Source organism: Molothrus aeneus, chromosome 3 (assembly GCF_037042795.1).
Source record: "Molothrus aeneus isolate 106 chromosome 3, BPBGC_Maene_1.0, whole genome shotgun sequence".
Classification (NCBI taxonomy): Eukaryota; Metazoa; Chordata; class Aves; order Passeriformes; family Icteridae; genus Molothrus; species Molothrus aeneus.
The window spans coordinates 10,396,599-10,506,418 of NC_089648.1; the positions used below are offsets into that span (position 1 = coordinate 10,396,599).

A 109,820-nucleotide genomic window follows, 5' to 3' on the forward strand; every position below is an offset into this window, starting at 1 on the left:
AGCATGCTGAGAAACAGCTTCCTGTAAAGCCAGTGTACCCATGATGTATCCAGGATGCTGTGCAGTGCATCCTGACATTACAGGGACAGAAAATGCCTCTTCCACAGAGCTCAGCAGGATCTGACCTGCTCCCAAACCCACTGTGCAGCCCAGGGTGTTGACTGGCTCACTGACCAATCTCCCATGGCATGCCCTGGGCAAAGCAGCTCCAACATGTGTCCATCCAACACAGCATCCTTCTCACTTCCCTGGGAGAGCAAGGGAAACCACCTCTGAGCACTGCAAAGTCTCAGGACTGTGGTGCTGGAGCTGGGGGGCACTGCCACACCTCTGGTGAAATTAGTGAGGCATCAGCACCCCACCGTGCTGGACCTCCCTTTGCACCCCCTGGGGGACAGACACCTCCCCACCTCTGCCCTGCCTGCTTTGTCAGGCCTTTGCAGAGCTGCAGGACAGCCACCCAAACAAGGATTGTGTAACTTCAGCCCAGAGCTCAGTCACTCGCCCAGAAAACAAGTCTGCTTCCAGGGCTGCCTTATCTTGTGGCTTTGGTAGGCATAGGATATGCACACATTGGCAGAGAGGGGCAGGCAGAGGACAGGAGGTGCACTCAGAGCTCCCATTTCCTTCTCTCTGCTGTGCTTTAAAAAGAAATGCTCCCTTTTTATACCTCCAGCAGCATCCCCAGAAGTGCTCTACCTGTCCAGCCCACAGAAGACCCCAGATCCATTGTTCCAGGAGCAAGGAATGGATCTGGGGCTGTCTGCTGAGCCTGCACCCCAGGCCACTCTTGCAGGCCCCTTCTTATCTGCTCCACCCACTCTGGAGCGGGTTACAGAACAGCAAGCAGGGATATTCAACAGCACAGCGCCAGCAGGCGATAACACCATTCCTACATCCTTCCTGCTGGGGCTGGGGCAGGAAAGAGGGCAGGAAGCTGTCACCACCTCCATCTTCCCCCAGAGCAATCCATCTCTCACCAGCCATCAGGCAGCAGTGTCCTCCTGGTGTCCTTGCTCCTTTTTTAGCTGCTCAGAAAGCAAACAGAGCCAGGTGGTTTATTTATTTACAGAGGTTTCTCCACTAGGACACAGGGATGCCTGTCTCCCACAAGAACCCCCTGTTTCCCTGCTTGTTGTGTGCACCAAGGAGGCTCTGGCTCTTTAAGCCCTGTGTCCTCACACACCACACGGCTTTTATGATTAACCAGTTTCTATAGAGCAAATTATGCTGCCTGAGAAAAAGCTTTTCAGCCAAGCATCATGTTTCTCCCTCCAGAGCACATCCTCCAGCTTGCCATTTCACTGAAGCACACAAATACCATGTGCACAGTCCCAAGGAGAGCAAATAAATCTTTCATTTTCCCCTCTTCTACTCGAGTGAAGGCTGAGCCATGCACAGCACCCAGGTGCCACATTACATTTTGCACTTGGCTTTTTGCAGCCCAAAGGATTTTCTAGGTCATCCTCTGCAGAGCCCCTTGAAATGTCTGACATAAAGAGATGGTGCTTGTGTGTGTAAAGGATGGACAGACACACAACCACCCAGCACTGGTTCCATTAGCATTGCCTCCTGCCTTTCTGCTGCAGAACACCAAGCTCTTCATGTCCTTTTTGCCACAAAGGAGGAAGATGCTGTCACAAGGTCTATTGCAAGAGATTTGTTTACCCCTGAGAAAGTTCTTTAGCCCCTTCCTTTAACAAAAGGATGTCCTGGTCCTCTAGAAAATTCATGCAACACACAATTTCCAGAATGGTTGTCATTGACAACCAAATTGAAGATGAGCAAGACCATCTCTGTTTTCATTTATTGCCTTTTATTTCTCCTTTTGCACACACCTAAGGGACAGGCAGGGGGTTTCTTTTTCACATGGTGTTGTTGACTTTAGAGAGTAATTTCTGTGTCACCTTGCACATTTTACAGGCCAAAGGACTAGAAACACTCTGAGAATCAGATGGCCCTAAAGAAACCCAGCCAGGCCCTACACCAATGGGCCAAACAGTGCCAGTTCAGCCCCAGAATTAAGGGTTAAGCAGGCATTCTGCAACAGATGGATGTGAGGCTTAAAAAACCCAGCCTCCCATCAGGGAAGGGGAACCCCATCCCAGCAAGGTGAAGACACCTAAAACACAGAGGATTCCCAGCTATCGGTGGGAAAATAAAGTAGCACAGAAGGTGGGACTTGGCTTGTGCAAATATACCTAGGGAGGGCTGGGGGTGGAAAGGAGGAGGTGGCACTTTGTGGTCACTCATAAAAGGAAGCCATGGGTCAGGTGGCCTTGTGGTGAGTCCAGACAGACGTCACAACCTGCCTTACTCAGGGCTGGGCAAACACAGCCAGGGAGCCCTGCTGGTGTCAATCAGTCTTGCCTTGACTCGAGTCAACACAGCCATGCCAGGTGACGCCAAAAGACTCCCTGCCATCAGGAGAAGAAGCAGAGCAAGAGGGTCCTTTGAACATTCTGCGCTGCATCAAAGCTGGGCTGTGGCAAGGCTGGGAACAGCTGCAAGGGAAATCCTGGAGCAGCTTCAGGAAGGATACAGGAGTTCTGGGGTTTTGACACCATTCCCATCACACTGGGTGCCAAAGGTACCTTAAATTCACCCACAGTGTCCCTATGAGCAATTCCAAGAGGGGTCCCCAGAGACCTTGCTGCTGATTTAACACATCATGTTGAAAACTGGTGTACAAAGAGAAGCTGATGAGCACAGCTCCCTTTCCAGCCAGAACACCTCCCAGAACACCACAGTCTACTTGCAGGAATATTCTCTGGAGCCTTGAAACAAGTCCAGTTTCATGAGCATCAGCTCAAAAACTTGCCCCAGAAAACACTGTTGAGCAAAGGCTAAAGCTCACCAAGTCAGACATGGCCTTCTCTTTTTCTGTTCCAAACACAGCTTGGGGTTGCAATGGTGTGGACAGCAGTGGGACAGAACCAGACCTGAACTAAACAACTGCCAAACCTGTCTCTGGAAAAAAGGAAATTCCTGATCCAGTGGTGATCAGTATCTACAGGTGATCAATAATCACTGGTGTACATCAGTGGTAACCTGATTATCTGCCTTCTGAAGCAGCCCATAGGCAAGAATGACAATCCTGGTGATAGGTGAGGTATTCATGTGTTGGCAGCATCCAGGCAGCTCAGCCTTTCTACAAATTCATGATGTTAATTAACAGTGATGGCTTGACTAATTTAGTTAACCCACCACAGGCTTGTCTGGCTCAGCTCCTGAGGGAACTGGATCCTCACACAGAGCCTGCAGTGGAAAGGTGGCACCAACATGTCCTGAAAGATCTGCCTTGAGTCTCACCTCTTACCCATCTCATAAGGACAGGGCAGCTCTGAACATCTGGGTATTTGCAGGGACAGATGGCCAGCTGCTCGATCTGCACACGTGGCCCAAACTGGTGCTCCCACTCCCAGCAGCAGCAGCAGCAGCCAGGACGTGTGAAAGATTCCAGGGAGAGAACACAGAGCCAACACAGCACAGAGGCCTGAGCTCCAAGAGGTCTGAGGCAAGAAAAGGCAGAGAGGGAAGGCAGAGGGAAACAGGAGTGAGAGGAGCTGCAGAGTTAAATGGAGAGGCATACACTGAAAGTTTGCTAAGTATCTAACTTCCAAGTGAAAATCCCTCCTGCTTCTCACATTAATCAGAGCACTTAAAACTAGTCCTAACCAGCTGCTCCCACTTCCTTTGTCCAGCTCTTCTTAAATGCACCAGCAGCCCACTAAGAAACAGAGCAAATATGTGCAAAGATTTGCAGACAAAACCAGAGACCTTTGGAAAACACTCCGTAGAAGCAAGCACCCCTCTCCCAGCACAGAGGCAGCTGTGCTTTACAGTAGGACAGTTTCCAATGTTTTCTTTCTCTGTGCAGACGAGGGATTTCCTGTCCTCCATGGCAACCACTTTGCATTTACTGAAGGAGGCTGTGCCAATAACCTCCAGAGCAGAATGAAAATTTTTAAAGTGCCACTGCCTGTTAGCTCCTGGATTCAACTTGCTGATGTTTTCCACGCCCATGGTTCCCATCCATTCTTCTACCCTCCTTAAAAGTGTTGCCAGTGGGGGCAAATCTCCAGTGCTGCACTGCCCATGCAGAGGGAGTTTCTCAAGCACTGGTGACACAAGGCTTTCTGAAGAAGTCACCAACCACCAGCACCTCCCAGCAAGAGCTGTCTGTGCACCTTCCAAAGGACAAGGTTTTTGCTTTTTCCAGCAAGGTACAGCTCCCAGTTTGAAGACAGTGCCTGTCATGAAGATAGCCCTGGACTTTGATGGCCCAGGTCCTCCTGTTACAGGTTTAGAAGTAATCTTGCCACTCTTTCCTGGAAGGGAAGCACTCGCTGGACCAGTGCTGGTCCAACAGTCCCAAAACAGAGCTGAGCCAAACTAAGCCTCCCCAGCAAGGTGTCCTTCTCCACCACCTCTGTGCTGCCCTTGCTTAGGTCTGTGTGCTTCTCAGCTCCAGGGACACAGATTCAGTGCAGTGACTTGGCAAAAAGCCTTTGTTTTGTTTTGGCCCATCTCACACCATTTTAGGGAGCTACATCAGCTTGGCCTGAGGCCACACGAACATCAGGACCAGCCCAAGGCATGCAATAAGAACAAAATAGGAAGGGAAGTGAGGCCATCCCCTTTCAGTGACTGTGAGCTCACGATGAAACTACATCCATTGCTGTCTCAAGCTTTACTGTACTAGAACATCTCTCATTAACCTCTTACACTTAGAGAGGTTTTGTTTAGCAAGGCCTTCAAGGAGGACCAGTTCAAGAAAGAGCTGGAAGCTCCTGATTAAATTGTACTAAACGTGAGGTACATTTTTGGGCTGAGTCACAGGTGCAATCTAAACTCCCTCTCCTGTTTCATAGCCATCTCTCTTCTTTCTGCTTTTTTCTTTTAAAATCCCTTGGCAAGGGAGCAGAACAAACTTGATCCTAACTAAACCAGACATAATAAAGCAGGACATTGTTTTCAAAGCAGGCAGTAGACTAGCATTAAACAGGAACCTTAAAGTTCTTTTTCACTCCTGTTTTATGTCAGTGACTCAGACTCTCAGGGGCCTTTTCCTCAAACAAAACAGGAAAGTTTTTGGGTAACAGCAAAGCAACATTAAATACAAGGAACAAAAAGGGAATGAGAATCCCTGAACTGATAGGGAAGACTTCTACAGTCCTACCTAAAAGAGGTTAAGGTGCTGCAAGCAGTGAGTGCACACAGTTCACTGCTCTCTAGCTTGGAGTGCTGACAAGAAGCCAAAGCACCAGCACAGGAGTTCTCACAACACCTTTCTACACCTGCCCTGGACCCCAGCAGCCTCTCTTGCAGAAAGTGACCTTGCAATTCTACTGCCAAGTAAAACAGACCCACAGAAGAGAGCACTAAAAGTCACTCAAACTGACTGAAATGCTTCACTGCATTGGAGTGGAGGCAGAACAGTGACATTGGCAGCTGCCACCTCTGCACAGAAGAGCAGCAAACCACAGCCAAGGGACAGCCAAACTCAAAACCACCAGCACTCATTTGACTGCTTCCAAGAGCAGCTGATCAAGACAGCAGGAGCCCAGGAGTGGAATTTCAGATTCAGGTTAATTTCCTGGATCTGACAAAAACTCCCCATGGAACCACAAGCAAGTCCCCTTTTCCGCACACCGCCTGAATTCCCTGTCCCTGTAAAACAGGCACCATTCCTGCTGCTCTGTTTAAGTCATGAAGCACTCCTAGCAGGGATTATTTTTAGCAGGCAAGCATGACAACCCAGCTGAGCTGGACTCTGATCTCAGCTGGGCCTTCTCATTGGCTTTGTAATATTAAAAGTAAACAAAAAGCAAAGCTGAGCCCACACCAGAGCTCAGCCACAGGGCAGCATTTTGATAGCAGATGAAACACAACTTTTGGCAAACAGTGAGCTGCAGATAGCCAACGGTCTGAGGGATTGCGTGGATCACCAGTGGCTGCACTCATTCACTGGTGAGCAGTGATCTGCCCATGGACCAGCTTCAAACCCATTTCAGATATTCCACTCTCAGCAAGCAGTGATGCAGGTGTTTGGGAGGACAAACTGAAATCACTCTTGACTGTGCTCTCAACCATAGCAGCAAGTGCTGGGAGAGAGGGAAGAACTGAAAACCCCATCCAAGAGCAGGAACTCTGCAGAGCTCTCTGCTTCATAGCACAAACAAACAGCTTCTCCCAATCTGTTGAAAGAGATGGCAAATCACAAACTTTGCCGAGAAAACCTTCCCAAGTCCATGTTTTGAGAAATTCACATTTGCTATCAGAAGTGTAGCACGAGGGCCTCAGATCAGAGCTCCTCTACAGAGTGTGCAATCCAGAAAAAAGAGGATGGAATGGAAAAAATCAGAATAAATTGGGATTAAGAGCACAAAGAGAACATGCCCACAGCTCTTCCAGGCTTTATGTATCCCAAATGCACACAAAATGTTCTCTGTTTTTTTTTTACCAGCCTCAGCATCAGTGATGTGTCTTCCTAGAATCATGACTACTTGTACACGTCAGGCAAACCAGTTCCTTCCTGAAGTACATTTGATCCTTAATCATTCCCTTTCTTTGGCTACAACCCCATTTTTTTGCAGCACCTGGAATCACAGCCTGGTGCAAGAGGACATGTTTTTGAGCCTCTCTTATGGGACCAGCTTGGCTCCCATCTGCAGTTTTTCTACAGCTGAATGTTTAACACACCTTAGTAAATTTGACCAAACGGTAGATTTTCCTCTGCCCTCATTCAAACAGAGGGAGAAGAACTGACATCTGCAGCATGTGGCTTTCCACAGCAGTTACCATCACAGTGATAAGGCCTGTGCCTGTTCTCAAAAGCCAATTTTTAACTCATAAACTAGAGGAACAAGCTTGCAAAGTTAAAGTTAATCTGCTTTACAGATGGGATCAGTAAATATACATTAGTCAATCCTTGTTTGGCACATCTATGAGACTCTGCTCTCATCCACCCCAACCAGCCTTTTCAATTAAGTCTCAGCAATATTTCTAAAAAACTTATTTTCATATTGATGATAACCTGCCTTATCATACTGATTTGTCCAAGCTGACCTTCATTCTGCTAAGGCTTTATTTAAGGCTCTGCTATAAGAAAAGGCAGGTCCAGTGATATTACATGCCTTAAAGCAATATTTCTGTCCTTCCTTATGAGCAGGCTGCCTACATACACAGCTAATTTCTCTTATGTATCAACATCTGCCCAGCTACCAGATAAGAAACTGGGGGATGCAGGAGCCTTTGCAGGACTTCATCTCAACTCAGCCTGAGGGGAAACCTGGGAGCAGGTAAGCAGAGGCTGTTGCAGCCTGCCACCCACTGGCCTCCAGAGGTGTGAGCTGTGCTGGGGCTTATTTTCCAAGTCACGGCGCTGAAGCTGACTGCAATGCACTCTGCTGGCAGCAGCTGACACGCAGCAGCTTCATCCAGAGCAGCAGTGGCATTGGCAGAGACTGCTGTACAGCTTTCTTGCAGTTATTGCAAATTAACTGCAACTACAATAACTGCAACATCACTATAAAGCCATAATTACAGCCATTTGAAGTGTTTAACATATTTTTAATCTGTTCACATTCATATCTTGACTTGGATTAAGGTATGTCAAGAATTTAGAGTGCCAACACAAGAACAAACATCTCGTGGAAAAGCTCCAAAAGAGCATTTGAAATAGAAAAAGGGTCTCTCACTTACCTTCCAACACTGCATGAAACCCACCATAGCCTGGGCCACTTCGGGGGTTGGGACATAAAGTGTTGCTTACCATAGCAAAAACAACTGCACCCTTTCTCTGGAGAAAATGAGAAGAGCCTTTGAGCCAGGTAGAACTAGTTTAGGATAAACAGTAGGCTTTTTTAGGAAAAACCAAAGCTTTGGCAGCACAAACCATCCAGTTTGGGACCACTGATGGCCCCAGGGCAAGTGCTAGGAGCTTATCTGACATAGGAAGCATCACTGTCACCTGTCAGCTACATAGAGGCCACATATGCACAAACAATGTGCTTATGGCAAACAACCCCAGGTTGAAACTATTCCTGCCAAACAAAGGAAAAAGGAGTTCACACATTCTTCAGCTACTCTGCTCCAGGATGGTGTGGCTGGCACAAGCTGCTCAGTTTTCATGGAGTATCAAGAAGAAAAAGCAGTAGGTCCCAGAAAATAAACCCTTAGAAACTGCCACAGAGCTGCCCATTCTCAGAGCTTCTCTGGTTGAAGCTGCTTCAGGCAGTCTGCCCAGAGCACAGCCACAGAGCCCACTTTGAGCATGATTAGGAGTTCAGTCACATGAAATTAAGCAAGGCTGAGACACTCATCTCACCCAAAAGCTGCCTTCAGGAAGGTCTGACTCACTGACCTATATCCATGGATGCCAACTGATAGCAAACTGTCCAGTGATGGCCCTGGGGCTTATGGGCTGAGCCACCTCAGCTGTGGCACTGTGAGCCCAGCTGTTTCAAGAGCTTTATACCTTACAGAAGCCCTGAAGATTTAAACAGCCTCTTGCTGCTAGTAGGAGGTTTAAATTACTTTACAATGCTGTATGTGCAGCACAGGGGAAGTAAAAGTTGCAGGCAGCCACTCAAACAGCAATGTCACTTGAAGTCCACACACATTTCATTTCAACACCCATTCCAAGAACAATCCTCTTGAGTCAAATGTTTCTCTCCAGTGCTCTGAAGAGCTCCAGGTGATGAGTAATTTGTGATAGTTCTGTGTCTGAAGCCTCTTTGTCACTTTGCATCCCACACAAATTCTTGCCATACAACAGCTTGTTGTGTCAGACATCTTTATTTGCTGTGTTGCCCAAGTGTACAAATAGTGAATGCAGTTATAGAAATTCAAAATATATTGTAGTAGAAATCTGTCTGGGAAGTGGAATGCTAAGATATTCACTTTATAAAATTATTACCCTTAAGTCACTCTCACTTGGCAAGTTTTAAATACATCAGGGCCATGAAGAGACAGATTAGGATCCTGCAAAAAAGGAGTTCTCAGTAAACTTTTTCTGCTAGATGAAGTCAGTCAACAGCAAATTAATTTCTTACATTTGACTCATTTTGAGTTATCAGCCAACAGGATGTTAGCTACATCCAGACAATTCATACACAATTCAGCTCCCATTTATACCAATAAAGTCAATGTATCACTATCAACATACCTAAGTATTAGTGAAACAATCTCAGTGACATTATTATTTTAAGCTAATGAAGTCAAGCCAATAAGTTGCCCCTGGCTATTGAGTGCAATTGATGCTTTTGTCACATTTTCAGAGTAAGACTCCTCAGTTCTTGAACAAGTCAATACAGCTCTGCAGGAGAGACACATTGTTCTGCAAAGAAAGAAGATTAGTTTCAGATGGGGGTGACTGATAATTCCAATCCTGCCTTTCACAATGAAGTAGCTTCCCAAATAGTGTGTCTGTCACAGGATTTTGTAGCCTGTGACAATGTTAAAGATCTCCTACTGCAAAGACAAGCACTCAAGCAGTAAAGAACCAAAGCCAGATCACACATTCTGCAATCTGCCTCTTCCTGTAGGCCTGCAACCATTAATCAGTTTGTGCTAAGGAGAGGGGCAAAAGCCAACAGGAAGCCTTTAAAGTAGGCCAAACTGAGCAGTGTCATCAAGGCTTTGTGTCACATTCCAGTTCAGCACTGAAGTGGCTGCCTGTGCTAAAGTCCAGTACTCTCAGGGGGTGGGACATTAGGCTTTCCTTCTTCAAAGGAAGCTGAGGATGCACAGTTACTGCTCTGTTCTCTACACTAAGTTAGCAGATCCTTCAAGCCTGCCTAGCAAAGCTTGGCAGAGGCTGCTGTAAAGCCAACATGCCCTCCTCCACTGACAAGGATTGACAGCCTGATCACAAGCTGCAGGATGAGCTCCTGTGCCAGCACTCAGAGCACTGGAAGCAGCAGCTGCCTCTAGACACAGCAGGGGTCAAAACCCACAGATGAGGCTGCCTGATGGGAAATCAGGTGACCCAGCAAATCCTCCCAGTTACACACTACTCATTTCTCTCAAGCCATGCCTGTTAAATTCCAAAGAGAACACACCTTTGCGTGCTTTATTTCCAGTTCTGCCATTTCAATTAAGTTTTTACGGAATGCTGCTATTCTCTTCTGCTTGAAGCTCATCAGTTCTGTAGAGAAGGAAGTAAACAAAGGTAAGTGATAGACAAAGTGTGACAAGCAATGCCCCCCATGTTTCAGGAGTTCTGTTGTGCAGCTCAGATTACAGTATTTGATCAAAAAAGGGTTCAAGAGTTAGTCATGCTGTTTTTAGACAGAGATGCAGTCATCACATGATACACAGACAGCTTAAGACAGAAAAGCTTTGTAGGAAGAGAGCTGGAACAAAGCAGAAATAAGCCACACAAGCTCTGTGAGAACCTGGATCATTTAAAAGCCAGATACACAAAGGGAGCAGCATGTATACCATGAAAGCATATTATAAATATATATACACACATACACTCTTCTTCTGAGAACCACTGTTTAAAACTCTGTATAAGGCACTCAGCTGTATTGGGAGAGAGCAAAAGCCTGTTTGTGCACAGTTTTGACTGAGATAATTAGTTACCCTCTAGTAGTTAGGTTCACATGGAGGCTGAGTTCAGTCTAAAAACAAATACTAGGGGCTTATAAATAAGGTTGGTGTAGTACTGACACTGCTCTGCTACAGAAAATTGCTTTAAAAAATGTTTAGCTGCATTAGTTCTATCTCTATTGTCCTTGGGATGTTCAGACTGTTTGTTCAGGAGCCTTCAGTAGCTGAAGGTCAGATGGAGACCTCGACTGCATTAAGCTCTCCTTTAAGCATAAGTACAGCAAAGCCTGTTTTACCTTGTTTAGCAGATTCTGAAATCTTTTCAAACTTCTGACAGCAATCCTGTTGATGTGCCTCAGCCAGCCTGACATCCTTGCTCTTTAGTCTGGCTTTGTCTAGAGCTTTGTTCGAGTTCTCATAGTCAACAAGAGCCCGGGTTCGCCTGTACAGAAGATCCTGAAGAGACAGAAAAAGCACACCAGAGCCTTAGCAGGACTACTTCCCAAACTGAGGTTACAGCCACCTTAGCAGCAGGAGGTTTCACTTCTTTCAGCATCAGGTCTGCTTTTTCAAACAAGCTATTAGAGCCTGCTCTTGGCAGCCTTTCACAGTGCAGCACTACATTTTCAGGACAGCCAGTTATGCCTTTGTGAAGGAATTCTAAGGGCTACTATGGGCATCATTTCTCCCCTTAAAGTAGTTTCTCATGCTGTAAGGTGGATGTCTCCACTAAGAGCAAAAAGCACTTTCTGAATTCCCTCAGTCTACTTCCAGCAGCCATTTAATTTGTTGGAGATCTGACAGCTTGATGGAAGCACTGCACTAACCTAGACAGAATAATTATAGAGGTCTCTGAGCCAATCCCTTCCTAATGCAGCAGGAGTACAGTTGTGATGTCTAAATAACAGTACACCCCACTGAGGGAGGCTGTAGTAGATGTTCTGAGGTACCTGACATTACAGGTAAGACACAAGATGAAGAGGCCCAGTAGGTTGTACCTAGATACCTTTTTGCAGCATAGTCATCCCCTGTCAAGTCAAGTTTTTATTAGAAAAAGGGTTGCCAGCAAGGCTTTTGCAGTCACATCAATCTACCAAAGCCCTCTTGGAAGCTCAGACTCCAAAAGCCTTCACAAGTTACCACTTATTTGTGCTAGGGTAGTCTAAAAATCCTGAAATCAATCCCAACTACTAATTAGTCATCATTGATTTTATTGGCAGATCCGTGACTACTCAGGCAGGGAACAGGAAAGAAACTGCTGCAGACTTAAATTCAGTTTGCTCTAACTTACAGAAATTTAAAGAGTTCTTCCACTTTACATGCCAAAGAAAAATTGGTCCAAGTCTTCTGTAAGTGGCTGGGCTCCAGCTAGCTAATATATAGCTTCTATATTCTGCTGTGGTTTAAGAGTCTCAGGTTTCTTAGGCAAAACAAGGGTCCACTTTCCTGTCTTCTTAAAGCACAAAGAATACCATGAGTGAGTTGTGTTGCCCATAACAAAACTAAGCTTCAAAAAGAAAACTCTTCTCACCTTAGCAGCTTCTATATTGAGCATGTAGTATCTCAACAGTTCAGAGAGTTTTAAGTCCTCATCAGATGAAACTCTACTCTCTACCTTCTGCAGAAGGGGAAAAAAAAAATCAGTTAGTTGGTGTGTAACAACACAGCCACATGCAGAGTCAGAGATTCTTCTCCCCCACAACTGCCCCCAGCAAAGCTTCTTACCCTGAGTTTCTCAAAGAGCTCTGCAACTTTCAACAAGTACCTAGTGAGGGGAAAAAAAAAAAGCATAAATAAGTTTGGATACTTCTTAGTCTGATAAATGCCAGGATCAATTGGCAGGAAACCAGAAAGCTGAAGGCTGGAGTTTACTCCTGTATACAGATCCAAACAAGGGCTTGAAAAAAACTCATTTAGGCAAAGACCTGGAGAAAAGGTTCAATGTGTTGGATTCCAGCCTGCCAGAATAGTACAGCTGAGCAGCTCAACAGCATTTAATGTAACAATGCTGATCTCCAGAGCATAAAGGTGTTGTGGAGAATTTCCCTGCTGCTATCCAAGAGGGATTAGCTGACTTGTTTATTCAGCTTTACGCTCTGTTTTAACAAGGTCTTGGTAAATTGATAGCAAAGTCAAAAGGTGGAAGAAGTGACCTCAAAAAAGGCAACTGAGTTCCCCCAGCTTAAAAATCCCCTACTATTCTGGAAGTGCAAAGGTCCAGAAGATAGTACAGACCTAGTGCAAGCTGACCTAGTGCATTTATACTTAACAGCACATTAGAACACACACACAAACCCTTTCTTCAGGGGTCTCCAGCAGTTTGTGACCTGAAGAGAATCAAGGTGATTTCTGTTTAGAAGGATTTTGATGACCAGCACAAGTAACCTCTAGGTCACAACTGGCAAGTGATCAACTAGTTCAGAGTTAGGAGCAACTGATGACATTAGGTCTGCCACAGCAGGGGTGCCAGAAGAAAGAAAATTTTAATGCCACTTGCATGCAATTCAAGAACCTCAAGACACCCAAGACCCAGTCCTCTGGATTTTATAGAAGAAATTTGGTTTCCCCAGACTCAGGATATGTTTATGAACAAATGGAATTGCTTACTTTTTGATAACTGTAGGCTCTTCTAATGCCAGGCTGTTCAAACAAGCTGAAGTATAAATATAGTCATCTGCAACATCTGCAAGAACAAGACAAGGTTTTCAGGCTGAAATCATCAAAACTGCATGATCCCTTGAAAGGGCTTTGAAAAGATTCACTTTTATGAGATCTTGTCATCTTATCTGCTTTTGCACATGCATCCTTGATTCTGTTGTAGTAGTTCACAAGAAAAGTCTTCTCTTGCTCAAAAAAATCTTCTACTTCCTGAAAAAGAATATGACCTGTTAAGTCAGTAAACTGCAGAATACAAGCTCTTCCCTATTTTAGGAAGGGCCAAGGAAGCAACCATAGCCTGGGCCTGAGCTTGAGGCCCATCAATCCCTATGGAAAAACTGTTCAAGACAAGATGTTAGCCAAGGGTTTGACATCCCAAACCACCTGGCAAACTTCTTCCTCACTATGCAGTGAAGATGAAGTTGGCACTCAAATACTGATGCAGGTTGTCTGAAGCAGCCAGTAAGTTATGGGACAGCCCTCAGGACTCCCAACTGCTGGAATTTTATTTTATTTCCTACGTGTGCTGCAACACTGTAGGACTAAGGACTAAGCAGTTTACAAGCTTGTTTCTCATCCACACCAAACATGATACATATTGTTATGTTTCATGACACTGCACATAGGACAAGAAGCTTTTTGGGAAGTGCTGTCATGGCAACACAGCACAAAAGCTGGAGCAAGACCAGTTACGGGAGTCTTTGGTATTTGATTTTGTCTAGTATAAGCAGAAACCCATAAATTATATCTGTTCAGAGCTCCAAAGTAGACAAAAGCCACAAGGATATTTCCTGAAGGTATAATTCCTTCCTCTCCAGTATCAGGTATTAAGGCAAGTATTCTGCATCCAGAAACTTGAATTATACACTGAAATTGAACAGCCTAAAGCTACAATGTCTGATTTCTATAGAAATCAGAATTAATACAGGCTACTCCCCTCAACTAGGAGAGCAGTAACAAGGGAGGTATGTCAGTAGCTGAGCCTCATGCACAGCAAGCCTGAAGCAGACAGGAGTAACTTCCCTGGAGCAGGAAGCAAGAATCGATCAAGATTAGGGTAAGAGACAAACAAACAACCTTACCTTGACTCCAGAGAAGAGGACCTCATCAGCACTCTTTACTACACTTTTTAAAAAGCCACCAAACATCTCTTTAGTGTTTTTCCTCCGCACACTCAGCTGTAATAGAGAGGCCAAAGCAGCTTTAAAGTTATACCCAGGGAGGGAAAAAAAGTGACTGTTTTGATACTTGCAATGTTAGTAACATCCTTTATAGTAGCATATGTCAGAACAGGCTGATTTCCAAGCCCTCCAGAATACCCATATAAAAATGTAACATGTAACACGTGGCTTGGCTACAAGTAGTTCAATGGATTTTTCCAATTCCCATAAACAGCTCTGTTTCTCCCTGCATATCTTGGCTCAGCATCTATCACTCCTAATTAGGTGTGATGAAACGTATGCAGGAGTGACTTTAATACACCTCCATTCCTCCACAGCACAAGTACACCTGAGCCATACATGTTCCCAAGGTAAAGACATGCAAAGGTGGCTTCCTAACCAACTTGACAAGGATTTAGAAACACAGTGGGATTTATAACAGAGAAAGGTGTAGAGGTCAGGCTTTCACCCTTCAGCCATCTCACAGAAATACTGGCAATATCTACTTGCTGATGCTGCACATAAATCCACAGAACATTCTGACTCTGCCCAGCAAAAACAACAGCACTCCCAACAGTTTGCCTCGCTTGGAAAGGGAAACAAGGAAAAAACGTCTCACGTCCTGGTCATACTCCAGGAAAACATGGAAATTGCGATCCTTGCTGAGCACAGGATGAGAAGCAATCCGCTGCAGGAAGATCTCATGTGATGAGACAGTCTTCTTGAAGACAGCGAGGTATTCACTGCAAGGAAACAACAGACTGAGATCCTCTTTGTACTACCCCCTTCAGTACACAAAGAATTGCTTTAACTTCAGCCCATGAAAATATTCAACTGCCGATTTCTGAAATAGCCAGCTTGTGACAGCGAAGCTACTTTCAATCTCTTTACCTAGGAAGTTTTCCAGCTTGAAAGCTGGAAAAGCTGGGCCACTCCCCAGCTTTAGGATTTTCAAGACTCCCTTCAAAACAGAGACACTCAAGATCACTTATCATCAAATGAATTACTCTCCCAGGAGGCTTCTCTAAATGCAGCTTTTGGCAGTACACTCATTTTACTTACGCTTCCAGCTCTTGCTTCATTTTAGCAAACTCTTCTTTTGTCATGGACACCTCTCCTTCCCCCAGCTTCTGCATCTTCTCTCTGGGACCATCAAAGTCAGGCTTTGAAGGTGCTGGAGGTATCTAGGCAGGGAATTGGTTAATCATGGATTTTAGCAAATAAAGTTGTCCAAGATTACTTCTAGCCTTCTCTAGAAGGAGGCTCTTTTGCCTGGTCATAGGAAAATGGTAAAGAGTGCATAATCCAGGAATTCTAAGTCCCTTGGTTTGTGTTATCCCTCCCCAGGAGGGAAACCAACTCAGAGCAACAGCTTCTGTAATCCACCCCATTGCCAACCATCTCCTAAAGAATCATGATAGGAAGGAAAGCTCACATTTAATAGATTATTTCAGTGTGCCACCTTCAGGCACACTGAAATAATACCACCACAAGTCGAGGACATTCACAGCATCTTTTGCTGCTTCAAGCTATGTGCAAAGTTAACACAGATGCCATACCACTGAAGTTGTTGTTTAGGAATTAAGGCAAGAGGAAGCATAGAGAACACCCAAATCACAGAACACCAGTAACACTGGTAAAACATACTTCATGCCCTTATTAGTGGGCACTTTAGATTGCTACAGTTTTTCACTTAGGATCACATTCTTTAGGAAGTACTTACAATGAGTCCTGCATACTCCTCAGTTTCAGTGAGTGTATCATGTAACCACACAAAGTCTTCGTGCTGCCTTGTAACTGAAAACTCAGGGCTTTGAAAAGCTGGCAGTGTAGTCTGGAAGAGAATATATAGAAGCCCTACTGTTTTGTAAATCAGTGCTTTTTGAAACAGTTCTGTCCATTTCCAAAGGAAGCTATTCTGCTTACTAAGAGCCTTGCCCACTCCCTTTTAGCTGAGCTGGCACTCATTCAACAGCACCACTAAGGAGACTGTTAGGAAAAAAAAGTACTGTTGTAGAACAGCATTAATGCAGTTTGTTTTGTGACATTTCACAGTAGCTCCCTTCCTACCCCCCATCCTTCTGGTGTCTAGCTAGGATTCCTTAGCAAAGCCATCAGCTACTTGCCTCTGTTTAGAGAGTTCAGATCCTAGGAAATCTGAAGTTTCTGCATATATATACACATCCCCAGGCCACCTTTAAGTGGAAAATCTCCATCTAATTAGATTTTCTTCACTGCCAAGCCCATCATTGCAAGTATGTGTACTGCAAATACATCTGTTACTTGCACAACCTCTTTTTGCCCGTGACCTTACCTTAGTGTGCACAGTGAACTTCACTCTGTCCTTTTCACTTAGGGCATCAGGGATGTCAATTTGGAGAGAAGGATCGACATTCAGGTCTACAGATACAGACCTCAGCTGCAAGAGAATTCACAGAATAATCCTTGATCAAGCATCAGGTAGGTTTAGTGAAGCTGACTGACCATCAGCCATGAACAAGAACCACACTGCACTACACACCTGCCTTCAGGTACACACTTATGACCAGAATTCCTTTCCCAGTGCTTCAAAGAGCCATAAACTGAGCCAGCATTCCTTTGGGGGCTTATTTCTTCATTCATTCCATCAGCCTAGACCCAGAACATCATTTCAAGACCACTGAAACTTTTAAAGATCAGTGGAATAGCTTTCTCAGTAGAAGATCCTCCAGCTTACATGTGAAGACTGTCTTCTAAGAGGCCCTCCCTTGCTGCAGCCTGACAAATCATTGCTGTTTTCTGCATAAGGGAGAAACCACCAGAGATCAAGGTCACAACACAGGAAGTTTGCTGAGGAGCAACTATCAGAGCCAGGAGGAATGCTGCTGAAGTTACCCTCTGGAGATAATTCTGAAGGCCTCCTCAGAAAAGCAGGCTGGAGAACTGCACCAGGACTGCTATCTCAGCAGCCTGCAGCACAGACCACACCAGCCAGGAGCCTGCTCCTACCTCTGCACTGTACACGAAGCTTCAGCACCCAAATGGTGCCAGGATCTGAGCAATCCTATCATATCACAGATGGCTAAATCCTGCCTCAAGCCTCTGCAAAGCTGCCTAAGAACCATTGATAGGCTGCCTGTTATAAGGTGAAGCTTTGCTTCCCAAAGGCTCTGGAAGATGCCCCCCCAGGCTGGCCATCTGCAGCCCAGATCTGGTATGTGACAAGTGTCTCTGGCTGCCTGCAGAGGACACAGCTGCCAGGACAGGGAGCATTTGCCCCTGCCACTGCTCTCCCCTATGATCAGACTGCTGTGAATAAGTGAGGGATACCCCAGCCACTGCACCCTCCAGCCATGCTGAAAACACTTCTGTCTGCTGCACCCTCACTGTTAGCTAGAATTAAAAGGAGACAAGTAATAGATAAAACTTTTTAAGCCTTATAGCTATGGAATGGCCTTGCATGCAAGGACATTAAGCACATTCCCAGAAGATGGACAGACAACTTTTAGCCCATCCTGGGCATTGCCTTGGCAGTGAGCACACTTACAGAGCACAGTTCCCAGCAGTCCCAGGCCCTGTTCACATCCCACAGGACATGGTGGGACTCCAAACTCTACAGGGACTCCAACAGCAATCACTTCCCTGCAGTCACCACTTAGGACAGACTATTATGTTCCCATACAGGCAGGCAATTCTGGTCCTTGCTAGGAAGGCACAGGCCAGACAGAGGTGCATGGTCCAGAGGTCACTGACACAGACTTGGGCAGAAGCTGCTCTCCCCCCCCAGGCACTGCAGGAAGGGCAGGTAGAAGAGCACCAGTCAGGCACCAGTTTCACTGGGAGGACAGCTCACTGTTGCCCAATGAGAGGCAAGTTGGTTGGTGTTTCCATTTCCCAGCCAGATAACACCACCAGCCAAAGCAGCAAGATGCAGACCCCAGGGTTTTACATCCTGCTTACTTGTATTTGCTGTCCAAACAGGATCAGCAGTGCTAACAATATGAACTGCTGAGTCTGGAAAGTATGATAAGCCAAAGGAAACCATTTCCTCTCAGCTAAACTAAGGAAAGGATTACACAAATCAGACAGTCCTGAATTTGTGAGCTTGCTTTCTTTCTTTCTTGTGGAGAAAGTAACCTGTGATTAGATGCTGTCTAGGCCCCTCCATGCCTAGTAGTCACCTACACAGGAGACAAGCAAGCACAAACATTAGGTGGTCCTGCTTGGTCAGATTAAAGCAGTTAACATGTCACAAGCATGTCCTGGCACCCTGCACAAACTGCAGATGGGATCTGGAGCTATATGAAACCAAGGATTGTAAGACCCCAGGCTGCTCTAGTCCTGTGAAGGTCACTGTGGGCTCCTAACTCCAGGTCAGAGACCTTTAGGATTACAGAATCATGGCTCAGACTACAAGGGGAACACACTGTCTGACTTCAGGAGCAGAGCTTTGTTTCCTGACAAGAAGTGCTGGAGCAGCATTTGTCCCCTGAATGGGGGAAGCAGGAAGCCCCACTCCTGTCAGCACAGCTCTGTCAAGCACTAACTCAGGGAGCACCCACAGCAAGCGTCTCACACCGACCCCTGACCCACACAGGCACCGCTCTGCACACAGGACCTTTCGTGCCACCATCTCTCCTGCACCCATCCCACAAGCAGGAATGGGGACCAACCTCCTCATGGGCACATGAAGGCTGTGCAGAGCAAAGGAATTAAATATCCACCTCCAGGCCCCAGGCCTGTCCTTTTACCACAGCAAGGCATCCAACCCAAGGCTTTCCCAGTTCATCCCTCCATCTTCACTCTCTGGCAGCTCCTTTATACCCAGAGGCATTTCTCTGCTAGGACATCACTGCTTCCTCCCCAGACTCCAAGCAGTGGGGCAAGAGAACTGAAGGTTCCCCATTCAGTTCCCAGAAACCAGTCTGTCACTCCACACCCTCAAGGGATACAATCCAAGCTCAGCAGCTGGGAAGGGACTATTCCTCTGGTAGCAGATACCCAAATAGGTACAGAGGACACACAGAATGGAAACAGCTGGGTTGGGCTGCAAACTGAAACACTCACCCAGAGCCAGCACAGTACTCTCACTTTCAACTCTCATTTTCTCTTCCCCAGAAGCAGCTTCTGGTTTGCAGTGACTCCAGAAACTGTTACAGCTTCTCTGACACCTCCCACGTCTAAACTCAGGACTCGTCAGAGACCTGTTTCAGGATTCCTAGGGTTTCTTGAGGATTCAAGCAAAACTGCTCCCTGTTCAGTACAGTTTACCTGTCCAGCTGGTAAATCAGAACAAAGCAGAGCCCTTGACAGTAACATAGACATCATACTGGTTAACATTTCTAGGTTTCAGAACCAAAAGACTATAAATAGATATTATGGTACTAATTAGGACACCATGATGAACACCTGATCTAGAAGCCCAGGAAACAGCAGAGATCATTACTGTGCCCAATCTAGGTAGAATTTTAGAACATTTGCTTTTTTTTTTTCCATTTGTTAGAGATGCTAAGGAAAAAAAAAAAAAAAAAACAAACAGTTGGATCACTTAAATACAAGGCAGTGATGACCATCAGCTACCAGACTTCTGCCTGACAGACATTACATTTCTGATGTGCAAACACATCTTGATGCTTGCAGACACCCAGAGGGAGGAAATGCCCTCAGCCACCGAAGTCTCTTAGTTCTGGTGAGAGGCCTGAGCTGCTGCTTTTACAGTTCCACCCTTGGCAGTTTTAGCATCAGCTCCGGATGACTCGGTGTCACTTCTGCATTCTAACAAAAGAATCTGCCAGTGCAAGCAACTGTGCACAACTTCTGGCTGCCAGTGAAATATGTATTTGTTCTCAAAGACAGATAAATCCAGGGGTTTTCCACACAGCCAGGCTCTTGGAAGGAGCAAGGAGCCCTTCCACAAGGGCTCACACGTCAGAGTTTTTTGCTTATTGTCAGCTGCCTTTTAAAAACCTTCTCCCCTCACTGTCATTCAAGTAACAGCCCACAAACAAGGCTTCAGAAGTAATTACATCTGCCACTACCCAAGACCCATTACTTTTTACAGAGCAGGCTTTCTAATTAAAGCTGTTTAGGTGCTCTCCAGAGAGCACTAAAAGATCATGGTGTTTATACAGAGCCCTCAGTTCCAGAGGGCCTTGTTTTGACACCCAGGAATTAGCCACCAGAGGATCTGGCCAGCAGCTATCAGCAGCATTAGCTGCTGGAACTACTTTTTAGTCATATTCAGCACAAGCAGCTTAAGTTTCCTTTTAATCAGGATTCTAAAAGGACATCTTAAAGTGCACTGCAAGCATGCAGCACTGCAGAGCACGTGTGAAGCCTGGATTTTGCAGCCTTTGTGGCAGTTTGCTGTCACCACTCTGACACTGAGCTGAACAGCCCTGAAGTGGTCTGGTTACACACAACCACAAAAACTGAAGCACTGTTTATTTATGCTATGGAAAATGCTTCCCCAAATTCGGGACTTCAAACTGAAGAACTCCAGTGATGCAAAGGTTTAATTATTTTGCTTAAAACACCGATAAAGAGGGAACAACAGCTCAATATAGTCACACTGAAATGGCATTCCTCAGCAGGTGCAGTGCTTGCCAAGGAAGCAGAAGGCCCAGAGCACTTGTTGCCTCGGGCTGTGCAATCAAGTCCCTCTCCTGCCAGAGGGATCTCTGCATCACTCTCTGCAGGAATTTGCAGGTCACACGCCTCCTGACAGAGGGAAGGGCTCCATAAACATCCAAGGGTGCCACAATCCGAGCAAAAGCCTTGCTGGCTCACCCTGTTCCACCAGCAGCACGCAGGACACCTCCACCCAAGCCACAGCTTCCTCAGCTGGAGAGGTCAAGCACAGCTTTGGACATGCAGGGCAAGCACTTTGGCCTGGGGCTGAGCACTCCTGGCCCAGCTCAAATGGGAATCGATCAACAGCAGCAAACCCCAAGGCACAGTCAGCATTCCCCAGGAATGCTCTGCTGACCTCCTACAGTGAGGCCAGAGCTGGTGGCAGGGATGTCAGGAGCAGGGCAGCCTCGCTGAGCTGGCTTCACCTTCTGCTAGCCCAAACTGCTTTGTGGAGGCTGCGTGTCCTTGAGAGGGCATCATCCCTGTCCAGGAGCTGGCACCTTGTAGCAGCTCACCTCCCTGCTGATTCCAGGCCCAGCAGCATGCAGAAGCAGGGTTTATTGCTAAGCACAAGATCCACTATGGTCCCATTCCTTCCAGAACGTGCAGCAGAATTTGTCCAGCAGAGCCACCACTTGTGAGTGATAACAGCAAGTCCCAGGCCATGACACAACATTTTGTCTTCCACTGATTGCTTTGGGAAAGAGGTGCTACAATACATGCTCTTAGCATTTTGATCCAGAACATGTCAGCTGCAGACTGAAGCCTTTAAACACCATGGAGCCACTGACATTAGGAAATACCAAGGTATTTACTCAAGCTCAGCTTGGAAAGCCCACCACTCACTTCAAATTCTGAAGTGCCTTTTCCTCCCCCATGACAGATCACACCTTATTTTCCACTGCACTTCCAATCACCTTTATCCTACCCTCCCTTCCTCTTCCTACATATCCTGATCCTCTCCTGCTTTGCCACCTCAGGGTCAGTCTTTAGTTTATACTTAACAGTGGCTCCTATTTAAGTTAATTCCTAATGAAGCTTCCTTTACAGGCATGAGTTTTATCTACTGGTCACATGCTGTTGTTTCTCTGCCTAAACAGGAGCAGACAAGATAGGAGCATTTCTATCCTCCCCCGTGCTGCTGGACTCCCGAGGCAGCCCTACAACCTAAAACAAGCTAATCTTTGTCCATTGAGCATCAGAGTTTAAAGCTACTCCAGCCCCCACCACGAGAACATTTTCCCCTCCCCCCAATATTCCTGTCTGAGTTAGAAAGGCACCTAAACACTCAAAAGTTACCAAATGTTGCAAGAGAGTTGATATTTGACCTTCCCCTCCAGTATTCTCCAAGGGCAGGCACTTAAATACAAAGAGTTTCACATGCAGCAGAAAAGAAAGCACTGGCCAGCTCACAGCTCAAAGCAAGCTACTAGAAAATGTTTCTTCTACAAACTCTTGCCTGTCTTACTGACTCAGGATTGCTTCAAAACAAGATTCATACGGGAAAGAAGCAGAGAAAAGGAAATTATCCAGAAGTCAATAAAAGCTGGTGTATTTCTAGCCCCCCAAGTTAGTTAATATACATGCTCCAAAGAGCTGGAGAAAAGACAGACTGGAGAGACTCAGCACACCCAACAGCTTAAAGCAAAGTCATCTTCCTGCCAGTGAAGCTTAGTCACAATGCAAAACCACATGCAGATGTGACAATATGAAAGGCAAATAGGCAACTTGCTGACTCTTACAGGGCTGCCTTGTCTTCTTCTCAAGGTGTGCTGAGAGTACTTATTAAACCAGGGAGTTTAGGTAAGTTAACCCAAGCAGCTCGTCCAGTAGAAGAGAGAATTCCAATCACTGTCTACACTACATAAACATTAATTCACAAAGTTCCTGCTTCAACCTTTCACTTGCATTTCCTCTGAGAAGCTGAGAGTCTTAACACTAGGAAATCCCCTGTGCTGCTTTAAAGGGAAGACATGAAGCTCCTTGGCACTTACAGCTTCAACACTTCTCCGGAGAAAGGAAAACCAAGCGAGCTGCTGATGTGACAACCAAGGCAAAGGGGCAGCGCAGGTGAAGTGACAGCTGGCAGCCCAATTAAGGCGGAGCACAGCCAGGAAGGCCGGTCACAGACCCAGCAGGGCAGCTGGCCACCGGGGAACAGCAAGTTTAACCCCCTGCAGCACTTGTGCCCGGGGCCAGGTCCTGCTCCTGCATCCATCACCTGCCAGGCCCGGCTCCCGCAGCTCCAGGGCCGCGGGTATCCCCTGCTCCGCCTCGGCACAGAGCGCAGCCCGCACCGCCTTGCCCTTCCCTCCTCTTCCTCCTTCCCGCTCCGGCTTTAATCCTCCCGCCCGCTCACCTTTCCCCGGGCACCGCTCCCCTCCGGGCTGCTCCCCACGCTCACCGCGGCCGCTCTGACCCCCTGCCCTCAGGGGACCTCGGCGCGCCAAAGGCACGAGGGCTAAGGGGAATTATCTTCTTTAAAAAAGTCCTAAACGGAGCAAAAGCCAAACCCCTGTCACTGTCCCAGCGCTGCCGGGGGCAGAGGGAGCAGGGAGCTCTCTAGCGCCGCGGGGCCAGCTCGGTTGCGCCCTCCCCGCCCGCCCCAGCCGGACTCGGGCCGCCACCCTCACCTTGTCCTGCGAGTCCCCACGGAGCAGAGCCATATCTCCGGGCACAGACAACCACCCCGCACCTTTCCCTCTCCGCTCCTCCCCGCCACCTCCTCCTCATATAACCCGGGCGGAGCCGCCGCCGCCACACCCCCTGAGGGGCACTCGCCATCTTTGGTGAGGGCAGGGCGCTGCTTGCCTTCATCCAAGACGGCACCGCGACGCTTTATTTTTCGGCTTGCATTTAAAGATGTGGGTTGTTTTCTCTTACAGCCTTTCAAAAAATACTAAAAGAGAGCGAGATGGAGCGGCCGCGCACCTTTCGGGGCGCTCCAGAGAGGAGGAAAGGGCTGGGGGCTGGCAGTGCGGGAGAACTACAAGTCCCATGAGGCAGCGGGCGGCGCATGCGCGGTGAGCGGGGCAGAGGCGGCGGGCGGGGCGCGCCTGCGTGGTGGTGCTCGCGGCGGTGGCGGGAAGCGCGGCTGAGGTAACGCGGAGCTACGGGTCGTGAGGGCCGGGCGGGCCTGAGGGCAAGGGAAGGACAAAGGACGCAAAGAGACGGGAAAGAGGAAAGGAGCTGGTGTTCCTCTGAACCACACTGCCCTCGGGTCCGGCAGCGAGCGGGCCGCATGGCCGGGCTGCCGTGGCTGGGCATGCCCGCGTCCGGCGGGGCTCCTTGGCCAGAGCGGGTTTTCCCCCTCGGTACAAGGGCGGGCTGTCCGGCCCTGGGATTTTCAGGCACATGCAGCAAGTTTATTTGGCCGAGGGCACTTGGTGGTCACTGGTGTTGGCCCAGGTCTTTCACAGATCGCAAAAAGCGCTGATTTCGTGTTACAGCCCTATTCCCCACTAATTCCCTTCCCACTGCTGATCTGGGAATGGAGCTTGAGCTGGGAACTGGTGCCTGTTACAGCTACCCTGAACTAAAGCTCGCAGCTGTGGCTTGTGCTGTAAACGGTGTTGAGAGTTGTCTCTCTTTGTGCTCTAAACATCCCAAAAGAGGGAGGTGTATTTTTAACCTAGATAGTTCAATAATGTATTTTGAAAACTGCAGGGAACTCAGTTATACCTTCCTCATTGGATTTGTTCTGCTCAAATTAGGGACAAGGGGCAGCAGGTCTGTAGGTGTGTTTAGGAGTACTCTTTTTTGTTATCTCTGAAATAAGCCAGTGGGTTTTTTGGGGTTTTTTTAAGCTGGATAGGTTTCTGTGGAGAAAAAGCCATACTAGTTATTATGCAAAACCACAGCTGGAGGTAGGTTTTTATAGATGTGAACTTTTCCTTAAGTACTCCTTTCTATTTCCTTCAGTTAAGCCACTCATTCCTATACTGGAAAAAAATGTCCTAAGCCATGTTAGCTCAGTTATTGTTGGAGCTGCAAAGTCAGCTTGCTTGGGACAGTAAAATCCTCTTGGGGTATTTTTTTTTAGCTCCAAGTTATTTTAATTTTTTTTCAGTTCTCCATTGTGGCTCATCATGCAACACTTGAAGCAATTCTGCCAGTCTTCAACCACAAATGCTTCCAGAGAGAAGGGAGACACTTCCCCAGGGGGAAATCTCAATTAAATTCTGTTCTTTGTCTACAAGAGTAGATCCCAACCACTCCATTTCCTTCTTGTAAGCTATCTGCACAGAATGCCACTTTAGTGATTTGTTGAAAAACACATGATTCTTCATTCAGCAGGGCACAAGGGTTCCTAATTTCTTAGCAATCCTAGAACCTCTTTCCTTTTGTAAAACAGGACAGCAGCTGGCAAACTCTTCCTTTCCTGCTGGTTGTGTTCATACACTGCACAAACATTTCCACAAGTACTGGAAATTCCACAGGTATATTCCCCAGCACAACAAAGGCTGTTAAATCAGAATTCCTGCTAGTCACTGAAGCACTGTGTTGCACTAAATTTAACTCTGGAGCTCGTAATATTCCACATCTCAATAGCCCCATGATTCCAAGCACTGATCTGGTATAAATTTATTCCTTGGGAGGTGTTGAGGGAGCAGCTTACTACAAGTGAATTTATGCTGAATCAGGCATCCTCTCGCTTCCTCCAGTGGCACAAAGCCAGCATAAACTTTTCCTTTTGTGCTGTGGCTTTATGTGACAAAGCCACAGCCGCTGGCCCAGCATTTGCTCTGTTCTGATCAGTGCATGTCCACAGTGACCATTAATGAGCCTGTTCACAATAATCATCAAGCAGCAGCCTGGGAATCCACAAGCATGGATATGTCACACAAGAATAAGAATGTATTTTTCCTATTTAATTTTCAATCCCAGCTCTGGCACCTCTAGTTACAGGTAAGCTCCAAGAGGGAAGGAATCCATTTTTCTGCACTGATGAAGGAATTGTTACTATGGAAGTGTTACATTTTATCCAAAAATGTGTGGGAAAAAACCTCCTAGGGCTCCCAGTGCAGCTCTGGAAGGGGTGCTGAGCATGGTATTGCTTGGATGCTGTTCTTGCTTTTAAATTTCCTAAGTGGCTTTGAGCACAACTATGCTTGAAACTTGGTGTGGGAAAATGTGTTTATATTTTATTCTGAACTTTAAAAAATTTTCTTTGAATCTGAAAATATTTGCAGTGCATCTGGTTTCTCTTTGCCTTTTCTAGCTTCAAGTCTCACAATTGTATGTACTGCTGCTGTCTGTTTTCTCCTAGTGATACAGAAGAGAATCGTGGGTTTATACCCTGTAAGGTACCCCACAACCCCTTAAGTTGGTCATTCTCTATAAACTTAAGAGTTTTAATACCTCACAGCAGTGGATTGGCTTCAATGTCCTCTGTGTAGCTTTAATTTCCCCCTCCCTCTTTTGGGGAGGGAGAAATTTCCCCCTCCCTCTTTTGTTCTTGGCAGATCTGGTTTTTGTGCCTACTTCCATGGCAGTTCTGATACTCTTGCTGTAGGGATGTCCTGTGGTACAGCTTTAGCTACTTGCAACAAATCTTCAGGTGATTCAGATTACAGATTTGGCAGGCTGTTCTTTTCAGGAGCATTTCCTCTCTTCCTTGCTCATTGTTTTTTTATCTTATTGATCTGAAGAATAAAGGTGGTACAAGGTAAATGAAGACACTTTGGTCGTAGCAGTTCTTTGTTTGGCAAAGGGCAAGAATGGGATGGTTGGCAGAGTTTTATGACTCTGTAAATCACAAATTTCTTTTTCCACAGGAGGAAAAAAATATGGTAACCCACAGCCTGTTGCTGACAGAAGGAAGAAAACTCTAACTGCTCACAAACACTTCTTGTCAGGATGCAATTCCTACAGATCCTGTCCAGGAAACCAGGGAGCCTGGAAGTGCTTTTTCAAATACCATTTTGCCAAAAGCAATTCCCATACACGTGTCTGTCTACCTCTGCATGTGTTTACAGCAAAAAGAAAAAAGGAAACAGTTATGACCAAGTTGACCAAGAAAAATACAAGAACTTGGTCCACTCTGTTATATCTTACAAAACCAGTGCCCAAACTCCAGAGACAATACTTGAGGAAGACAATTTGTTATATGGGCCACCAGCTAAACACACACCTCCAATTAAAGCTGGGACAAGAACTCCCAAGAATTGGGTTCCTTTAATAAACCCCAGCAAGAGAATTCTTCCTGTCAGCAGTGACTCAAACGTGCCCCTGAAAATCAGGCTGCAAAGAACGAAGATGCCCAGCGTTACCCGCATCCTTCAACAAACCCTCTCTCCTCAGCAAGTCTTCTATCTGGAAAGATGGAAGCAGAAAATGATAGAGGAGCTTGGAAAAGAGGGATTTGAAGAATATACCAAAAGTAAGTCTAGCCACAGTGGGATTGTGGAGTAGAAGCAGTAGTTTGGATTATTGCTGGCAGGTACAATGGGACAAGTGGTTTGGGAATGCATGAAGCTGTTTCCATTTCATGAGAGCATGTTGTGAGTGTACCTGTTACCAGCGAGCCTAAGCTCTGTCTTTGTTCTGGGACCACTAAAATGGGTTTGGAAATTTGTAGAAAGTGAGGGTCAGACTGTAGGCATACTTTGCTCAATCGTGTCTGACTTTCCTTTAGTTCTCGATTTGCCAGTGTCTAATTAGAAATAGGTATTTTCCAGGTGATGTTACTGAGCCTCTTTGCAGTTACAAAGCTACTGTGTAACAAGATGGAAATAGGCATTTTGAACTCATATAGTCCTAAGCCTTTACAAATCAATGTGTCCTGCTGTTTATGGTGAGGTTTTTCAGTAACTGTTTGGTTCATCCAATGTATCAGTAATCAATGAGACTAAAAAAGTAAAGGAAGCATTAATATAAGGGATACCAATTTCACTATTGACAAGTTATTTCTGTTTCTTTCCCTTCTCCCTACACCCTCAGACTTTCAGTACGAAAATTGGGACTGGTTTAAGAGCTACATTGTGGAATAAGTAGGATACAAATCCAAAGTAGTGTCTAAAATGTGAGGCGGCGTGGAATTCACGTTCCTGAAAAAAACCCTTTGCCCAGGATTTTTCTAGGAAGCTGAGAAGCCTCAGAGAAAAGGAAAACAAATCTTATCTCATTTGCTTCTCCTGTGTTTTGCTCATGTGGAATGTGTTTGGAGATTGTTTACCCACAGGTGATTGTTTCATTGGATTCTGGTGTGAGTTGTTTTCACTCTTTGGCCAATCAGGGCCAAGCTGTGTCAGGACCCTGGAAAGATTCACGAGTTTTCATTATTATCTTTTTAGCATTGAGTATCTTTTCTGTATTCTTGAGTATAGTTTAGTATAGTATTTTTTAATATAATATAGTATTATAAAGTAATAAATTAGCTTTCGGAGAACATGGAGTCAGATGCATCATTCCTGCCTTCATCGGGGCATTCCCTGCAAATACAATAAGGGGCTTTTCCCATTTTTCTTAGATCTTTTTCTCCAAGGAGAGCTCTTCCATTCAGCTTTGGAATCGATATTCCTGTCTGAAGAGACAGCAGCCAGGGATCAGGGTGAAGATGATGTCGTGGCTGGCTACTTATCCAGTGTGGAAGGTGTCTTGGAGGACATCAGCGAGGTGAAGGCTCTGGAGAGTGGAGTTCACCACCCGACCCTGCAGTACCTGGGCCTGGTTGACTGCGTGGCCAAGTATCGGTGAGTGCCCTTCCTAAAATCCCTGTCATGTGATGCTGTGGGCGCCAGGCTGTGATGGAGTGGAGACATCTCCAGGACTGGCAGGCTGGAGGAACTCCCCTGGATGATCCTCAGGCCAGAAGTGCTGGTTTTCCTGGTGGGGAGCTCCCTACTGGAGAAGGGACAGGTTTGAGCAATTATCAGCATTTTCCAGGAACTGCAGCAGGTTTTGGTAAGTTAGTTCTAGTTTGGTTTTTAGGATTTAAACTGCTAGTGTGAAAGAGACTTGTTTAGTCATAATAATGACAGCAGGGGGAAACAGGCTGAGAGTGAAAAGTCTGTATGTGCTGTCTCTCTTACTTGAGACTAAACTTAAGTTTAAACCATTGTCCTGTCTTGTTCTCCTGTGCAGGGGCCAGCTGTGTGTGATCGACTGGAAAACTTCAGAGAAGCCAAAGCCATCTCTGCAGAATACTTATGACAACCCATTACAGGTTGCAGCATATATTGGAGCCATAAATCATGATGCCAATTATGACTTCCAGGTCAGTAGGCCTGCTGCATGCCAAGACAAGCAGCAATGCCTGTGTGATCCTCATTTCTTCCTGCCTTTAGAACCTTCTGCCCATTGTGGAAGTGTTGGTAGGATTTGTAACAAAGGAGCCCAGTCTGAGATCAACTGAGGTTAAGGTGTCATACTGTGAAATAATTCCCTCCTTCTGCTGATCCTGCTGCCCGTGGCTGCCAGTAGTGAATTTTTAGTGGTTTTAAGGAATTGCTCAGTGGGACCAGGGGATGCTCAGATGAACTCCCAGGTACTTGGCATGTGGGCAATCCCTTGTGCTCTGTCCTGTGTGGTTTTTGCTTGTGTCAAGAGTAGGAAGGTGCAGGAGAGGAAATAAAGCAAAAGAACCTGCAAACAAGAAAATGGTGTGGGAGGGTCTTGCCTGCATCCTGTTTTGCTGTGTCCCACTAGCAAATGAGGGACTGAGTGATGCACTTGGTGTCTGGGAGCTGTACTGTGTTTCCTCAGGGAAAAGCAGTGTGTTGGGAATCTCTTCATCAGAAGACTGTGGAATAATGCTTTTAAAGGCCCCAAAAGCAATTCTAGCCTGCCTGCTTGGCCTGAAGGATTTTTACCTCAGTACAGATATTAAAGGGTGAACATACGAAGCAGAAGAGAGCAGGGTTATTTGTATGTTGTGCAAAGGACTTTCTGGAATACTGTAGAGGTCAGTGAGCACAAGCACTCCACAGACATGATCCTGACAGAGTGAAATATGGGCTGGAATTCTGCTAGTAGCTTCCTGCCCCCCACTGCCAGTGGCTGTTTGGGATTTGCTAGGTATGAAAGATGTCAGAACATACCTAAGTAACCATTTCTACCCAGACTGAAGCTGGAGGGTTGCATCAGCCTGGTTGTATGGCCTCAGGCAAAAACTCATCAGTCTCTGGCAATTTTCCTGGCATCTGCAGGGTTTAAATATCACTCATCCTCAGAGTTCATCCCCTGGTTTGCAAAAACTCCTCAGTCTCTGGCAATTTTCCTGGCATCTGCAGGGTTTAAATATCACTCATCCTCAGAGTTCATCCCCTGGTTTTCACTGGAGTTACCCAGAGCTTTGGGCTCGGGGTTTTTTGGAGCATTGGAATGTTAAGTCTCTCTGTGAAGGTGAGCTCTGGCCCCTTTTTATTCCCCATTCCTTATGTGAGATGTGCATGTTGGGAAGCTGTTTTGCAGTGAGGTTTAGCTCCTGGGCTTGCACAGAGCCGTGGGGTTTGTGACAGCCCCTGTTTGTGCTGCAGGTTCGCTGTGGGCTCGTGGTGGTTGCCTACAAGGACGGCTCCCCGGCACATCCACATTTCATGGATCCTGACCTGTGCTCTCAGTACTGGGACAAGTGGCTCTTGCGCCTGGAGGAGTACATGGACAAAAACTGACCCAGAATGAGCACAAGCAAGAGACAAAGGAAGAACCTTTTCTTTAAATGTACCACTTTTGTGTTCTTTTTTGAGTAACTTTGGCTTATTTCTTACTAGCTAGGTTCCCCTCTCTCCCCTCCCAAAAAGTAACTTTCAAATGGGGAATATTTATTTCCTTATATTGTAGGTGACCTCAGTGGTCCAGGCAGAAAAAAGCCAACTTATTTGGCCTCTCTTTTTTATCCCACACAGTTTATACAGCTTGTGGTTGATAGAAAAGTTTCTACTATCAAGTAAAACTGCTTGATCAAATAATCTTTTTTTCTGTTCCTCAAAAATCACAAATGAAAGTTGCAGAACTGAGAGTCTTTAAAAATTAAGTTGGTGAACTAAAGCAAAACAATATCTGTGATGTATGAGCTGAGAGAAATGCAAATGATTAAGAAAGTGATATAGTGGACTGAGTTTCAGTCAGTTCTTGCTCATACCATCATCAGGCTTGTTATTATTTGTGGTTTTTCTTACAACTGCAACTGGAAAACCTGAGCTGAGAGTTACAAGGAAAGTCTTCATTAGTTCTTATTTAGAATAGTACAGCAAAGTGGCCACTTAGCAGAAGTGGCTCAGCAAGAGAGGAGCAGAATTGGAGCCAACACTCCCAGAAATTTCCAGCGAGTGTTCTGAGAGGTGGGAATGTTGGCTGCTGCTGGTGGCTCCTCCTGCAGGTGTTTTACACCCAGCCCACAGAAAAGCGCTGTGAGATGGGCTGTGTGCCTTGGCTTGGGAGCTCCGTGCTGCCACTGCCTTGAGCTCTCCTGACTCTGCTGGGGGCCTGAGCACACGAGGAGCCCACCCCGTGGAACCATCCCCAGTGCCACATGAGTGAATTTCTGGATCAAAGCAGGCCTGTGGCTGTGAAGCAGAGCCTTCTGAGGGGTGAGGAGCTGCTGGTTGGGTTTTGGGGGCTGTTTTTTATGGGTTTCTCTTTGTTTTTTGGTTTGGGTTTTTTTTTTTTTTCCAAGTAAGTTTGTGAATAAATGTTTTGAAACAGAATTTTTACTTTTGAAGCACATAAAATCAAGTCTATAAAGCAGAGAATAAGCCTTGATCATGTCAGGCAGTATTGTTCTGGAAAATTTCTTTCCTCATTCTCTTTGTCTTCTATGAATTGTATGTGTGAGTTTTCACAATAACACTGCAGCTTACAAATAAAATTATGACCAACCCCTGAGCTTCAAGAAAATCAGCCAGAACCCCTTGCCTGAGGAAGGCTGCCAGCAAAGGCAGTCTGCAAACTCAGTCCCAGCTGAGTCTGTACCTCATGGAGCCAGGAGGAGGCAGACAGCCTTCAAAAGACAGCAGTGCTGGGAGTCACTGTGGCCCTTCTGACAGCCTGGCTGCTGCCTTGGGCACCCCTGGCTGAACTGTGGAGCAGTGCTGGGGCAGCACAAGCTGGCTTGTCCTGTACAGGACTGGCAGGTGCCTGTCACCAGTGTCACACACACCCAGAGACACTTTGTGAGCAGTTTCAATGAAGCTGCCAGACTGTTGAAGTGATGCACTCTGGGCACTGCTACAGGCACTGTCTGTCCTCTGCAGAAAAACTTGCTGGGCAGCCAGGGCAGCTACTCCAGCTCTGACAGCCAGAACTTCACTCTCCATACAGGATGGCTTTTTCCCTGTGGCAGCCTGCTACCTGCTCCCTTTCTCTTTTTTGTGAATCCTTTCTGTGCCTGTGGTTCTCTCAGCAGGGATGTGCTGTGGCACTGACACTGGAGGGAGAGCCAAAGCAACACGTGGTGCAGGAGGGATAAAAAAACAACCCATGCACACAGGTATACTCCCAAAACATGGCTCTGGCTGGAGAGGAAGGGTTCAGCCCCAGCTCTGCTGTGCCAGGGAAGGGCTGAGCTTTCAGCAGAGCTGAGCACACAAATCCCATGCAGTCAGGTGAACATGAATCCCACTGCAGAGTGAGCAACCTTCCCTTTACACTGCTCAGTTACAAGACCTGGGGGTCAGTGTAAGAGCTTTAGCTTTCTGCAAAGTCAGGATCTTCTAATTTACCTCAGATGTTTTTGGGTTTTTTTCCCAGCAACTTCCCATTTACTAAAGTATTCTACAAACTTTCCTACTACATTGGATAAGTTTGTTTTAACACAGTAGCATCACTTTATTATCCTCGTTTTCAAGGTCTCAAGCACCAACAGTTGTGCTGAACTAAGCATTAACATCCTTAGGAATGCTTTAAGACCCCCTGGAACCTTTTCCCCACAAAAACCCAAGTGGGTGCCTGTACAAAACCTGAAGCAAGTTGAAAAGATTTTTTTTTTCCACAATTCTTGCAAAGTTGCTCAAAATGTCTTGTTTTAGCAGCAATGACTGTGAAAGGCCTGACTAAGCCTGACTTAAGTGGGAGGAGCCTTCTACAGTTAGAGTGGTCACAGAGGAGCAGCCAGATTGATGCCTGCAGTTTTGCACAGATCTCCCAAAGCAGACACAGGCTCAGTCCCCCTTCCCACTGCATTGTTGTATTAATGAACAGGCACTTGAATATAAAAGACAAAAACAAAAACAAAAAAAACAACAAAAAAAACAAGCATACACACTCACCATAAAATATGCACAAAATTGCATTTCATCATGACAGAAAATACTTAATTTCAATCATTACAGTGCTTTCTTTGGGTTTCTGGGTTGCTGTTGGTGTATGTTAGAGAGATGTGGTAATAATCCTCCAAGTGAGCACAGCAAGTCCAGGACCACCAGAGCTAAGATTTCACTTGTATATCAACATGATAAAAGTAAGTTCATGGCTTCAAGTACTTAAGACACAACCAAAAGTCTGCCCTAGAATAATAGTGGAGAAATTTTGAGAAGAAAACATTCTGCACCCTTTGGGAAGAGTTTCAACTCACCTTGGATCACACTTCCATAAATTGTTAGCAGGCTGCACAGGGCACAGAGCTGAGGGTATTTGCACTTTGTAACTCACTGGATGACACAACACACTCCTGTTCTTAAGGCACTTCGATAATTCAATTGCATAGAACCCCGTGCCAGCAGCACTCTTACCCAACACTTTTCACCCAAACCTCTCATAAGTAATTTCCATGGGAGGTAGCAGTTATTCACTTTACAAAATACAAATACACCTGGGGAAAGGTGAACTCATTTGTCAGGGGTGTTCAGACCTGACAGAAAACAGGTTGCCCAAATGTCAGTTCAGTAAATACTCCATCCGAGAGGCGACAGCCTTTGCAAGCATTCCATTTTTATTGGCCAGATTAAAAAAAAAAAAAAAAAAAAAAGTCTGAATGGGAATATTTCTGTCAAACTGAGGTTTTACCAACATCAAGAGTCCCGTTAACAAAAGCATCCCTTTAATTTCAGGCGTTCCTTTCAAAATAGTTCTTAAAAAAATAAGATCCGTAGTCCTGCATGTAAACTTCAAACTTCATTCCTGCCGAGCATGGGCGAGCGTCACTCGTCCTTGCCCTCCTCTTTGGAGTTCCTCTGCAGCACAGGGCTGAGTTTGGTTTGCAGAACAGCTGCGAGTTTTTTGGAGGTTTTCTTCAGGAAGGCGCTGCCGGGGTGGACGCCGCTGACGTGCAGGTACAGCTCCTCCTGCGTGGGGCCCGTGTAGCCGCAGTCCTCGCACACGTAGAGCTTGTCCCTCCTCTGCTTGTAGGCGTAGTGCTGCTGCACGCCGTGGATCTTCCTCAGGTGAGACTCCAGCGAGCAGCGCTGCGTGAAGGCCTTGTTGCAAACCTCGCACTTGTAGGGACGAATGCCTGCGGCAGGGAAAGACAGAGGTTACTGTGGCATTCCTGAAAAACCCCTTCGCTCGGGATTTTCCTCCTAGGAAGCTGAGAAGCCTCAGAGGAAAAGGAGAACAATGATTGTCTCATTTGCTTTTCTTGCGTTGTGCTCACATGGAGATTGTTCACCCACAGGTGATTGTTTCATTGGATTCTGGTGTGAGTTGTTTTCACTCATTGGCCAATCAGGGCCAAGATATGTCAGGACTCTGGAAAGAGTCACGAGTTTTCATTATTATCTTTAACATTCAGTAAATATCCTTTCTGTATAATGTAATGTAATATAGTATAATATAGTATAATATAATATAGTATGATATGGTATGATATTAATATAATGTAATAAACTATAACATACAATAATATGAGGTAATATTATATACTATGATATTATATACTATTATATACTTTTATATTATGTTATATACTATTCTATACTATACTATTATATTATATACTATTCTATATACTATTCTATACTATTCTATACTATTCTATACTATTATATTATATACTATTATATTATATTATATTACATTATATTACGTTACATTATATTATATTACGTTACATTATATTATATTACGCCTTCTGAGAACATGGAGTCAGACGCATCATTCCTCCCTGCCAACAAGGGTCCTTGCAAATGCAATAGGTTGTGTCACCTGTTGTATCACCTGTGTCTTGTTTCCTACAGCCTGCTAAGAGCAAGGCCCTGGCACATCAGCTGCTGAGATATCCAGCAGCCCAAGGAGCTGCCTCTCTAAACAAAACATCATCCTTTCAGGCTATGGGTTTGTATATTTAGGCATAGAAAACCTAGGAATGTTATCCCCAGCAGATGCTGAGGATAGCAGATGCTGAGGATAACAGGTGCCCATCAGTGGTTTGGTCCTAAGGGAGCAACCATCAACTCCTGCAAAACTTATTTTATTTTATATATATATATATATATATATATTTAAAACTTTTTATTTTTATCCTGTTTGAAATCCTGTGATTAGGTAAAACTATCTGTTTCAGCTTTTATAATGAATGAAAACTTCTGTCTTGGTAAGATTTTAATTTTTCTCTTTTGGATTAACGAGGCTTCAGTGAACAGCAGCAATCCCAAGTACTTTCATACCATACAGTTTTGATGACTGAGATTACAAATTCTAGAGAAGTGCAGGAAGATGAAAGAAATAACTCTGTGTGTTTCCAGAGGAGGGAGAAGAAATTGGCTTGTGATTTGAAAGCCTAGACAACCAACACCACAAAAATCAATTTTACCACCAACCAACACTGATTTAACAACAACTCCCCCAGTGCTTAAAGAGCTGAGGATTTAGCAACACTTGAAAGAACCTAAACCAGCAGGAATTCTGCTTACTAGACTAGATCAGTAAGTTTGCAAGCAAAGACCACCCTTAAAACTGATAAAAGGAGTCACCTAAACCCCTCTTTTCCCCAGGGAAGGTGGAATGCCAGGGTCTGGAAGATCCTATGGTGAGCCAGGCAGAAATGGGTAAAACAGATTGCTCTGACAGTTCTAATTTTGTGATTGCATTAAGTTACCAGTCAGGACCTGGTCTATCCACCAGAAATCCTAGCTAATTAGAAGTTCCAATAAGCAGCATCTCAACTGCATTTTTGTTTAGCTAAAAGAGGTTATCCCAGTGCACCAGATTAAACTATCTAGACAGAAGTTTCCTAATGCCTGCTGATGTGAAATTGCTTCATTTCATTAAACTGCAGTTGGAGAGAAAGCCCAAGCCTTCATTAGAATTCACACACAAAAAGCAGTTTTGTGCTCATTTTAAGGCAATTTAAACCTCCACCATCCTTGGTGCCTTCTCCAGCACTCCACAGGCAGGAACACAAGCACAGAAAGGGCAGTGCCAGGCTGGCACAGCCCATTAGGGCTGTGGCAACCTCTTCATCACTTAGGAACCATTTAAAATCATTTAGCAATCATTTTAAATTGTTCTGACCAGAGATTCTCTTGGGTTTATTTTTTGACTCTCTGATGAGGGAACAGCTTGAAAAATCACTTCTTTTGGAAGCACTGACTCCACACTCCAGCCATACCCCAGTGGCAGCTTTCCTTCCCACATGAAAGCTTTGCAAACAAACCCAAACAGCCCAAAACATTGGCTCCAGGCAGTGCCTTCCCATCCAAACAGGTGCCATTGGTTTTGGGGGCTCTACTACTAAGAAACAGCTCCTGCCTACCAACATCCTTGTGTCACTTCTAGCAGTTCACCTGGTTAATGGGGCTCTGCAGAGCAAGCCCAAATAATCTCCAGCTCCCATTGGGTGACCACACATCTGAGAAGATGGGATGTGCCTGTGAGATGTGGTGGATGTACCTCCTGGGTGCCCAACAGTGCAAAGTCAAAGCCCAGCCTGGCCAACCAGGAAGCATTGCCCTTGGAGAGGATGGGGTTGATGTTTATTTAAGCCATTGCTTCCACCAAGGAAAAAAAGGAAAAAAGCCAATCAAACTGGCAGCCTTCTCCCTGCTCCAGGCTGGGGTAAGAAGTTCTGGGAAAACTGAGCTGGATTTGGGGCAACAGAAACACAACCACTGAAATTTGGGATGAACTCAGGAACTGACCCCACAGCAGTGTGGCCACAGACAGCACATCCTGCAGCCTGGGGGAGGCACAGCATGAACCACACTCTGGCTCCTCCAGACATTTCCAAAATCAAGCCAGAATCCCATCCTGATGGGATGAAAGCATTCAAGAATGAAAGCATTCAAGATTTTCCTGCTGGGTGAAACCTTCACAATCTCCTTGTGATCAAGTGGAGGACTTCATGTGCACAGTTTGGGGCTGAGGCATCTCTGGCCAGCTTGGATTCAGGGGTTAAAACAAATTCTGTGTAGTGGTTTCCTTCCAGGGGTAGCAACCCTTGTCTGGCTACATCTGTGAACACAAGGGCTTTAGCTTTGAGCACCTTTCTTGCTCCTGCACTCAGCTGACACCCTGGATGGAGAAGGGAAGTCCTCTCTGGTGCCAGAGAGCTGTTTTATGTGCTGCCTTCACTAGTCACACCTCCAGCTGCTCCAGATCCCTCAAAAACCATCCTGCACAGCAATCAGCTGGGAAGGCTCCCAACGGCAAAATCCCCAGGAAACTGCTGCTCGCTGCCTCTAGAGGGCAAAGCTTTTTCATCGAGCTCCTGCACGGATAACTGCAGTGATTTGCTGTCCCGGGGTCGTTATCCCAGGCAGGTTATTGGGGAGGTTATCCAGGGGGGTTATCCCAGGCAGGTTATCCTGGGTGGTTATCCAGGGGAGGTTATCCCAGACAGGTTATTGGAGGGGTTATCCCAGGCAGGTTATCCTGGGAGGGGTTATCCCAGGAAGGTTATCCTGGGAGGGGTTATCCTGGGGGGGGTTATCCCAGGCAGGTTATCCAGGGGGGGTTATTCCAGGCAGGTTATTAGGGGGGTTATCCCAGGCAGGTTATCCTGGGGGGGGTTATCCCAGGAAGGTTATCCTGGGAGGGGTTATCCCAGGCAGGTTATCCAGGGGGGGTTATTCCAGGCAGGTTATTAGGGGGGTTATCCCAGGCAGGTTATCCTGGGGGGTTATCCCAGGCAGGTTATTGGGGGGGTTATCCCAGGCAGGCTATTGGGGGGTTATCCCAGGCAGGTTATCCTGGGGGTTATCCCAGGCAGGCTATCCTGGGGGGGTTATCCCAGGCAGGTTATCCCAGGCAGGTTATTGGGGGGGGTTATCCCAGGCAGGTTATCCTGGAGTGTTATCCCTGGTAAGTTATTGGGAGGTTATCCCAGGCAGGTTATCCAGGGGGGGTTATCCCAGCCTTGCTGCCCCAGGCATGGCAGCACGGGGCTGTGTCTACACCAGGTGTGGACGGAGGGTCCTGCACTCTCACTGCTTCACAGGGATTGGAATAATTCTCCTCAGATTTCATCATTCCCAGGACTCTTCTCTTTCCACACCACACACACTCTGTCTTCCCCTTTTCTCCACTGCATCCCCACTATTTCTGGCAAATGTTGTTAACCGGGTCTTGGTGTTATGATCTCACCAGGTTACCCTCACCCTCTCCCTGCCCTTGTCCCATCCCACCCCTTCTCCCATGGCCTCCCACCGGTCCCAGGGATCGCATTCTCACCAGTATGGGTCCGGACATGCCTCTTCAGATCAAAGGTGTCGTTGAAGCCTTTTCCACAGAAGGTGCACAAGTGTCTCTTCACCTGGCTGTGGCACTTGATGTGCCGGTTGAGCATCCTCTGCAGGCGGAAGCCTTTGCCACACAGCTCGCAGCTATGCAGGGCAGCATCGGTGCAGGTGCCCGTGGTGAACTGGGGAGTGGGAGAGGACTGTGTGAGCATTGGGATGAACCAGCAGGAGGAATAAAGCAAAACAAGCAGGGCTTATTGTGGCATTAAAAAATAAAAAAAAAAAGGGGGGGGATAATATTCAAAATGAAAAGTGAAAGCATTCAGGATTTTCCCACTGGGTGAAACCTTCACAATCTCTTTGCGATCAAGTGGAGGACTTCATGTGCACACTTTGGGACTGAGGCAACTCTGGCCAGCTTGGATTCAGGGGTTAAAACAAATTCTGTGTAGTGGTTTCCTTCCAGGGGTAGCAACCCTTATCTGGCTGCATCTGTGAACACAAGGGCTTTAGCTTTGAGCACCTTTCTTGCTCCTGCACTCAGCTGATACCCTGGATGGAGAAGGGAAGTCCTCTCTGGTGCCAGAGAGCTGTTTTATGTGCTGCCTTCACTAGTCACACCTCCAACTGCTCCAGATCCCTCAAAAACCAGCCAGCAGTGATAAAAAAGGTGGTTTTGGAGAGATAAACCCAAGGCACGTTGTGCTGACTCAGCAAAGACTGAAACAATTGCCCTAATCTCGCCCCCGTTGGTGTCTCAGCCTCGTTAATTAACAGCAAAGTGACATTAGGGGGTAATCTCATTCCCACTCCTGGCACCAAAAGCATTGTGCCAACACCATGACATAACTTGACTAAAGAAGACACTGATGATTCAGCTCCTGGGAAGATCTGGAATGCCTGGAAAATGTAGATACTGTGCTGCTGGTTAAATTAATCCTGGTGGAACACACGGACATGCCCCCTGTTAGACGCCAGGGATGAGGGAAAGCCAGCAGAGCAGACAGGACCACATCCATCGGCTGAAAAGTCCAGCTGTGCTGAAAGGTTTTGCTGTGACAGTCACAAACAGCCCAGGTTAAATTATACAAAGTGGGTTAAAGTCAAACAGCAGCAGGGCGGGCTTTTCACAGGGACAGGAACACGTCTGGGGTTTATTTTTCCTGAAGAGCCAGTTATTTTTCCCGGTCCTCCTCCTCTGCTTACTTACTTACTACTGAAGCAACGCTACTCGAAATTGTAAAGAAAGTTTAAAACAAGCCCGGCAGCTGTGAAACCACGAGGTGTGAAACTGGAGGGGGAGCCATCTGGGAAGAATCTGTTGGGCAACAGGGCTATGACTCCACCTCAAGCAGCTGCGTATAATCGGGGTGAAACCTAATCACGGGACTTCAGCACACGGCGACTGAAAAGCTGTCAGCCCGGCACAGACAATGGCAATCTCTACAGCTCCATCCCGCACAGCAGCAGCCAGGGTTTAACGAGGTGTTAACTAGCAGTGGTAAACACATCTGCTCCTGCCTAGCGCTGGGGTGGCCTGGCTCTGCCTCTGCTGGGGGGACCCTGGGTGCTCACGGAGAGATCGGGAGCTCGCTCGGTGTTGAATTCTCAGGTACCACGAGGACCTGGGGCACCATTTGCCTTCTCCCAGCCTTGGGAGGAGGGAAATCACTGCGCTGCTCTGCTGGCTCTGCCCAGGGAGCAGCCAGAGCTCCTGCCCCTCAGCAAAATCAGTGGACAGATGATTGCTCCATTTCACCCAAGCCCGCAAGGTGGCAATGGGCCTTCACAGCCATGGAGCAGAACCTTTAGCTGCTTTCTGGATAGGTGATGGTGGGAGGGGGGCAGCGTGAAGGGTCACCCCAGCGCTCCTTGCTGAAGGCTTGAGCACAGCCTAGCAGGCAGCTTTTAAGGAGGCCCCACGCTAAGGAACACGATCCACCCACGCACTGTGGGGCACGACTCCTTGCTGCCAGGGCTGCTCCTTCCTGCCTGGGTTCAGAGCTCCCGTGGGACCCGAGCCAAGCAGGTCAGGGGCAGCACATCCCCGGCAAGGATAAGAGAAGGCAAAGGGCACTGGAAGATTGTGGCACATCGCTTACGAGGCTTTCCCTGCCGCTGCCGCCCTACAGCGGGCTGGCCTCCACCTCGGTGTGCGGGACAGGTGCTGTCACCAGCAGCACAGAGAGCCCGGGGGACTGCTGCTGTCACCTGGTGTCCCCGGGCAGCAGCCAGGCCTTGACCTTGAACAGGGGTCACCCCATTCATTGCCAGAGGAGAGATGGCTGGGGTGTGGGTATTACCTTGATTTTTGACCTGACCACGGGCCGCTTGCCGGCCAGGTCCAGCAGCACGGCCCCGCCCGTGCCCAGCTCGCCGGGGGCAGCCTGGGGCGTCGGGGGGTCGCTGGGCTCGGCGTCCCGGGTCCCGCTGCTGCTGCCGCTGCTCTCCAGGCTGCAGCTGTCCTCATAGCCCAGCAGCACGCAGCCGATGCCGCCTGCAGAGGGGTGGGGATGCGATAAAGCGGGGGGACCGTGGGCAGGGCAGGGCAGGAGCCGGCGGGCCCCGGTGTTTAACCTGCGGGCGGGCCGCTGGCGGCGGGGGAGGATCCCCGGCTCACGCTGCAATCGGAAACTCAAACACGAACGGTCCCAAAGTTCAAACAAGCCAGCTCCGCCGCCTTCCCGTTATACCCCGGGCAAGGGCAGGAGGAGCAGGAGAGGGGGAGGCCAGGAATACATCACCCCCACCCCGCCGCCCTGGGTCCTTCCTCCTCCTCCCCCAGCCACCTTTCTCATGCAAACGAGGTTTCCCACCTTCCTGGACACACGCACACACACACACATTCCCCCCCAGATCCGCTCCCCGCCCCGCCATCCCCGGGGTGGGACACGCTGCCCGGCGGGGCTGGCACCGCTGCCCAGCGGGGCTGGCACCGCTGCCCGGGCACTTTTCCCCGGAGCGCTGTCCCTGTCCCCTCCGCCGCGTTTCGCACAGCTCTCCCTAAAGCCGCTGCCCGCCCCCTCGGGGCTCCCCCGGCCCGGCAAATCCCCCTCCCCGTGTCGCCCCCTCCGCGGAGCGCCGGGACCCCGCTGGCTCCGTCCCTGCCTGCCGGGGCGGCGGCCGCCGGGCCGTACCTGGGATGTAGGTGTCGGCTCTCTCCTCGTCGGGCAGCCCATCCCAGCTGCGCACGGCCGGCTGCGGGCTCCGGCGCTTCACCAGGAAGGCTCTGGGCATGGCGAGGGCAGGGGGCACGGCTGGGCACGGAGCGGAGCGGCCGCTTCAGCCCCGCCGCCCGCCCGGCCGCCCCGACGGGGCTGCGCTGCCGTCCGGGGGAGCGGGACCGCACGCACCGGGCAGAGCCGCTGAGGCGCGGGGAGGGGAAGGGGAGGGGAGGAGAGGGGAGAGGAGAGGGTGGGGGGGGGTGGGGGGGGAGGAAAGTTTCATAAGGTGGAATAGAAAAATGCACCAGGAAACTTGGGAAGGAGCATGCGTGCTGCAAACATAACGGTGTCAACAAGTCTGCTTACCTGTCCGACCGGTTGGAGCAGCTGAGCTTTGTTCCAGCCCTTCCTAAGGCATGAATGTTTGCAAAAGAATTTAACGTCTGAAAATTAAAAAAAAAAAAGAAAAAAAAAGAAAAAAAATAGAAAAAAAGGACGACAAAAACCTAAACCAAACCAAAAACCCAAGCGGGGAGGGAGGGAGGGAGGGAGGGAGCCCCGCCGCTGCCGCCTGCCCGCCGGAGGAGCCCCCGCCGGGCCGGACCTGCTGCCCCTCTCTCCCTCTCTCGGCCGCCGCACCGGGATGCCCTGCCGGGAATGGGGGCCGGGGCTGCTCCCCGTTCGCCCCCCGGGATTCCTGTCGAGGGGAAGATTTGCCGAGGCGCCGGGAAAGAGGCCGAGCTGTCCTGGGGGCAGCAGCAGGAAGAGAAAGTTCTTATTACTTTTCTTAATGACTAGCCTTTCTTCTGTTCAGAAAGAAAAAAAAGAAAAGAAAAAATAAATTTATTCTTTTTCAGTCATTGATTTAAAATTCAAAACGTGTCACAGCCTTTTCTCTCCCCCCCCTTTTTTTTTTCTTTTTTCTTTTATTTGCCTCTTGTCGTCTTCCCCCTCTTCCCAAAGTGGAAATGAAACAAAGACACAAGAGGTTAGGGTATTGGGGAAGGAAGCAAAAGAAACAGAAGAAAACCCACAAGAAGTCTGCGAGCAGAGCAGAGCCCGCGCCTGGCGTGGCCTTGGGTGTTTAACAGCACTCAGGGATCCCTTCTCCCGTCTCCTGCTCAATCTGCTTTTCCACTAAAAGCCGTGGAAACGCACTCGGTGCCTCGGTGCCCAGGCTCATCCCTGGCGGCAGAGGCGGCACCGGGCTGGGGCAGCGGCGGGAATGAGCACCAGGAGCGGCGTCCCGGTGTCCCCACGCCAAGGAGGAAGAGGCCTTGCAATCACTCCTTCTGGGGGAGCCGCTTTCCACCCACAGGGCAGAGCACAGACCATGGGAATTGATGGGAGCTTCATTGTCCGTTTCACTGAGACCAAGATTTAACTTCAGGGGCTGGACATGGAGCCTCTGGAGGGAGCAGCCTTCAAAGACCAGGGCCAGATGAAAGAGCTCTGCTGGATGCCCATGGCCCCGTTAGCGTTCTGGAGCCCCAGGGGCAAAGCTCCAGCCCCACATCAGGTGATGCACTGTCAGAGAGCTCCTCCAGCAGTCTGTACCTCCACCAGGGTATCCCAGCACCTACTTGCTCCCCCTGCTCCTGTGGGGAGTTTACATTTTCCCCAGGTACCAGGTGGGAAGCCACCTCAGCATGGCTTCGGGCAATACCTCAGCCAGACCGCACATAAACCCTTCCCTTTCTCTTTTTCTCTTTCAGGCTATGTAATTTTTCTGTTATGTCTGAGATTTTGCTCCAGGACAAAATACAGCTATGTGGGGCTTAATTGATTTTTTTTTTTTTTTGCAGTGCTTTCAACTTGAGGTTTCTTTTATTTTAAGGACTCCTTGTTTTTTAAGCCAAAAGAGGTAGCAAATGACATTAATCAGAGCGCTCCCAAGCCAAGAGCTTGCTGAGACGACTTCACTGTCATCTGGGCTTTCTCAAATCCTGCTTTGAGGTTCTCACTTAATGAGGTCCTGGAGCACACACTTCACTTCCACTGGGTGCTCTAAGTCAGACGTGCAGTTACAAGCATGGCTGAATCAGGAATAATAGCAGTAACAACAACAACAACAACAACAACAACAACAACAACAACAACAACAACAACAATAATAATAATAATAATAATAATAATAATAATATCATCATCAGCTCTGGAGCCTTGACACGAGTGGTCAGGGCTGAGGTGTGCCCAGCACCACAGGAGACACAGAGCGGAGAGAAAGTCCTGCAGCCTCTGGCAAGGCAAGAGGAGCTGGGTGGAGAGGCACCAGCTCCATGAAGGAGAGCATTCCAGAGACAGTGGGCTGCCTATGTGCTGAGCCACCAGCTGGAAATGCAGACTGTGGATGGTTGGTGCTGCTTGGCCAGAGCCCATGGGAAAACCATCCTGACTTTCCTACAAATGCCATCCCTTGGTATTTGCTAACCTGGAGGAGCCTGAGGGAGTGCTCACAGCATGACCCCACCAACAGCACTGCAGGGAGGCACATGCAGCACCATGAAATGGGATTTTTGGGGATCTTTGGGGATCCTGGTCATGAGCAAGGCAGCCCACAGACATATCCCTGTATGGCCACGTCCTTTTCCATGCTCCCACTGGAGCAATGCTGCATCTACAGCTTCAGCACTGTAATTAAACTCGATAAATAATGATGCTAACGAGGTAATGGCACAAACATTTCTGTAGGATCTTGTGTAATTTTCAGCATTACTTGGGTGTGGGAGAAAATCTAGCACGTTAAATTAATATTTCGGGTGTAAATCAAATTAAATGTACAAAATGCCCCGTAGGGTCAAAGCACAGTGGGACCCACCCTTATGGATTTGACTACTAAATGCTCAAATGTGTTTCATTTCACTCAGATCACTTGGGAGTGAGGAGGGAGAGATGGAATCAAAGAAAGAACCAGCCCTGTTGCTGTCTCAGTCACTTCCCAAACGAACCCTGTGTGGGGTTGGATTGGTGGCCACGTGCGAGGGGCAGGGGGACTGGAGGCCCCCATGTCACTGCCAGCATCACCCTGCTGATGTGGCACCCAGGAGGGAGTGGGGGCAAGGAGCTGGCTGTAGGGAGCCAGGGAAGGAGCTGGGCATGAGAGGAGCCCAGGAGAGGAAGGCCCTGCTCAGGGGACAACAGCTCAGTTTGGTCTGTGAACAGGGAATATTTCAGCTGTGATCCCAGGGAGCCCTGCCTGTTTTCTACTTGCCTGGGCTACTTTTCACCACGATCAGCACACGAGGCTGCAAAGTGACACGGCCTGGGCAGGGATGAGGGTTTGATTGCCCAGCCCATCAGAGCTCAGTGTTGCTGAAAGGCACAGTCCCTCAGCAGTGCCAGGGCAATGCCTTCAGCATGGAATCCAGCAAAGGGACCTTCCTGCTCAGCCCCCAGTGGCATCCTGTCCCCAGCCATCGCTCCTCTGGCATGGGAATGGAGGGAGCCCAGCAGGTCCACCTGGGGGTGCTCTGCCCTGCAGGACCTACTTTTCTGGCCATTTCTCATTATTCTGAGCCCAACCAGGCCAGACAGAGGTGAGAACCTGGCTGGTGGAGCAGCTTGGCCAGGCAACCTTTGGTTTCTGGCTCCCAGCAGAGTTCGGGTGAGGAGATTTATACAAGTTTACTGACCATGCAGGAGAGGCCACAGCTTCATACCCTTGGGAAAACAAACCTTCATCTTCAGGGTCTGTAGTGTTCTTGACACACCTGGACTGCTGCAAGTCACCCAAAAACCCAGCTGACACCCCCTTGGCTGGTGAGCCCTCACACTGCTCTCAAGATGCATTTTGGGCGAGATGGGGAAGAGTCTGAGTGTCAAAGCACTGCCCAGACCTCTGTGGGACACACCCTGGTGTGACATCAGTTCCCTGAAACGCCCCGAGGGGGGACAGTGAGCACAAAGCCCGGTGCAGCACCCAGGGGTGGGCACTGCCGGGCCACCAGGAGCCCTGGGCTCACAGAACATCCAACCCAGGCAAGACCACAGCAAGGGAGAGTATCTCCTGTGCAGCCTTTTCCAGCCTCCTGCCTCTTGGATTACCCAGTGGAGGTCAAGCATCCCATAAGGTCTTTCAGGCAGGATTGTGAGGACCTCTGAGGACTGTGTCTTGAAAGCCCCCAGAGAAGCACAAAACCCTCTCCTCGGACACAGGCTGCTTCCAGCCCCGGCTTTCCTTCCACCTGGCTGTCTCTGTGTGTGTTGGAACCTTGGACATTCCTCTGGCTGTCCTGGAGGGCTCAAGACCCTGGCAAAAGGCTCAGAGACCTTGGCACAGAGTCAAAGACACCCATGCCTTCGATTTTAACCCTTGGAAAAAAATTACCAGCTTTGTGTGAGGATTTACAAACCACAAAAGTTTGAGTAGAAAGATAGCGAATTTATCACAAAGTGAAAAAGTAGAATTTTGGGGATTTAGCATGGGGGTTCAAGAGGCAAGATGAAGGAATCTGGGCGTGTCCTGTCTTTCTTCTTCTTCTTCTTCTTCTTCTTCTTCTTCTTCTTCTTCTTCTTCTCCTTCTTCTTCTTCTTCTTCTTGTCCTTCATCTTCTGCTGTGATGGTGACACTTCTAGATTGGTTTAAGGTAGAGACAGACTGTCTAACATAAATAATAGGTATTAGAAAATTATTGTTAATAAAGTACGCGTGGTTTCTAGTATAAAACACTAACACTGCTCCAAGGGCAGTCAGTGTGCCTCAATCCGACCTGCTGGACAGATCTCAGTGGATCAGAGAGAGAACGTATTAGATAAAAGAAAATGAACAACCTTAAAAAGCGGGCTGGGTAAAAAAAAGACTCTTTAATGCCTCGAGAGCCATTTCAGCAGCACCAAACCCGAGCTCTGTGTCTGTGAAGAGCCGAGGCGCTGCCGGGGATGCTGCGGTGCTGCCCGCGGCAGCGGGGCTGACTCAGCCGGGTTTCGGCAGCGCCCGCCCCACGCACCGCGCCTCGCCTCGCCCAGGGCACCTTCCCAGCCAAAGCACGGCCTTTGGGGGAGCACCGGCCCGCGGGGAGCAGGGGGATGTCAGCACTCCTGGGCAGAGCAAGGCTGCTGCCCCGGTCACCCCGTGTGCTGGCAGCGCTGGGGCCTGGCCACTGGAAAGCACGGCTTCCGAGCCAGGTTTTGGCAGCTCTCCTGCTTGGATGAGGAAACGCTTCATTCACCGCAGCGGCAGGAGCCAGGGTGGCTCCGTGCCAGCATTATCTTGGAAGGAGGGAGCAGCGGCTCTGCAGGCTGCCCCAGTTTGGAGGGTGATCTGCTTTCCTTGACTGAGCAGGGAGGGATGGAGAAGGTGCCAGCTGGGGGGAGATGCCTCCCCGGGCTGCGGCAGAACCTGCCCTGCCTGTGCTTCGCTGCCGCGTTTCAAAGCACCCCAGCAGGCTGACTCACCGGCGCTCCTGTCTCCCTGCCTCCCACGGCCCCTGCCACTCCCGGCGTCTCCCTGTCTTCCTCCACCTATGGCTCCGCTTCCTTCCCACTCTCCCCAGCGGCTCAGCCCCGTCCCTCTGGCCGCCCGTTCGCTGTGGCTCTGCTCCCTCGGGGCCCTCAGCATCAGCACAGGTTCCCACTGAGCCTACAGGTCCCCCTGCCTGTGGAAACAGCCCCCCTGTGAGGTCTGTGGTGGGTGCTGGACTGCAGCATCCCCTGAGCATCCTCGCCACTGGTATCCGTGGCCCTGTGCTTGGGGAAGGGGCTGCTGCAGGACCCTGTGTGCCTCACATGCCCTACACGTGGTCCAGCACCAGTATGGGAGCAACCTGGGAGCATCTCTGCCTCTTGGAGAGATGCCCACTCTCAGAAGGTGGCCAGCAGAGCGCTGAGCTCTCAGACTGGCATGGAAAGGTGATTGTGTGAGCATCTGTCTCTGGAGGTCTCTGAAGCCCCTTGCCAGCTTTGCCTGCATTGTCTAGCTTGGGGGCTTTTTGTTGCTTGGTTTCCTGCAATCCTACTGCCCAGTGTTTCCTCCCTGGGAACTTCAGTGTGCTCCTACCAGCCTGATCCAGCAGCAGAGGTTCCAAAGGCAGTGAAATCCCAGGAGTATCCTGCAGGAGTAGCTAAACAGTGGACAGGAAAGCTACTGCCTCTGAATGTTTCTGCTGTGCTTCAAAATACATCACCTTTTTTAGACACCAGCAAATCCAGACAGGCTCTAACTTCCAAAAATTTCCACATAAGTCAGAGCTCCTCCAGCCTCTTCCAGTAACCAGTCAGTGCTGGTGGTGGCCCCCAATGCCCTGTGTTTCCCTGGTGCTTTCACAAGAGACCAAACCAACAGCTGTGTGAACAGTGAAGAGATGAGGCAGCAGCCTCTCACCCTTCTTGCCCAGCTGTCTGGATTTTGGATTCTCTGTGGCAGGTCACAGGGAGCTTCAGCCAGGTGGGTTTGGCCTCTTGAGCAGCTTCGCAGTTCTGTCTCTGGAGGGGGCTGCTGGAATGCAGTGGAAAGGATACCACAGGTGGTCTGCTGACACCCCACTCCCTGGCTTTATCTTTGTGAGAGGCATTTTCCCTCCTTGCATTATCATCATCATCACCACATCTCCCTGTTCCCATTTTGCTGCTCGGCCTGAGTCTGCTTCCCATGCAGATGGGAGGTACTGCCGTGGAAAAGACACATTTTCCCTGGCACTGGGATGCATGGGGATGCACTGCCACCAGGATGCACTGCTGTTGGGATGCACTCATGGAGGCTGAGAGCTCCAGGAAGGAATGTGAAGCCCATTAACTGACTGGGATGACAAGCATTTGTCGGGGTTTGGGAAGACAAGGGGAAAGCTCTCTGTGAAAAGCTGGTGGAAAAAAGCTGGATGAGCCACAACTGCGGGCTGACTCAGTCAGTCTCCTTCCAGGTTCCTGAAAATAATGAGCGTGCCTTTGAACCCCGTGCTTCCCGCAGCTGGCACGGCATGATAAGCTGTGCTTCCCCCCTCCCACAAGCCCTGCCATCTCTGCCATCCCCCGCCGAGCTCAAACCTCGGGGGTAGAAAATCCCCTGTCCCCTCCCCAAGGACAAATGGCACCTCTGGGGCCCCCCAAGGCTTCCTCATTCCTGCCGGATGACGGCTGCCATAAATCCCATTGTATGCGTAGGGAGTTCAAGCATTTCTTTACCATTTCAAAAATCTCCAGGAGGGGCTAGGCGCTGGCCCTGCCATCGCTCTCCTTTTGCAGGATTGTTGGAGTGAGAAAGAAGTGATAAGGGCAGAGAGGAAGGAGTAAGTGTCCCCAGCTGGGTGCTCTGGGACAGTCCCATTGCTGCCACCGCTGGCTGAGCACCCTGGCAGAGCAGCTCCCTGGGGTTTTGGCAGCAGGAGAAAGAGAAGATGGTTCTCCTCCTAGCTCCTCCCCGATGAGGAAGACCACCAGGACAGCCTTGGCCACAGGCTGTGGTGATGCCAGCCCGGGCACAAACCGGCCCCAGGCAGGCCCAGGGGACAGGACAGGATGTCCCCAGCCCTGTGTCAGGCACTGCCTTGTTAGAGATGCACTTTTCCTGCTCCTTGTCCCGGCGCAGGGGCAGGGCCGCTTCCAACGGGGATCCCGCGCTGCTGCTGGAGACTCCCTGCCTGTCCCGCCTGTGCTACGGCAGAGCATGTGCTCCAACACGCCCAGGAGGAGCACACACACACAGACACACAGACACACAGACACACTGCTGGGAATGGCCATGGGAGCACGGTGGAGCCGCTCCCAGCTGGGTCCCTTTCCTTACAGCTCTGGTTTGACCACCGAGGGGGCTCAGAGCTGGCTGCAGCACCCGTGGGTGCCTCTGGCCCCTCCACACACACCCAGATGAGCCCTCCTCTCCCTGCTGCCTTCATGGCTGCAGCCCCAGAACCCCTCCTGCCCGTGGGAGAGCCCTGGCAGGGTGTGGGCTGGGGGTGCAGCTCGCCCTGCTTTGGGGGCCAGGACCCCCCACACCTTCCTGTCTTGCTGCAGCGTTACCCTGCCACCACTTTGGGGTTCTGTGCACAACGGGTTTGGTCTGCCAGAGCCTTTGACAATGATTTCCAGGAGAGAACAAGCCCAGCCCTAAGCCAGCAACACCCCTGCCCACAGTTCCCAGTAGCACTGCCGCCGTTCCCACCTCCCGTGGGCAAGGGTCTGTGCAATTAGCACCAATATAATGATTACTGCTGGGGTTACATCCTCTCCCTGCTCCTGAGCAGGCAGACTTTGGCCTCTGCCTGCTTTTCATTCCCCTCTCAGGGGAAGCACAAGCAGGAGGGAGCCAGGCTGCACTCCCTGGGTCGGGTACCCTCTGCAGCACCCCCAAAACGAGGGGCAGGGACCCACTGTGCCATGGGGAAACCAGGGAGGGATATGGTGGGGAGGCACATCCAGACCCCCCTCCTCACTGCCTCATGCTGGTGATGCCAGGGAAGGAGTTTGGGGTGTCTGGGGACTCCTTTTCCCCCTCTGGCCAGGGCAATATGAGGTGTTGGTGCCCGGTGGCAGCCCCACAGCTCAGTTGGTGTAGCTGGAGGTGACCCGGGGCTGGCTGCCCCACTGCAATCACACCAGCCCGGCTGTAAAAGCAGCACGGCTCCGGCTGCCCGGAGCTCCTGCCCTCTCGGCTGGAAGGAGGAAGTGCAGGGGGAATTTAGAATCCAAAGTAACTGTTTCACAGGCTGCCCTGCAAACGGAAGGAAAGTTTCAGCGCTCCTTGCTCGTAAAGGATTCTGTCATCTCCCCCCTACTTTATCTTTACTCCATCATTCAAATCTCAGGACAATCAGATTTGCTTCACTCCAGCTCCCTGGGAAGAACTATCAGAGGGCCCTGGGGTTTGTCTGAATGGGAGGAGCAACAAAATTCATCCAAATTGCTGGGGAGAACAGGTTCACATAGCTTCTTTCTGTACAAGTGCTGAGGGGATGAGTTCCAAGGGCTCTCACTTCATTCATGCCCATCAAAAAATAAAACTCACCCAAGCCAGGCACACCTCCACCTGCCTGGAAAGGAGGCTGACCTGGTCAAAATAAAGCATTTTTAATACATACATTTCATGAATTTAAACTACTTTTGCGGTTTCTGTGCACAGAGAAGCCTCTGAATTACAAAGTTACACATTACAATTTTTTCCTCTGCATAACACACTTTTGATTACAAACAACACGACCCTGGCCAGCAAATCCTACAGAAACATTTCCTGCAGGGCCGGGGTGGCTGCACCAGGGCCATGAGTGCCTGCACCACCACAGGCAGGTCCATCCCTGCTGCGGAGGGACAGGAATAATTCTGTTTCTGGGAGGGGAAAAAGTATCACGGTGAGATAAAAGTGCCCACAACACGGCAATTAGCTCTTTTTGCTGCTATAATTAGCACTGCCATAAGGAGAAAATCGATGCTAACAGCAGCAGGCACAGCCTGCCCCCTTCCCCAGCCCTGCCTCTAGCCCAGACCTTGGCAGAGCCGTGCAGGCACCCACACCCACACTCAGCCACGCTCAGCTTCACAGGGCAAACGGAACTCGCTGATTTCAGGTTTTGGCTTCCTTTTGTCTTCTTTGCCACTGAGGCAGGCGAGCCCCTGTGTCCCCGTGGAGAGCTCTGGGTGTGTGCAAAGTTCCCCGTGTGAGCACACACACAGACAGACACACAGACACACACTGGGAGGGAGAGCTGCCTCTGCAGAGAGGGAAGGATAGCCAGCACCTCACCAGAATGCTGGGAGAAAACCCAGAAAGGTTTGTGAAAATGTTCCTTGAGGATGGTTTCTGAAATTTTTATTATTATTTTTTGTTAGCTCGCAGTTTGATTAGAGAGGTTGGCTCCTCACATTACACAGGGCAAAGGGAGCAGGAAGGGGCTGTGGCTCAGGACCAAACCTGGAAATATGGGCTGTGCTCAAACTTTTCTCCCTCCCCTTCCACATCTTGCATGGGGTTTCCTTAGGCTTCCGTCCTTCTCTTTTGCCACAAGTGAGCAGCCCGTTTTCTGGATTCTCTGGTGGCTCATACAGGCTTGAGCTGACACTGCCACCCCTTCTCCTCTCAGAGTGACCACCCCTGCCCCAAAGCCTGGCCAGAACTCCTCCTGATCCACCAGAACGGCTGGAACAGGGAAACAAACATTGGAGTCTTGCTGAGACAGGGCCTGCAATGCAGCCCTATCAAAGAGGGTGCCAAATGCATGTGAAAGAGCGTGGAGGGTGGATGAGGCATACACGGGTTGCACAAGCTAAATTTTCTTTGAAATCTGGGATAGAAATGTCCCCTAAGGATGGACTGCAGATGTTATCCGAGATCAGTATCCAGATCTGAGCTGTTTGCCCAGGGGGAAAATGGCCTTGAGCTTTCCAGTCTCCTTCAGGTGTGACCCAACCCTTTTCCGCCTGGCGGTTGGCCCCACCTCCATCAGCGCCGCTATTCCCGGGTCAGCTAAGGAGGAACCAGGCACGGGAAAGAGGGCACCAAAGCTCTGGGCATAGCACAGGTTTCGCCAGCAGAGAAACCCTCCCGATCCATCTCTGCCTCAGCCTGAGCCCATCCTCTGCCTCTCCGTTTGGGAGTCTCACGGACACAGCCACCAGGCTTGTGTTTGTGGGGCTGAATTCTTCTCTCTCGTGTTCTCCTGCCCACCAACAGCTGCGAAGGTTTTCCCCAGCAGGAAAACATCCCCCATTGGTGCACATCCATCCCCTCTGGGCACTCCTGCCCTCCCAGTTCCATCACATCACTTCCCCACTTCTGCAGCCAGGCTGAGAAAGGAAAATGGGATTTAAACCAGACCAGCTGCTAATCCGGGCCTGGGAAAGGTCTCCTCTCACCTCAGAGCATGGAAGGGGGCAAAGCAGAAGAGCAGGGTCAGGGCAGAGGAGCTGAGCCCTTGGGAGAACGGGAGGAGCAGGAGGACCTGCACCACCAGGGCAGAAACAGATTGTGAAAGAGCAGCCTGAATGCTCCCTGGGGATTTTAGCCCCTCCAGGGATTAATGACAGGGTTGGGTAGAGTTGGGGGAGCTACAACCTTCCCCAGTGCCAGGGGTTCTGTGCTGGCTCCCATCCACCAGGCTCCACCCTGTTCTTGGCACTCCAGTGGCCTTGGACCCCTCACATGCACTCATGCACAAACCCTAATGAGAGGAAACACAGCACCGTGAGCACAGCCATGAGACTCGATTGGATATTATCATCCCCACTAATGTCACCTTTCACTTTAATCACGTTCATTCAGCAGAGAGATGGAAAGTATTATGAGGAGGGATCAGTCTTGTTATAGATGGATAATGAGATGATTGGCTCTTGCAATTAAAAGATAACTATTGTGTGAATATTAAGAAAAGCTTTAGTGATGAATAGTTATGTTATTGTAGTTTAGATGTCCTCTGTTCTCCCCATAGTTCCCTTTTCCCTGCTGTATTGTTGCCATCAGACAGCCTGGGCTGTCTAGGACAGGTACAAAGAAGGCTGCACATGTGTCCCTGGCATGGGGCAGGTGGGAATGGAAAAGCTTGGTGCTTAGGGGCTGGGCATGGCAACACCTGAGCTTCACTCCAGTGAGAAGAAAGCAGTCTCCACCAATAAATGGCAAAGAAGAGCTGACTGACAGACTTTGGGAAGGGCCAGGACTGGCTGATGTAACCCCCAGGGGTATAAAAGACTGAGCATCCATCTTGAAGACAAACTGACCACGTGGAATGCACGAGGGGCAGTTCCCAGCGCTGCAGCTTTTTCCTTATGTAGTGCTTTGTTGCATTTTTGTTAAGGTTTAATAAACCTCTTAAAATTTTCAAAGTGAGCAGTTGTCTCTCACAGCCCAATGTGTGTTTGATTTCCCTCTTCCACTGCAGACAGGGCTGAGGATGGAATAATTCTGTGTTCAGAGCACGAAAACCTGGCAAACACGAGGCCTTAAGGCCACACACTGAACAATGAGAAGAAACCAAACAATTGAAGAGCAGCTTTCTCCAGCTGCTTCTCCCATGCAATTCGGCATTTCTGGGAGAGGACAGCGCAGGACTGGTGGTCTTCACTTGACAAAACCAGAAATGTTTCTTGCACGCACAAGAAAATTCCATTTTTTCGTGTTGGCTGCCAGGAAACTCCAGGGAGCAGCCCCAGGAGACGCGGGCACAGCTGGGCACCCAATCCCCAGCGGCGCTGAGGGAACAAAGGCCCGTTTTTTGGGGTTCCCGGCCAGCAGGGAGCGAGTTTAGCACCCATGGCAGGGTTTCTGGCCGGCAGGGAGCGAGTTTAGCACCCACGGCAGGGTTTCAGGCCGGCAGGGAGCGAGTTTAGCACCCACGGCAGGGTTTCTGCCCGGTCCCGGAGCAGCATCGCCCGGGAACCGCTCCCGCCTCCCGCCGCCCCGCCCCGCATCGGCGCTCGGCTGCTCGGGCCTGGCTCGCTGCGCTCGGCGCTCGACAGGGGCGGGGCGCGCCGCCTCACGCTCTCCCGCTCCCCCACCCGCCCGGCGCTTCCCCCGCCGCGGCCCCGCGCCGCCCCGCCGGCCATGTCGCGGGGCTCCCGCCTGGCGCTGGCCGTCTCCGCGCTGCTCTCCGCCGCCATCGTGGCGGCCGTACACATCCAACAGCGCCGGGAGCTGGAGGTGAGTGCGCGCCGCGGGGGGGAGGCGGCGAGCGGGGCCCCGCGCCGGCCCTCAATGCGGCCCCGCCCACCGGCCCGGCAGGCCCCGCCCCCTCACCTGGCGGCCCGGCATGCCCCGCCCCCACCCGCGGGCTCAGCGGAGCCCCGCCCGCTGCCAAAAGCCCCGCCCACTGTCAAGCCACGCCCCGTGCTCCCGCCTGAGCCCACATGTCCCTGCTCCATCCCTCCATCCATTCCTCCTTTCCTCCTCCCATCCCTCCATCCATTCCCGCAGCTCCGGGCCCTGCCCGCGCCTGAGCCGTGCCCAGCCCTGGGGGCTGCGGGCACTGTGCGTGCCCAGCCCGGCTCCCAGAGGCCCTCCCTGCCCAGCGCTGCCCCCGATGGTGCTCTCTCCACAGGCCACCCTTTCCCCGCGTTTTCCTGCCTTGGCCCCTGTGCTTTCCCTGCTCTTTCAGCTGCTCCAGCTCCCCAGTGCTGTCCTGTGCGTTTCCCTGCAGGAGCAAATAGCAGCGGGGAGCTCCAGGTGAGGCTCGCTGGAGGTATTTCCTGCCCTCTCCAGCAGCCAGCATGGAGAGGGGATGTGATCCTGCAGCCTCTAGCCAAGGTCACCCCCCTGGCAGTGTTCCCAGGGCTCTCCCCTGTCTGGCTGTGCTGTCCCACTAGTGTGCCCTGTTTTTCCTCAGCCCCACAAATGCAGCCTGCTGGAGGACAGACAGCCCTGTGCTGAAGGACAGACATCCCTGTGTTGTGCCATGCCCCTGCTCCCCTGTTCTGCCAGGGCAGGCACAGTGCAAGCTGTCAGAACCACCACGTGGTGATTGAACAGGGTAGTTCTCTGTGCTATGTTTACAAGAATCGGGGAATTCCTGGCAGGCCGCCTGTGTGCCGGGGATCCCACAGCCAAAAGGTGTCAGCTATGACCATGGTGAGTCCTAGAGCAGAGCAGTCCTGCATGGGACTGGAAGCTGTGTGTTCGTGTAGAGCTGTGCTGTGTGGGCAGTGATGTGCTGGTTTGGACCCTGCTGATGAGCCCAGGGTTATATGAGGGCACACAGCTGATCCTTCTCCACCAGAGTTCAACTTCCCAATCCATAGCTCAGCTCAGCTGGCTGTTGCTTGGACTTTATGATACATTCTGTAATTAGAGGATTGTACTTTCTTCCCCTCAAGAGATTGTCTCTCAGTGCTTGAGAGGGATGGAATTTGGAGGATGAGAGTGGTCTGGGTACAGGAGAGGCAGGTTTGTGTGAGCAGGAGTGGGAGAGCACTCTGAAGGGCAAGGAGAGGATGGTTGGGATCCTGGAGTGGCAGCCAGCAATGGCTCTGCACTTCCAGAGCTGATGGATGTGCTGGGTAGATCACCTAACATATTTTGGGTAGATCACATCACATTTGTGTAGCTGTCTGCTCTCTCGTTCGTGCCTGCCTTGAGGCACTGAGGATCTGGCAGGAATAGCTGCTAAATGCTCCTAAACCGAACTGCAGCTGCAATTAATGGCAGCTGTACTTTGAACATGTGCTGCAGAATAAACATCACCCTCGGCTGTTTCATGGGACACCTGAACCTCGTGGATCTTTTTGACCCACATCCCATTGTAGGCTAATACCTATTCAGAAGCTCCAAGGCTCAAAGCTTATGTTTTGTAAATTGAATCTGAGATTTTCTTTTTATAATTCTTCATGGCCAAGTCAAGCAGTAGTGGCTTCATGTTCAACAGATCCAGTTATTCAGATAATGGAAATCAATAATGTGGATATTTTACAGTCCTGGCACAGAAATGATTTCAAGTTTATCTTTATGCAGATTAATAAAGGTTTGACTTTAATGAATTGATGTGCCAGGCCCAGAGTTCTTTGAGATTGCACATGCTTTTCATGCCTGCAGAAGACAAGTAGGGCTAACTTCCAATAATAGAGGAAGATGAGAAGATTAAGTTTTTTATTTCAGGTCTTTGTCTCAAATTCTAAAGGTGTCTTTTGCAAAATGTGCATTTTCAAAGCAAATACATCCACCATCTGAAAGATTGCAGTGTTTTGTGGAGGAAAAAGGATTACATTCTTGGTGCAGTTGATCAGTTACCTTGTATCTCCTCACATCTTTATTGTTATTAATTAACAGTAACATAATAATAAGTTCATGAACTTTGCATTCAGTTTCAAATTACTGATTTCTAGTAATCAGTGATTACAGTAATTTGTAGCCTGAGTTCAGTTGATGGAAGCTGGTGGGAAGGAGCAGGTTTTATTAGATTAATTTCTGGAGAGTTTTGATTATTGGCAGACACGTGTGGCTGTGCATTTTCTAACAAGATAAAATTATTTCTTAAACAAAACCTTTCTGTTGATCTTGACAGGAGAAATGATTGCATTTGAAGTGTGCAGTCATTGGCATGCTAGGTGAGGCATTAAACCCTGTGATAACTTGTTAAATAATAGTCACAGACATCCTCTCAAGTGACTTCGGGGTCAGCTTTCAAATAAATTATTTGCAGGTGCATTTTGGCATCATTCAAAGGGGTCAAAAATCATTGATCTTTCACCTAATTATCAAAGTATTAGAAATGTCCAGGTAAGAGAGAGAGAAGCATGTGGAGGAAGCAGCTGGGATTTTCTTAGAGCTTTTCCCACCCATTGAGGGGTGGCACCCCAGGTTGAAAGCTGCTGGTGTTGTGTTGCACGTGATGTATTTATTTATTTATGTGTCATATATTTACATGATTTATAACAAACATTTTGGCTAAAGGGGATATTTGTGAGGCAAGTGCTTTGCTTTTTCAAGAGTTTGGCATAAGCAGATTGTGGATTTGTTTTTTTAAGATTAAGACATGAGCAGAAAGAAGCAAATGAAGACACATGCCAGTTTTTCTTAAAATAGTTTCCAATTTGTCACAAAACTGCCTCCGAGCAGAGAAGTTTTGAGGAGCTCATTCTGATTTGGTAAAGATTTAGGCCAGAGATGACAGGGATTTTTTAGATCACATCCATCCTGCATGGCACGGGAATTACAGGCTCCGAGCATTTATTTGCTCAATAGCTTTGTCACTTAGTAAACCCAACCATCTGAAGTGAGTGTAAATAAGGCGCTTTTTGGTGTAGTGATTCTGGATATTGGTGGAGTGATTCTGGATATCCTGAAGATTGCAGCCACGGTGAGTTGCTGTGGGAAGACCCTTGCGGGAGGGGTGGAACCCGGGTGGGGTTGGTCCCGATCAGCGCCCCCCGGGCTGTGATAAACCCTGTCCTTTGTGTTTGCAGAGGCTGCGAAGTGGCGTGGTCAGAGATCTCGAGCGTCAGAATCAGAAAAAGGAGAACATTCGCCTGTTAGAAGAGCAGATTGCTCTGACAAAGCAGCTCATTGAGGAGAGAGACAAGGCGCTAATGGAAAAACGTTCCCAGCAGCCCTAGGCACAGGCCTGGCTCCTTAGAGGTTTGATTAAAGACGTTTGGAGGGCGTTTGCGTCTCACTCCTTGCAGGTGTTGTAACAAACAGAGGTAATCTATCAAAGACTGCTTATTTTGTATCAATTATAATCCAGCCTCTGCAGCTGTAGGGCAGACACAAACCCATTTGGTCTGCGATCGGTACTCGCACTGTGGGGGCTTGGCTGTGCCGCGTCCGAGGCTGGGGAGGAGCAGCTCATTGTCGGGCAGGCTCCCTCTAGGATGGCCAACAACGTTCACATGGGTGGGCTGCTCAGCCGCCACGACGATGAAGCCACCAGGACCTCCACCTCCGAGGGGCTGGAGGAGGGCGAGGTGGAAGGGGAGACTCTCCTGATCGTGGAGTCCGAGGACCAGGCTTCCGTGGATTTATCGCACGACCAGAGCGGGGACTCCCTGAACAGCGACGAGGGGGAAACGTCCTGGATGGAGGAGATGTCCTATTACTGTGAGAAGTGCCAGAAGTGGATCCCAGCAAGTAAGGCTGTGTGGTGCTGGCCGTGCTGGGTGTTTGCGAGGTGTTTGTGCTGTCCCGTGTTCTTGTTTCGCACCTTGTTGGGCTGCTCCCCGTCCTGCCTCGGTGGGTGATGCCTGAGGGCAGGGGCTGTGTTAGACACTGCCGTCCCAGAGCTGGTGCTCTCCGAGGAAGTCAAACTGTCTTCTTCAATTATTAGAGAACATCAAAGTTCAGAAATGTGCCCACCCTCACAGTTCTTGCAGCTGTTTGGGGGCTTGGGCCAAGCGACCTGACCTCTCTGCTCACTCAGATAGTGATCCTTGCTGTAAAGCTCTGGGGACGAAAAGGACTTTTGTGTGTTACATTTTTCCCCTCTCTGCTGATTTGTCACATCTGTGGAGCATATGGCTAACCCTCAACTTTAATGTTTTCCCAATAATGTGAATTTAAATTCGCTTACAAACATGCCCAGCCTTCAGCAGCCAGCCCTGGGGGGTGTTAGGAGCAAGCTGCAGAATTTGTTGCCTCTCCTCTGGCACAGATATATGCTGTTAGGGGTGTAACAGACAGCTTTACATTCTAAATTCTGGATTATCTGGTCTGTTATTACACTTAAGAGCCAGATAGTGATAAACACCTTGGCTTTGGTGTTTTGTTTTTCTTTTTTTTTTTGTTTGATTTGATTCGGAGGTTTGTGGGGTTTGTTTATTTGTTTGTGGTTAGAAATAAGGAACTTTTTAGGTGGCACCTGCCGTGCAGATATGTCAGAGCTGCCCTTTTTGCCTTCTTAGGATTTGCTGAAATTTAGAGTGTAACAATTTCTTCTCAAGGTATGTTAGTGAATGTTTAGGTGTTAATGTAATGAAACCAGCACCAGACTATTTAATTACTATGTACTAAAGGGAAATATTAATTTGAAATGTATTAATAGAAAAAAATGAAGCAGAGTTTAAAGGTAGCATGAGCTATCTCACGTGGAGCACTTGATTTAACACTCTCACTTGATTTAGCACTCAACTTGTTTTATTTTACAAACATGCTCCTCTCTGCAGTTGCTGTGGAACAAATCCAAGGAGCAGAAAAGGCCAGTTGCAAAGCAACGGTAGCCACGTACAAACGTGCAGAGTAAACGAGCTGCCAAAGGGAGATACTGTGCTGTTTCCTAATGATTCAGTTCTAGAGAGTCCACATGTCTCGTGTGAAAGTGGCCATTGCGCTCAGGCAAATAATCACTTTATTACAATGAATTGCCACCTAGAAATTCTCTTCATTTACCAAGTGTGAGGGGGTTTTCCCCCCATCAGATGCAGTTGCAACTTGAATTCTGTAATTCAGTATGGAAGCAGGGTATCCATATGTTAAAAATTATAAAATTATACATTAAAAAAGACGACATCCTTGTAGAGAAACATCTTTTGGGTGGGACTTTCCAGAAACACTCTAGTCTTAACAGTGTTTCTCTGTCCTCCGGTGTCATTTTTCAATTGTTCATGTTTGTGTAAATTAACTCCTGGTGAGTGTAGAAGCCCTGATTTCTTTTTCCTCTGCTGTAGAAACATGGAATTAAGACCTGTAACTTTGGTTGCATGGGGGTTTACAGGTGGTTCTGTAATTTTTGTTCAGACAAACCTGATCTTGGAAGAAATTCAATTTTCGTTTGCAGCACTTCTTCCTATAAAATGGCCAAAAGATTGACTTTGACCTTTTCATTTTAGGTCAACTGAGAGAACAGCTCAGCTACCTCAAAGGAGATAACTTTTTCAGATTTACTTGCTCTGATTGCTCAGAAGATGGGAAGGAGCAGTTTGAACGCCTGAGATTAACATGGCAACAAGTAAGTGAAATGTTTGTGCCAGCAGAACAGCCGTGGGACTTTCTGAAATTGTTGGTTGTTGTGTACATGCTACCTGGAAAAGGAGGATCAGGTATTGGTAACAAAGGACCATTTGCATGAACTTCAGAAATTAATTAGCTGAGGATTGCCTGCACATGAGAACTTCAGCATTTGGCAGGGAAATTGAAAGAGAATAATACAAACCACATTCCTTTTCTTTTTTTTTTTTCCCTTCCCCTTATGTTGCTCATGAATTCATGGCTTCAAGCAGGTTTGGAAAAGCAAAATAAATGCAATTTGGCTTCTAGGCATGAACAGTTTTTTGTGTCTGAGAAAATGTAAAACTGGTGAGGTGGCAACATAGAAACAGAAAGCTTGCCAGCTCCCTGGGTATAAAGCTCCAACCTGGCTGCCTGTGCACTAGCTGGAATTCACTGTTCCAGTCATTTGCACACCTGAGCAATCAAAATAACATAACATCTGTTTGCATTCTTTGAGCCTGTAATGGTGTGTTGTCCCATAAAATATCACAAGATCAGCTAGGATGGAAAAGACCTTTGAGATCATCAAATCCACCCCATGACCTAACACCACCTTGTCAACCAGACCATGGCACTGAGTGCAGCATTCAGGGTTTCCTTAAACACCTCCAGGGATGGTGACTCCACCAGCACTCTGGGCAGCCCATCCCAATGCCCAGTCACTCTTTTTGTGAAGAAATTCTTCCTAATGTCCAGCCTGAACAGATCATCTGGGGACCTGTCCCATCTGAATCCATGCTGTAGGTGCCAAGTGATGGCACTCAGGATGATCTCTTCCATAACCTTGCCAGGCACTGAGGTCAGGCTGACAGGTCTGGAGCTCCCTGGATCCTCCTTCCAGCCCTTCTTAGGGATGGCTATCACCCTGGCCAACCTCCAGCCATCAGGTACCCTCTTGGTGAGCCAGGACTGGTGGTAAATGATGCAGAGCAGCTTGGTGACCTCTTCTGCCAGCTCCTTCAGCATCTAGGATGGATCCCATCTGCTCCCATAGTCTTGTGAGCATCTGAGAGGCTCAGCAGGTCACCAGCTGCTTCCTCCTGAATGACAGGATTGTTATTCTGCTCCCTGTCCCCATCTTCCAGCTCAGGAAGCCACCTGTCCTGAGGACAAGCTGTCAGACTGTTGAAAATATCAGCCTTATTGGCTTTTCCTTGATCCTTACCCATAGGCACTCAGCCTTATTGTCATGTAGGGTAATTTGAGACACTGATTGTAACTCCTGCACTGCTTTCTTGTGGTGGCCAGTGCAGGGAAAAAGGTTAGTTTAGGCAGGGCTCTGTGCTGGCAGACTGGCAGAGTTTCACCAGATTCCAGACTGGGAAAGCAAAGGCTTCTGGCATTGCTCAGGTCTCTCCAGAGTGCCATGGGGAAGGGGCAGACAAAATGAAAATGGGTGAGGAGGAAAGCTGTGACCACCTCCCTGGGCTTCCAGCAGCCAGAGCTGCTGCTGCTGCTTCTGGGTAAGTGGAATTGAGAGAAATGGTCCAACTAACTTACCTGAAGCAGGAAGAATGGGCACAGTGATTTCTGGATTTTTTTTTTCAGAGTATGTGGCCTTAACAAATCCATATCTTCAGCCAGTTGAAAAGAGGATTATTTTTGACATCCTGAGACATTGTCCCACGTGACTTTAAAACGCACAAAATCCCAGTTATCAAACTGAGAGGTAGAGATAGGGCGAAGGGGACGTTAAAACTGTCCACATTTCCTCATTTTGACAGCTTTGACAATGCATCCCAGAAAGCCAAGGTCCACTGTGAGGAGACCCATCTCCCTGAGAAAAGCAGATCTCAGACTCCTCTGAGGGTGAAATGCAAGTTGTTATTGGAAGTAGTGCCAAACCAAGGCTGTGTGATTGTTGAAAGGTGATCCTAGCCTGGCTGACTTTAGTTCTGTTCTAATAAGTTAATTGAAATTATTTAAGTAAACGTAATTAACAGTTGGTCACCTAGGATTTACTCAAAGGAGATGAGATATTTTTCAAAGCTGCCCTTTAGTTTGGGTATGTAAAAGGTCAGAGTGAGTGTAGTTGTGAAGTGTGTGAAAGACCATTGTCACAGTGTTTCTGATGTATTGGATAGCAGGATTACTTGTGACTTTCTTTTTATTTATTTGAAAGACTGTTTCCCTACCTCCACATTACATTCAGACCCCAGCTGTACTGTAATTCATTTATACAAGAGCTGCACAATTCTTGTGTCTCAGCACAAACCTGCATAACTAGGCAGCTTGTTATTCCCCTGGGATGGAGAAATCTCTGGAAGAATGTGCATCTAACAATAGAAAGACAAGAACAGGCAGCACAAAACCAGGAAGATGGATTGCAGAAGTTGCCTATGAGATGTTGCAAAAATAAGATATTTATGAGGGAGCAAAGATCTGTGTGTGTGTGGCATCTGTGGGGGTCTGTTCAGCAGAAAAAGCAGAAGGGATTCACTTGTGTCCAACACTTTCTGTTCCAGGTTGTCATGTTGGCAATGTACAACTTGTCTCTGGAAGGAACGGGCCGGCAGGGGTACTTCAGATGGAAAGAAGACATTTGTGCTTTTATTGAGAAACACTGGACTTTCTTATTAGGGAACAGGTAAAGACATGATATTTTCCTGAGGGTCTGGTTGGTGAGTCAAAGGAATTAAAGCCTGTTATACAGATGGACAAGAATCCTGGTTAATTTGGTGACATCTCTGTTGAGCCTTAGAAGTGATAAAAAGGGAGGATTTAATATCGAAAATGTGAATGCAGTCATGGGGGTACACTTGAGAAAGAATTGCCAATTCTTACTGGGGAAAAACAACCCCAGGAATGTCACACAAAAGGAATACAAATGCATGTATTTTGGATTATTTCTTATCTTCCTTTAGGCAGCATGTGAACCTGCAAAGAATTGAGTTTTTCTAAACAAGTCACAATGGGTGGGCTGATCCTGGTATTGCCAAACTTTAGGAACAGAAATGTGATCCAGCCAAGTTCCTTGGCTATAAAACTTGCAAAGGACCAAGTTCTTCAAGAAGAACTGAGCCTCACCTTTTAGATTGTTTCAGATCTTAATGAAATGGCTCTTACATAGTAGGTGTTAAACAACTGAAACGTTTTTCACACTGTCAGAGTAGGAGCCCCTCTGGTGGAGGGTAGCCTTCATTTTCCAGGTGAACAGCACATTTCTTCTGAGCGTGCTGAAGCTGTCAAACCCAGGCCTCACTGTTAATGTGTGTGCTGTGAAGGCAGGGAAGGAACTGAGCAATCCTTGGAAGTTGTAGATTTGATTGACTTCACAGCTTCTTTTCTTCCCCAGGGATTTCCTCTGTCGTAAGATCTGGCCTTTTTTCCTACCAGATTTGGTCTTGGCTTTGCTTTCAGTGCTTGTCTGTGCCTGCTTGCTCTGTTCTCAGAAATGATGTTAGCATTTGTCCTCTCTGGAAGCCACAGGGACCCTGACAGGAGGGCAGCTGGTGGCCCATTGTCCCTCATTCAGGGAACCAATGCCTTCCAGGGTTTGCTGCTGCCTTTTGAGACTTGCCCTGGGAACTGGGCACTCCTTGCTCTGATTAAAATTCAGAGAGTGATTCCTGGCCTCAGACACAGCCTTCCCGCTTGCCTGGACAAGCCACTGAAGGAACAGAGACAGCTGAATCGTGTGTGCAGCAGTACAAACTGTGCAAAGATCTTCCCTGGCATACTGAAGTGCAGTTTATCCAGATTTACTGCAACACTCCAGACTTTGAGCTGCAGCAGCTGGGTTTGATCCCCCACCTTTGGCGTTCAGTCCCTCAAGGTGTGTAAGGGCAGCGCCTGGGCAGCAATGAACACCAACTCAGCCAAGCCTTGGCAAGCACAGAGGTTTCTGCATATGGGGGTGTGCAAAGGCAAGAAAAAATCCTGAGATTCTGGACAACTCTGCTCCAGGAGCCTGACTCTCCAAAGTCCAAGGGAGTACCTCAGTTATTGGCTACAAGGGCAATTCTTCAGTACTTCTTCTCACCTCTTCTCTAAGTGACATCTTAGTTAGCCCTGTCCCCAGTTCCCAAAGGAACTAAAAATGCTCAGGCACCCAATAAGAGTGCACTGCCCAGCAGAGGGAAAGGCTTAAATGCAGCTCCCTGCCTCCAAGGGGCCAAAAAAGTGCTTCAGGAGTAGTTCAGTGATTGTGTGTCAGAAACACTCTGTCCAGGATGGAAGCACAGCTGGTGAGTGGGGACCTAAGCATTGTTTTCTTCTCTCCCACCACAGGAAAAAGACCTCAACATGGTGGAGCACAGTTGCTGGCTGTCTCTCTGTGGGGAGCCCCTTGTTTTTCCGCTCGGGGGCACAGGAATTTGGAGAACCAGGATGGTGGAAGCTGGTTCATAACAAGCCCCCAACACTGAAGCCTGAAGGAGAGAAGCTGTCAGCATCTGCACTGAAGGCAAAAGGTACCTCTGTCCCCAGTAGTGTGTAGATTCCTTGCTGGGCCAGAGCTGGGAGATGTGAGAGAAGTTCAGTTTAAACCAGTTTGTGGACAGCTCCTTAGTTTTCTTCTGCTGTAATGGTTGACTGAAGAGAACTATGGGGCATATACTGTAGAGTGAGGGGCCTGTTATATTTTATTACTTTTTTCCATTGTGCTGACTTACAGGGTTTTGAGGCTTGTGCAGAGTGGTTTTCTTTGGGTTATTTTAGCTGAAATCCACAATTTCCCCACTTCTCTTCACCCTGGGGAATGTCTTTTATCTTTTGTCACTAGATGCAAATTCTCCTCTGTGTGGAGGAACAAAATTTGGGCTTTAACGAGGCTTTAGTCATACACTGGCTTAATGCTACGTGTCCCAGAGTGAATTTCTTGGTCACTTTGAAAACCCCATCTTTTAAGCTCAGTAGTCAGTGTGATTTTGACTGCACAGTATGAATCCGGTGACTGCAGGAGCTCAGAATAAGCAAACTCCTTCTGCAGCAGCTTCCAAGCCCCCGCTGGATCCCATCATTACCGTGGAAGGCCTTCGGAAGCGCGTGAGCCGCAATCCAGTGGAGTCAGCCATGGAGCTGAAGGAGAAGAGGTCCCGCACTCAGGAAGCCAAGGACATTCGGAGAGCCCAGAAGGAGGCAGCCGGCTTCCTGGACCGCAGCACCTCCTCCACGCCCGTCAAGTTCAGCAGCCGCTGCCGCCGGCCCGACATCGTGCTGGAGAAGGGAGAGGTCATCGACTTCTCCTCGCTGAGCTCGTCCGACCGCACGCCTCTGACCAGCCCCTCGCCCTCCCCGTCCCTGGACTTCTCGGCTCCCGGCACGCCCGCCTCGCACTCGGCCACCCCCAGCCTGCTCTCGGAAGCGGATCTCATCCCCGACGTCATGCCACCACAGGCGCTCTTCCATGGTAAGAGCCACCATGGGCTTCCTTCAGTGATGCACTGTGTGTGCTTTTCTGGGAATATATTGTAAAAAGGAAGCTCCCAGTGCGGTGCAGGATCCTTTCAGGATGAGATGGAAAGTAACTGGCAATATTCTGTCTTAGCTGAGAGTGAGAATTAACTGGTTTTCTGTTGCAGCCTGGATAGCTGCTAGCATAGTCCACTTGTGGTGTTACATTTTAGTTAAATGGTTTGCTCTGTCTCACCCCTCGAAAATGTATGGTTTATTCCAAGGCTGTGATCCTCCCCTGCAGTATCATGTATCTGTAATCCCCTTGGCCCAAGCCTTATTCTGTGCCCACTTTGAATCTCCCTGTTAAACTGTGTGAAGGAGATGAGAAGCCTCTTAGCCCTTTGCTCTCTCTTGGCCTCTTTTCCTCCTAGGCTCTCCCTCTCTCCCTCCCCCTTTCCCCTCAGAAACCATGCTGCTCCCAGGGGTGGGACCCCCAATAAACCCTCATCTAATTAGCACCCTCAGAAGCTGTGTGGTCTCCTTGCCTGCCTGCTGCTACCAGCAAAACATACAGCTTAGGGAGCACCCCCCAACGAACTGCATCAGTTTTCCATAGTTTTTTCACCAGCTTCTAAGGTCAGAAGAAACCCCCATTGTTGTTTTCTGAGAGATCCTGAATAAACAGTGGGTAGACTTCACACAGCAACTGCTGGATTTCTCAGCATAAGCATTTCACTGCAACACAGATAACACTGTTATCTGTAGCAAGCCTAGTTTTGTCTCAAGTGTTTTTCATGGGAGAAATTTTATTCCCATGGTAATATCCCAGTATTTTATAAGTTTGATTGTGCTGATTAATGGATGCTAAATTTCAGTGAGATTGCAGAGCAGTGATACAGGCTGAATTAGCTCAGTTCCTTAAGGAGCCAAGTCTTCTGGGTGACGGGAAGAATAGTGAGAGTGTGCTAGCTGAAGATACAGCTCACCAGCTTGACTTTTTCGTTTCCCAGCTTTGGCAAGTTTCAGCAGCTTAACGTTCCTCAAAGAACATGTGCTTGCAGCTCAGGAGGGGCACTGTTTCCAGGTGCCAAACTACAAGACACTTTAGGAGCAGGATTGATTCTGTGTCCTGAAATTGGACTCCTTTCAGCATCTCCCATCCAAAATCTGGAGATCTGGTAGTACACAGAAAATGAAATGTGTTGGGTAAACCCACATTATTGTTCCTTACCAGGAAAATGCTGTGATAACCGTTTTTGAAATGAGACTTTGATGTTTAAATTATTTTTTCTTTCCCTCGAATTATTTTGCTCTGTCCTACAGATGATGAGGAGATGGAAGGAGATGGAGTCATAGACCCTGGAATAGAGTATGTGCCCCCTCCCAGTGGGACAGCTGGTGCTGGCACCATGATAGCAAGCAGGAAAAAAGTGAAGACAGCTGAGCAAATCAAGCAAGAGGTGGAGAGTGAAGAAGAAAAAACAGAACGGATGGAAGGTGACAGTGAAGATCCTGAAGAGTCAAACACACCCTTGCAGGTGAGAGGACGAGACAAGGGGAAGTCACAGCTGGAGAAGGATGCCAAACCCAGAGTTCCCAAGCACACCTCAGTTAGCATCTATGAGGAGAAGCTGCTGCTGAAGAGACTGGAAGCCTGTCCCAATGCTTTGAGCATGACCCCAGAGGCCCGGAGGCTGAGGCGCAAGCTGCTGGTCAGGCAGGCCAAGAGGGAGAGAGGGCTCCCACTCTTTGACCTGGACCAGGTTGTGAATGCTGCACTGCTCCTGGTTGATGGGATTTATGGAGCCAAAGAAGGTGGTGTCTCCAGGTCCCCAGTAGGGCAAGCAACATATAGAACTACTAGCCAGGACTTCAGGATCTTGGATAGATACCAGGTGGGTGTTCCCAAATCTAAGTTAGCTTTTGGCACTGGTTATTTTAAAGCTTTTGCTGCAGCCAGCAGTGTCACATTGAGGTTATCTGACCCCTAGAGTGAAAAGGATCACGTGAACAAGACTCATTTTGGCTTGTGGCTGTGTGCCCACCAATGCTCTCCTAAGTCCCTTTCTTCTTGGGACATGCTGGTTCAGCACTGCTATCTGTCAGTGTCAGCACCACAAATGTCACCGTGTTTGTACTCCAGCCCTGCCCAAATGCTGGTGCTGGAGGCCTGGAAGTACCCAGACAGGTGGGTGCTCTTCCATGTGTGTAGGAGGGAGATGACCTGCAGCACTTTTAGGTTTGGGTTCCAAATCTGGGAGTGCTCAGCAGAGTCCAGAGGTGGCACCACCGTGCTCCATCCACCCTGTCACACTGAGAGGCCCTTACTGTCCCTCCATGTGTTCAGTCTCTGCCTGACCTGCCTGCAATTGTTGTGCCTTTGTTGTGCATGCAGACGATGCTGCCCGCCACGAAGGGATACCGCCAGCAGACAAGCAAGTTCCTGTACCGCCTGGTAGGCTCGGAGGACCTGCTGGCAGACCACAGTATTGTCAGCCCTTACACCTCCCGTGTCCTTAAGCCTTACATCAGGTACAGAGGGTCTGAGCTTGCTCTTGGCTTGTGCACCGCCAGCCCACGGAGAGGACACCTTTCTTGGGCAGTGCTCCTCACTCCTCCTCAAAGTACAACCCAGTGCACCATGGTAACCCTGGAGGGATAGTGTTGGATTTAGCTGAGTAGTGAACGGATTGCATTGGGAAGGGGAATCTCCAAGAGGGGGCAAGGGCAGAGAGGGCGTTGCTGTAGCCATTTAAAGCAAGTTGCACCTGCTCTTGGGTCAGAGCTGTGATTTCCTTGCTCAGGCTGTAAGGAAAGACTGGCTGGACGTGCTGTGGGTCTGGCAAGTGTCCTGGCCTCTAGCACAAGGGTGTTTTGGCTGAGCCTGGGGCTGCTTCCCCATATGAATGGGAGACTGTTCTTTATTTTCCTAAAGTTGAGCATGACAGAAGATATTTCATGGGCAGTACCCATTTAGCTGCAGTGGCAGTTGTTGTTGCTCACTTGCTTTTTGTGTTTCCTTTTCACTTTTCTGGCAGACGTGATTATGAGACAAAGCCTCCAAAACTCAGGCTGCTGGCAGAAATCCGGGCAAATCCACACAGGAATGATCTCAACTGGAAGGCTGAGCCAGAAGCACCCATTGATTACTGCTATGTTCGCCCTAATCACATCCCCACTATAAACTCCATGTGTCACGAATTCTTCTGGCCTGGTAAGATTCCTCCAGTGCTTGGGTTTCCAAGAAAGAAGTGGTATTGTTCAGAAAAAAAAAAATGTTCTTGAGCCAAATTTTATTTCAGTTGGTGTCTGGCTGGTTCTTAGACACCCCTTATCTGATGTTACAGGAATGTGTTTGAGGTGGAGGCGTGGATTTGGTGTCTTTGTCTCTTGAGAAGAACTGGGCAATTAGGCCCTAATTAGCACAGCACTTAGAAAAATAGGTGCTAATAGGAGTTGTAGGTAGGTTAGTAGTTAACTAAACTTAAGCGTCCAGTGAAATGTTTTGCAAGAATCAGGGGTTGAAATCAACAGTTTTATACCAGAGATTACTGTTCATTACCTTTGTGAGAAGGTTTCTTCCTAGCAGCCATAAGCTGCATATGTCAGAGTGAAAGTTGGGAAGTCGTATGAGGAGTGGCTGAGGTCACTCGGTCTGTTCAGCCTGGGGAGGAGGAGACTGAGGGGAGACCTCATCGTGGGCTGCAGCTCCCTCAGGAGGGGGAGCAGAGGGGCAGGCACCAATCTCTCCTCTGTGATGACAGGACCCAATAGAATGGCTCTGAAGCTGTGTTAGGGGAGGTTTGGGTTGGGAATTAGGAAAAGGTTCTTCTCCCAGAGGATGGCTGGGCACTGGAACAGGCTTCCCAGGGCAGTGGTTGCAGCTCCAAGCCTGCTCCAGAGGAGTCTGGACAACACTCTCAGGCACATGGTGTGATTCTTGCAGCTGTCCTGTGCAGGGCCAGGAGCTGAGCTCTGATCCTTGAGGGTCCCTTCTAACTCAGCTTATTCTGTGATTCAGTGAACTGCTTTTACAGCTGTAGGCTCTGCTGTGATGTCCTTTATTTCTTCAAGCCTCCGTGGGAAGGTTAGGTTTGTGTTTTTCTGTGTCCTTTCTGGAACTGCAGGTTCTTTGGGGACAATGGCCACCCTTTCTGGGGGCGGTTACAAGGCTGCACTCTTTAGTTGTTCTGAAATAATAACAGGGATGTTCATCTGCTGCATGCATCAGCTTCTGATCAGCAAACAACGCAGCAGACTAATTTAGAAAAGGCCAGTGCAAACAGTACACACCTTTATTCCAGGTAATTGCTGGCTTTGTGTTTTGATTTGCTGGTGGTGATTCAACAGGGCTGTAGTTCAGCAGTGCCCATGTGCCCCAGTCAGGATGGGAGCTCTTTTTGCTTCTCATTATGCAAATTGCACAGTGTGGGGGGAAACAACCTGGCACATCTTTCCTTTCACGAGCTGTTTGAGAGCTTGTGAGACGCACTTGCAATCCCAGCAGAGGCTGAACCGCTTTGTCATAGTCTCTCCTCTCCTGATAATGCATTTGAAGTTCTGGCCAAGTTGGGTTGCACCTTCATTAAGTTCTTCAGGACTCACCCTGTTTTATTTAACATAAGGAGCATGGGTGTGTTCCACCCAACTGTGAACTGTTCATCATTAAATCAGAAAGCTGACACTCCTGTCAAGTCTCCAAACAGGAATCCAAATCTTTTCCATGGTGAAAAAAATTCTGATGCTGGGATATGATTGTTGCACCTTGGTTCTGTTTAGCAGGAGAGGGAAGTGAGGAAGTGATGCAGAACATAAAACCTGGATGCAAAGGGTTTAGCTGGTACAGCTTGGGGGTGGGAGGCAGGGATATGCAACTGGGTGAGCATCATTAAGCCAGCACTTAGTTCTTTTATGCCTCCAAATCCTTCCTTTCAGAGCTGTTCTTGCCTCTCCCAAGGCAGAACTAGGTTTCCAGGTAGAGAGATTCCCAGGTGTTGTTTGTCTCAGTGCCTTGGTGCCCTAACGGGAAACCTCTCCCTGGCAGGGAGTGTCTCCAGTGGTGAACCATCCTGAGCTAAGCATCTCCCTACAGGAGAAACTGCACCCCTGCAGAGGCACCTGGGGCAGTGAGTGTTCTGTCCAGACACGCTGCAAGGCACTCCACAGGCAGGGCAGCCTTGCCTTAATTAACACAGCTCCCTATTGCCAATCGATCCCTCCCACGTCTCGCTCCACCCAGCCTACTCTGGAGCAATAACTCACCCATTTCTCTGTGCCTGGTGCCTTCTGAAGTCTTGTCTCTCACCAAGAGGGATTGCTGGAAAACACACTCTGCTGTTTTGTTACCCTGTGTTCCAAATACATTGCAATTGCCAACTTGAGGCTGAAGCAAACGTTTCTGGCACATGTCCTCTGTGTCTTGCATCTCATTTTGGGTCTGTCCACACAAATTATCGGGCAGTCAGTCTTCAGTGCCTTGAGCTGCACTGCTTGGTACTGAAGGCTGTGTGGATACTCTAGGACTGCAGCAGCACGGTGATAAGGCAAGGTAACAAACTCAGAGTCTCTTTCTGTGTCCAGCCTCTGACTCACACAAGCACCACTGCCTGAGAGGCTACTTCATCCCCAGATAAGAGAATTTGCATGCTAAAAGCAAGTGTTTTGATAGCGTTGGAAGCTGTGGTCAGGCTCACAGTGCAGCTCCACAACCAGCTGAGTGTGCACAAGAGACAGCAGTAAGAGCTGCAGGGTGGAGGAAAAAGACAGAAACCATAGCAGGCAATGCTAGCAAAGCTGAAGCTCAGTTTCATGCATACTGCATAACTGAAGAGAGTTAAGTTTCAGTTTCATCCTTGAGTCATTTGAAAGGAAATCAGCTTTGTTAGTATTTCCATGCAAGTTTCCCTGCTAAGCAGATACTGTTTTGTCTGTTTTGTTGTATCATTTTTTCCCCTTGCATGCTTACCTGGCAGGGGAGGCACCAGAGCAGGCAGCTGGTTTTCCCAAGCCAGGGTTCATCCCCTGCACTCGGGGTGTCCTGACCCCTGGGATTTCCCAAAATGTGGGAAATGTGGCTGCATCATTTGTAGTAACAGAGGACTGCTCTAGCAGGGACCTTGGACTATTCTGTGTTGCTGTGGTCTCTTGCTATCACAAATTTGAAATAAAGGAAAAAAAGAAGAGATTGAGTGTTTCTAAAAAGCCTTAAACTCCTAGATTTGAACCACACTTTTCTTTTGGTTTGCAGTGCTTCCAACTGCTGTTTCTCTCTTTCTCCCTAGGAATTGATTTGTCAGAGTGCCTGCAGTACCCAGACTTCAGCGTTGTTGTCCTCTACAAGAAAGTTATCATTGCCTTTGGCTTTATGGTGCCAGATGTGAAGTACAATGAAGCTTACATCTCTTTTCTGTTGGTGCACCCTGAGTGGAGAAGAGCTGGGATTGCAACCTTTATGATTTACCATCTTATCCAGGTAATGAAATGGAATCATCCCGTGAATCTGCCAAAGAACCAGCTCTCATTTCTTCCTTGTGTGCACACCTGCAGATATTGGAGAGTAAGAGCCCTTTTTGTGAGTGTTTATGGGAGGGGAATAGCTCCTGCTTTGGAAGTCAAAATGAGTTTAGGAAAACAGCCATCCTGGTCATGTCCTCAGAATTAGAGGGATCCTGCACACTTCAGCTGTCTTGGGGTTAGCTCTGTGTTCTTCAGTGCTCAGTACTTTGTGTACAAGGGATACTGTGAATGGGGGTTTAGGGAGGAAATGAGGTAAGAGTGGGCAGGGTCAGTTAGAGTTATTGCAGCTTTCTTGACTACACCTGGAGGTTATTCCATGCATTAAATCACTTACTGATCTCAATCACTCACTTTCACTCTTATCCTCTGGTTCAAATACAGCTGAGTTAATGATGGAGTGTTTGCAACCTCATTGTTTAAAATGGGCCTTGTTCCACAGGGATACTTGGGAAATTAATCTCAGCTGACTAAACGGGTGATACTAAAGGAGTTGAATAACAGTATTCATTCAGAGATTTAATGAAGTTTAAGTGGTCTTAATTCCACTGACTTTCTTGAATTAAATTGCAGGAAAGGCAGCTTAACTGTGAGTAAAGATGAGTAAGATATGTTTTTTACAGAGCCCAACTCCACAGTTTTACCACTCCCTGAACTCTCTTGGCAGAGCTGCTGATGGGAAACATTGTAGTCAAGATGAGCTTCACTAACAAAAACTCACCATTGAAACTGTTTTATCCTCTTTCTTACTTGGCTCAAGCAAAGTAGGGAGTGCTGGCAGAGCCTTGGGGAAAGTGATCCCTGGTTTGGAAAAGCACTTTGTGCTCCTGGGCTGCCCGAGGGTAACTCTGCTACCTGCACAGCTCTCTGCAGTGCTGACACAGGCCTCTCATCAATATTCTTTAAACTCACCCCTTGCATTTCCCAGGCAGCTCTGTGTCAAGTGTTGAAGGAAATTGCCCTCAGCTCAGTGTGTTGATGTGAGATGTCAACACCCAGTGGGAACAGGCGCCAAGGTTTGTAGGGATCCAGCAGGTGGACTCTCAGAGACTTCCCTCTCCAGCAGAGTGGGATGCTGGAGTTGGCAAGTCAGCCACAGAAAATGCTCACACCTTTCTGTAGGATGTATCACATCAATTAACCTAATCCTGCTTGCATGAAGTTCCCTGTTGAGAAAAGCCAAGCAGATTTGAGAGATCCGAGTCTGATTAGGCACGCTAGCAATGAGAGATCAGCACTGTATGTTTGGCTCACATGAGGTTTGTTTTGCCATTGCTGCCCTTCTGGCAGTGGCAGAAGGGCTTTAGTCCTGTGGAACAGTGGTGGTTGTGACCTTCTGTTCCTTAGTCTCCAGCCTCCTTGGGCTTGGGGTCTCCTCTCTGTAGCTTGAGACACTTGGATGCTCTGCTTGGATTAAGAGTAGGTGGCTGACTTTGGGATCAGTGTGCTGAATTTGGGGCTGAATTCTTGGGAACAGCATAACTTAACAGGAAAATAGTTTGATGCAAATAGTGGTGGCTGGTTTTGGTGTCAAAATTTATCCTCTCATGCATCTGTCCTAGAGGAATAAACTGCATTTTCTTAATGATCTCATTCAAATTTTCTTTTCCCCAAAACAGCTTCCAATTATTTCTTTTTTTCCTTCCCTCCCTAAATTCCTGAGAGTTTTCCCCTTGAATGTATTATCTTGGAGATTTCCTAGAGGGTATTACTGTTCCTACTTTAGAGTTACCATGCACTCAATATACATGGAATGCTATTAAATCACTTGATGAAAGCAGAAAATAAATTATTTCAGCATCTTAATCAGAGTGTTGCTGGTTAGAATAATTTAGGATCTTCAAGGTAACTTCAGCCATGCTATTATTTGCTGTCTGAACTGAATTTCTTGCCTTCTCAGGAGGCGAGTGCTGTGCCCTGAAGGATGGGAGAGGAGCTGGGTGGGATAGGCAGGAATTCCAGCGTGACAGCACAGAGGTGCTCAGGCGGTCCCAGAGAGCTCAGCTCTGTTTGCTGACAGGGAGGAGTGCAGAGCCTGATCCTCTGGCATGTTTTGTCTTTTCTTCAGGCCATTGTATTTGAGATCAGGGCTGTACACCAAGATTATTTTTAATTAACAATTACTTTAGTAATTTACAATGGGCAGATGACAAATTACAATCCCAAACCTTTCATTGTCGGAGAATCCACGTTTCCCAGAAACAAAGGCTCGGAGGAGCAGCAGCAGCAGCAGCCCTCCCTTTGCTGTTGCTATGTGTGGTAACTCCTGTGACTTTTCTCACATTTCCTCAGTACCTTGGATCCCTGAGCTGATGAGTCTGCTCACCTCCGCATTCCCCCAGAGGCTGTCTCGTTCTCTTGCAGTGATATCTCCTTTTTGTTCCTCTCCCCCTCCCTTGGCAGACCTGCATGGGCAAGGACGTCACCCTTCACGTCTCTGCAAGCAACCCTGCTATGCTGCTCTACCAGAAGTTTGGATTTAAGACCGAGGAGTACATTTTGGATTTTTATGACAAGTATTACCCCTTGGACAGCAAGGAGTGCAAGCACGCCTTCTTCCTCAGGCTGCGGCGCTGAGCTGCGGGAGGGCTCTGGGGAAAAGCCCAATCCATCCAAAAAACTCCCCCAGCTTTTGGTGGAGGATGTTGGCTGCCACAGGAGAGCTGCAACACGCTGGTGTGTTTATCCCTAGGACTTTGGATGTCAGCAGTGAGCTGTTGTGTGTGGAGAAATGCAATCCAAAAGGATTGATTCCTGTGCTCCAAGGGGAGAGGCCTGGAAATGCCAACTCTAGGCTACACTGAAACCACTGGAAAATTAAATTCCTTACAGGGCCTTTTCCTGCCACTGTTACTTTGGAGAGCCTCATTAGCAAACAAAAATACCAAACAAAAAAGTGTTTCTCACTTCAGAGGGGCCCCATGGATTTCAAGTTTTGAAACCTGTCCAAAAAATGTTGCAGGTTGTTTGTCTCTGTTTTTGTTTGTTAGCAAAAAATGAACACCTAAACCATTCAGTGTTTCTGTGGTTTGATTGCTTTGTTAGGAACTGTCTTGAGTCTGTGAAGGGACATAAGGTATTGGTGCCTGTAGCTGGATGTTAATGTTAGGAAAGTTCTGCATATGCCAGAACCATAGTCCTGGAACCACGTTTCAGGAATACTGAAGGATGTGTGCATTCCTGTTATCCCAAGTGCAAGGCTCAGAGGAGACTCCTTTGTTTTGCCCCTTCCCTTGCCCTCCCGGCCCCGTGCTCAGTGTGGTTCTCGTAGCGCGCCGTGTTTTGTGTTCAGGAACGGTGTCAGGTGCGTTTGTGTCTAGGCAAGGCAGGGCACCACAGCTGCCAGATCGGCTCTTTGAATCCTTCCACCTCTCTGTGGTTGTGGGTCTGCAGATCAGCCCTTTGGGCACACCTCTAGCCTCAGAGCAGCCTCACAGGCTCCAGCACCCACCTCCTCCTGCCGGCAGAAACCCAGAGCAAAAGTCAGTGGGGATGTTTGAAATGCTGATTTGTAGAAGCAGTCTGCTCGAAGCTGGGAGGGAGGAGGAGAGGGCAGAGGTGGTCCAGATCTAGGTCTTGGAAGCACCTAGGCTCACCTAGCAAAGAATAAATAGAAATAGCCAAGAATTTAAAAATACAACCTCAAACGCTTTCTCTGGTAGTGGCTCTTGTCCTTTTCCACAATGTAGCAGCTTCTCTCTGCTTGACTTGCAGTGCAGATGAACAGAAAGCTGCACAGACCAAAGGCCAGGCTGGGCATTTTAACTACAGCTCACATCCATTGGGATGGTCCTTTTACATCCAGCCCACAGAGAGCTACACACCAAATGTGACTTCTCTGTCCTTAATCTGCTGTGTGTACCTGCTGGCTACCTGACTATAGCAGTAATTGCCTTAGTGGAGTCTACATTTTGGTAACAGAAGAGAAAGGGACACATAGTATGTTTTAATATAGCCAGTGTCCATCATCACCAACACAAAACCAGTGGTAGTGGAAAGGAAAACCAGCCCAGCCAAGGGTTGTGTGCCCGAACATCCATGCACATTTCTGCCTGTTTTATGACTGTGAAAATTTTCAATGTTCTTAATGTTATGAGTTAGCTGGAATTTGAAAGAAAAGAAATATATGTCTTTATGAATGGAATTAAAGCCCTTCCCTTGGAAAAGCTTGTCTGTAGTCATACTGTTTATTAAGGTGTCTCTCCATCATCTTATTTCATTGGAATCTAGCAAACTCCAGTATGGCCATAAGAGGATATGTGTGGGCAGCTGAGCAAGGCAAGAAACTCATTTCCCTACGGGCACCCCCAGAGCAGGCACACACAGACAGGCCTTAGCAAGCTCCTCCTTTCCAGACAGAGTTAGGAAATGCAAAGCAGTCTGAAGAAGATCATGGTTGTGCATTGTGTTCTCAAAGGTGACCATGAAGATCTTGAGGACCACCTTGCTCTGTGGCTTTGTCCCTCAGGGACTGCCAAGTGACAACGCTGTTATAACAGCCCTGTGTCACCTGCTGAGCTGCAGCCACCTTCTTTTATCCAGGTCCCTCGTTTAACCGCAGATCCTCAAAGGCAGTGAAGAGATCCTCGGGGTGGGAGCCGTGGCTTTGCAAGGGGTGAGGTTCTTCTAAGGTACGCAGTGAAACAAGCGGACAAACGGTGTTTCCAGCCCTCTGCTTCCCTCTAGTGCCTCGGGAGCCCGGCTGCTGGGTCACCCGAGCTGCGCTTGAGGAGCCAACACCGCGCTGCCCGAGGAGCCAAGCACTGCCTAACAAAGCACGGCTGTCCCAGCAATAAAGGCGGAACCTCATCCTTTCCTACCGGGGGAGCAAATCCCGACTGTTTCCCGAGCTCTGATTCGCTGCCACAAGGAAAAGGCTTCCTTTGGTCCGGCTGCGCGGGCGCCCTGAGGGCTCCGTGAGGGCGGCGGGCCCGCCCCGCTCCCGCCCTGCCCCGCGCGCGCAGCCGTTTGAACGGGGCCATGGCGGGCCGGGAGCTGCTGCCCGAGGGGTGGCGGCTCTACTTCCACTCCGTCCGCGCCGCCACCTTCCACAACTGGCCCTTCACCGAGGGCTGCGCCTGCACGCCCGAGCGGGTGAGCGCGGGGCCGGGGCGGCGGGGCCGGGGCGGCGGGAGCGGAGCGGGGCCGGGCGGGCGCTGACGGCCTCCCGTGTGCCCGCAGATGGCGGCGGCGGGCTTCGTGCACAGCCCCAGCGAGAACAGCCCCGACGTGGCGCAGTGCTTCTACTGCCTCAAGGAGCTGGAGGGCTGGGAGCCCGACGACGACCCGCTGTGAGTACCGGGGCAGCCGCTGGCGGCAACCGAGGGGCTCGGCAGGGAGAGCGTGTGGCTCGCTGGGAGCTGCTGCCTCCTCTTTTATTTTCTCTTTCTTTTCGCCTCTTTTCAGGGAGGAGCACAAAAAACACACTGCGGCCTGTGGTTTTCTTTCTCTTCAGAAAGAACCTCCTAACCTGACGGTGCAGGAGTTCCTGAAGCTGGAAAAAATGCGAACGAGAAAGGCACTTGTACGTACACGGCATCTTGGCTTTGAATTGTTCAGCTGGCCTCGTTCCTTGCCACAAGGCTTTGTGCAAAGTGCTTTGTTGCATCCAGGCTCGGGCTGCATCAGCCGCTGTTCCCTTTCCTGGTTCTCAGCCATGCTTTATGTAGGATGTATCCTGCTTTCTCCTCGAAGCTGAATGATACTCCGCTTAGTGGTAGACAGTAACATCGTATTATTTTTACTCTTTGCAGAAAAAAGAGGTTTCTCAGCAGATGACCAAGGTTGAAGATAGAGCCAAGATCCAGCGCTGTAGTATAAAGAATCTGGCCTAGACTGCTGCAGCTTCATAGTTGCCAGTGACACCTGTCTTGTCCACATGCTGTGGTACTGCCCTGTGACTGAATGGCCGTGTTTCCTGAGGCTGCTTCCAGACTGGCTGTCCCTGAGAAGCAGAGGGAATTCTGCTTCACTCCTCCCACTCTGTCTGGGAGGTACCTGGGGTTTGATGCACTGCATACAAAATCTTTTTCTGCAAGGATTCTCCTAATTTTCCTGCTGGTTTTTAAAGGATTATTATTTGTGGGTTTACTTTTTTTTTTTTTTTTGTAAATCTACCTGTTTAGAGGTATTGCTGTCTTATAGAGATACTGGTAGTTCTGGTGCTAAAACTTGTATTTCTCATAGGAGCTGACGTGCATTTCCATGTTTGTACTGAATATATCGATGCTTTTAGATACTTTGGGACATAGAAAGGAGAAGGAGTTTAAAAAATACTTCAGGGATTTAGGATTGTGGCTAATAACATTGAGTTATACCACACCTTAGTGTGCCTGGTATTCTTGTAAACTTCTGTTTGTAGTTGGCTGCTGCCTCGTGTTGATGCATTTATAAATAAAAGTTGAAGGCAGAACAACAAAGTAGTTTTACTCATTTTTCTGGAGGACAAGACTCTGACCTTTACTGCAATGGGCTGCAGTTTTAACATCAAAAAGGAAATTAAGCTCATCAGTTACAGCTTGCAGTGCTGTTGCTCAAGTGTCAGTGTTCATCAGGCATTACAGACATTTCAGAGACATTGAAATATATTTGTGCCTGGGAAGGTTTGGTTTGTCCCTTTGCTTCAAAAGGAAAAGAAAATTTGCAGGATAGAGTGCAGTCAGAGGGGAATTGTGCTCTGAACTGCTGGAAAGGAATGGGGGAATCTTGGAGAAACTATCTGACTGTTACAGGGCCCAAGCTGATCCAGGGTCGTGGATTCTGCAGACAGAACTGGACACACGTGGTCAGGTGCTCCCAAAGTCAAAGAACCTTCAACTTTATTTGGGGATTAAGTTTGCTGTAATAACACATTGATGAGAACACTGTTTCCGTGTCACATAAGTTTGTTCAGTGCTCTCTATCCACACTTACTTGGAACAGGGAAATAACCTTATTATCTCCAGCTGCAACAGCCAAATCCAGCGCTGAGTGCCCTGCTGCATTCTTCTTTTGCACACTTGCATTGCAGCTGTAAATACAGAACACATTGGTTTAAACTGCTTCAATTCAGTGCACTTATGATGAAGTGGCTTGTAGGTGAATGTTGATGTGGAGTAACTTTGGAATTTCTGGATGCTGCTTCCCTCAGGGACACAGGGCAGGCTCTGGGCCCAGCCACAGTACCTACCCTAACAGGGCTCGGATGCCCTCCTCTCCCTCCAGTCCCAGCAGAACTGCCTCGTGGAGAGCTGTGTTCTTGTGCCTGCACAGGAGGAATGAGCAATGCACTTACTACCTGAGGAAACTTGGCAAATAAAACTTAGGAAGATGAATAGGAGGGTAGAGAACACATAGGAAGTGTGATGTTTAGGCTTTGGTGATGTTTATCACATTAAATTGAAGTAGGTGGAGGAAGGAAGTGAATAGAACAGCAGCTTTTATAACAGAAGTTATGAGAAATCTTCAAAGCTGGCAAGTGGAAGAGGGAGTGTGGATAGTGTCCTTGAAAGGAACATATTTGTGGAGAAGAGATGGGGTTTAGTTTTCTCTGAAACTGGAGCATGTGTGATTTCTTTTGTTAAAAGTTGGCAAGAGCCGAGGCAGAGGATCGGAACTCACTTACGGCCCTGACTGCTGGTGACTGTCAGCCCCTTTCTGCACCAGAGGGGAGATGGCTCCTGTGTGCTTGTTCAGGACAGCAGCTGTGAGGGCAGGGCACTCCTCCTGGCTCAGGGAGTTGGGGTCAGCTCCCTGGAACAGAGCACAGGCAAAGGGGGCTGCTAAAACCTCACAGATTCTTCAGCTTCCACCTCGCTTTTGTGTTAGGCCAGTTCAAGTTGGCAAATGGGCTTTGTGCTCAAGACAGAGGGAGGTTCAAAGTGTGTTGTTTTGCTTTTTTCTGAAAATGTTTGTCCTAGCTCAAAGCCAGAGTTAATGTGTGTAACAGTAGCCAAATCAGATCCCAGAGCAGAAACACAGAGATTATGCTTGCCTTTGCTATACAGAGGACTTGATCCTAAATTATAAAACTAATACTTTTTTTTTGTTTGGCTTTGACAAACCCAGAGTAGACTGCCTTATCCACTGACCAAATAGAGATTTGGGGAGATCATCTGTAAATGTAAAACAGGCTCCATCTTCTCTAAATGCTCTTTCAATCTGAAGCCTGGTATTGCAAGGCTGTTGTCTCCTAATCATCAAGCTGAAGTTGCATTCCAGGCTAATGTTCATGCAGTAGACAGCCAAAGAGTTGAAAAAGGAAACTCCAGCAAGTGTTACTTACATCACTGAGCAACTGTTCTATGAAGGTGATTCTTCCTTTCCCAGTTTGACCCAGCTCATCCAGCAGCTGTCTGGACTCTGGCTGTGGAGACACAACAGCCAGGAACATTTCACACAGGGAAAATACAAGTAAGTGGGCCAGATTCTGCATGGAATGAAAGTTCAAAATGCACACTGTGGCAAGAATTTGATGTATCTGAGCCTCAGTTACTAATCCCTGACTTCTTTGGGAATGTCTTTCTGAACCTGAGCAAATGTTGGGTAACCCTGGCTAATATCTCACTACTGAGGTCTTCATTCAGCAATGTGTGTCTGCAAATTATTCACTTTATGGCAATGCAGCTCTCCAGGGCTCTACAAAGATCTGCTCAGCACAGTAAAATTAAACATGGCTACATGTTTAGGAGTAAAGTTTGAAGCTTCCAGAACTTGTGGAAGTATTTTGTTTTAAAAATATGTATGTTTTGCCTCAGTGAATTTACTAAATCTTAACAAACAAACAACAAAACCTAAAACCTTTTCCTTTTATTTCTTCCCAGCTTTCAACCTTTTCTTATTTTGAAAGCTCAGTCACTTGGCCAAGCATTTTTATCTCTGGACTCATCACAGAGCTCTGTATCTTCTCCCACCTGTTGAGTTGGCTGACTGATCCAAGCTTAGATTAATGTACATTTCCTTTTTGAAATTTTCCATGTCATTACTGACAATCCCTTTAGTAGACAGTTCTTCCAGGAAATTTGGTCTCCAGGGGAAGTGAATCCTTGCTTCTTGAATTAAACTAGGCCTCTATGGAGTTAAATGTTGTAAAGTTAAGGGAAGATAATAATACCTCCATTTGGTGTTGCTTCTGAAAAAAAATCTGTAAGAGAATCACTGCAACAGTCCTTAGGCTAATGCAGTGTCAAAATTGAAAGGGTTCAAAATGAGAGAAAAAAATCTAATTAAACTCTGAGAAAAATAAATTAGTTATTTTCAGTTCTGAACTAAATGTCACCAATGTCTAGGTTTTATATTAAGTTGGACTTTTATCCCCTGCCCCCAGTCAGGATTAAAACCTTTCTATTTTAATGCCTGGATGCCCTCCTGCATGTTAGTGCTGCTCTGTGAATCTATTTTCCTGTATTTGCAGAGGATACTTACAGAGAGCTTAGATTCCTGTCCCATGAATGTTTTTGACTTGGTTCTCTTTATTTTGCCTCTTGAATCGAAGAGATTAGGATCATCTCTGCCTACCAGAAATGAAAACAAGTGTTAATTCAAAGCAAAGTTAGTATCCTAGCTAGAACTTGGAGCAGAGATCTGGAAATAATTTATCCAAAATCAAAGCAGTATTTATCAGTTTTCCACATGAGAAAGTGATGAAATACTTGTTGCAGTTCAAACTGGTTTTAACAAAAGGTTTGCACAGCTCCCAGTGCAGTGACTGCCTCTTGCCAAGCCTCAGACTGGAAGCACAAAGTGGATGAATCTTACATGTGAATTAAATATGTCAAATGATGCTATAGGAATTCCTGAATTGTAATGCTGACTTTACAACTGGTTGATTTAATGAAAACCTAAGTCCAAAATGAGATGCCCAAAATGCTGAGCTGTTACTGACACCAGTGGGAGATTGCAGTTTAACAACATCTCTACATGAATGTATTTCATAATTTTTCATCTCTGTCAAATGTGCCAGAGCTGGCAGTCCCTGGCAGAGCTCAGAAGTAGAGATAATATTGATATTTATGGTTCTTCTTGTAAGAGAGTATGTGAAACATCTAAAGTTTTAGTGCTATAATAAAAGCACTGCTGTGACCTGTGGCTGCAGTTCACTTCTCTCCTCAGCTCTCCAGGGATCAAGTTCCCAGGAATTTTTGAAAGCATCTGTACATTGCTTAAATCTCAACTTGGACATGTTCTGAGACTTAAAAGACCAACTTAAATAGGCACAGAGTGTTTGCCTGCCTTTGTGTTTGAGCTTCCAAGCACTACTTCTGTATTCCTCACTGCTCTATTTATGGTCTACTGTAAAGACAGGGAGGAAAAAAAATCTCACCAAAATTAGTCTGACTGCCATCCTGTCCATCTGTGAGTTCTGTTCCAGCACTCAGGTAATTGCTGAACTTCACTGCTCTCTTAGGATGAATATCCTGTAGAATCATCAAATGCAGGCAGTTACTAAGATTATCATGTAATGCTGCTATAATGTTAGTGGCACAACACTTGCCTATGAGAAAATACATAGGCTATGAATATCAGTGTCAAATTACCACAAGACCTTATCATATGTAATTAAACTCTGTTTTGAGGCAAAATTATGTAGCAATTTTTTCTGAACCTTGTGTTAGGTATTTCTTTTGATTTAGAAAAAAAGTGATACAACCTCAGTTAATGAAATGAAGATTCTCATCTAAATGAAAGTGTTTCTACCATTGGAGAAATTCCACTTCTGAAATGATGTGATACAGTTTTTTTCAGGCCTCACATGGCAAGGTAAGCTTTCCAAGATCCCACACAAGAGATGCAGTCCGAATTTTGGATTTTTGAAATGGTAGATTTTCATCTTGAAAAGCTGGAAATGGGGATGTTGTGATTTTTGGAACATGGTAATTCCTGAGATAGAGATTCCAGATTTTGAATAGACCTAACTGGAGCTCTGACAAAAGTTATCTCCAAACTATTGCAAATTACTAAGCTTAATTTTTAAGAGCACACTTTGCAGGCTGAAGGAAAGCAGGTTCTGAGATCAAAGGCTAAGAGGTGCTAGAATCATCAAACAACATCAGCTGAAAGAAGACAGTTAATACTAATAGCAAACCAACAAAATGTGAGATGATAGCAACATAACCATGAAGTCTGGCTTAATCAGATAAAGATACCTGTTCATCCAGCTCCAACAGAGAAACAAAAAGATTATTTTCTCTGAAGAGGTAAGTTAACACCCTCTGAACAAAAGCATTTCTTGTTTAGACCTGAATTTAAAATATATCAGCATTACACTGCTCTAGTGACAGCTTTAGATCAGCTGCCTCTCAACAGGCCCCATCCCCTGAACTGACCTTTTTAACAGCAGCAAAATTCAATGTAATGCTGACTTCATAGTCATCTTCAGAGATGGTGGCACAATTGATCTAAAAGGAAAGAGCAGCCATTAGGATATCTTAGCAAAAAAACCCCACAGAAGTACTTTAAAGAATAATTCTTGCTGATGGTGTTTCTTGTGCAGCCAATGCACAAAATCACAGATGTGGCCTTTGCCTCCCTGTGATATTGTACCAACACTTCCCATGTCAATGAGAAAGGGGCAGGTGTGTTTTGAGAAACTGGAAATTTCATAACAACTGAAATCCAAAACTGTCATAAGGCTGCATTTCATGGAAGTCCAGTCATTCTCCACTGAGATTTTGTAGCTGCATAAAAGGCTGTGTTGTTCTTGGGACTCCCAGATCCAGGAGAACTGGTGGCCGCTTTAGTGACATCAGTCTGTATTAAAACTTTGGTACCTTTGTGTATCAATTCCTTGAGACAGTACTGCTGGCAATAAGTCTATGGAAGTCATACAAAAATGAGTGCACAGGGGATTGTAAAGAGGTGGAATGAAGATTATATTGCAGCTGGTCAAGAATTTTGAGGTAAGGTTGAATATATTTCTAATCCACATGAAAAACTGAAAAAGCAGCATTAAACCCAGAGAGTTGGCATCTGCTTTGAGCCATTTGTTACTTCTGGGGGCACTGCTTTTAGTAAATAATAAACTAATAAACTAACAAAAGGCCAAGAAGCAGCAGGAATAGCCTTCCCTAGGCAATTTTATATTCTTTGAATCCTCTAGCAGAGGAAATAAGTTGCAATAGACTGTATCTCAACTCTATTAAGCAGATATTCTCTTGTAGTTGCATTACAGCTTCTGGACATCCTGGTGCACAGTAGGTCTCAGTGAATATAGAAATCAGATAGCAATTATCTACTGGAGTATCTATTCCTTAGGAAAGAGTCCTAGAAGGTTTCCACCTTCTTACCATATAAAAGCAGCTGAGCAAAGGATTTCTCACTCCCATTACAGCTCTTAGGTTAGAGAATAGAAATTGCCATTGGAAAAAAAGCAGAAAAAAGTCTTCAGGAGAAGACTAACCAAAAAATGGAACAACCAAACAAGACAAATGACAAACAGATCAACATCTAAAGAAAAGGGAGACATTTACTTTTCCAGTGTTTATGTAGCAGCCACAATAATCTTTTCATGACCCTCCATAGGGAGATATTGCTCACAAGCTCCTTCCTACCTTTCCCATTTGAGGTTCTCCAATCAGTGTTCTGAATTCAAGGTTGTTCTGGGCATAGCTTCTTAAATGAGCACAAACATGATCCAGCTGTTTTCTCCAGTAACCTGTTCACAGGGAGAAAAATCCTTAAATGTGATTAACATTCCTGCTAGTCAAGTGATGGAAGATTTAAAAGATAGCACAGTTTCATTGGGATAAAAATATTTAGAAAATTCATCTAATAATGAAAATGAGAAGGAAGTTATACCCTAAAAAGCCAAGTGAAACACTGTTTTATCTGTAGTTATAATTCACCCTTAGGGCCCTCTATTCACAACAAAGCCATGTCTTGGAATGATCCTTAGGAGTCAAAACTGGTTCTATGTGAAGGGAAAAATCTCACACTACTCCAGATCATAAGAAAAGAAGTAAAATATTACAATTAAGCAATTATGTGTTATTGAACTGATTTTTAGTTGATTTGGGATAACTGACAGGGAACAATAATCCAAATCTGGAAACTGCAAACACAGAAACTCAGGATACACAACATTTTGGTCTGTGTAAATTATCCTCCAAATGAATTCCTTTCAATTCTGTATGTAAGAGCATATTAAAAGCTTAAGCATTGCTGCTCTTTTGCCTGTCAGGATTGCTGGGAGAGAGTCAGCATTCCTTTATGCTGATAGAAGGCACAAACCATGAGGGGCTGAATGTGCCTGGATTAAAAACTCATCTTAAACCATTTAGAGCTTTTTGCATCTCCTGTCCAGGCAATTCCACAGCTACATTTTGTTTTCATCAGAGAAAAAAACAAATGGACTTGTTCTCATTTTTAACTGATTGTTTTCAGGATCTGGCTGATTTTCTTTTTTAGCATCCTCATGGTAAATACAGAGCATGATTCATTTTGTTGTAAATAAACTGTGTAGGCTTGGTAACCTCATTTAAACTTACACAATGCAGCTGCTCTGACCTTATCCTTTCCTTCATGTTAAGTGGAGCTTAAAACAGTGAAAAGAGACCAAGCGAGAAGGAAAGTGCTGCTCTGGCTTTTACAAGATAAAGAAAAGGCACAAGGAGTTTTGTGCTTGGAAGACTCTAGGTTGACAAATGATGCTATGACAAACTAAACCAACAAATCTTACTTGTTAAGCAGCTTTAAATGAATAGAAAAAGAAGGATCCATAGAACAGCATAAATTGTTCCCAAAAACTAATACAAGCTGAAAGCAGTGTTTAAAACATCCAAAATAGACTACTTGCTGAGTGATCTCTCCATAGAAGTCAGTATTATTTGCAATAAAGTGCTTCACAACTAGCCCAGATCCCCAGATTTTATTTGAAAAAATCCAGATGGTCAGGAACATATTCTTGCATGGTTGATGTTCTATTAGATCTCGTTATACCTATATCACACTGATTTAACCTTTGTTAGAGTAGAAAAGGGAAGTTCTTTGTAATGTTTACCTGGTAAATGTCTTGGTTCCTGTTCAAAACAGACTGAAAGTACAGCAAATAAAAGAAATACAGCATACACCAGAGGATTAGTGGTTTGGTACTGCTGTTGTTTGCCCCTTTCTTAACTGTTAATTTTTTTTTTTTTAATCTTCACACATAAAAAGGTTAGTTAATAGTTGATAGGGTCAAGAAATAATAACCTCCACCATTTTATTTAATTGCTTGTATTTAAAAACTTGAATATCAAATGTCTGATCCTATTTTAATTGAAGAAATAATTGTCATATTTGACATAAATAAACAAGATTTTCCTGGGTGATAGTGCATGGTCTTGTTGATACAGATAGTTTCAAGCCATGTATACGACTCAGCATGAACTGACTGTAAGAGACATTTATTGATTTATGGAATGAAATTAGCTCCTCAGTCCTTGGCAGGATCTAAAGGAGAATACATTACACAGTGCAACTTCAACAAAGTTACCTCCGCTAAGTGGATAAAAGTCAAAAGAATTCAAAAGCAGCTCAGAATTTCTGCCCAACCTTTCCCAGTGACAGCAGTTCTCACTCACAAGTCAAGAGCTGTGTTTCTGATGAAGATATACAAATATTCAGTGTGACTTTGCTGTTTTCTTTGCACTATTAGGAGCCAATCCTGTTTTATTTCTGACTAAATTAAGCTCCTTGACATGTTGAGTCAAGTATTTCCTACAGTGATGCCTAAGAGAACATGTCACATTTCAGAGGAAGGGAGGAGGAAAACAGATTTCCCCAGATTATTTTGAGAATTAGAGGCCATCTGAATACAGACACACAGAGTCAAAAGAGGAATTTCTAACATTCATTACCAACTTTTACTACCCAATAGAAAATTAATTCTGGTAACAGCCTGAGGGGTTGATCATCTGATTGCTGAAGAGAGCTAGATGAGAAAGTGGATCCAAAAGAGTAACTGCTCCTCTAAACCAGGGTTTGGTGCTGTAATGATTTAAAATTAATTCATCCTGTGGATTGCCCAGCTGGACTGCCCTGTGAGATTAAAGACAATTTTGCCCACTGAGCCATTTATTAGATCCCTAATTAATACTGACTGTCTTCAAGGGTTTGGGATCCAGAAAGCTCAAGATTTCTCAGGATCGTAAAACTAAAACCTCTAAAAATGGCAAGCATTTAATGACAGCAAGCAGCCAAGTGATTCCACAAAGAACAAAGTTGTGGAGGGATAGAATGTAAGAGAATAGCACAGAAGGTAGTCTCACCCCTGAGGAGTTGCAGCTGTACTAATCACCAAAGATGAGGAACAGGCCTGCCCTTTAGAGGCCACAGCTGTGTCCAATAACGATGAGTGCTATAGAAGGGTGGGTTAGCTGGGTGAGGAGAGAGCTGGAGTTTGTTGGCTGTGCTGTGAAAAAGGAGCCAGTGCTGTGAGGAGCTGCCCATGAGACACCATTGAGAAGGTATGGGAGATTTATGATAAGGTGACAAGACAAAGAGACCACAAAACTCACTGTGAAAGACAGTTGTCTGCACTACTGATACTGCTCCTACTGTAGTGTGTGAGAGGAAAGGCTCTTCAATGAGTGATGTGTTTATAATCCTATTATGAATCCCTTCCTCTAGTTCAGTTTTCTTTGCTTCTGAAGCTTCTATAAGTTATTCCACAGCAACACCCCAAACAAGTTGCTCATGTAGATGAGCTTCATCATATGTTTAAGAGCTCTGACCCTCTGTGCCTCAGAGTTTTGTTTATCAGTATCCCTGCAGGTGCCATCACAGCTCTGCCTGAAGTTCACATGGTAGGGGCTGGGGAGGCTGCTGGGAACTGGGAGCTGTTCAGTGGTTTCCAATTCTCATACAGGACACCTGCCTCCAGTCTTGTGGCATCTGAAGAAATCAAAGTGCTACCAATTCAGTAAGGCTGCACAGGGCTCAGTAACCCAAATTTTGATATTGATGATAGCTTTATTTTAGGTATTGGTGGAGATCAGTGATTGAATTCTAAGGCAGTGCATTTACAAGTGGCTGGTGGAAACACAGACTTCTAAAGATGTGAATCAGTGTCCCATTGATGCCACATTCCATACACTATAATACTTTCAAGAAAAAAAAGCAAGGTCATAAATTGTTTAGAAATCATGAACTCAGAACTTCTAACCTTTTCCAGGACTTATGGCTGTCAGGAGAGGCTTATGATCACTCATCTTTTCCACCTTTTCTTTTTGTGAAATCAGCTCAAGCTCCTTCTTTTCCAACAGTTTGCTGGATGGGTAAAAAAGTCCAATGGTTTGGGTTCCTTTATCTTCTCTTTCTGTTAGTTGTGCCCTTGATTTGGGCAAGGAAACAGGACAAGTTTGCCAGGCAACTTGAGCTTGTAATAATTTTGCCTGTGAGGGGTGGAGGAGAAGGGAAAATATAAGTAATATAGATATAATTCAATGGCTTACAAGCATAACTGACCAGAGCACCAAACTGTAAGGGAATGAAAAAGCTACCAAGAAGAATAATTAACAATTTTTAAATTTTAATTAGTGCATGGTCTGTAACAACAATGCAACTTATCACAAATATTCAAGCAAAATCCAAATTCTTCATGATTGCCAGAGATGCTTTTGTAGGGCAAAAGCTGGCCTTGTTAGGTATTGGGCTCTGTCTTAAAACAGTTTAAAAACAACTACTACATTTGTGTGGAAGAATACCTTGTATTAGCAGACCATAAATAATTCACAGCCAATAAGATAAAACTACATGAAGAGCTAAGACTTTTGAAATGCTGGCTGTTTCTCACTTTGCCATTTACAAAGGCTGGATTGAGGTCTTGGGCTGAGGCTGCTTTTCAGCAGAAAGCAAAACAAACATTTTTGCCCTCCTTGTGCTCCCAGCCCACAGCATTGTCCCAAGGAAATGGAATTCCCATTCCCAAGGAATGGAGCTGTGCTGATCCATCCCCCCAGTGGAGCAGCCTTTTGCTGAGTTCAAACCTGGCTTTGTGTGTCCTACCTGGGAGGATGCCAGGGGGTCCCCACGGTCCATGGGAGTGCCAGGAGAGCTCTGTCTGGATGGGGGCTCTATGTAGACACCACAGCACACACAGAAGCGAGCATAGGGCTGGTTGCTGGTCCCACACTTGGAACAAGTAAAGTAGGATGGAGGAGGTCCAGGCTGGAAAGTTTATTGCAACATTTGTCACTAGAGAAGCATAGGATGAATGACTCGGGAATGATAAGGGCAGAGGAATAAATTAAAAGGAAGTAAAGTACCACCCTGGGTGCCCTAGTACAGTACAGGACTAATGGTTATTTATGCATATAGGGAAGTGTTTCAAATTTTATGTGCATTCAGCTCACAGAGAATAAATTCTCATTGAGTCTGATCTTTGGTAGAAGCACTGTACAAGGGGAAATTGTTTACAGTGACTGTAACTCTACTGAGCAGCAGTTAGGTACTTGTTCTTACTGAAGTTAAGGAGGCCTTCAGTCAAAACAATTGCATGCATCATCTCATATCTGGTAATTGCCTGTGAGGTGATTATAGCCCAGAGCTGTTATGGGAAAACTTGCATTGGGTCAGCCTGTACTTTAACCTTTGATGCTGAAGTTACTTTGCCTGAGCACAGGGCTGTTGCATCTCAGCTGATGCAATGACCTGGTGCCTGTTGACCCATGATAATTTGTTTGCAGCCCTAAACCCTGGTGTCACAGACTGATGTGGGGTCAGGACGTCATCTAAGCCGATCATTTTTCCACACCCAATCCTCTCTGCTCTAAGCAAGTATCTCGATGAGAACAGTGTTTACTGACTGGCAGGAGCTTAGCACAGAGCAGTGTGGCACTGCAGCAGAGAAGCAGCCCCAGGACTGTCCCCACAGGCAGCAGGAGCACGTGCCTTGGCCCCACACCAGGCACAGAAGCGGGCGTCGCTCTGGTTCACGCCGCCGCACTTGGAGCACGGAGCTGTCTGCCCTGGCTGCCCCTGCAGAGCCGGGCACGAGTCTCCTCCAAACGGGGGCTGATGAAACAAAAAAAGCATTAGGCACAAAATGCTCTTCGTGAAGGAAAGTCCACCAGCCTCGTAAGGGGAAAGAGGAGAGCAAGCTGCTCTGGCAACATCAAGTAATATTCAGCCTAAAGGAACTCTTGCAGCTTAGAGTGACTTGGATCTAACCTATAATTTTCATTACAAAAACACAGTAAAATGTAGCATCAATTAATTTGAAAATATTTTTAGCAGAACTAGCACTAAAAAATAGTGTGCTTTTAAACTGAGTATTTATTAATAGGACTCTATGTATAAGTCCAGATGAAATTAAGATGGAGGCTTCTGTACTGACAACCTTGCATTTCCAAATCCAACACACAATTTTCCTTGTACCTTTATTTTTAGTAGTATGGCAGGGAGAATGTGTTCAGGCAAAGAGTTTCCTCACAGTTTGGAATTTGCTGCATAAATATTTTTTTGCACTCTTTTGCCTTGTGCAAATTATATATTACCCAACTTTTCTACAATTAACTTCTATGAGTAAGCAAAACAGGTTTTTCATCTGAAACTTCCAGAGCTTAAGTACAGATCCCATTTAGGACTTAAAAATGTTTTGTTAGGTTTTGCCTTAAGGCTTATGCAGTTTATTTTCTCTACAAGTCAGGAATATGGATAGGGGACAGAAGCCAAGGAAAATTATTTTGATTACACCATAACAGCAAGTAAGCAAACACAAAATAGCCCTGTTTTAATCTGTGGCCTGCATTGCAATTTGAACAATGCAATTTGGGGGTTCAGCTGGAAAATAAAATTTAGAAAAACACAAGTCTAAATATGTTCTAAATAGAAATTATTTAATAGCCATTCATAATGATATCAGCATTATTACTATTATTAAAAATACTATTGTTATCACTAATTCACCACTATTATTAGCAAATTTTCTGATTACTATTAATAATTCTTAGTAAACATTTAAGTTTCTCAGCTAATACAGGTCTCACATTTGAGTCATATGCCTAACTACATATGCAGCTACATATTATCTACACACATTTCTGCATTCAGTGAAGCAGCCAAACATACATTTATCTTAGGTAAGTACAGAATCCTGCTGAAATTCACTTTGAAATGACACTCATGTGGCTATACAAGAGACTTTTGCCTCTAGCTATGGACAGTTTTAGAACTCAGGATATTAATAATTATAATCAGAAGATTTTAACTTGCAAACCATTCTTGTTCTATCATTTTTGTATTTACCACAACATGGAGAAGTAAAATGTACCAGACATTTTTCATACAAGATTTTTTTAGAACTGAAAATAAAATTCTTCTAAGGAACCAAGCTAAATGGGGAGTTGAAACAGAGCAATTTTAGGGTAATATTTCAGTGCTTTTCTCACCTCTGTGCAGAGTCACAGCCAAATACAAGCATGCTAGCTGTATGCATGTAGGAGAAGCAGCAAGTGGAGATAAGAAAAATAATGTAAAAGTGGAGATATGAAAAATAATGCAAAAGCCTAGTCTATTTTCAGAAAATAACTGAAATCAGTGTGAATGTTGTTCCTGATGCATATACTCAAGTTTTCCATTGCAATTGGAAGTAATGTGGACACAAATAAGACTCCCTTGGAATCAAGCCTATGCATTTTCTAAGAGCATTCTGAGCTTTCTCAAGGGCGTTCACAATCCTGACTTCCATGTCAGAAACTTGAAGGTACATGAGACACTCATGTTTAATTGGACATTTGTGGTGGAGCTTCTGTGGGAGGATTGGGCTTAAATGTCACATTGGGAAGAGAATCTCTGCTTTGGTACTTCAGTTTTCAGAGATGAAGGATGTTGTGCTGTGGTTTGACTCACCCAGTGTGACTGAAGCCTTACCATCTGTACTTCAGGCAGTTTGCTCTCACAAGTTGCACAGTGCTTATGGTGAAGAGGATTCCCTGTGCCACACACCTGACAAATGACTTTGCCCTTTTAAACAGAGAGAAAACACATTTCACAGAGTATTTGAAAACTGTCAACAAAAAGACAGAGAAGAAGCCTTGATATTACAAAATGCTGTGGTTATTCAGCCCTGCAGATAGAGGATGTCCTTCAAGTCTGAGCTGTTTCACACTTTAGTCAGGCCATGTTGTCCCTCATCACATGGGGACTATTTTAAAAAAAATTATGGTACAGTTTCCTCAGGAGATTCAGTATCTCCAGGTCTTTGTATACTCTGGTTTCAGTTTGCTAGTCACTATCCTCACAAAAACCAGACAGCCCAATATCTGCATAGACCATTATTAATAATAATTTAATACCATAATACTATGTGGTGCCTTAAAAGACCTCTGGTGGTGAGTTGACCCTGGCAGAAGACCAGGTGCCCACCAAAGCTGTTCTAATACTCCCCTCCTCAGCTGGACAGAGAAGAGAAAATATAATGAAAGGCTCATGAGTTTAAGGGCAGGGAGAGATTACTCACTGATGACTATAAGGGGAAAAACAGACTCATCTTGGGTAAACTTACTGAATTTATTACCAATGAAAAATAAGGAATCAACCAAATCTCAAAAAACACCTTCCCCCAACTCCTCCCTCCTTCCTGGACTTAATTTTCCTCCTGATTCTCTGTCTCCTGCCCTCCTCAGCAGCACAGGGAAATGGGGGTTAAGGTCAGCTCATCACACATTGCCTCTGCTGCTTCTTCCTTCTCAAGGGCAGTATGTCCATGTCTTTCTTGTACTGGGGAATCCTTAATCCCTTTTTCCATTCAAGCTGTTTTAAATCCCACTAACTCCTAAAGCTGTCCATAATGTAATTATACGAAGCCGGGTTGGATCAAAATATTTGTAATGAAGTAATCTGTTAGAAAAATGCATGCCAGGAGTTAAATCATTATTTTTTTTTTCTTATTCTCAATTACCTTTATGCAGATGCTGTTTTGGGGCTGCAGCTGTGGAGCTATTGGTGCCTCACAGATAATGCAAGTGGGTGTATTCATTGGCACAAGATGTCTGCATTCAAGGCACGGTGCCATCTGAAGGAAAAGCCACCTCACAGTTATGTTAAGGACCACAATGAGATCATTAAGGTCATCATGAGATTTCAGTATTTTCCTATCTGGAGTCTACATCAGCAGCAAGGTCATTGGAAACATAGCAGTTGACTGCAATTGATGCTGATACTGACCTTAAAGATCAAAGGGTCATACTGAGAAAATATTAAGACATCTGGAAAGTGAATGACAGAAAAGTACTAAAGTAATTTTCAATAAAATGAAAATGATAGTATAAAATATAGTAGGACTGGCAAGGTGCTGTGGTTCTTGAGGGGACCTGTGAGAAGGCTTTCTTTCTGTTTCCAGGAAATTACAATCATATTATTCCACTGTCACTCACTTCACACAGGTAACTGAAATTCTCCTAATTATGAACCTAATCTAAGGAGGTGGTGAATCTCAGTCATTACTTAAAACTACAGCATTTCCCAGACCAGAAAACTTTCTGATGATACAGGAAGGGAAACACACCACTGACTTGTTAGATCAGTCTTGGGAAGAGCTTAGAGAAGACAGTTACACACACCACTCCAAAAACTTGGTGCATATGCCCACACATGCCACCATTTAAAGTTTCAGGTCTGGTAGTATTTCCTGACACAGGCAAATAATTTACTTTTTCTTTGTTTTCCTTATTAGAATACATGGCCCTTGAAAAAATCAATTTCACCCATTGTTGGAGAATTTAATTGGTCCAGTGCTAAAGGTATTGAGCAGAACAAAGCAATTAGAGCAGAACTTTGAAATGAAAGTGGGAGTAGGTAACAGGTTTGCCAGCACTGACTGTGTAACTTGCAGAGGCTGCTGTTCTTTGCAAGGATGATGTGTGGACTGCTGTGATGTTTTGCTGACCTGTGTTCCTTCGGGGACTGGGAAGCGCTGGAATGGCACAGGGGGGACAGGAGATCCACATTTCTGGCAGAAGTGAGCCAAGGGCTCAGACAGGCGAGGGGCAGAGCAATGTGCACATCTGAAAATAAAGCAAACTGGCTGAGCTGGGTTTGGGATTGCACTGCTGCATAATAATGAATAATCTGCAATTGGCTGTGACAGGACTTAGGCTGCTGATTTCTCAGCAGTGGTGGAACACCACACCATGCCCCAACATCCATGATATGGAGGTTTGAACTCCAAACAGCTTTGCAAGGTAGAAAGCTGACTGGTCTTGGGGGTCTCTGTGGTCATGATGACCCCGAGATGTACCAGTCTCTTTTCCCAGCCCAGTAGCCAAAGGATTCTTCTGTTCTGGTTCTCAAGGTTGTTTATTTGCTGTTATCTATAACATTCTTTCCCTGGCCTGCTGAGGTCTGTTCAGCAGGTCAGTCAGTGGCACACTGACCACCTTCAGAGGTGATGTTATCTTTTTATACTAAAAACTGTGTGTATGTTATTTACAATAATTTCCCAATAGCTATCACCTATGTTAGACAGTGTGTTTCTACTCTAAACCAATCCAAAGGTGCTACCATCACCCAGAGGATGGAGGCTAGGAAGAAGGAGAAAAAAGGACAAGGCATACCCAAATTCCTCCATCTTGGGACCCTGAGCCCCCATTCTAAAACCCCAAAATTCTACTTTTCACCCTGTGACAAACTAACTATCATTCTACTTAAACTTTGGTGGCTTGTAAATCCTCATTCAAGGTTGGTCATTTTTTCCATGGGTCAAGATCAAAGGCACAGGGGTCTTGGGCTCTATGCCAAGGTCTCTGAGCCCCCTGGCAGGGGCTCGAGCCATCCAGGACAGCCAGAGGGATGTCCTGGGTTCTGACAGTCTGGCTTCTATGGAGTTTCATACTTTCCTCCTCATGATGGGAGGTAAACAGGTCTCCAGACAGGCAGTCTGTGTCTGTCAGGCCTCACTGCTGCACCACGGGGAGCCACTGATGTAGATCACAGAACTTTTTCAATCCTGATAAGCATTAATGTTCTGTGAGACTACTCCAGTGAGCAGTGTTCACGTACAGCACTGAGGGTGTACTATAATTTGAAAAGACAGTTTATCCTCTGATCCTATGGGTGTTAGGAGCTTTTTCTAAGGGGTGATAAGACAGCTGATAACTGACAGTTGAAAACTACATTTAAGAAACAGAATTTTCAAAGTCCTATCTAGATTATACTCTGTAGCTATGACCCAGTGTCTGTGTTTGCCTTCCTTATTTTTATAGAAGCCCACAGTATTATCAGCTTGGTTGCAAAAGGATCAGATATTTTTCCAAAGGACAAGTATGTTAAAAGGAGAAGCCACTTACTTAAGGAAATCTGTTTCACTCTGGATCCTTGACACGTGTGTGCTTGCTAAGCTTTTCTGGCTAGTCACTGCAGAGGAACTTGCAAACTGAAATAGAGGTAATTCTTTATGCTTTAGTAAGGAAATATTTGCAAAATGCATAGAAAGATAGAAAAAGCAGCTAGTGATGCAATTTGAAATAAACTGCACTGAAGTGCACTGCTTTGAAGAGTATCTACCATTCTTGATTCCCCCATTAGCTGAATTAAGGACCCATGGCTTCTTCCAGTAAAAATAAATCAATGCCTTGCTACATCCACCACAGCATTATTGAATATTGAATTTTAAATATTAACTTGCCAACAAACAGCAGTAAGTATTTGCTAACTGCAGATTCAGGAATGTATTATAAAATAATTAGTAGAGATGCAGTCAGTGCTGATTTCCTTTGCCTGGTTTTGTCCATGCTGACAACTATGTCCTGCTTTGGGCATTCCTATTCCAGTGCATCATTACCATTACATTTAAATCAGGACTGTAGAATCCAGGCAAAGGCATTAATAGCTGAGAGAGATCACAAATCTTCACCTTCTCCTTTTTTTAGACCTCTGTCCTTATGACAGCCTTGCAAAGTTTTCTTCAGCTTACCCCTTTGCTCACCTGTAATAACTCCACTGGTTGTGCTGAGGTGGATTCCTCTCTGTGCTCTGTGGCTCCCAAACCACTGGCAAGGAGCTGAGGTCCTTGAGGGGATCTTTGAGAAGGCTTTCTGTCTGTTTCCAAGATAAAAATTACAATCCTGTTATTCCACTGTCACTCACTCCATGCTTCAGTTAACGTATATCTGAACAGGAATGTTACATACTCTATTTAAGCATAATTAAAAACATATTTGGCCTCCACATTTTGGGTTCAAATAAGCTGCATGGAATTACAGGAAATGGAACTAGAAGAAACCCCACACCTCTCTGATAGAGATGACTTTTGTGTTTTAATTTATTTACAGTTTTCTTCCTTCCTGCATGGTAAAAAAAACCCAGCTCCTGAGAGTAAATTAATGAGTAAACATTAATACAATTACCTGCTCTAAAACAGTCCCATTGCTGTTGCCATGGAATAAGAGACTTTATCTACTGAGAAAATCTGGGTGAAGCTTTCACTTCTGCTCAGTGTATTTATTTTGGAATCTTGCTGCAAGCAAACATCAGTAAAGAAACTCTGTAAAGGATTTGCAATCCCATCAAGTTAACAGCATCTTCTGGCACAAAGGGAAATAGAGACAGGGCCTTGTTGTGCTGCTGAGAAATGAATGACATTTTAATATGTTTTTAAGAAGTCATGTGAAATGTATGGAAGGTAAATTTTGTTCTCTATTTGCAGTGTTGAGCAATCCAAACTGGAATTTCCAGAGGATGTTCTGTCTTCTGAGAGGGTTTTGAAATTACCCACATTTTACAAGTGGTACAAGAGGAAAACTCTATGCTATTTTCTGCTAGAACAGAAGACTATCTCAGTTTTATGAAGTGGTACTTACCTTGAAGGTCTTGGGTTGTTTCATCCCAGGCAGGCTTGATTTCCACATTCAGTCTATTCTTCTTAGGTTTTGTAGTAAATGTTCCACCTTCCTTATTCTAAAATGTAATTCCATTTGAATTTCAAATAAAACTTTTGCTTTTGCTCTAATCCTCTCTTGCTATAGTTATTTGTTAAAAATTTAAAAGTACATCCTTAAGGTATTTATTTTCAAAGCAAGTATGTTAAAAGCTTAATTTTAATATTACAAAAAGGATCAAAGCAGCAAAGATGTGCAATAAGAGAAAATAAGATATGTGAATAAAACTGGCAGTCAAAGCTTAATATCTAAATAATATCATATATACAGTATTTTATACACAAGGGGTTACAATTTCCAAAACTTACCTGTGTGGCCATATCTTTTAGGAAATTCTTGTCATCATCTTCAACAGGAAAAAGGAAGTTTGGTTGCTGGTACTCTACCACAAACACCTTTGTCACAACTGAACTCTCCCTGTAGTCCCTGAAAATCAGTATTCACAAAGCTAAGAACCTGCCATGGACCTGTGTGCTGCAACAAGAAAATCTCTGATGGATGTGGCTTATTAGATGGAACAGCCCTTCCAAGCTTGCCAGTCATTATTGCAGTAGAATCCTGAGCAATATTTCTTTGATAAAACAACTGTCATTCTCTAATGCCTATTAAATTACAGCAGTGGATTGAAATTGCTGTAAATGTCCAAATCACTCTTGCATGATTTATTGTTATTAGTGTGAATCTCTGAAAATGTCTTAGTATAAGCAGACTGTAAACAAGTGTTAATCCAGGCAGTGATGGCAAGAAAATAAACCTAGGCCTAGGTTTTGTGTGTTATATAAAGTTGTTATTGCAGTGCAGGCACAAGCACAGGCTGGCTGCAGGTGCTGCTAAAGGGAACAGCAAACACAAATCTCCAAGTGGAGTGGAAGCTCCTGCTCCCTTGGAAATAAAAGATAAAGCAATACAGTACAGACAGAGAACTGATGTGTCCTCTCTCTGTCTCTAAGCATGAAGCTATTTTGGACAAAGTCAGTGGTTGTGCAGTAAAATCCAATTTTCTTTCAATGTATTGTATTTTTGCTTCACCTAATGTTGTACTTAAGCTGTGAGGTTCTGTGATCCCTTGGGAGAAATGAAGCAAATTCCTGGGAAGACCAGCTTCTATAAATCCACAGAACCACTGGATGACCCCAGAAACACCAGCCTGGTTTCTCTGGTGTTTCTGATGGTCACACTCCCAGGGAGGAGCTCTCAGGACAGTACATCAGCTTCTCACCCACAGCCTCTGGGATCATTGGACACCCAGAGTCCAGGAGATAACACCCAAGAGGTTATCCAACCACACAAAACATGGACATCCATTTTAATGGATAAAAATTATCCTGAGAAAGCCAAGTCAGTGCCATTCATGAGGATCATTTAGACTGCAAACTGCCTGAGGAAAGGCTCATCTCTCACCTGCAGGGTATGGAGTGCTTTAAACAACACAGAGATGTCTGTCCCTTGCTAAAACAGGACTAAAATAAACCAAAACAGGATACTCACTTTGTAACTGCCAGGGCCTTGACCATTATTCTCCCCTCTGGTAATATGATAGGACCCTTATACTCCAAGGTGTTATATGGCCCATAGCCAGGTTTCCTAATGAGCTCTGGTTTACTTCCATCTAAAGTGTAATAAATAGAGGCCTCAGGTGTATCTGAAAGAAACAGAAAAATTAATTCCTCAGACTGTAGGCAACCTTGGAAAAACAAAGTACTCACTAATGTGCTTGATTTTTGTCACACAAAGAAAATAAAGCAGTTCCATAAGTGACCGAATGTTTGGGATCAAAATTGTTTCTCCCATGAAGTATCAGTTACTCAACAAAAGCAATTTCATTGTAAGCAATATTTCTGACAGCAAAGTATCTGTGAAATGATTTTGCATTGCAAACATTGCAGCAGCTTGTCCATTCCAATGACAGAAAGGGTATTTTCTGCCACAGCAAAAGGTGACAATTCAAAAATTGAAATGACAATGTTGGGAGTGAGCCTGGCACATGATTCTTTCAAGCACTATTTTTGCAGTCAAAGCCAAATGCAACAGCTTAAAAGTTTGGCCTTGGAAGCAATTAAGACAGCTAACACATATACTTTTTATGTCAGTAATATTGTTTGGATGCATTAAATTACATGCAAGTATATTTGGTGCATCAAACCTGCTGGTCAATTTTATAAGTTCCTTAAATGCACATTCCAAACATCATGATTAAATGTGAAAAAAAGTATAAAGGCCAAATATTTCAACTGGACACATAAGTACAGGTTTGAGGTGGGGTTAAACTCTTGTTCATACCTGATTTTATTTCTATGAGAGTATTTGTGTCTATTTCCCGTTGAGCTTTCCCTGGAGGTGGGATTCGAAGTGGGATGATCTGAGGAGCTGAGACAGAGCCAGCTGTCATTTTTCCCAGCAGTGATCTTTAAAACAGAAAAATAAAAAGGCAGACAGTCATTTTCCTAAAAAAAAAAAAGAATGCACTGAGAAATAAAGTCTTTTAGCATGACTCCTGGTCTTTGTTCCTCTTGAAGAGAGAACACTGGATTCTTTAAACCATCCTGTGACTGTGATTCCATGTGTTTGATCTAGAACAGCTTCAGCACCTCATGTCAGTGACACATGGAAGGAGTAAGGGACAGGAATCTCCACCCTAACCATGTCAGATGTGAAACCAGCCTCATCCACTATGGCCATCTGAGTAAGTACAGGCTGCCCTGGAAAGGACTAAAGAAAACCAGCTGTTTCTTAAGCTTATGCCAGTTATCATGTGAATCCAGAATATATCCATGAAACAGGTGCCAAACCTGATTTATCCTGATGTACATAGTCATGATCACGCCATGTAATTCAAGAATGCAAAATTGCATTTGGATATGATGACATTTTAGAAAACAAACATATAACATACACTCGAGATCTTGGGAATTGATGCTCAGGGCCAGGAAACACATCTGGGTTACGAGGATTTGGTTCTGTCACCAACCCTCCAGTGACCCAGGGACACTCCCCAGCCTCTCTGGGCAATCTGTCCCAGTGCTCCTTTACAGGCTGAGGGTGAACCCTTCCTATGGGAGCATGGAACTTCCCGTGCCCCAGATTCTCTCTGTTGCCTCCTGCCCCATTTTTGGGCACCACTGAGCCGAGCCCGGTCCATCCTCTGACCCCACCCACCAACCATGGGCGGATCAGCTCTGTCCCTGACCTGAGGGGGCGTTCAGCCTTTCCCTGATGCTCCCAGCTGCTCCTGGCATCCCAAAACTACAGCGGGCTCCTGGGGAAACCCAGAGCACTGGGAATATTTCTCTGTTTGCTCCGGGGTGCCCTGACCCTCAGGGGAGCACTGACTTTGACCCTCATTCATGGAGAAAGTTTCCCAGACTTCAAGATAAACTAGAATCCACAAAAGTGTGAAATAGATTATAGAGAGCAGTGTAGGTGAATCACTTGGTGAGAAATTTTGGGATTTTTAGTATGTCGTGGATGGAAGCAAGATGGAGGGCACAGGGTGTTGTCCTGGGCTTCTTCTTCATGCTTCTTCTTCCTCCTTCTCCATGGGTTTGGGTGGCATTTTGTAATTGGGCAGAAAAATCCACATTGCAGGCTCTTTGGAATCAGTTATGTGATTTATGTTATACAATAATTTGTGCTAAAGGAAAAATAAAACCACAGCATCTTGTGTACCAAGCCAGTGTCGGACAAATAAAGAATGGAGATTCAAACACCAGGAGGACACTGTCTCCAGGGATGTATATTTCAAGGGATTTTTTTGTCTGACAAGACCCCAGCAGGAGGCATTTGATGGGCATCATCAGAAGTTTATGCCAGGAAGTTTTCACCTGACAGGATTCCAGGAATTATCCACCGCTTCCAGGAAATGCAGCAGCAAAAAAGAAAAACTATGATAATATGCTAAAATATGCTAAAGAGCCCCCTTCCAGAGCCCAAAAGACTGTATAAAACAGACCCCTTCAAAATGACATTTCAGAGACCCACAGGGACTTTGGTGCAATAGAGACCAAATCCTGAGTCTCCCCAAAACTGATTGTGTGGCTCAGAGTCTACTCGCTTGTGGCTTTTTCCAAATTTATACTTTGATAATTTAGTACATTTCCTTAATTATTAAATTGGAGTATTCATTTATAACAAGTTATTACGTTAAAAAGGAAAATAATCTAAGTGTCAGCTCTTAATTGGATGGTTTAGTCTTAAAAGACCTTGTAACAAGAGATAGTTTGTCAGAGACATGTTTTATGAAAAATCCTTAGGATTTTTTCTCCTGAGAAGCTGAGGCCTCAGGAACAAAATGTAAACAATGATTATCTGCTGCTGTGGAATGCAACAGGTGCATCTGTGATTGGTCTCATGTGGCTGTTTTTAATTAATGGCCAATCACAGTCCAGCAGTGTCTCTCTCTGGTCAGTCAGACTGGTCAGTCAGGATTTTGTTATTCATTCTATTCTTTCCCTTTCCTTGCTAGCCTTCTGATGAAATCCTTTAGTATAGTTTTAATATAATATATATCACAAAATAATAAACCAGCCTTCTAAACATGCAGTCAGATCCTCGTCTCTTCTCTCATCCTGGGACCCCTGTGAACACCACTACAATAGTTGGCCATTTTGTGCCTTCTAATAAAAAGCTGCCAAACTCACCGTAACGAGACTTTTTTACTAATAAGAAATAATAAACACCTGAGTCCGAACACCAGTTTCTGTCTCAAGTGCCTTCAATCCAAACCCAAAAAACCCAACAACTAACACCCCACAGGCTCTCTCCGGCCTTTTGGGATCGCATCCCTGGAATGGGGACGGCCCCGCCGGCACCTCGGCCCGCTCCAGGGCGCCGCCCCCACACCCTGCCCTGCTCCATGGCGGCTGTCCAGCCCCTGCTCACCCTCTGGATCCCGCTCGATCCCGGTCAATCCCGGTCAATCCCTCTGGATCCCGCTCCGTTTCCAGGGACGCCGCTCCCGCCCCCCATTGGCCGTTGCCCGGCAACCGGCCCCTCCCGCTCCGGCCGTCGCGCATCTCTGACGTCATCTCTCCGCGCCGGAGCCCGCCGCGCCATGGCGGAGGTGAAGGTGAAGCCGGAGGTGCCCGATCCTATGGACATCGAGAGCAGGTGCTGCGGGTGCACGCAGGCGGGCATGGGGTGGCTGTGTGGAGGCCAAGAAGGGCGGGTTTTGGGGCGTGGGGCAGCAGGCGTGGCGGGGCTCGTCGTTCAAGGCCTGAGGGGGGTGGTTCGACGCCCGAGTGTTCATGAGGAGAATGATGCTGAAGGAGAGGGTGGTTGGGGACACTGAGAGTTTCGTGCTGGGAGGTGCTTAGAGGGCACTGGGGGTTGTGTCAGGTGAATTTCGGCTGTCCCGGCGTTTTTCTGGTCTTGGAAAGGGAAGTGGTGCACAGGGAGTTGGTGCCGAGATGCCTAAAGAAGCAATTGATGGACACTTTTCCCCCGAGTTGCTCTTGTCGCTCTTTTCCATCCTGACTCCAGTGCTGTTTGGATTTGGGTTTGGATGCAGCAGAACATGAATTTTAAAGTTGCTTCTCTCCTCCTGCAGGATCCTTGAGCTGTGCCACCAGTTCCCCCATGGCATCACGGACCAGGTGATCCAGAATGACATGCCTCACATGGAAGCCCAGCAGAGAGCTGTGGCCATCAACAGGCTGCTCTCCATGGTAGGGACAGCCCACCTTCCTCATCTTCCTCAGCACATTCATAACCACAAGGCCCATTAGGGATGGGGAGTTAATTAGCTGTAGAGAAAAGGAGGGATGTGAGCCCTTCTCTCATAGGCGGGGGTGTTCTCTGAACCCCCCACGAAATCCCAAGCTTATGGATTGCTCTGAAGGCACTCAGCAACCTGCCAAATCTGTAAGAACCAAGGCTGTAACTGCAGGAGAGGATCAGCTGGCAATGAGAGAGTGAATTTTAATTAATGCTGTTATACACACTTACACCCTTAGGCTTGTCCAGTTGCTTTCTTCTTCAAAATAGGAAATAAGGACTTTGCCTGGCCACAAGCATGCACAGCAGAACAATCTCTTTGCCAGTAATTTGCTTCTAAGAGTCACTGCCCATCAAAGTTGGCAGCTTTCCAGTGATGGCCCCTTAGTAAAAAGCAGAACTTTGCTGCTGGAACTTGGAGTTGTTCCAGAGCTCCACTGTGATTTCTGTGCTTTGGTGGAAACTGAGAGCAAAGTGTACAAGAACTGTATGTCCCTTGTGCCATGTGAAAGTCAGGAGAAATAATAGGAATTGTGTAGATATTGTGGGAAGGGTCAGGAACTGTTTGTTATTTCTGACAGCTGATCATAAGTGGAAATTTGTCAGGGGAAAAAAAGTATCCTTAAGGCTGTTATTGTTTCCAGTGGTTAGAAAGGTTAGTTTTCATTTTTCTTTATTTAGTTGACATTAAACAAGGTTTTTATTTTAGAATTTCAGAATAGTCTTCAAAACACCTTCTGAAACAAACTGTTTGAAGGGAAGTAAATGCATTGTGCCCATCTCTCCTAGGGGCAGCTGGACCTTCTGAGGAGCAGTGCAGGTCTCCTGTACAGGATCAAAGATTCCCAAAATGCAAGGTAAACCTGTGTCTGCTGGGGGAGTATGTTGGGAACACAATTCTTGTTTAAAACAAATCCAACTTCTTTCAAATTTTGGACCTTTTAAAAAAATCCTGATGTCTGTGTTGTTTGACAGTAAAATGAAAGGTTCTGACAATCAAGAGAAGCTGGTTTACCAAATCATAGAGGATGCAGGCAACAAAGGTACTTTAAATTATCATTGTGAATGGTACTAACTCTGTTTGCTAACTCTGTCCAAAGTCACAAATGCTTGCCCAGACAATACAAATATAAAATCTAATGCCCCATACCTGCTTGTTTTTCCCCAATCCCTTCTGTCCATTCCTTTCATTTTGCTGGGAGTGGCAGGCAAGCAGCCCAGGCAGTGTTCTGATGTGACTTTTGGTTGGTATGTATGGAAACAAATAATTTCTACTATTTATTTCCGTTCACTTCTCTGTTTTTTAACAGGTATTTGGAGCAGGGACATTAGGTACAAAAGTAATCTGCCTTTAACAGAGATCAACAAGATACTGAAAAACTTGGAAAGCAAGAAATTAATTAAAGCAGTTAAATCTGTGGCAGTGAGTATTTTCTGACCTTTTTAAACAATTTTAAACATCTGCTGCATGCTTTGTATGCTTTTAACAGGGGCCTGGGGCAGAGAAAGCTGGAGGCAGAATGAGTTTTCTCTTTGAAAACTGTGCACCAGTGTTGGACTCTCTGCCTTTAGTGTGCAGCTTTGAGGTGCAACAGATCAGCTGAGGTCCACAGGTCAGCTTCTTGCTGTCTGTCTTCAGTTACCTGGTTCTCATTGGGTCTGGTAAAGCAGGTGGGGGTAGAGAAGTTGTACACAGCAAAGCAGTAGCTTTTTTGTGTTCATGTGAAAGATGCTGACTTCATCTGGTCTGTTATAAAATGATTAGGAATTGAAATGGGTTGATCTTATCTTTATCTCTGTGTTACCTGAGGGTCAAGCAGGTTGAGGATAGCTGGAGTCAGGTCTAGGAGTAATAAACCTCTTTGGCAGATTATCTGCTTACATATCCCTTCCTTGTGAAGGAGGGAATATGTTGTTGAGAGCTGTACCTTTCCCTCCCCCAGGCATCCAAGAAGAAGGTCTATATGCTGTACAACCTGCAGCCCGACCGCTCCGTCACTGGAGGAGCCTGGTACAGTGACCAGGACTTCGAGTCTGAGTTTGTGGAGGTGTTAAATCAACAGTGCTTTAAGTTTCTGCAGAGCAAGGTGAGTGCCAAAGTCACCTGCCATTTGTTGTGTAAACAGGTGCCAGGTAAGGCTTAGGTTTTCCATGAGTGTTGGCCATTATTGCAGCTAGATTGGCAAATCCATACTGTACTATTATTTTTGTCACATTAGGTGTGATGGTGGTGTATTTAATGATGGCGATTTTTACACCCTGGACAAGGAGGGAAGCCTTTTATCCCCAAGGTCCAATGACAAACTGTCCTAGGTGACCCAAAATTGTGTATTCCTAAGACCCAGCAACCCAGGAAAGGGGAACTTGTGTGTTTTATCCTGGAAGGAGGGGATACAGGATCCCTTTAAAAACAGAAATGGACATGAGGGGAACACCTTTGTTCTCCCTGGGTGCCCGAGGGGATTGCCTGGGGCAGGTCTTCAAGTCATACTTGATGTGAAAAACGCCAATCACTTGTTATTAAAATTTTGAAAGTTTAATAGGAATAAAATGGTTATTAAAATAGTGATATAATTAGAGTAATAAAAATTCGGACAATTAGGATTTAGGACAATATGAGACAATAAAAACAAAGAGTTATGGACAGTCCGGGTACCTTTTTCTGGGCAAAATAAGCCCAAGAAAGGACACACGTTAACAGAGGATTAACCCTTAAAAGCAACAGCCTGTTGCATATTCATACACCTCATCCATGATGCATAAATTCCATTCAAACACAGGATTCTGTCTGGTCAGTGTCAGCTTCTTCCTCTGAATCCTGACAGCATCTTCAGGACTGAGTGAGGCAGGAAGAAGTTAATTTCTTCTGATAAGGGAGCAATAAATTCTTTATCTCTGAAAGATTTTGGTGTCCTGTGGCTGCTATCTCAGTGCAAGTCCTCTCTTTAAAAAAATTATCTTACATAGCATAGTTTCTATTTTAACATTATGTTATAACCTAAAACTATATTTAACACACTACTTGAGAAAATTAATACAGCATAACTTTCTAACATAACACATATAATATTCATTTCAATATTTACAAAAAGCCAGTCACAAAATATGCATTTTTCACACCCAAGAAGCTGCATTTTGCAGTCCCGACCTGCTCCAGAGGGAATTACACAATACCTTTTCCAGCTGAAGTGCAGTCAGACGCTCTCTCCACGATTTTCCAGCTGCCTGCCATTTGTTTGTCGAGGAGGGGGTGGCCCTGCAACTTGCTGGGAAGTTTTTTACTGCGTTTTTGGCAGCATTGGAGCCTTTTGGCCAAAAATTGTCCAGATTTTGTTTTGTGTCTGTCCTCCTTTGATTGTTGTTTGTGGAAGTTCTGGAACCATTGAGGCTGCTGTGTTTTAGTTGATATTGTTTCCCTTCTGTCTTGTCCCATTTTGTCACTTATTGGTGGAAGGAGATTATTCATTTTGGAGTCTCCACCCAATATAATTGTCTTAAACTAAGACACAAACCAGGTAGTAGAGACCACAGGACCAAAAAATCTAGAAGTCACTGTGGTTTCTGCAGAACATCTCATTTCTGAGAGGGTGTAAGGCAGCAGTCAGTCAGGCAGCTCTGCCTAGAACACAATTGCCCCTAGTCTAAATTGTCCCTGGTTCATTAAATATGTCTGCAGATTCTAGCATTTGTCTATTCCATTACAATATATTTTTAATTAGCTCTAGGTAGAGAAGAAACTTGGTTTTTTGTCAACAAAATGCCAGATGCTGGTGTTCCTTCATATTAATCTGAACTACAGTAAATTTTATGTCATTTATTATAAAATCATATTTGATTGTGCACTGCATTGTCTCACATACACCAGTTTTAAGAATGTGGCTTTAAATGCTAAACATGTCCCAGAAATGGAAAACAAGTTTTGTCTGCCTGAAACTGAACCACAAAGCAGGCTCTTGGCAGTGAGTTCTGACTCTGACTAACCTTTGCTTTTTCTCAGGCAGAGGCAGCTCGAGACAGCAAACAGAACCCCATGATACAGAGGAACAGCTCGTTTGCCTCATCCCACGAGGTGTGGAAATACATCTGTGAGCTGGGCATCAGTAAGGTCAGAACACATTCATCTCACTGCTGTTCAAATTGTCAGTGCATGATGGGCTCCAGGAGCTGGCTACTGCAAACTTGCTGGAGGTCTCATAAGTGTCTTAGCACCCCACAGCTTGTGTAGTGGGGGTGAGCTTTGTGGCCTCATTGCTTTTAGGGGAGGGTCATTGACACTGCCTGGCATACCAGGATAGCTTGTGCACGTGGGTTTTCTAAAATGTGTAAAAGAATTAGCATTCACATCCGTGTTAACTGTCTCAGCTGGTTTAGATTTCATCATTTCTCTTAAGTTTACATATGCACTTCAAGGAATTTTAGGAGAGGGGAAAAAAAGAAGGGGAAAAATACCCCACCATTACTGGTCACCATCAACAAGTATATCTTTAGCAGTCTTGTCTTTTTCTTCGTTCACAATTGTTTTCTGCAAAACTGGGACTGTATTGTGCTAGGCTGATGGAGACATCTCAGGTGCACAGGGAAGTTCTTTTTGGTAAGACCAAGGCTAGTGCAAATCAGAAATGCTCAGGAGGTAGGAGGTATTAGTATTTGCTTTTCTTTTTGCATCTGCACAACTCCATAAAGTTCCCAGTGAGATTGGTGTCTTTTTCTGGGCTAGGTTAGAACTCTATGGATTTGTTACTCATGTTGTTTGCTCCTTTTGTCCTTGCAGGACTCACTGGCACACATCTTTCCTAACATCTATTTCACAAATTGTTTCTTAGGTAGAGTTGTCAATGGAAGACATTGAGACCATTTTGAACACTCTGATCTATGATGGCAAAGTGGAGATGACCATTATTGCTGCCAAGGAGGGGACAGTGGGCAGTGTGGATGGACAGATGAGACTGTACAGAGCTGTCAGTCCTCTCATCCAGCCCACTGGATTGGTCAGGACACCCTGTGGACTCTGCCCTGTGAGTAACTAATTCTGTGTATCATTAGTGGTGCATGCAGCTCTTGAACACAGGCCTGCAGTGGCCAGATGGCACAGGGCAAGCTCTGCCCATGAGTCAGCCTTGGGGCTGAGCCAGCTGTGCCTGAAAGCTGCCTGTGAGGAACAGGTTCTGGTTTTGGTCTGAACACCTGCTCTGCCAGGTGTTCCTCATTTCCAGCCTGTCTCTTTACTGGACTCTATGTGAAAAGATGCTGTCGAGTGTAGCTTGTTCCAAATTGTGTTATTATATTTCTGATCCCAGGTTTGCCTGCGTTTTTACCAAGCTAAATTACTTCTGTCTAGCTCTCCTCCCTGGTCTCCTTTACCTCCCTGTAGGTAAAACTTGCCAGCATGTCCCTTTGTGGTGGGATCTGTTTTTATCTTCGCCCTCAGAGCTGCCATAAGACTTCCTAGGTTTTGGCCTCTGTTAGACTAATGCTGATCTACTGGGAAAAAGCAGAAAACGGGTTACACACAGCAAGCACCATCCAACTGGAAGCAATTACCCTGCTGACACGGGGCTTTCTTTTGCAGGTTTTTGATGATTGTCATGAAGGTGGTGAGATTTCTCCATCAAACTGCATTTATATGACAGAGTGGTTGGAGTTTTAAAGTGAAAGGAAACTGTAAGCTGGATTCATCCTTCACAGCCAAAGTGACAAAGCAGCTTGCTTTTTTTAAAAGCGGACTTCTAAATTTGTAAGCAACTTGAGGACATGGAGTGACAAACCAGCCATGTGGCAGTTGTATGAACTCTCTTGGGAGTGGACTGGAAGTGGAGTCAGTGCTGAAGATCAAGGCTGAAGTGGAAGTGTAGATCCATTCTTCAGTCAAAACTGGAGATGGCAGCTAAGGTGGTTAATAAAACAGATTTCTAAGCTACAGTTCAAAATAAAGTTCAAACAAGGTTGAGACATTTTAGTCTTAACATTTATATCAGTCCCTCACAGCTGATCAGAAGAACTTCTAACAAGTGGTACCAGGAATGAAATCCCAGATTTTGCTTTCAGATCAATGCTACTGATGGATCCTTAAGTTCTAAAGCTGACACTTTTCTCCCACGATAGATTCCATTTAATTGAAGACTATGAATCTGAGGTGGGAAAGATCCTGAATATGTCATATTCAGAATCTGAATATGTCAAACACTTACTGGTTCTTTATTATATATATATGGTTCTTTATTATCTTTCTTACCTGCTTATTTATCATTAAACCCCTGATTTTTCTTATGTACATCTCTGCTTCATTTCCTGTATTGCTGCCTGCTGTATTTGTTCCTTCATCATCCAATTTCTGGTGGTGTTTTCTGCAGCTGTGTCACATACCTGGATGTCTCCACTGAAATTTTGAGTAGAGGTGTTATGGGAAGATATGTTTTCCACAAGAGAAAGGGTTCCTCTGGCTTGATGATACAGAGAAAAATTGTATAGATTCCAGCATCCAGAGTGGCAGAGGGCTGGAATGACACACTAGGAGGCAGGGTGGGGTGCACAGGGGCTCTGCACAGAACAGGCTCACCCCCAGTGCCACTTGCTGCCTGTGGCTTCAGCTCCCTCTGGCCAGGCTGGATCTCTCCACAATTACTCAGTATCTTCACAACTGTCTCCCAGCATTGAGGAGCAATCAGGGGGTCAAGCACAACACAGGGCTTGTTGCATCTGGCTATTTGCAAATGTGCCTGGCTCAAAATAAGCCCTCTGGACAGCGTGTTGGGAGGGTGGTGGGGGAAAGCACCTCTGTGGCTGAGTTAGCAGCATTCTGGGTAAGCTGACAGAGGGTTAACATAGATTTTGGATCAGTTTACCTCATAAAGGTAATAAGAGCCTTTACATCAGTATTTTCAATATTGTCCAGGAGTTTGCACTTTCTAAAGCAGTCTGGATCACATGAAAGTGTTCAAATCTTGCATGATTTTCATTTCCCTTCTTACAGCATGGATGGAGGACAGAGGCTAATGAGGGTGCTGTACAAAGAATAAGAGAACCTCCCATGGTTCCTGTCCCATGCAGGGAGGGTATGGATGCAGAGAGAAAGGCTCCTTGTGTGGGAGCAGTGTGTACTGGAGCAAACAATGAGCACTGATAAGCTGCTGGCAAGTCCATGGAGGGGCTCTGACTATCCCAATGAGGTGAGCACTGCCAGCAGGCTCTCCTTTTGCTGCTGTGTTGTCTCAGGTGAAGGGGATGCATATCTATCTCTACAGAGGCAGAAGGGTTCTGAGGAAAGAGATGTGGGGGTGAAATGATTGGAGCTTTGTTCTTCCTCTGCCCCCTTTAACCACTCAGCACTGAGAAACCAAGGGAAAAACACTGCTCTCTTCCCTGGAAGGAGCCTTGGATCAGACACCCTT

At 46.6% G+C, this 109,820-nt stretch overlaps 8 protein-coding genes and 1 non-coding gene across 16 annotated transcripts; 6 read left to right on the plus strand and 3 right to left on the minus strand.

The window, feature by feature from the left end:
* Positions 1-8,783: 8,783 nt before the first annotated feature.
* SNX5 (sorting nexin 5) lies at positions 8,784-23,693 on the minus strand. Its single transcript, XM_066547788.1, has 13 exons — positions 23,624-23,693; positions 16,693-16,797; positions 16,102-16,212; positions 15,441-15,562; positions 14,998-15,121; positions 14,301-14,396; positions 13,323-13,428; positions 13,168-13,243; positions 12,286-12,325; positions 12,092-12,178; positions 10,857-11,016; positions 10,068-10,153; positions 8,784-9,343 (listed from the first exon to the last, which is right to left on the minus strand). Exons 1-13 carry the CDS (start codon positions 23,654-23,656, stop codon positions 9,296-9,298), a joined length of 1,194 nt encoding a protein of 397 aa, XP_066403885.1. The 5' UTR covers positions 23,657-23,693; the 3' UTR covers positions 8,784-9,295.
* A 272-nt stretch (positions 23,694-23,965) lies between these two features.
* Positions 23,966-31,583, plus strand: MGME1 (mitochondrial genome maintenance exonuclease 1). 3 transcript variants are annotated; one of them, XM_066547792.1, is made up of 5 exons: positions 23,966-24,013; positions 26,768-27,372; positions 28,462-28,684; positions 29,076-29,208; positions 30,470-31,583. In XM_066547792.1, the coding sequence occupies exons 2-5, from the start codon at positions 26,850-26,852 to the stop codon at positions 30,602-30,604; spliced, it is 1,014 nt and encodes a 337-aa protein (XP_066403889.1). In that variant the 5' UTR covers positions 23,966-24,013; positions 26,768-26,849; the 3' UTR covers positions 30,605-31,583. The 3 variants fall into 3 exon arrangements, with proteins under 3 accessions (XP_066403889.1, XP_066403886.1, XP_066403888.1); XM_066547789.1 differs by lacking the exon at positions 23,966-24,013 and adding an exon at positions 24,049-24,089; XM_066547791.1 differs by lacking the exon at positions 23,966-24,013 and adding an exon at positions 25,383-25,898.
* A 2,486-nt stretch (positions 31,584-34,069) lies between these two features.
* OVOL2 (ovo like zinc finger 2) lies at positions 34,070-41,939 on the minus strand. Its single transcript, XM_066547793.1, has 4 exons — positions 41,683-41,939; positions 40,849-41,042; positions 38,538-38,727; positions 34,070-34,380 (listed from the first exon to the last, which is right to left on the minus strand). The coding sequence occupies exons 1-4, from the start codon at positions 41,780-41,782 to the stop codon at positions 34,070-34,072; spliced, it is 795 nt and encodes a 264-aa protein (XP_066403890.1). The 5' UTR covers positions 41,783-41,939.
* Positions 41,940-54,151: 12,212 nt separating this feature from the next.
* PET117 (PET117 cytochrome c oxidase chaperone) lies at positions 54,152-57,669 on the plus strand. Its single transcript, XM_066546254.1, has 2 exons — positions 54,152-54,265; positions 57,520-57,669. Exons 1-2 carry the CDS (start codon positions 54,170-54,172, stop codon positions 57,667-57,669), a joined length of 246 nt encoding a protein of 81 aa, XP_066402351.1. The 5' UTR covers positions 54,152-54,169.
* Positions 57,670-57,726: 57 nt separating this feature from the next.
* On the plus strand, positions 57,727-76,053 carry KAT14 (lysine acetyltransferase 14). Of its 2 annotated transcripts, none has more exons than XM_066546250.1 (10): positions 57,727-58,183; positions 59,878-59,996; positions 62,503-62,624; positions 64,268-64,449; positions 64,968-65,387; positions 66,698-67,269; positions 67,770-67,906; positions 68,413-68,588; positions 71,656-71,846; positions 74,291-76,053. In XM_066546250.1, the coding sequence occupies exons 1-10, from the start codon at positions 57,928-57,930 to the stop codon at positions 74,462-74,464; spliced, it is 2,349 nt and encodes a 782-aa protein (XP_066402347.1). In that variant the 5' UTR covers positions 57,727-57,927; the 3' UTR covers positions 74,465-76,053. The 2 variants fall into 2 exon arrangements, with proteins under 2 accessions (XP_066402347.1, XP_066402349.1); XM_066546252.1 differs by having other exon boundaries at positions 64,971-65,387.
* On the plus strand, positions 71,332-71,494 carry LOC136555300 (U1 spliceosomal RNA). The gene has a single exon (XR_010783458.1). It is a non-coding gene; the product is annotated as a U1 spliceosomal RNA (small nuclear RNA).
* Positions 76,054-76,617: 564 nt separating the features above from the next.
* Positions 76,618-77,942, plus strand: BIRC5 (baculoviral IAP repeat containing 5). The gene is made up of 4 exons (XM_066546253.1): positions 76,618-76,981; positions 77,069-77,178; positions 77,294-77,411; positions 77,641-77,942. The coding sequence occupies exons 1-4, from the start codon at positions 76,868-76,870 to the stop codon at positions 77,719-77,721; spliced, it is 423 nt and encodes a 140-aa protein (XP_066402350.1). The 5' UTR covers positions 76,618-76,867; the 3' UTR covers positions 77,722-77,942.
* A 730-nt stretch (positions 77,943-78,672) lies between these two features.
* DZANK1 (double zinc ribbon and ankyrin repeat domains 1) lies at positions 78,673-101,688 on the minus strand. Of its 5 annotated transcripts, none has more exons than XM_066546255.1 (21): positions 101,599-101,688; positions 99,001-99,125; positions 98,209-98,362; positions 97,029-97,146; positions 96,643-96,739; positions 95,769-95,881; positions 95,131-95,216; positions 93,732-93,849; positions 92,745-92,858; positions 91,715-91,807; positions 89,735-89,857; positions 88,850-89,011; positions 88,008-88,236; positions 84,415-84,518; positions 83,191-83,262; positions 82,188-82,281; positions 81,290-81,378; positions 80,151-80,231; positions 79,491-79,618; positions 79,056-79,130; positions 78,673-78,896 (listed from the first exon to the last, which is right to left on the minus strand). In XM_066546255.1, the coding sequence occupies exons 2-21, from the start codon at positions 99,107-99,109 to the stop codon at positions 78,776-78,778; spliced, it is 2,280 nt and encodes a 759-aa protein (XP_066402352.1). In that variant the 5' UTR covers positions 99,110-99,125; positions 101,599-101,688; the 3' UTR covers positions 78,673-78,775. The 5 variants fall into 5 exon arrangements, 4 of the variants coding, with proteins under 4 accessions (XP_066402352.1, XP_066402355.1, XP_066402353.1 ...); XM_066546258.1 differs by having other exon boundaries at positions 91,694-91,807; XR_010783319.1 differs by having other exon boundaries at positions 78,857-78,896; positions 79,487-79,618; positions 91,694-91,807.
* Positions 101,689-101,733: 45 nt separating this feature from the next.
* Positions 101,734-108,699, plus strand: POLR3F (RNA polymerase III subunit F). The gene is made up of 9 exons (XM_066547794.1): positions 101,734-101,826; positions 102,266-102,383; positions 103,222-103,289; positions 103,408-103,475; positions 103,743-103,855; positions 104,376-104,519; positions 106,430-106,537; positions 107,256-107,447; positions 108,002-108,699. The coding sequence occupies exons 1-9, from the start codon at positions 101,771-101,773 to the stop codon at positions 108,077-108,079; spliced, it is 945 nt and encodes a 314-aa protein (XP_066403891.1). The 5' UTR covers positions 101,734-101,770; the 3' UTR covers positions 108,080-108,699.
* Positions 108,700-109,820: the final 1,121 nt, after the last annotated feature.

Coding starts and splice junctions, on each gene's coding strand:
- KAT14 (XM_066546250.1), top strand. CDS start 57,928: ATGGCCAACAACGTTCACATGGGTGGGCTGCTCAGCCGCCACGACGAT. Junction 59,997..62,502: donor TGAGATTAACATGGCAACAA/GTAAGTGAAATG, acceptor TTTCTGTTCCAG/GTTGTCATGTTGGCAATGTA. Junction 64,450..64,967: donor ATCTGCACTGAAGGCAAAAG/GTACCTCTGTCC, acceptor CTCCTTCTGCAG/CAGCTTCCAAGCCCCCGCTG.
- BIRC5 (XM_066546253.1), top strand. CDS start 76,868: ATGGCGGGCCGGGAGCTGCTGCCCGAGGGGTGGCGGCTCTACTTCCAC. Junction 77,179..77,293: donor GAGCCCGACGACGACCCGCT/GTGAGTACCGGG, acceptor GCCTCTTTTCAG/GGAGGAGCACAAAAAACACA. Junction 77,412..77,640: donor TGCGAACGAGAAAGGCACTT/GTACGTACACGG, acceptor TACTCTTTGCAG/AAAAAAGAGGTTTCTCAGCA.
- SNX5 (XM_066547788.1), bottom strand. CDS start 23,656: ATGGCTCTGCTCCGTGGGGACTCGCAGGACAAG. Junction 13,429..14,300: donor TCCTCTTCTCTGGAGTCAAG/GTAAGGTTGTTT, acceptor ATTCTTTTTCAG/GAAGTAGAAGATTTTTTTGA. Junction 11,017..12,091: donor TCAATATAGAAGCTGCTAAG/GTGAGAAGAGTT, acceptor CTGTCTCTTCAG/GATCTTCTGTACAGGCGAAC.
- PET117 (XM_066546254.1), top strand. CDS start 54,170: ATGTCGCGGGGCTCCCGCCTGGCGCTGGCCGTCTCCGCGCTGCTCTCC. Junction 54,266..57,519: donor AACAGCGCCGGGAGCTGGAG/GTGAGTGCGCGC, acceptor TTGTGTTTGCAG/AGGCTGCGAAGTGGCGTGGT.
- OVOL2 (XM_066547793.1), bottom strand. CDS start 41,782: ATGCCCAGAGCCTTCCTGGTGAAGCGCCGGAGCCCGCAGCCGGCCGTG. Junction 41,043..41,682: donor AGCCGACACCTACATCCCAG/GTACGGCCCGGC, acceptor ACCCCTCTGCAG/GCGGCATCGGCTGCGTGCTG. Junction 34,381..38,537: donor GCATGTCCGGACCCATACTG/GTGAGAATGCGA, acceptor TCCCTGCCGCAG/GCATTCGTCCCTACAAGTGC.
- DZANK1 (XM_066546258.1), bottom strand. CDS start 99,109: ATGACAGCTGGCTCTGTCTCAGCTCCTCAGATCATCCCACTTCGAATC. Junction 98,363..99,000: donor TCTCATAGAAATAAAATCAG/GTATGAACAAGA, acceptor TGTTTCTTTCAG/ATACACCTGAGGCCTCTATT. Junction 78,897..79,055: donor GGCATCCGAGCCCTGTTAGG/GTAGGTACTGTG, acceptor CTGTATTTACAG/CTGCAATGCAAGTGTGCAAA.
- POLR3F (XM_066547794.1), top strand. CDS start 101,771: ATGGCGGAGGTGAAGGTGAAGCCGGAGGTGCCCGATCCTATGGACATC. Junction 103,856..104,375: donor AAGCAGTTAAATCTGTGGCA/GTGAGTATTTTC, acceptor TCCCTCCCCCAG/GCATCCAAGAAGAAGGTCTA. Junction 104,520..106,429: donor TTAAGTTTCTGCAGAGCAAG/GTGAGTGCCAAA, acceptor GCTTTTTCTCAG/GCAGAGGCAGCTCGAGACAG.
- MGME1 (XM_066547792.1), top strand. CDS start 26,850: ATGCAATTCCTACAGATCCTGTCCAGGAAACCAGGGAGCCTGGAAGTG. Junction 28,685..29,075: donor GACTGCGTGGCCAAGTATCG/GTGAGTGCCCTT, acceptor TCTCCTGTGCAG/GGGCCAGCTGTGTGTGATCG. Junction 29,209..30,469: donor ATGCCAATTATGACTTCCAG/GTCAGTAGGCCT, acceptor TTTGTGCTGCAG/GTTCGCTGTGGGCTCGTGGT.